Raw genomic sequence first — 144,179 nt, forward strand, 5'->3', positions numbered from 1 at the left:
TATCAACAGCTTAGGTTATTTAGTGTCTGAATGAAGTGAAGGTGATAATGCTGGTGAAATGAATCCGGGGTCCAGCACCGAAAGTTACCCAGCATTTGCTCATATTGGATTGAAGGAACACCCCGGAAAAAACCTCAACCAGGTAACTTGCCCCGACCGAGAATCGAACTGAACCATCGCTGGGTCTGGTTGGTCATCTTTGTTAATGAAATAAAAGATAAATATCTTAATAATACCAAATAACCCTGCCATGAAACGTTATGATCAGGATGGTAATCTACGTGTCGAGGTAGTTAAGTAACAACACACACTCCCTATGTTAAACACAACCATTTATTTAGAATAAACAAAATAAATAAATAAATTCGTAGCACAGAAAATATCTTCTTCACAGAGTAATGTTAATCAAATCCAGCTAATTACCTTACATAGGTAGGTACTCTCCCTCGCTGGCATCCATCTTGTCATACAACCTTGACATAACCAACACTCAGCACACACATAGCCGTTACACTCAAACTGGCCACCCCTCAAACGTCAAACAATGGGTGCCTTCATTGTGAATTTCATACTCGTCAAATTCGTTCTGCTGCAATAACTAAGTAAAACGTAAACCAAAACCATCTCACTGAACTTCTTGTAGTTTGTGGTAGACTTTTAGTTATATCACAGCTAGAGAAACAATAACCTGAAATAAAAATACCGACCGGTATTTAACCAGAGTTGACTGCACGCTAGTCAGACAGAAAAATGAATGCAGTTCAAGATAATTAGTACATCACAAAACTCTCCGCTAAACTCCACACGAATATCTTCTGCGATACACTCGCAGGTTCCCACAACACGTTGGACTACGCAGCTACTAGTAGACTTATCGAACCCGGTTCGAACCCCGGCCTTCATAGGAGCTCGTGCCCTTCACAACACACATTCTACCTCCAAGCCATCCCTCTAGCGTACTGACGCCACTGCTGCAACCTCTGCGATACACTCGCAGGTTCCCACAACACGTTGGAATATGCAGCTACTAGTAGACTTATCGAACCCGGTTCGAACCCCGGCCTACATAGGAGCTCGTGCCCTTCACAACACACGTACTACCTCCAAGCCATCCCTCTAGTGTACCAACGCCACTAGCTGCGAACAACCCGCTTCGCAGGCGAAAAAACCAAAACCGTGTCTCTATCTTAACCAATCAGATAACGTAATGAAAAAAATAAATTCTCCCCAGGATATCAACCAATCAGCAATAAATACTAAATTCTCCCCAGGAAATCAACCAATCACTCGCCAGCCATAGGCTAGGCCCTTGTTTTCAGCTCATCACAGATTACAAGAAAGAACATCATAGACTACGGGAAAACAGAAAGGTGAGAGGAAAGAAGCCATCTACGAGAAGTAAGAAGAACTAGATCAGAAAGGAAAAAAAACTACAAGTCATCTATGAAGAGTTAGAATAATTAAAACTAACAGCGAAAAGTATAAAGATAGAAAAATGTAAAAGAAATAGAAAGGAAAAGAAAGACGTGCCGAAATAAAACGGCACAGACTCCCCCCCCCCTCCAAAACTGGCGCAGTTCCTGAACAGCGCCAACTCCAGGTCCAAAGACGCTGTGAGGACAAGTAGGCTACCAAAAAGGGAACTCATCCCCAGCTATGTCCCATCACAAGCCACTAGGTACTGTATCATCCAAGTGCACAACCAGCACTGACGCCACTGCTGCAACCCATCCAGACGGTCGAACATAAATCGTTTAGGCACCGAGTGTCCATGGGTAGAGGCGGTATCCTCACCGTGCTCCCCCGCGACCCACTTGGCCCTTCGGAAATGACTGCAGTCTGTCACAGTCACCCCAACCAACTAAATTCCTTCGATCCACAGACCTCTGGGTTATAGTCACAGCACACTTCCACCTTTGGCGCAATCAATAAATATATCCAGCACAAACGTGACCGATGCAAAAAAAGCCAAACATAAACAGCAACTTCTTAAAGTGACAGAAAGGAAGAAGAGAAACTACAAGTAGAGAAAATAAATTAGAAAGAAAGTAAGCTACAAAAGATAGAGGACACGAAAGAGAAGAAGATAAAACATATAAAGAGAGAAGAGAAAAAGGAAAAGATAAATTTTTGCGAATAAACGACCCCAAAAATAATTAGCTCGAGCTGTGATGATACTTAAAAGCCAACCTAGAACTAAAAACACACGTAACAATATAGAACTCAAAAACATAGAAATACTTAATAATACAACAATGTCAAAGTGAATAAGATAAACTTGAAACGAAGGAAAACACGTGAACAATACAAACTTTTAAGTGATGTCTATAACTTGCTTCACATATGACCATTTCTGGTATAATAGTCTTTTCAGCCATTTTATCACTTCCTCTTGATGATATGCACAATCATATATGTGTCCACTGCCCGTTCATGAATATGAAAGGTAACACACTCCTTCGTGACAAAATCAGGTTAGTACACAGTACTCATCACACCGTCCACTCATGATACACTCTAGTACAAACTTTTACTGGGTAGTTTTAGTAAGTACCACCGTTTGGTGCAAAGTACCTTACTATGAAAACAACCCTTAGCTCACTAAATGCTCAAATGAGACATTTAGGCATACAGCTCTGTAATAACAGAATTATCAGAAACCCGAACCAGTTCTGATCTGAATACAAAATTCCGTCTGCAATTTCGTTTGGCCGTCCGTCACAATGAAAAACCTGGTAAGGCCAAACTGACCAGACCTCACTAGCACAACCTCTCTGACGTCACTCCCAAAATCTGTCTGCAGTGTCGTTTCTCCATCCGTCACAATGCAAAACCCTGGGACGGCTAAACTGACCAGGCCACACTCACATAACTTAACCTAACCTAACTTAACTTAACCTAACCTAACCTTTTCCCCTTTTACATTCCCTTAGGGGGAAAAGGTGCCCATTTTAGAAGACTCTTACTTCATGCATGGGCTGCAGTGGTGGTATTCTGACCCGCCGCCCACACAGGTGTTACATTCATGGGGAAAAACCCCTGACCATGTGGTCGGTGCTGCGCACCCCGCACTTCCTTAAGCAGAGAATCGTGGGCGCGGAGAAAGTCTTCTTGGGCGCCACAAAACCCAACTTTAAATGGGGAACTGACACGGCGGCTACAAATCCCCTGGTAACCCCTGGCTTCGGTTCCCAATAACTTTTAGCGGTATAACAAGTTATACCTTTTCCCAACTCGCAAGTTATCCTATCCCGTTCTTCCCGAAAATGTTCCAAACTGACTCCGGGATTTGGATCGTGGTGTAGAGACTTCCTAACTCCTGAAAACGGCAAGGGAACTTCACTCAACTCCGGAAGTACAATCGGAGAACCACTCAGTTCTGGCTGACCAACGCCGACCCGTTCTTTCCCCAAAGAACTTGAATCTACTTTCTGACTTTCCCCTTCATCCGTATGAGCTACAAGGTCCACCGATGCCCCAACTGGAAGCAATTTGGGTGCCTTACATCGATTAGCAAAGTGGAATTTGACCTCCGAAGCATGTTTAAAATAAAATTCCTCCTGTGGGATATCTACAATAAGCCCCGTCTCCGGCATGAAATCAGCGCCAAAGATGGCGGGGTTAACCAAACCTTCGACAACCCAGAAACTAAATTCGCAAACTACCTGTCCAACTTTAACTTTCAAACTGACACGACCATTGACCAAAAAAGACTGGGAAGTAACCGAGAACAACACCATGTTCCCGGGGATAATATCCAACCCCTTCTTCCACGCTAATTCTAAACTAACCAAAGAAACGACACTGCCTGTGTCCAACAACACCTCCACTAACTCTCCACCTAACTGAGCCCTAGCAACGGGGCACTGACCGCAAGGAGGGACACTTATCTCACGAGACACAACCCGAACGACTTCTTCACTCTTTCTCTGATTTTGCTCCACGTGACCACGTCGATTACATTCACGGGCAAAATGCCCTGCTTTGTTACAAACAAAACACCTATTGCCCGTCCCGAAACGACGGATCTAGTCGGGGTGGTTCCCGCCAGGGCACCACTATCTAGTATCGCCTGATTCCGTACACATAACACGTCGAGCTGAAGGAAGTTCTGCGGCCGGTTGGCCTTAGGTACTGAGCCCTGACCTCGGGATCGCGCGCCCCTGACAATGCAGCGTCCACTATCTTACTTTCCGTCAACCCAGCTACAAAAACCTTTTCGATGAGTTTTAAATCTTCCACGTATTCAAGTATGGTCTCTCTGTCACCTTGGTTATGGTAGAAATACTCCCCGAACAGAAGATGACTAGTCCTGTCAAGGAATGAACTCGTTCAGGATACCCTTATGAAAATCTAGCAAGGTTTTTTCGTCTTCAATGGCCGCCAATACTCTGTTAGTTAACACTCCATTAGCAAAAGGGAAAATCAGATGTAATAGCGAGGCCTCATCCAAATGAAAAGCTCTACATATACCCTTAAGCTGCACTAACACCCTCAGAAAATGCATGACTGCCTGTATACTACTAACGGAGAAAACCATCCCTTTCTTCAGAACGGATTCAAAAGGATTAGGCATGTTAGAAAAAAAACAAGCTAAGGTAGTCCTTCTTCCTGTCGAGATTGGAAACTTTCACAGGGACTTGAGCTTCATTGGCCACCCCTGAACCCTGTTTCTGCTCTCTCGTGGTCTCCTGGCTCCTACTCTTTTTCAAATTCGTTAGTTCCATTTTCACTATCCCCAATCTCTGCATTTCCTTCTCGAACTTTTCCCTATCTACAACTTCCAACTTAACCTCGAGTATATCTTTCAGTCGTAATTCCCAGTGAATCACCCTGTTCCATATTCTTCTAAAACGATCCTTCTGAAAATCGACTCTCAACTCCTCCAGAATTTCCGAAAAGGACTCCACGATTTCTACACATTTGAAAAGTTCTCTAGCGATACAGTACTGGGGGTATTTCTGCGGAGTCTGCTGGGAAACGAACCCCGGTTCCCTAGCTTTGGCTAGGAGAGTAGTGACATCCACGTTCGAGTCAACCTCCGCACCATATGCTCTCAGCTGATATAGCAACTCATCTTTACAGAGGGCGCTCCACTCCACCATTCCAGCATCCATCTTGAAACACAAAAAACAACAAAACAGCACAAACCCAAGTACCTCGGCTTTGAGATTCCAAACGCCGATCATAACCACGCAACTCTGCTAACACTGAACCGTCGCTGGGTCTGGTTGGTCATCTTTGTTAATGAAATAAAAGATAAATATCTTAATAATACCAAATAACCCTGCCATGAAACGTTATGATCAGGATGGTAATCTACGTGTCGAAGTAGTTCAGTAACAACACACACTCCCTATGTTAAACACAACCATTTATTTAGAATAAACAAAATAAATAAATTCGTAGCACAGAAAATATCTTCTTCACAGAGTAATGTTAATCAAATCCAGGTAATTACCTTACATAGGTAGGTACTCTCCCTCGCTGGCATCCATCTTGTCATACAACCTTGACGTAACCAACACTCAGCACACACATAACCGTTACACTCAAATTGGCCACCCCTCAAACGTCACACAACAATGGGTGCCTTCATTGTGAATTTCATACTCGTCAAATTCGTTCTGCTGCAATAACTAAGTAAAACGTAAACCAAAACCATCTCACTGAACTCCTTGTAGTTTGTGGTAGACTTTTAGTTATATCACAGCTAGAGAAACAATAACCTGAAATAAAAATACCGACCGGTATTTAACCAGAGTTGACTGCACGCTAGTCAGACAGAAAAATGAATGCAGTTCAAGATAATAATTAGTACATCACAAAACTCTCCGCTAAACTCCACACGAATATCTTCTGCGATACACTCGCAGGTTCCCACAACACGTTGGACTACGCAGCTACTAGTAGACTTATCGAACCCAGTTCGATCCCCGGCCTACATAGGAGCTCGTGCCCTTCACAATACACATTCTACCTCCAAGCCATCCCTCTAGCGTACTGACGCCACTGCTGCAACCTCTGCGATACACTCGCAGGTTCCCACAACACGTTGGACTACGCAGCTACTAGTAGACTTATCGAACCCGGTTCGATCCCCGGCCTACATAGGAGCTCGTGCCCATCACAACACATGTTCTACCTCCAAGCCATCCCTCTAGCGTACTGACACCACTAGCTGCGAACAACCAGCTTTGCAGGCGAAAAAACCAAAACCGTGTCTCTATCTTAACCAATCGGATAACATAATGAAAAATACTAAATTCTCCCCAGGATATCAACCAATCAGCAATAAATACTAAATTCTCCCCAGGGAATCAACCAATCACTCGCCAGCCATAGGCTAGGCCCTTGTTTTCAACTCATCACAGATTACAAGAAAGAACATCATAGACTACGGGAAAACAGAAAGGTGAGAGGAAAGAAGCCATCTACGAGAAGTAAGAAGAACTAGATCAGAAAGGAAAAAACTACAAGCCATCTATGAAGAGTTAGAATAATTAAAACTAACAGTGAAAAGTATAAAGATAGAAAAATGTAAAAGAAATAGAAAGGAAAAGAAAGACGTGCCGAAATAAAACGGCACAGAACTCGGGCCACCTGATTTCACGGCCAGACGTGCTAACCATTACTCCAGAGGTGTTGACTGAGGCGTTCAGATTCAAAGGCAATGTTATCCATCTGACATAGTTTTGAGTAAATAGCAAGAGTCATTTATAAAATCTGATTCAATCTTTGAATAAACTGAAAATTATAATTGAAATTTCATAGGAATAAAATTTATTATGGTAGGTACTTAAAACTTGACAGAACTGTGCAAAAGTACCAACAGAATATAAATCAATTTATATCTCAATTCTTTGGAATAAGAATGCCTTTGAAACTACACTCCTCAAGAATTCCCTCTCTTGTCGAATTTAATTTTTTATCTTTTGAGTCTATGCTATTCTAGTGCTACAGTGGAGCAAGTGTTTTTGTTGATGAACTTCATAACAATAAAAACAACAAAACCGACTACTGTCCGTCCATTGTAAATTGACCAGTGTTGATTCCATGAACTAGCAGTGTGTCACTCCTCTCCACAAATACTCTGATCCTTCCAAATTCCCACACTCCGTAATCATCTACAATGTTTTGTATATAAAGACAATGGCAATATTAGAGCTCAGTAGTTATGGAACATTAAATGTGTAGTACATACAAAGACATTGTGCTGGTCAAAATACTTGTATCAAATCCCAAATGCCATTAATTTAATGTAACACATATTCAAAGATAAACCACACATGTTGGGCCAATTATACACTGTTCATAGATTTGATAAGAAACGTAAAAAATTATATATTACAGTTATATGACCACTAATAAATATAATATAATTATTAAAAAATTAGTAAAAGTCAGACATGTTTCGGAGATGCTTCTCCATCCTCAGTGACTTTACCTTTAAGCCAAGCAACAACACAGTTCGATCACCTGAACCAGCCGTCGTGGTAAAGTCACTGAAGATGGAGAAGCATCCCCGAAACATGTCTGACTTGTACTAATTTTTTAATAATTATATTATATTTATTAGTGTTCATATAACTGTAATATATAATTTTTTACGTTTCTTATTAATGTAACACGTTTGCTGCTGAAAAAGGCTAAAACTGACCTATATGATACTAAATTGCTTGGGAATAGCTGTGATTATCAGCTGTGTTTTATTATGGAAATTTAAAATCTGTAACTTGAAATTTATACTGCAACCTACTGTTTTTTTTTTTTTTTTTCCAAGTTTGAATATCCTGCTTTTATAACTGGTAGAGCTGGTAACACTCCACATACATCACAACAACCGTTAACTGCACTGTACACGAAAAAACTCCCATGCACTGAATTGCATGTTCAGATGGTAGGCCTACGCCTACCACATAGCATTCCTCATGAAGTCTTAATACAATGAGCATATACCTGCATATAATTGGAATATATCAGTCCCCTAACTGCCCATTGTGCAACTAAAACCAAGAAATGGATTCGGAATAACTCAAAATCTGTGCTTCAGTGGCTAACCATGATAATATCTTTGGAAAATATTGGAATGCAAGAAGTCAAATGACTTTATTGTCAAATGCCTGGCATTAGAAAACAACAACAACAATTAGCATATTTAAAATTTGTTCCGTCAGATGCCTTGGTGTCCGATATTGTTAAGATAACATTCTGCAACATTTTCATAACAGTAAAGTCACTGGATCGAAACCATATGAAGTTATACATTAATAACATGTCGTAATTACAGGACGTAATAGAGAAGAAACAAATGATTAGGGAAAACACGAACATTTTACTTGAAGCAAGTAAAGCGATAGGTTTGAAAGTAAATCTCGAAATGACAAAGTATATGAGTATGTCTTGTGACCAGAATATTGTACGAAATGGAAACATAAAAATTTGGAGATTTATCCTTCGAAGAGGTGGAAAAATTCAAATATCTTGGAGCAACAGTAACAAACATAAATGATACTTTGGAGGAAATTAAACGCAGAATAAATATGGGAAATGCCTGTTATTATTCGGTTCAGAAGCTTTTGTCATCTAGTCTGCTGTCAAAAAATCTGAAAGTTAGAATTTATAAAACAGTTATATTACCATTGTTCTGTATGGTTGTGAAACTTGGACTCTCACTTTGAGAGAGGAACAGAGATTAAGAGTGTTTGAGAATAAGGTTCTTAGGAAAATATTTGGGGCTAAGAGGGAAGAAGTTACAGAAGAATGGAGAAATTTACACAACGCAGAACTGCACGCGTTGTATTCTCCACCTGACATAATTAGGAACATTAAATCCAGACGTTTGAGATGGGCAGGGCATGTAGCACATATGGGTGAATCCAGCAATGCATATAGAGTGTTAGTTGGGAGACCGGAGAGAAAAGGACCTTTGGGAAGGCCGAGACATAGATGGGAAGATAATATTAAAATGGATTTGAGGGAAGTAGGACATGATGATGATGATAGAGACTGGATTAATCTTGCACAGGACAGGAACTGATGGCGGGCTTATGTGAAGGTGACAATGAACCTGCGGGTTCCTTAAAAGCCATTTGTAAGTAAGTAATAGAGAAGAAACAAAGAGAAACTTGAAAATGGCGAAGGAAGGACTGTGAAGAAAGAAGATATGAGTAAGCTACGAGGTGGGAGGAAAAGGAAGAGAGAAAATAAGACAGAAGAGCTAGTGCTCTTTGCAATAAAGGGGGGTTTACACAAACAGGTATTTATTGGCATCAGTTAACATGCCAGTCGTACTTTTGTGTGAGTAAAGATTTACACAGATTTCTTTATTTTGCCTCGCCAGTGTCCTTTTCAAGAGCAAGCTGCTGACTGAATATTTCAAATGAAGTGAAACATGTTCATACACTTTTCTGAAATTCGCAAGTTTGCTGATTGAGGTGATGATTTCTGACACTTGGGATAACGGGGAAAAAAAAAACCAAACAAACAAAAGAAATGATCGTATATGAGTGAAAAAAATGAATTGTTCGGGGGTAGCAAATATAATGAAATCTTCATCTTACGATGTTTGGTGACGTATACACGTCCGTTGATGTGACATATTAATGAATTTAAATACTATTATAGTCACAATCATGCCATGGTATGAAAGAAAAGTTTCACAACCTCGAGCGGGAAACGAACCTTTGACTTCCTGTTCTCCGGTCAGGTGCTCTGCCACTGAGCTATCGAGTTCGTCTCACGCCAAACGCTTGGAATTATCCTTTCATACTGGCGACTCTGTTGCCTGACCGGAGAACAGGAAGTCGCAGGTTCGATTCCCGCTCGAGGTTGTGAAATTTTTTTTTCATACCATGGCATGATTGTGACTATAATAGTATTTAAATTCATAAATATAATGACTTTAAGAGGAATTTAAAGGATCACCATTACTTGTAGACGGGTTGTTTACAATTAATATATCAATGTAGGTGACTTTATATTTGTTTATTTTATGTTGACTGACATGTACTATATTATGTGTTTTCAGTGTGATAGTATTTCTGTTAACAGTGACTTATTTAATATTTTTCTTCTTTAGAGATCACCAATTCTGGCCATCCTGTAGCTTCATCAAATTTTCTCCTGAAATGCATATCACATATTTCTCCTAACACCACCTCGGCTGTTGTGTGGACAATGAGATCACCCACGACATGTCCAGACACTGTGTTCCCGTTGCTATCACCAAGTGTAATGTGGAGATGAGCACCATCCTTGCAAACTGTTCCAACCAATGAAGAAATTTCAAAATACTTGTTAATTGTCTCTACCTGTAAGAAAATAATAATTATTGTTAAAATTCATTAATATAATTTAAGAACTGTTTTTCAGTGAGCTATACAATGCAATTAGAATAATAGTAGCACTTCATTTGCTGTACGTATGAGTGGCAAAATTTGAAAAGTGAAAGAATTTATACAAGAAGTAAGGAATGCCTATTCATAGAAGAAGTCCTCATTTATTTTATTAACACTGAAACACTACTTATATGGAAGCTCCGAAAGTTTCTGTTAAACTTCGAGCATGAATATACCTAGAGAGACCATGCCATATGGGCCACTGGCGTAACTCAATCGGCTAAGGTGCTTGCTTATCGATCCGGAGTTGTGCTTAGGTGGGGGTTCGATTCTTGCTTGGGATAATTACCTGGTTGGATTTTTTCCGAAGTTTTCCCCAAATGTAAGGTAAATGTCAGCTAATCTATGGCAAATTCTCGGCCTCTTCTCGCCAAATATCACCTCGTTATCACCATTCCCATCAATGCTAAATAACTTCATAGTTGATACAGCTTTGTTAAATAACCAAGTAAAAAATTAAAAAAAAAATCATGCCATATGCCGACACCAGACGGAAGTGGAACCAATATTACGGGGCTTTCGATCAGCTGATGTTGAGCAAAACATATCTTTTGTATACAGTGTTTATATGGCAGGGTTTGTGTTCATTTTTTTATCTTTATACGATAGTGCCTATTATTCTTCTGATTCCAGAATGTCATTATACTATTAATGAGAGCAGAAGAGCTGTAAAATAATGTAAATTTTAAGATTACAATTTAAATTATGTGAATGCAGCACTGAGTAAGTGGAACGTTTCAGAGATATGATTAAATGTGCTTTTTTTTTTTTTTTCAAGAATTCAGTTTTAATATATGTAATTTTCGACCATGAAGCATATCATTTTGTGTAGATCAGTGGTTGCTGCGCTAAAAATTCATATTCCTCACATTCTACAGAATCATAATCTATAACATGAGTTCTGATTGTTTCAGTTTTCAACCTTGTAAGAAGAAGAAGGCATTTTAGGTAAAAGTTCTGTTATTACTTAAAGCTAAGTTCTTCATTGCTATAAAAGTGCACATAGTTACAGCTACCCAATGTTAATCCAACACTGAGCTTGTAGGATTTTATGGGAGGTTTGTGTTTATAATTAAATGATATAGTCATACTCAGTGGCGGCCGGTGAAGTTTGGGTCTAGGTGTTGCACTTTCTGTGATTTTAATCCAATGCTGGTACTTAAAAGATTAATATCAGTAATGCCCGTTCTTGTCCATGACTGTTCCCCATCAAACAAAATACACGGAAAACAAAACAGTGCGTTTTTCACTTCACAACCACAAAGCCAGTCATGATTATTGTAAATTTCCTTTCTAAAAATTCCCTTGAACTGTCTTTTCCCCGTAGTAACTATGTGGACAATATTTAGATCAGGCAATGGTCTACCAAGTTCTTTAATTTTTTTATTTTTCTTCGTCAGAAAGTACAGAGAAGTTCTTGTTTTGTAAACTATTTACAGAATTCGTAATGGTAAACGCATGTATATCACAAACTTGAAGAAAACATCACTTCACAATGCACTATAAAAATTGTGATAGCTACCACATTTCACATAAAACTCATTAAACTCCAAAAAAGTTCCTGTTTTTTAAACAACTTACAAAATTCATAACGTTATATGCCTATGTACTTATGTCACAAACTTGACGAAAATATCACATCCAATAAAAAAAAATTGTATTATGCAGCACAATTCACATAAAACTATTTAAATTCCAACAAAAACTAAATATTTAAGAGAGGATTAAATGGATTTCACACGATTATAAAACGACTGGACCACGTGCTCACCTAGCTACATGTTGGTCAGGAAACAGGAAGTGAGAAACCACGTAAGAAACAAAGATTCGGAAAAAATCTGAAAATTTCGTCTCAAGTCACTATTCATCCAGCGAATGTGTCCCTTTGGAATGGTCACTTCTGCAATCTACGGGCAAATACAAGAACTATTTGCTTCCGGTTGTTGCAGGAGCTTTGCCGTGACCAGCTGTGTTAACTGCTGGGATAGGGAACTCTGAACTGAGCCTACCTTCAATACAAGCCGCTACACGAATCTGGCTGTTACTTGAGCCTCACAACGACCACTTCTGAAGTATTCACAATTTGATGAATTTTATAAATTCTGATTATTATATACTCGAATTCTGTTGTTGTTGTTGTTATCTAATGCTGGGCTTTGGCAACGAAGCCATTAGAGTTCTTGCTCTCCAATATTTCTCTGTGGTGGATCCATCAGGTAGAACTTCACAGGTTATGAGATGATCTTCAGTCATTTCTTCTTCTTTGTTGCATAGAGGGCTATTTGGATTTGTGTAAATTCCTATTTTATTCAAGTGTTTGGCCAAATAATCGTGTTCTGTAAGCAGTCTGAATTTTGCTACTGCAGATTTACGTGGGATTTCTGGAATAATTTCTGTTTTTTTTATTAAAATGCTCCATTTTTTTATCTTTGGCTTTGGTACATAGTGCTTGGTTTTGCTTGATTTTATATTTATTTTTAATTAGTCTTTTGATGGATGTAAAAGGTAGGCTTGTATTTGTATTCTGAATTAAATTGGATCCTTTTTTGGCAAGAAAGTCAGCAGTTTCATTTCCAGCAATTCCGCAATGTGCAGGTATCCATTGCAATTGAATTCTTTTCTGTAGTTTTTGAAGTTGTTGGATCATTTTGTGACATTCTTTAATTTGGATTGACATCATTTTATATGAATTTATTGCATATAATGCTGCTTTAGAATCAGAGAGAATGACAGCATTTTGAAATTTATCTATTCTGTATAGTAGATGTTGGAGTGAGATATGAATAGCCATTATTTCCGCATCAAAATTTGTTGTATGATGTCCTGCTGGTTGATAAAATGAGAATAACGCACACGTAATTCCTGATCCTGAGTTGTTATCGATAGTAGACCCATCTGTGTAGATATGTAACCATTTTTCTGGTGGGTATCTATTGTTCACAGCTTCTAATGCCAGCGCTTTTAGTACAGTTTCAGATTTTGTAACTGGTTCTTCTAAATCTAGTTGAATGTTAATTGGTTCGAAGGTTAGAGGGTTTTCTCTGCTTAAAATGTTTTCTTTAGATTTAGGGAGATTCAATTCTGTTTTTATTTCCGTGACTTTGGACAGGAAACTTGTTTGTGTTTTCAACTTGGTTGGTTGTAACAGTCTTTTTTCCCATTTTGTTGTTGTTAACCGTAGCATTTTTTCATGGTGTGTTAGTGCCTGCTCCTCTAGAGTGAGATATATTGGAGGGTTCTGGGTTAGGGCTTGCATTGCCGTGATTGGGGTTGATTTTGCTGCACCAGTTATTAGTCGCAGGGCCTGATTTTGGCATACTTCTAGTCGATTCAGGTTGAAATTATTTGCTGTAATTAATACCTCCGCATTGTAGAGAAGTATTGGCTTGATGAATGTTTTGTACGTGATGTTCAAAGTCTGCCGATTACTACCCCACTTGGCTCCAGCTAATCTCTCTCGAATTCTTGAATGATATATAAATAAAAATATGTATATATTTCAATTGGACGAGAAGGAAACTTAAAATCTGTTTAGTTATTTAATATAAACAAAATTTTAATGTGCGGGAAAAACTTTGTCGTCATGCAACACTGCAACATGATCAGCGGCCGCCACTGGACTACGTTTTTAAGAAATGTATTTCATTATAAGCAGAATGTTACAGTGTCCTCAATCCAACATAAATTTAATCCCTTAAAGTTTTTTGAGCGAGCTTGTTAAATTTATAAGTGAAGCCAGATCAGAATTGGTTAGGATACAACTTTATCTAATAAAGGAAAGATTTGAAAAATCTGAATGATTGTAATAGTATATTTAAATTTCTTTGTGAATTCAGAGAAATGACAGAGGATTAAATAAAAAAATCTTGTTCTGATTTAGACGTTTCCCTTCAAATGAATACAGAAGGTTCAACTTTCAAACAGAAGTATTCTATTTTGAATCTTGCGTACACCACTTTTAACACTTGAATATAATTAATTGATGAACTAGTGGACTTACTCGTGTTAAATATGTAATATTTGTCAGGCTTACAGCTGTTTCAGTGCTTCACGCACCATCATCAGAGCCTACTAGATCGCTGCGTCATTTCGAACTTCTCTGCCTGTTAGGAGGGTGCGTTTTATTGTTGGAAGGTGTTGAAGTGTGGAGTCGAATAGTGTGTGTGTACTGAAATTGATCTGTGTGTTGAGGATTTGATCGGGGTGTGTTTTAGTGTGTTTGTATATTTCGTATTGTTCTAGTGTGTTGAGTTTTTGGTTCTTGGGTTGTGTGTGTAGGATTTCCATGTCCGTATTTATGTTATTGTATGTATGGTTAGTATTGGTTATGTGATCGGCGTATGTAGATGTATTGTGTCCTCTGGTTATAGCTTTAATGTGTTCTTTGTAGCGTGTTTGGAATGATCTGCCTGTCTGTCATATGTAGAACTTGTCGCAACTATTACATGTGAGTTTGTATACATCTGTGTAGTCGTATTTATTTGTTTGTGTTTTTTGTGTGTTGAGATGTCTTTGTAGTGTGTTTTCTGTTGTGTATACACAAAACAGAACACAAACACAAGAACACAAGAAATACATCACACTAACATATGAAAACAAAAGCACACATAAGGTCGCATCTTCATTCAGAAAACAGAAATACAACATAACATACACAACAGAAAACACACTACAAAGACATCTCAACACACAAAAAACACAAACAAATAAACACGACCACACAGATGTATACAAACTCACATGTAATAGTTGCGACAAGTTCTACATATGACAGACAGGCAGATCATTCCAAACACACTACAAAGAACACATTAAAGATATAACCAGAGGACACAATATATCTACATACGCCGATCACATAACCAATACTAACCATACATACAATAACATAAATACGGACATGGAAATCCTACACACACAACCCAAGAACCAAAAACTCAACACACTAGAACAATACGAAATATACAAACACACTAAAACACACCCCGATCAAATCCTCAACACAGATCAATTTCAGTACACACACACACTATTCGACTCCACACTTCAACACCTTCCAACAATAAAACACACCCTCCTAACAGGCAGAGAAGTTCGAGATGACGCAGCGATCTAGTAGGCTCTGATGATGGTGCGTGAAGCACTGAAACAGCTGTAAGCCTGACAAATATTACATATTTAACACGAGTAAGTCCACTAGTTCATCAATTAATTAAGAAGTATTCTGGTACATGTCACAACATTCGGACTCCCGAGAATATTGCAGCAGTGAGGCATGCTGTCACCACATCTCCACGATGCGACGTTTTCAGTCATTAAACATGCTCTGGTATTGGGAATATCTGATTGGAGTGTCAGACGAATCTTACACCTAGCCCTCAAGTTCCATCTCTACAAAGTTACGGTGGTTCAGGAACTTCGACAATGTGACTGGCTCATTCGCCAAGATACTTGCGAGACCATATTGAAAAAAATGTGCCAGTAGTAACTAAGCTTATTCCTATTTGTCGGGCTGTGTCAATAAACAAAACCTTCGGTATTGAGCCCCAGAAATACGTCAGCGACCTCTCCACAGAGTGCGTGTTACTGTTTGGTGTGCTTTTTTTTTTTTGAGGAAGAAAGACGCATAGTCACTGTTCCAAGAGTGTATAGCTCGTGAAGGCAAGCATTTGGACGATATTTTTTTTTTAAACAAAGTGATGTCAAAATGGCAAGTATTCTTCTGTAAAATGTTGTTGTTGTTTTCTAATGCTAGGTGTTTGACAATGAAGTCATTTGACCTCTTGCACTCCAAAATTTTTCAAAGATATTATCATGACCAGCCACTGAAGCACAGATTTTGAGGTGTTCCGAATCCATTTCTTGGTTTGAGTTGCACAATGGGCAGTTAGGGGACTGATATATTCCAATTCTATGCAGGTGTTTGGCCAAACAATCATGGCCTGTTGCCAATCTAAATGCAGCTACAGACGATTTTCGTGGTAAATCAGGAATTAACAGTGGATTATGATGCAGGGAGTTCCATTTTTTCCCTTGGGATTGAGTTATCAAATTTTGTTTGTTGAAGTCTAAGTATGTAGATTTAATAAATCTCTTCACAGAGTAATACGTAGATTTAGTAACAGGTCTGTAAGTAGCAGTGCTGCCCTTCTTTGCTAAAGCATCTGCATTCTCATTTCCCAGGATTCCACAATGGGATGGTATCCATTGGAACACAATTCTTTTATTGAGTGATATTAATTGAGAGAGCATTTTAGTTATTTCTGCTGTTTGAGATGAAGGTGTGTGTTTAGAGACTATTGATAGAATAGCTGCTTTGGAGTCTGACAATATAAATGGTAAAATAAAATTTTGAATGGGAACTATGTTGTTCTTTTTATTTATGTTTCAAATTGAAGAGATTATTCTGCCGGACCCTGTGTTTTCCAATTTAAGTCCTGACCTGCAATTTACTTATTTTTAGATTCTGCAATGTTTCATAGTCCTGTTCCTGGCTATATTTTATATTTTGAAGAGATAACATAAAAGCAATAGCAGCTATTGCAATCATAATCTGAATATAAAATTACAATAAGGTGGAAATTTTATGAGCATAATATATAAACAGTAGAACCTCTATTATCCGTGGTAATGAGGGGGATGGACTGAACGGTTAATCGAAAAAATCGGATAATCCGTAAATAAAAGATTTTCATAAATTAAACTACAATTTCGTAATTTCCTCCGTGATGATGTTTAACATGCAAGGTAATGAATCAGAACTTCAGTGATTTAAGTATCATTGTCAATGACGAGTTTTAAGGACCGATAATAGGAAAAATAGGAAAAGAAGAATTCTCGTGTTGTAGATTTACGTACTCGTACTTTGTACAATTTTATTCTTGTATTTTTTTAATAAATAGTGCACAGTAGTAACGTCAATCTCGTATTCTAATGCGAAATGAGCCACAGTTTCTTCCTCTAACCTCTCAATTATTTGTATTTTTTTTTCGATAATTAGCAGAACACGTTTTCTTTTGACACCCATGGAAGATATTTTGCATAGAAGTACACAGTACGGTCACTCAAATAGTGAGGATAAGGTCTGAATGGTACATGAGTTGAAAGTTCTTGAGGTAATTTCTTTACAAGTTGTGGGGAAAAACACCCCCTCCCACAAGTAACTGTTCCTGTTACCAGTAACGAAAGCATTCCTACTACATATTACGAGTATGTAAGAGTAAAGGCTTGTAATTAATAACTCTCTGCAGAACAAATATGTACTAACATAACGTACAGCACTTCATTTGTTCTCTGCAATAAAAGGAGCTAGAGAAAGACAGTCGGATAATCCGCCAATCGGTTAATAGGGTGACGGATAATCGGGGTTCTACTGTACATATGCAGAAAACAGGAAAGATTGGAAAATGCTGGGTTTGCAGTGAACGACCTGCCATTTTACAGAATACTATGTATGTATATGTAGATATATACAGTCGTCCTTTCCTACTTTTTCATTAGGAACAGCAATAAATTTCGCAGTAATATAATTGTATTGTATTGTACCGGTATTTATTCATTCCCTGTACAATCTATTACAGATTATAGGTTCGTCATTAGATACAAACACACAAAATACACATACAGACACACACAAATAAGATTTATAGTATGAATTTAATTAATTTCAAATATGAATTTAATTTTAACACTCTTAAGTTTTCCAAAGAATAGTAAAACTACCAAAGACACAATAAATAACAACATTTTCCGTTTACAGGACATTAAATAAATAAATTAAGAGAGATTAGGTAAAAACAAGATAGTTCTACATTATTATTAATATTGTTTGGAGAAAAAATTATGTGCACCAGTAATGAAGGTAGGTATTTTGCTTTATAGCTTTAATGCAAGAAATCAGTGATTTTGAATGGCATGGACTGGAGCAGAATAGTTTTTACCCTGGTTTTGAAACCTTCGTAATTTAAGTGTTTAATATCCCCTGGTATCTTGTTATATAATGAGATACCTGCATGAGAAGTACTGTTGAGACTTTTGGTAGTATTATGACAGTTTATATGCAAATTGTTGGCAGTTCTTGTGTTATGGTTGTGAGTTTCAGAGTTCCTTTTAAAATAGTTAAGATTCTTATGTACAAAGCAAACAGTTTCTAGGATGCAGATGCAGGGGAGTGGTAAAATATTTAATTCTTGAAAAATTTCTTTGCTTGGAGTGCATATAGGAACTTGTTTTATTATTTTTATTATTTTCTTTTGAAGTTTAAATATTTTCATAGCTTCAGAGGACATGCCCCAAAGCATTACACCATATGAAAGAATGGAATGTACATGGGCATAGTAGACTACTTTCAAGGTTGGAAGAGATATGCTTTTCGTAAGAATTCTAAAAGCATAACATAATTTGCACAGTTTTCCAGAGAGAAAGCTTACGTGTTGAGTCCAGGAGAAATTCGAGTCAATCCATACTCCCAAGAATTTTGTGCACTCGACTTCTTTTATATTCTGATTGTCAATATATATTTGCAAGTTTTTATGCGTTTTATTTCGATTAAAATTAATAAAAACTGTTTTGTCGATGTTTAGATTAAGTCTGTTATGTATTAACCACTCTTTTAATTGATTATTAGCTTCATTTATGTTATTCTGTAGGATATGAATTAGAAGATGACAACACCCTAAGAGAATTGTCACTTTGATTATCTTTCCCTTGTATGCTGATCAGTGATCACAAAGTAAGCTACATTTCTGTGTCGCATGAGAAGTAGTGGGAGAACAACGCCATTTTGCACGGCAATACATAGTGGATCAGTAGCATCCAGCAGTGTGAGGGAGAAGGTCGTGCTGCTGTTCATCTGCTTGTAAATGCCATTCAAAATGAGTCCTGCAATAAAATATCCCTCCAAGTGTTAATTGCGAGCAGTGATAAGATATCTGCTAACGGCATCTGTACTTTGTAGTGTTTATGAGCAAAATGTAATGACACCCTCACAGCGGTGCCTAATGTTAAAAAATGGACGAACAAATATTCATGATGAAGAAAAAAGTGGCTGGCAGAGTGTTGTCAATGATGACTTCATTCAGAAAGTTGATGAAAAAGTTAGTGAAAAACGTCATTACCATATCAGAACTCTCCAAACAATTTCCTCAAATTTCTCGAATCCTTTTGTATGAGATCACTACAGTAAATTTAGGGTACCGAAAATTCTCTCCTCATTGATTTTCAAAATTGTTTTCTGAACAACACAAGTCACATTGGATGGAATCTGCTTTAACCTTCCTGTCATATTACCACATCGAAGGATAATAATAATGATAATAATAATAATAATAATAATAATAATAATAATAATTTATTTACACTGGCAGAGTTAAGGCCATAGGGCCTTCTCTTACACTCTACCAGGTCACAAAGTATACAAACAATGAAAATTTAACAAAAAGTTAAAGAACAGAATACTAGCATATTACAAATAATAATAATAATAATAATAATAATAATAATAATAATAATAATAATAATAATTTATTTACACTGGCAGAGTTAAGGCCATAGGGCCTTCTCTTACACTCTACCAGGTCACAAAGTATACAAACAATGAAAATTTAACAAAAAGTTAAAGAACAGAATACTAGCATATTACAAATACAAATAATAATAATAATAATAATAATAATAATAATAATAATAATAATAATAATAATAATAATAATTTATTTATACTGGCAGAGTTAAGGCCATAGGGCCTTCTCTTACACTCTACCAGGTCACAAAGTATACAAACAATGAAAATTTAACAAAAAGTTAAAGAACAGAATACCAGCATATTACAAATAATAATAATAATAATAATAATAATAATAATAATAATAATAATAATAATAATAGCATAACAAAATCGATACTAAACAACATGAAAATAATATCATAATAGAAAAAGAAAGTAAAATACATTGGAATATAAAAAAAGCAACTCATTTAGTACAAGTAGTTAATATGGAAGACGTAAGGAAGAATATAACAAAATGGAATGTAATAAAATAATAATAAAAAAGAAAGAAATACGAAAATTAAATAAAATCCACAATAAAAATGGTATGATAATAAATTCATCTGGTGATCAAGAGAACAAAAAAGGGGAAAGGAAAGAAAATAAATATATATATATTTTTTTACAACACTATCGCAGAGAAAAGGGCTTATAATTGAAAGGAATCTAAATTGAAAAAGTGAAATTCTAGTTTATTTTTTAAACTAGACAATGTCCGACAGTCTCTGACATGTTGTGGTAGAGAGTTCCAGAGATGAGCTGCAGAGACGGTGAAAGATGAAGAGTGGAAGGATGTTCTGCGTTTAAAAATGGAGAGTGTGATATGGTGTTGTGAGCGAGTATCTATTTCGTGATATGAGGACAAATGTTGAAAAGGAGAAGCTAAGTAGCTAGGGTTAGAGTTCTGAAGAACATTGAAGAGTAAAGTGAGAGAGTGAATACTTCTTTGCCCTTTGAGACGGACCCAGGACAGCATATTTAGTGAAGGTGTGATACAGTCAGATCTACAGACGTTGCAAAATAAATCGAACACATGCATTATGAACACGTTGTAGTCTGTCTGTCAGTCTCATATTAAGGTCAGTGTAGAGAGTGTCACAATAGTCAAAATGAGGCATCAAGAGCGACTGCACTAAATTCTTCTTGAGACCCAACAGAAGGAAATTTCAGATTCTTTTTAGTGTGAAGAACTTCTGAACAAGGTTGTCACCAATGACGAGATGTGGGTTTTGTATGTAGGCCTAAACGTTTAAACAAAAAGTCAGTCAATGGAATAGGGGTCACACACACTCACCAAGAGAGTCAATAAAGTGCTGACCAGAAAACTCAAGGCAACTGTTTTTCGGAAAGTCAAGGGATACTGTCAGTGGACTTTATGGAGAGGTACAACAATCAATTCACGAGACTATTGTGAAACTTTAGAAGAGCCATACAGAACAAGTATCGCAGTTTGCTGAGTTTGGGTGTATTGTTTTTGCATGATAATGCCCGCCTCCATACTGCCTCTTTCACTCAGCAACTTCATTAACACTTCAATTGGGAAGTGTTCGATTATCCCCTATACAGCCCGCATTTGGCTCCCAGAGATTACCATCTCTTCACAACATGAAGTGGCTTGCTTCTCAGTGGTTCAATGAAGATGAAGTGAAAAGTAGTGCTCAACGGTGGTTAAGTCCCAGGTGGCAGAGTTCTATGGATAGGGGATTTCATGATAAGTACTTCAATTTGAAGGGTGACTATGTCGAAAAGTAGTGTAAAACTATAGCTTCAAGTTGTTATGATAAAATGTTCTATACCTAGATTTGCATTTTTTTTAATTACCAAACGGAGATTACTTTATGAACAGTCCTATATGTACAGTAACATAATAACTAGAGCAGTGGCGGCTCCTGCATATTTCTTAAGAGGAGGAAAGAAGTTAACAGCGCAAAATGACACCTTCTTAAGAGAAACATGCTAAAAATTAGCCTACAGGCATACATGTAAAACCAGGTAGTGTTGGGGTTGGCCTTCCTTTTTGTATAGCAATAATCTGTTCTTGTAAACTGAATTTCCTAAATTGTCCAAAATATGTTATGTTTTCAGTTCCATTCATTGTTGGATAATTGCACAAATTAACAATTACAAGGAAATTCACAACCTTGCAGCATTTTTCGCGCACACTACAGCATCACACGTGTTGGAAGAGACTATAGCTACTAACACGTAACCGGAACCGTTTTACTGAAGTGGGAATGGGAAATAATCTGTTAGGAAAACGAGAATACTGCACCCACCCACGTGGTCTGTGTTGCCACATGTACATTTTACAAGGTCCGTATCACATGCTTTTGAAGAATGTCAGTTCTTGTAAAGTCATACTACCATTAATGTTCAAAGCTGCCAGTGACCGATTAATTTTTCTTACGTTAAAAATAATGTAGTTTGCAGTACTTTCAATTTCAAATATATTTGTATAAAACAGACAACTTTGCTGTTGTTCTGTCCTGTAGGCAATGAATGGAAGTGAATTTCAGGGGCCAAAAAGATCTGCGATAATAACGTAGAACTACTTCCTCTTTGTTTTTATATAAATCCAACTTCAACTTTCAGATATCCTCGAAAGTTTCAAACCATGAATACGAGTAGTAGCTTAAGTTATATAAAGTGAAATGAATAATATATTTTGATTTATAATTTAAAACAAGTTTATATATTGTACCGTATTTCATAGATTTGCGTTAAAGCTGTTTTTATTGTGCCTCCTCCTAGATGTGTTATAGTCTGGTTGACTGCACCATCGTTAGATGGCAGTGGTAGCGAGCTTTGCTGCATGACCAGGCGGTTTCTATTTCCCGCCCATGTGCTGAGGAGGATCTCCTCCCTATCCATTCATTTACTTGCTTTAAAACTCTGCTTCTTTCTCTGGCCGCTGTCCACGTGTGTTAACTGCAGTAGAGGAGGAATGGATTGACTTTCCTCCACACAAACAATCTCGCATCTTTCTCACAGTTTTCTAGCAGCACATGAGTGCGCGTCGTTTAAAACTCGATCAACCGGGGTTTTCTTATAGTTGTGAACTTAAAAATTATCAAATTTTCCTCGAATTTCAAGGCATTTATTTCATTTGGTATTTACTTTCAAAAGAAGAAAAACGTGAGGAAGACATTCCTCCCTTCCTTCCCCCGAGGAACCCCCACTGAATTAGAGAACGGAATTTAGGCAAAAACCTATTTTTTTCCTTGATACATATAGGCTTGAGATTTAATATTTACATTTTTCATGGAAATATAGGTATAAATAAAGGGATTTTATAGTGCCTAAAAATGCCTATTTCGATGTTAGTGCCTATTTTTAAGTTTTGCATTTTTCGTAACTGTTTACTGTTATTTTTTACATCCTGTACTGTTCACATTTCAAGACGGATAACAACAACTCCTTCCTAGCAGTGAACAACACAACAGAGAAGTACCTCCGGGCCACTCCTTCTCATTCTTACAATACTTCAATCCTAAAATTCCAACTTTCAGTCGGGCTGGGTATCATAGTCGGTATAGCGTTGGCCTTCTGTGCTCGAGGTTGGGGGTTCGATCCCAGCCAAGGTCAATGGCATTTAAGTGTGCTTAAACACTTAAATGCGACAGGCTCATGTCAGTAGATTTACTGACATGTAAAAGAACACCTGCGGGACAAATTATTATTATTATTATTATTATTATTATTATTATTATTATTATAGCTTCCTCTGTCTGTCAGTAATTAACACAAATTCGCTGGGTTGTACCCGAATAAGCATTTTCTTACGTTCCAAGACAGATAACAACCCCTTCCTTTTTTCTCACCATTTGTAAGTACAGCAGTGAACGATACAACAGCCACAATAGATGATGCTGATCATCTACTGTGAAGCAAACTATAGAAATGTGATTGGTGAATGAAAAACACTCGTAGTGACATTCTTAAAAAAAAAAAAAAAAAAAACCCTATTTCTTATTTTATAGAGCCTACATAAAGGAGTTTAAGAGTCTATTTTAGGCGCTTAGGGCTTAAAATTCCTCTCTCTAATAATAACTTAATGCATCAGCATACCTTATGTTTCTGTTCTTCATTTGTTGCATAACGCAGAGTTGCTTTCCTTACACTACCACAGCAGGTGAGAATGAACACAGCTTTCAGTTGACGGGATATTACGAAGTCAAGAAGTTGAGATTTTATTTCCAGTCCTGGTGTAAGTCGCATTGCGTGAACTTTCATGTGTCCTTCATGTACTGCCTTAAAAAGAATGATAAAATTATGGAAAAATATGAAGTAATCAGAACCGATCCTTAAGTAGATACTTCAAAAGAATGAATATCGACGAGACCCTGGATATTATTAAAGTCAAACTCGCTGAAGTCCAATTAGATTCGGTTTTAATAAACCAAGTGATACATCTCCTCAAGATTTCATTGAAACAAAATTATTTCAAGTTTAATAACGTTATATACCAATAGAACAAAGGCTTAGCCATGGACGACCCACTCCCTGGCTTATTGGCTGAAATTTTTCTACAAAATTTGGAAAACAACAATGTCCCAGCCCTTTCGAATAAGTTTAACATTACTGCCTATGTTAGATATGTAGACGATACACTACTCGTGTATGAGAACGATAGTAATATCAGTGATAGCATTACCAATGCTTTCAATCAGCTACATTCTAATATAAGTTTTACTTCCGAACAAGATATAAACCGATCTATAAATTTCTTAGCCTTGCGTATACTTATAATGAATTCCAAGATAAATTATGACATCTTTAGAAAGCCTACTTCTACTAACCATACCATAAATAAAGAATCAAATCATCCCGAAATACATAAATTCAGTAAATTTAGATACCTCTTTGATAGATTATTAATGGTGCCTTTAAGCAAAAAACGATTCAACAAAGAATTTGCCTATATCACAAAATTAGAAAGGTCAAATGGTTTTAATAAGCTAGAAATAAATAAACTGTTTCATAAACGAAAAAACAAGTTGTTACACAATCAGCATACCACATGTTCGGCAACTGAATCCACTACAGCTAAGAAACGAGTAGCATGACATACTTTGAAAAAGTTTCCAACCAGCTTAATAACCTTTTTAAAAAACATGGCATTGAATTAGCTTTTCGTACAAACAATAAACTCAATAATATTATTCCCAACAAGCTCAACACAATTGACAAGTATCAGAATAGGGGCATATATATGCTACAGTGAAAAAAGTGTCGACATAAATACATAGGGCAGACTCGTAGAAATTTTAAAACTAGATTCAGTGAACATGTCGCAGATTTTAAATACAACAGGAGAAAGTCTAAGTTCGCGACCCATCTAATTGAGAATGGTCATGAGTTAACTAACATCAACGAAGCATTACGTGTAATACTCCCCTTAAATAATTGTTCACACATTACTGCAGCAGAAGATTTTCACATAGCCCGGGCATTTAAATTAGGCATACCTCTTCTAAACGAGCATATTCCAAATTTACATAACCCTTTATTTAACCTGAACGCACACAACTCACGTGATGGCTTTTCAACCTATCACCATTCTCCCCCCCCCCTTTCATCGTCAGCTGTGACATAGTTTACGTAATTTCTGTACATGCTGCGCACGAAACAGTTGCCTCCTACTCTCCTCGACCACAAGAACACCTCCACACTTAACATTGTAAGTTGAATTCGTATAGCTTTACTCTACAATATAGTCAATTAATTCCTCTTGTTTAACTCTTACAAAAAATCCGGTCTTATAAAGTTTCAATAACATTTCATTTAACAGACAACTGCTCCATGCGCTTGCGTACACATAATCTCTCTACAAGATGCTCTCTATTTAGATTCATGTAACTTATTAAGATCATGGTAATAATAGCATTGTGATTTATATATGCACTTTGTTCTGGTATTGTACATCACTTTCTTTGTATTTTGAGTATAGATATTACATTTGATATTTTCTTCCCCCACAGTTGTCGCATCTAACCACTATCGGTTTTGGAATTCCACATAGACATCAGCCCGATAACTACAATTGTTTTACAATTTTTAAAGCTTATTATGTAATAATTTTAGCATCAATATTTTAACACCTGAATATGGCTTATATAGCCGGTTTTATATAATAATGTAATATCGACATATATTTAATGTTTTACATAGAATCATGTTATTAGATATTATTTGGGTTTATTTGTATTGCATTATATGTGTACCTTTTTCATGCATATGGGCATAAATGGTTCTGATGATGGCTCAATAGAGCCGAAAACGTTCAATTCAAAGTATATGTAACAAAGTATTGAAAACCAATAAATTTGTTAAAAGGATAAGCATAGATGGTATATGAAATAAAACCTTGATTGTTATTATTAATTCCATTAACAGCCAAAGATTGTGCTATTTGTCACTAATATAAGGGGGCTTTTAGCAGTTCTTAAAAATTCTGAACTTTTAATTGTCTTCAAAGTTTCAAAGTTCACAAATTTTGCTAAAAACTGTGAATTACAGTTTTTGTCAATTGGTAATATCACAGTGTTATTTTTGTTGATGATCTTTGAATTGAATGTATTGTGTAATAATAATGATGATTCCGTTCTATTGGTATATCACTGTCATCTTTGTAATAAAACAGATATATTAACTTCTTAAAATATAATTATTTATTGTATTTAAATTATATTTTAAGAATGTATTCCTGAACTCTGTTGAATAACGACCACATTGCATATTTATTTGTCAGTGACATTAACCTTCCAATGAATCATTTTGGAATTAATAGACCTGTAATAATAGGGCCTGCAGTAGCCTACATATATTTACAGATTAAGCAGCATGTGAAGTTAGTGCTAATTCTCAAGTAAAATTCTGTGCTTCCCATTTTTTCTTGTTCCTGTACTTAAATGTAAGCTGTCAGAGATGCAATAATGTGCATTATCTTTTTATTTAATATTACATACGAGGGGGATCCAGGAAATAACGACCGTTCGCGCATACCCGCCGTGCAGCTGACTCCCCTTCCTTGTTTGAAGGTCAACTGGCTTCCTTAACATGTGTTCTCATAATGTTGTGAGTAGGCTACTGGTTGCAACAAGTCGCCATTGTGCATTTTGTGTTACTTCAAAATGAACGACGTGATTGATAATCCCACCGACTGTGAGGTGAGGAGTGTGATTCGATTTTTGAATGCCCGACATTTGAAACCTGCAGAAATTTACCGGCAATTGAAAGAAGTGTATGGTGATACTGTAATGAATGAAAGAAATGTGAGAAAATGGTGGGAAATGTTAAACAATGGGCGAACAAATGTCCACGATGAAACTCGACCCGGACGCCCATCACTCATCACAGAAGATCTGAAGACTAAAGTGAACGACAGAATCTTGCAAGACAGGCGCACATCACTCAACGAATTGCATATTGCCTTTCCTGACATTTCTCGTTCTTTGCTTGGTGAAATTGTGTCGCAACATCTTGGCTACCACAAAATCTGTGCCCGCCCGCACACTGCTGCTTCAACTCGAGAAGTGCTGGATCAATTCGGTTGGGAAATCTTTGATCATCCGCCCTATAGTCCAGACCTTGCTCCTAGCGATTTTCACCTTTTCACTAAGCTGAAAGACTTTCTGGGTGGTACGCGTTTTGGAAGTGATGAAGAGTTGAAGAAGACAGTGAACACCTGGCTTAATGAACTGGCGGCAGAGGAGTATAACACAGGAATTCTGAAGCTAGTGAACAGATACGACAAATGTTTAAATGTGGGTGGTGATTATGTAGGGAAGTAAAGGAAGCTTCAGTTATGTAACAGACTTTGTTTTTTCAAATAAATATATATTTTTTTAATTATTACAACAAAACGGTCGTTATTTCCTGGATCCCCCTCGTATTTTGTGAATTGTTTATTTATTTTTCCAAGTTAATAGATATGGTGAGCATGTACTTATAGTTATTCACCACCAGAGGCACTAGTGATGCTCAGCTAAGACTGTCACAGCACTATTAACACATAATTTCATATCTGTATTAATACTTATACTGTGATCCAATACCTCTGACTGAGGTTCTGGCTGATATAGGCCTATACATCTATTATTAGACAGTACATCTCACTTGACGCTATAGCCAGAGGAAGAACAATATTGTTTGTATGCATCTGAAGTCTGATTAGTGTAATATGTATATAGTCAACGATGTATGCAATGGAGGCGCAAAGGAACTAACCACCCTACCCCATTATCTTCTGGCTTAGTTGCCTCATCAGTGATGTCTTGTTGTGTTACTTGTGGGGTCCAACCAGACTTCGGAACAACTGAGGTCCAACTATTTCGTGGTTGTCCTGATATTGTCTTGATTTTAGGCAGTGTATATTCAAGTCTATACAGCAAGAGAAACGAAACAAAACAACAATCTTTGGGCAGTAAAATTACGCTTATCGGTAAGGTTGTAATTATTAAACAAGGTCACCGTATTTGTTGCAACACTCAATCGGAACAAACTAGATGTGCATACTACTTTGGCAGCCAGCAGCATAGCTCAGTCGGCTAAGGCGCTTGCCTGCCGATCCGGAGTTGCGTTCGGGCGTGGGTTCGATACCAGCTTGGGTTTTTTCCCCAAATTTTCCTCAGCCATAAGGCGAATGTCAGGTAATTATGGCGAATCCTCCGTCTCGTCTCGCCAAATACCATCTCACTATCACCAATTCCATCGACCCTAAATAACCTAGTAGTTGATATAGCATCTTCAAATAATCTAACCAGGTAAAAGAAAAACTACTTTACATCGCGATCAAAGATAGATCTAAACTAGTGCATAGCAAGAGGAGTTCTGAAAACACTGATGGTATTGTAATTGCAAAAAAAAAGTTTATGGCTAAAGATAATAATAATAAAAAAAAAAAGGATTGTAATAGGGATGGTTACATTTCAAACATTCATGTTAATATGAATTAAACGGGGATGTGCAAACAAGTATTTTGAAATTCCCGTTATTTCCTGTGCAGGAAGTCGTTTGAAAATCCCGCCATTTTTGTGCATGTGGTGCTCCACTGCTGGTAAAAAGAAGCTTCTTGACAGATTACACTTAATCCGCCTTTTCAGCCTCTCTCTTCTATTTTACTCCTCTTGTGCAGTTAATTTCCTTCATACTGACATTCCGCTTATAAATTTTCAAGTGTTTAGAACTCTCCCCTCAGTCATACCAATATAACTTTGGTGACATTACGAAAGTTTCACGCTAGTCTACACTCGCATATACGAATCTGTGAGAGGTTAGATTACATTAGGCTTTTGTTATGCCTTGCAAATACGAATCTGTCCAGGATTTTCAAGAACTGGGCAAAGACTGGTGGTTTTTTGTTTTATGACGTCGGTACTGGGCACTGGCACTTCCGAAATCACAGAACTTCGCTGATTCACCAAAGATAGTCTCAACACGTCTTTGGTCTCAACGTCGCTAATTTCAATTCATGTTGTTCATGAAAGTCTGAACTGGCAGTATCATTATTTCTTTAAATGAAGAACATGTAGGCTATTATGACTGTAAAGTGTATACCTACTACTTACCATTATTTGTTTTAAAATTATTTTGAGAAGTCTTATCCAAGATTACTAGATTTAAACGCCTATGTTATTTACCCTTATTACGTGTATCAATGAGGGTAGTTCGGGAGTTATCCACTTCAGAGTTGGCAACTATTACCCAGCCGTTGTAACCTTGGACTCCTGGGCAGTTAATATGTGACCTGACAGTGTTATTTGCGTTGGCAATCCTTTCTTTGAAAAAGTTGAAGAATGCTGTACGGTAGCCTTGTGAACCAATCACAACGCAGTATTTTCTATCAGCTGTCTCTGCTGCAAGCAGTGTCACCAACGCAATAGTACAGGGAACCTACGCTTGATTCTAGGGAAATTTCTTTAGATCGTGTTTTGAGATTTTCTCGCTCGATGTATGCAATGGAGTGGGAAAGAAACTGGCCACCCTACCCCATCTCCTGGCCTAGTTGCCTCATAAGTGGTGCCTTCGTGGTATCACTTATGATGTTCAGATGTCTTTGGACAGTTAATTAAAAACAAAACACTCGTTTCCTGTAGGACTTCCCCAGCATTTGATATGGAATAATTCTTTTCGGGTTCTCAGCCAGGTGAGTTGGATACTTGCTTCCAAGCTTTTGAGGACTAGCTCTGCCATCTTCTTCAGGGATTTAAGTGTTGTGGGACCATGTCTAGCTAGTATGAGCGTCATGCTGTTAGCAGGGCTTGCTTCCCACTGCAAGCCAATCAGGAGCTAGTTCCTAATCCCGATCACCTGCTGTGTCCTAGTTGGTCGAAGCGTGTTGGACAATCAGGAGCTAGATCCTAGTCCCGACCGACTGCCTTGTTCTGGTTGGTTGAAGCATGTTGATGGCAGGTTTCCATGCTGTACTCAGCTATAGGCCCTCATCTCTGTTGAAATTATTGCCATCTATAAAAAAATAGCTGGATTTCGATGGTTTCCTTGATGATCAGGCCCCTTTAACCCCGATGTCCTGTCCAAGACAGTGGTGGCATCAAAATCTATCTTGTGGCCCATTTCCAGTCTGTTTTGCACTACTGCCGACTTATCAGGGTAGTATAGTCTTATGCTGCATTGATGTACCTTGCTACATTCCATAATGGTGCATCCCATCTGCCCAATCTTCCCACACACACACACACAAGGTATTTTGTAGACACCAGGTGTCGTAAGACCAAGGTCGTCTTTAACTGGTCTCAGCAAGTTCTAAATCAGTGGTCGTCAGCACTCACTGAAATGTGTGATGGGTAAGTGGTGCTGTCCTGTGTGCACTGTCGTGCAGCAGGAAGAGGTAGAGAGCATACCCGCTAGCAGCTACGAGTGCACCACGGTCCACTGCGTTGTCTGCGGGTAAGAGACGCTAGCCCCAGGGTGCTCTGTGCTGACGACCCTTTGTGGGTGGCTTATGGATAGATGTTTTCTTAGCAGCCTGCCAATCTTGACTGAGGTAGGGCCTTAAAACTAGCTCCTGATTGGCCTGCAGAGGGAAGCCCTACTGACAGCTTATACACAGCTAGAAATGGTTCTACGACACTTCAATCCCTGAAGAAGTTGGCAGAGCTAGTCATCGAAAGCTTGGAAACAACTATCCAACTCATTTGGCTGAGAACCTGAGAAGAATTATTCCACTCTTTTCCTGATTGAAAATGTACACCCGACTTTATAAAAATTTTAATTTTAATGAAATGATATGAAAAAACATGGCGTAATTATTCCACATTCTGTTCTTGTCTAACCATGTACATGTCAATTGCTCTATTAGCAGCTAAATTTCAACTCGAGCAAAAAACATAGGCGAAATGTTGTGAAAGATTTAGTTTCTTCATACACTGAAGTGTATCACTCAACCATTTTTCTAATTACAGCTGGGTAAAACAGTTGTGCTTCTGGAAGGAAAACTTTTTCAATAATAAGACACATTTTTCATTAATTAAATGTTTCCTCACTTTTACCAACATTTTCTCATTGTGAGATTATTGCCAGTTCAGGACTTATCCAATAATAGACATTTCTCTATAGCTTTCTATTTGAATGATATACTTTGCTCGCCAACCTACAATATCACACAGATTAGAAATGTCCTTTTATTTTGCACTCGTTTTCATACAGATCTTTGAGATAGAATTTTATTTATTATTTGGATGTATTGAAAGGCAGATCTGAAATAGAAACTATTTATTTTCTTATAGTATTACCTGCTATAATTAAGCATTCTTCTGTCAGGATCATCCTCTGAAAGTTCCTGTAAAAGTTGAATTTTATATGAATGTTGCTTGGCATTTTTAAGAATTTTCATCACGGAACTTTGGTTTATATTAGATTCTAACGTCAAATATGTAGTAGGGTCATTCCACAGTAACACTTTCGAAGTAACTGACGTGATCTTCGCAGGATATTTAATTAAATACTTAGTAGTTCATGAAAAAGACATTGCTAAATATAAACACAAATTCTTAATGAAAAGGAAAAATTAATACTGTAAAAAATATGAAATATTATATGGTGTGACACACGAACATTTTCTTGCTACTTAATTTATTACCAAAATGAAAATGTTCATATTATTGTGTCAAATGGTATAAAAGCATTCAGTTGTTTTCCAAACTATTAAGACACTTGTGTAGTACATATAACTTTGTCAAAGATCAACACATGGTAACAGGAGGGAATAGTAATGAGTTCAGGAACCCACATACTGACGTACGAGGAAGTGTAAAGATGTTGGCGCAGCAAGGAGAAGAAAACAGTAACGTGAGCATGCAACGTAAGCGGATTCCTAGTCTCCATACGATGGCGGTAAGGTTAGCGCACTCCAGAAGGAATGCTGACAATAACGGAACAAACAACACGGGTGCTAGAAAAAAGGCGAGAGGTGATAAAAAGAGAAACCAAGAGTCGGGAAGTGATAGGGAAGAAAGTAGTGAAAAGAATAAGGGTGCAAGTATAAGTGGAAATCTACAGGGGCGGACGCAGGATTTTTTTTCGGGGAGGGATTTGAGGAGATAGTAAAAATGGAGTAATGAGAAATAAGTTTATATACTCACAATTTGTTTCTGAGTCACAAACATTTACAAGTTGGCCTGAGTAGTGTAGTCGGTATAGCCTTCTGTGCTCGAAATTGTGGGTTCTACCCCAACCCAGCTCGATGGCATTTAAGTGTATTAAAATGCGACAGGCCTCATATCAGTCGATTTACCAGCATGTAAAAGAAGTCCTGAGGGAAAAAATTCTGGCACACCAGCGACGCTGATATAACCTCGGCAATTGCGAGCGTTGTTAAATAAACCATAATTTTTTAATTTTAACATTTACAATGACTGCAATACAAAAACAATGACAGAATGACATTTGCAGAAGAAGGCGACGAGGCTTCTTAGACATTTCGTCTAGTACTTCATGAGCTTTTACTTCTACAATTTTTATGTACAGTATATACATCAAGGCCAGTCCATTTAATTTGTCTGCTCCCATCGTGCTCCTCAAGTAAGTCTTCAAATACCGCAATGTTGAGAACGATCGTTCTGGTGTTGCTGTAGTTACAGGCAATGTGCAGAAAAGTTTCAGCGCCTTGTGAGTGCAGGGAAAAATAATTTCATTGCACCTGTTCAAAGATGATATAAAGTCAGTAAGTATTAGGTGAAGATTTTTCTGATCAAGGAAATTTCTTCTCCACATCTTCAATTCATTGAAGAAAGACTCTGGTGATGCATCAACATCATTGGGCCACTGATTTACTATAGCCTCAACAGCAGTTTCTAATCTTCATCTGATGCTCGTACTACGTTTTTAGGCAGAAAAGTTTGTATGGACTTTAGGATTCCCTTATGATTTAAAAACCTGTCCTTGAGGTGACCAATGAAATAGTCTAAGAAGAGAAGGAAAATTAAAAACCTAAAATACTCTTCATGACTCTATGTCTTGAAGTAAGAACGCTGTGTTTGTCTTCCTGCAGTTCTTGGAATGTAACACTTTAGCAAAGAGAATTTACGTGGAAAACTCTCTAATTCCTATGTACATTCACGAATTAAAATTAATATTATTTTTGTTTCTTGTTTCGTATTTTTCTCAAAATTTCGGGAGGGGATATATCCCCTTAATCCCCCCTCCCTTGCATCCGCCCCTGGAAATCTAGTATGTGAAAGTGAAAGCATGGGGGGGGGGAAATAAAAGAGGAATAGAAGAAGAAATAAATAGAAAGGAAGACAAAGTCAGAAATAAGGCAGAGACGAACAGTAAAGAAAGGTCAGAATTTGCGACAGTTGAGGATTTAGCAGAGATATTTGATATGTGTAGAAAAAAGTGGGGTTGTGATCAAAAAGTGCAAGTATAGTGAAACTGGAAAAGATCGAGAAGTATAGGGGAGAGAGAAAGTGTATAAGCAGATGTGTAAAATAAAATATAAGTATTTATAGGAAGTGAGAATAGTGACAATGGATTAGGTGTAAGCAGATTAGTGTGAAAGTGAAAGTGAGCGCAAATAGAAATGAGTGAAAATAATGAGAAAGGGTTTAGAGAAAGGAACAAGTGTCAGCACAAAATTAGTACTAACATTTGAATGTTGGAACAGTAATTGAATAAAAGGTCAAAGAGCAAATAGGCAAGTAATTCAATATGATAATTTATAGAGAAAAATTGAAATTGAGATTTTAGTGAATAGTAGTTAGAGGAAAAGGGGGGTGTGAAACAGGGGCGTATTTTGCGGGCTACCGGGCTACCGGCGGTAGTCCAAGGAAATTACAAAAGAAAAAGTTTATAATATAACATAATGTAATAATTTTGTATTATTAGTTTTACCATAGTAATTAAAATTAAAGTAATTGTTAGATATATTTTGTGTAATAATAGGGTCAGTGGTAGCCCAAACCCTTTAACCAGTATACGCCCCTGGTGTGAAAGGAGTATATAATATTAGATATATTAGGATTAATGAACAAATAGAGAATAGCAAATGAATCGTAGGGAAATAATGAAGGGGAGATTGACCAAATAATGAAAAAGGTATATAGCGGAACTGAGAGTATGTGTGTAGACGTGTACTGCAAATAATGTGTTATTGTAATAATATGTTAATGGTGGCACCAGATACAGAAATTTGAGGTACACCATTACATGTAAAGAAGTGCTGTGAAGAAATATATATCATATCATATCAGTACACATAACTGTTAAATCACAAACATAAAAAAAAATAACAGTGCCATTAACAAATAAAATATTGCAAATATGTTGTGACACACAAACATTTCTGTCATGTTGATTACTAATTGTTTTAAATGCACTATAATGCATCACTTCTTGTGAAAGGCACTGTGCCTACAGTTCTTATACAAAAACACTTGATTTACTAAAATACACTTTAAGATTTAAAATATTCACGGTTGTTTACAACCATATGTGGGATGATATCTCCTGTGTAATGTCACGTGATGAATACACCAATATGTCCACTTTTTCTGCCATTTGTAATACTTCCCTTCCTTGAACATCACAGGCACTTTAAATCCTTCGCCACCACAAGCTTTTGTAACTTCCCCAGGATATTTGATGTCTTTTTTTTTTTCACTTTTTTTTTAATTGGTTATTTAAGGCTGTATAAACTACTAGGTTATTTAGTGTTGATGAGATTGGTGATAGTGAAATGGTATTTGGCGAGATGAGGCCGAGGATTTGCCGTAGAATACCTGACATTCGTCTTACAGTTGAGGAAAACTACGGAAAAAACCCAACCAGGTAATAAGCCCAAGCGGGAATCAAACCCGCACCCGAGCGCAACTTTGAATCAGCAGGCAGGTGCCTTAGCCTACTGAACTGCGCCAGTAGCATATTTGATGTCATCATATGTTACAACACACCAATCTCCTCCTAAGTTACTTTCTTTATTGTTCTATTACTGCAAAAATCATCAAGTTTTCCTTTGTTAAAAATTTTTGCCTAAGGTGTTGTGTGTTTTGAAACATTAGATATAACTGAGTAACACTGAATGCATAGTTGATCATGTTGCCTGTTGTTTTTGTAGTAGAGTAGACCTACTGTAGCATTTATGGTAACTGGAGAAATTGGATCAGATATCCAGTGGGCTGATATTACCTCATTTTTTGTGCTAACTCAAAGTAAATTTATCTAACTTAAATTCTTGAAAACATTACTTACTTACTTACAAATGGCTTTTAAGGAACCCGAAGGTTCATTGCCGCCCTCACATAAGCCCGCCATCGGTCCCTATCCTGTGCAAGATTAATCCAGTCTCTATCATCATACCCCACCTCCCTCAAATCCATTTTAATATTATCCTCCCATCTACGTCTCGGCCTCCCTAAAGGTCTTTTTCCCTCCGGTCTCCCAACTAACACTCTATATGCATTTCTGGATTCGCCCATACGTGCTACATGCCCTGCCCATCTCAAACGTCTGGATTTTAAGTTCCTAATCATGTCAGATGAAGAATACAATGCGTGCAGTTCTGTGTTGTGTAACTTTCTCCATTCTCCTGTAACTTCATCCCGCTTAGCCCCAAATATTTTCCTAAGCACCTTATTCTCAAACACTCTTAACCTATGTTCCTCTCTCAGAGTGAGAGTCCAAGTTTCACAACCATACAGAACAACCGATAATATAACTGTTTTATAAATTCTAACTTTCAGATTTTTGGACAGCAGACTGGATGATAAGAGCTTCTCAACCGAATAATAACACGCATTTCCCATATTTATTCTGAATTTAATTTCCTCCCGAGTGTCATTTATATTTGTTACTGTTGCTCCAAGATATTTGAATTTTTCCACCTCTTCGAAGGATAAATCTCCAATTTTTATATTTCCATTTCGTACAATATTCTGGTCACGAGACATAATCATATACTTCGTCTTTTCGGGATTTACTTCCAAACCGATCGCTTTACTTGCTTCAAGTAAAATTTCCATGTTTTCCCTAATCGTTTGTGTATTTTCTCCTAACATATTCACGTCATCTGCATAGACAAGAAGCTGATGTAACCCATTCAATTCCAAACCCTGCCTGTTATCCTGAACTTTCCTAATGGCATATTCTAGAGCGAAGTTAAAAAGTAAAGGTGATAGTGCATCTCCCTGCTTTAGCCCGCAGTGAATTGGAAAAGCATCAGATAGAAATTGACCTATACGGACTCTGCTGTATGTTTCGCTGAGACACATTTTAATTAATCGAACTAGTTTCTTGGGAATACCAAATTCAATAAGAATATCATATAATACTTCCCTCTTAACCGAGTCATATGCCTTTTTGAAATCTATGAATAACTGATGTACTGTACCCTTATACTCCCATTTTTTCTCCATTATCTGTCGAATACAAAAAATCTGATCAATAGTCGATCTATTACGCCGAAAATCGCACTAATGATCCCCAATAATTTCATCTACATACGGAGTTAATCTTCTCAAAAGAATATTGGACAAAATTTTGTATGACGTCAACAAAAGTGATATTCCTCGAAAGTTACCACAGTCGGTTTTGTCCCCCTTTTTAAAAATAGGTACAATTATGGACTCCTTCCATTGTTCTGGTTTTCCCAAATAGCAAGTACAAGTTTATAAATTTCGCTATATAATGCACTTCCACCCTCTTGTATTAATTCTGCTGGAATTTGATCGATACCTGGAGACTTGTTCTTGAAAATATTATTACAAAAATATTCAAAATGTATAAATATTTATATCAATAGAACAAAAAATATAGATTAAAAAAAAAGGCCCATCTTCTAAAATTGCTAAATGATACCTTGGGTAAGGTAATTAATGTTATTAATTAAAACAATTTTAAATATATATCAGAAATTTAGTATGAGAGTATCTCGGTTACAACATGTTAGAAATGATTTTATTACAGCAGAGATGGAAGCAGAAGAAACTGTAGTAAACAGGATTGAGGAACGGCTACTGCAGTGGTACAGACATGTACAAAGAATGGAAAAGGAGGAGAGATAGCCCAGACAGATAATTCATTGGTCCCCCACAGGAAGAAGGGAAAGAGGACGTACTCGTTTAAGTTGGTGTGGTAGTGTGAAAAGTTTTGATTAAATTCGACTTAGAAGATGGCCAGTGGAATGATAGATCCTTATGGCGGACAGGAATTAGAAGCAACCGCTGAAAAGTGGATAGCTGAATTAAGAAGAAGATCAGAAATTTAGTTACCATTTACCTAATGTGAAAATATATACACCACCAATTTATTTATACATAGGCCTAGTATGGTAGCTACCTACTTACTATAATTATGTATAAACTTGTTTTTTATATGAAATAAATTAACATAACCAATTTTTGTAAGTTTTTAGTTCAAGGAATTTAAAAAAATGAAATATTTTATACGAACTTTAGGCATAAATTAAATGTTTTATACGAACTTTAGGCCTACACACTATATTTTTATAACAACTGTTGTTGTTTAGTCAACTGTCCAAAGACAGGTCTGAACCTCACAAGTGATACCAAGAAGGCACCACTTATGAGGCAACTAGGCCAGAAGATAATGGGGTAGGGTGACCGGTTCCTTTTTCCCTTACAACAATATGGAACCATATTTTCAAGAATGTTTAACCTACAGTATAATGTACATTGAAAAAAAAAACGCACAGGCGCTCATGCACGTGCACGCACGCACGCACACACACACACACATCCCCCCCCCCCCTCTATTAATGTATGGAGCATCTGTTTGGAGAGAAGCAGTGTCAAGAGAATACAATAGACTAAAATAAAACAATACAAATAAAACCTAAAAACGTGTACGACTGCCAGTTTAAAGGTTAATAAAGTTAAACGCAATAACTCCTTAGTAAAACTAGAGACACAGAGAAAATAAATCTAAACTGCTCTTCTTTCACTAAGGATTACCTTGTCATATCACTCATTATAAACAAAGAAAATAATTAATAAAGACAAAATATAGTATAAAAAGATAAAGTGACGAAGGAAGATTATATTCCTTTCATCCTAAGGATTTAGTGTGTGAAGTTACTGTTACTGAGCACTTTCTATCCTGTTTATATTTTTGTGCAAACATTCACAGTTGAGATGCAGCTTTTTGCTTGTTTCATTCTGTTTGAACCAGCGGCAGATTTTCAGGGGAGACAAGGGAGGCCATGCTTCCTCTAATATTTTACCAGAACACAATATAACAGTATTAATTCCAGCTGAATTTAAGATCACAGACAAGTTATAGCAAATGACAAACATTTTTCCTTTTATATTAATTTTACTATTCACTACAATTGAGGGGCTTAGAACAAAAAGCAGGTAAGTGACATAAATCTAGTTTTGAGGAAATTACAGTTAAAGTCCTACATGCAATGAAATATTATACACTAGTTTGGTGAAATGATGCCCATATAGCAACACTGCACAGTGTGATCTCTTACCTGATTTTATCCCAAAGAAATATCCTTTTGGGCTATCACAACACGCACTGACCTCATTTTTTTAATAATTTCACTTACCTGCTTTTTGTTCTAAGCCCCTCAATTAAGATGTAAGTTACATAAAGTCGACCACATCTAGTTGGTGATGCCCACTCGCTATCCTGTAGATAGTACAAACAATTCGTACCGAAAAATAACAAATAGCGCTGTAAACTGTACAGTCGACATCTAGCAGCCTGCAGTGTCTATGCGAGAGCGGGAGAGAGGAGACAGCTACATCACTCTGCTCCACAGTAACCATGACAACAGCAGTTCAACCAATAAGATAGCTGGTTAGCGAAGTGTTTGAACTTAACTAGAACACACGAGGGGAGCCGAATTTGGATATGTCCTACCCACCACTGATAACTGTACTGCTGTACTGCTTATAGTCACAGCTAGTTGCGGCTGTATTGGGAAGTTCTTTATCTTTCTCTCTTCTTGGTTTTAGAAAATTGAGTCATGTGTTGTTAGTCTTCTCTCCCTGCGTAAAGGGTTTTTTTTTTATATTGGTAGATTTTTCTTTTGTTTGCGGGTGTTCCTGTTTTTTCTTCTTTTGTGTTACGAGATATATTTATTTATACAGTATTATAATATATCGAGAGTTTAGAAACAAATGCAGATTTGTCTCTAGCTTCTTCTAGTAGCAGTTGCTCAGTATGTGACCTAATTGATCGGCTTGCGAAGAAAGAGGATCATGCAGTGAATTTGCAGTAAAATTAGGCTATGTAATAGCACCAGATTCTTAGGTTCGAATCAATTTTGTTGCTATCGCATTACTCTAGAAATATTGCTTTTCTTATTCGTTTTATGTAGCAAGACGTAACATTCTTAATTTTAATTTGACCTAAAAAGATCTAATTCGTAGGTTAAGACTTATAATGTCCTAAAGAGAGGCAATCTTTACCAACCTGTTGTAATATATTAACAGTATGTTGTTTATTTTTATTTATTTTTTTTTTCGTAAAATACTATAAATTCCTAAACATAAAATTTTAAATCATATACAAATCCTAAATCATAGATCGGAAAACCTAATTTTAGTTTCTTAAAACCTATAAACTCTGTGCTTGGTAATGAGGTATGTCAGAGGCCTTATACTTTTAATACATGTAATGCAAACTCATCAATCACGACTTGGCCTCCTCAACTTTCAAACCCATCGTCCGCCACTGGTATGAAATGAAACAACCCAGAACTCACCGCGTGGAGGTAGCTGCATGTCGAGTTCCGCCCTGCCCAACCCAACCTCCCAACCATAATGGGCAAGAGCATTCAATTAATCATTCTTTGTCACTTTCAATTAATGTTCACTCCCTTCGACTTGTAAACAAATAAATAAGTAAACAAATAAAAAAGAAATAAACAAACAAAATAAACAAATAAATAAGTAAATAGGTAAATAAATAAATAAATAAACAGATAAAAACAAATAAAAAAGAAATAAACAAATAAATAAGTAAACAAATAAAAAAGGAATAAAGAAATAAAAAAGAAATAAACAACAAATAAACAAATAAATTTTAAATAAAGAAATAAAGAAATAAATAAATAAACAAGTAAGAAAGTAAATAAATAAAAAGTAAATAAACAAATAAAAAAGGAATAAACAAACAAATAATAATTAAGTAAATAAGTAAACAAATAAATAAGTAAACAAATAAAAAAGAAATAAATAAACAAATAAACAAATAAAAATATAAACAAATAAATAAATAAACAAATAAGTAAACAAATAAATAAATAAACGAATATATAAACAAGTAAATAAATAAACACTTAAATAAGTAAGCAAGTAAATAAGTAAACAAATAAATAAGTAAAAAAGAAATAAACAAATAAAACAGAAATAAACAAATAAAAAAGAAATAAACAAACAAACAAATAAACTAACAAATAAATAAATAAGTTAATAAGTAAATAAGTAAAAAATAAATAAATAAATAAATAAGCAATTAAATAAAGAGATAAAAAAGAAAAACAAATAAACAAGAAATAAACAAACAAATACTAACAAATAAATAAACAAACAAACAAATAAATAATAAATAAGTAATGTAAGTAAACAAATAAAAAAGAAATAAACAAGTAAAAAAGAAATAAATAAGCAAACGTAAAAATAAACAAATAAACAGTAAATAAGTAAACAAGTAAACAAATAAAAAAGAAATAAACAAACAAGCAAATAAATAAACAAGTAAATAAATAAACAAGTAAATAAGTAAACAAATAAATAAGTTATCAAATAAAAAAAGAAACAAAGAAATAAAAAAGAAATAAACAAACAAATAAATAAACAAATATATAAATAAGTAAATATGGAAACAAATAAATAAGTAAACAAATAAAAAAGAAAGAAACAAATAAACACTTAAGCAAATAAATAAATAAGTAAATAGGTAAATAAGTACATAAATAAATAAAAAGAAATAAACAAATAAAATAGAAATAAACACATAAACAAACAAACAGAAAAATAAACAAATAAAAAAATAAAAACATAAATAAACAAATAAATAAAAAATAGAAAAACAAATAAATAAACAATAAATAAATAAGTAAATAAGTAAACAAATAAAAGAGAAATAAACAAGCAAACAAATAAATAAATAAAGAAGTAAATAAATAAACAGGTAAATAAATAAACAAATAAATAAGTAAACAAATAAAAAATAAATAAACAAATAAAAAAGAAATAAACAAATAAACAAAGAAATGAATATGTAAATAGGTAAACAAATAAATAATTAAACAAATAAATAAGTAAACAAGTAAAAAAGGAATAAACAAATAAAAAAGGAAATAAAACAAACAAATCAACAAATAAATTTTAAATAAAGAAGTAAATAAATAAACAAGTAAGAAAGTAAACAAATAAAAAATAAATAAACAAAAAATGAAATAAACAAACAAATAAATAATTCAGTAAATAAGTAAACCAATAAATAAGTAAACAAATAAAAAATAAATAAATGAAGAAACAAACGTATCAAAATATAACAAATAAATAAACAAACAAGTAAGTAAACAAATAAATATATAAACAAATATATAAACAAGTAAATAAATAAACAAATATATAAACAAGTAAATAAACACTTTAATAAGAAAGCAAGTAAATAAGTAAACAAATAAAAAAAGAAATAAACAAGCAAATAAATAAACAAATAATAAACAAACAAATAAGTAAACAAATAAATAAGTAAAAAGAGAAATAAATAAAAAAGAAATAAACAAACAAATAAACTAACAAATAAATAAATAAACAAATAAATAAATTAGTAAATAGGTAAAAAATAAATAAAGAAGCAAATAATAAAGAAATAAAAAAGAAAAACAAATAAAAAAGAAATAAACAAACAAACAAATAAATAATAAGTGAGTAAATAAGTAAATAAATATATAAACAAGTCAATAAGTAAACAAATAAAAAAGAAATATCCAAACAAACAAATAAAAGTAAATAAACAAACAAGTAAATGAGTAAATAGGTAAATAAGTATACAAATAAAAAAGAAATAAACAAATGAAAAAGAAATAAATATACAAACACATAAACAAATAAAGATACACGCAAACAAACAAGTAAATAAGTAAACAAATAAAAAAGAAATAAACAAACGTAAAAATAAACAAATAAACAGGAAATAAGTAAACAAATAAAAAAGAAGTAAACAAATAAATAAACAAACAAGCAAATAAATAAATAAACAATAAATAAATAAACAAGTAAATAAGTAATGAAATAAAAAAGAAATAAAGAAATAAAAAGGAAATAAAAAAACAAATAAACAAATAAACTAATTAACAAATAAATAAGTGAATAAGGAAATAAATAAATAAGTACACAAATAAAAAAGAAATAAACAAATAAAAAAGAAATAAACAAATAAAAAACAAACAAACAAATAAACACTTAAACAAATAAATAAACAAATAAATAATAAGTAAATAAGTAAATAAATAAATAAACAAATAAAAAAAGAAATAAATAAAATGGAAATAAACATAAACAAACAGACAGATAAATAAATAAATAAATAAGTAATGAAATAAATAAATAGACAAACAAACAAATAAATAAACAATAAATAAATAAGTAAATAAGTAAACAAGTAAGTAAGTAAACAAATAAAAGAAATGTAAACAAGCAAACACACAAAGAAGTAAATAAGTAAACAAGTAAATAAGTAAACAAATAAAAAAGAAATAAACAAATAAAAAATAAATAAATAAACAAATAAATAAATAAATATGAAAATAGGTAAACAAATAAATAAGTAAACAAATAAATAATTAAACAAATAAATAAGTAAACAAATAAAAAAGGAATAAACAAATAAAAAAGAAATACGCAAACAAATAAACAAATAAATTTTAAATAAAGAAGTAAATAAATAAACAAGTAAGAAAGTAAACAAATAAAAAAGAAGTAAACAAACAATATAAACAAATAAGTAAGTAATTAGGTAAACAAATAAATAAGTAAACAAATAAAAAAGAAATAAATAAACAAACAAACAAAAAAATAAACAAATAAATAAACGAATAAATAAGTAAAGAAATAAATAAACAAATATATAAACAAGTAAATAAATCAACACTTAAATAAGTAAACAAGTAAACAAATAAAACACTAATAAACAAACGTAAAAATAAACAAATAAACTGTAAATAAGTAATCAAATAAAAAAGAAATAAACAAATAAATAAACAAACAAATAAATAATAAATAAGTAAATAAGTAAACAAATAAATATATAAACAAGCAAATAAGTAATCAAATAGAAAAGAAATAAAGAAATAAAAAAGAAATAAAGAAACAAATTAACAAATAAATAAATAAACGAATAAATGAGTAAATAACTAAAAAAATTAATAAGTAAACAAATAAAAAAGAAACAAACAAATAAAGACTTAAACAAATAAATAAATAAGTAAATAGGTAAATAAGTAAATAAATAAATAAACAAATAAAAAAGAAATTAACAAATAAAATAGAAATAAACACATAAACAAACAGATAAATAAACAAATAAATAAATAAATAAACAAATAAATAAATAGACAAACAAACAAATAAATAAACAATAAATTAATAAGTAAATAAGTAAACAAATAAATAAGTAAACAAATAAAAGAGAAATAAACAAGCAAACACACAAAGAAATGAATAAATAAAGAAGTAAATAAATAAACAGGTAAATAAGTAAACAAGTAAATAGGTAAACAAATAAAAAAGAAATAAACAAATAAAAAAGAAATAAACAAAGAAAAATAATAAACAAATAAACAAACAAATAAATAAATATGTAAATAGGTAAACAAATAAATAAATAAAAAACAAATAATTAAACAAATAAATAAGTAAACAAATAAAAAGAAATAAACAAATAAACACTTAAAGAAAGAAATAAATAAGTAAATAGGTAAATAAGTAAATAAATAAATAAATAAATAAGAAATAAAGAAATAAAATAGAAATAAACACATAAACAAACAAACAGATAAATAAACAAATAAAAAATAAAAACATAAATAAACAAATAAATAAAAAATAGACAAACAAACAAATAAATAAACAAAATATATAAATAAGTAAATAAGTAAACAAGTAAATAAGTAAACAAATAAAAGAGAAATAAACAAACAAACAAATAAATGAAGAACTAAATAAATAAACAGGTAAATAAATAAACAAGTAAACAAGTAAAAAAATAAAAAAAACAAATATAAAAGAAATAAACAAATAAACAAAGAAATAAATATGTAAATAGGTAAACAAATAAATAAGTAAACAAATATGAAAGGTATAAACAAATAAAAAATAAATTTTAAATAAAGAAATAAATAAATAAACAAGTAAGAAAGTAAATAAATAGAAGTAAATAAACAAATAAAAAAGAAATAAACAAACAAATATATAAACAAACAAAAACAAACACACAAATAATAATTAAGTAAATAAGTAAACAAATAAATAAGTAAACAAATAAAAATAAATAAATAAACAAACAAACAAACAAATCAAAATATAAACAAATAAATAAACAAACAAATAAGTAAACAAATAAATAAATAAACAAATATATAAACAAGTAAATAAATGAACACTTAATAATTAAGCAAGTAAATAAGTAAACAAATAAATAAGTAAAAAAGAAATAAACAAATAAAAAAGAAATAAACGAACAAATAAACTAACAAATAAATAAATAAACAAATAAAGAAATAAGTTAATATGTAAATAGGTAAAAAATAAATAAATAAATAAATAAATAAATAAATAAGCAAATAAATATAGAGATAAAAAAAGAAAAACAAATAAAAAAGAAATAAACAAAAAAATACTAACTAAATAAATAAACAAACAAACAAATAATAAATAAGTAATATAAGTAAACAAATAAAAAAGAAATAAACAAGTAAAAAATAAATAAATAAACTAACGTAAAAATAAACAAATAAACAGTAAATAAGTAAACAAGTAAACAAATAAAAAAGAAATAAACAAACAAGCAAATAAATAAATAAACAAGTAAATAAGTAAACAAGTAAATAAGTTATCAAATGAAAAAAGAAATAAAGAAACAAAAAAGAAATAAACAAAGAAATAAATAAACAAATAAATAAATAAGTAAATAAGTAAACAAATAAATAAGTAAACATATAAAAAAGAAACAAACAAATAAAAACTTAAACAAATAAATAAATAAGTAAATAGGTAAAAAAGTAAATAGCTAATAAATAAATAAATAAATAAATAAGAAATAAAAAATTAAATTGAAATAAACACATAAACAAACAAACAGATAAATAAGCAATTAAAAAAATAAATAAACAAATAAATAAAAAATAGACACACAGACAAATAAATAAACAATAAATAAATAAGTAAATAAGTAAACACGTAAATAAGTAAACAAACAAAAGAGAAATAAACAAACAAACAAATAAATAAATAAAGAAGTAAATAAATAAAGAAGTAAATAAATAAACAGGTAAATAAATAAACAAGTAAATAAGTAAACAAATAAAAGTGAAATAAACAAATAAACAAAGAAATAAATATGTAAATAGGTAAACAATCAAATAATTAAACAAATAAATAAGTAAACAAATAAAAAAGGAATAAACAAATAAAAAAAGAAATAAGCAAAGAAATCAACAAATAAATTTTAAATATAGAAGCAAATAAATAAACAAGTAAGAAAGTAAACAAATAAAAAATAAATAAACAAATAAAAAAAGAAATAAACAAACAAATATATAAACAAACAAATAAATAATTAAGTAAATAAGTAAACAAATAAATAAGTAAACAAATAAAAAATAAATAAATAATCAAACAAAAAAACAAAATATAAACAAATAAATAAACAAACTAATAAATAAACAAAGAAATAAGTAAACAAATAAATAAATAAACAAATATAAACGAGTTGTGAAAGACGCGGCAGCACAGTCAACACAAGATTATGTTTGGCAGTTTCATTGACATTGTAGATCAGTGATATTGTAACAATAAGAACGGTTCAAAGATCACAGGGAAAGTGTTAAAGATATACATTAATTTACGTTTATTGTTGTATTCATTCATATTTTATGTATAGTGTGAGAATGGTGTATTAAAAAAAAAAAAAAAGTAAATAAATAAACACTTAAATAAGTAAGCAAGTAAATAAGTAAACAAATAAAAAAGAAATAAACAAATAAAAAAGAAATAAACAAATAAAAAAGAAATAAACAGGCAAATTAATAAACAAATAAATAAACAAAGAAATAAACAAACAAATAAGTAAATAAGTAAACAAATAAATAAGTAAAAAGAGAAATAAATAAAAAAGAAATAAACGAACAAACAAACTAACAAATAAATAAATAAGTAAACAAATAAATAAATTAGTAAATAGGGAAAAAATAAATAAATAAGCAAATAATAAAGAAATAAAAAAGAAAAACGAATAAAAAAGAAATAAATAAACAAATAAAGAAATAAATAAACAAACAAACAAATAAATAATAAGTAAATAAGTAAACAAATAAATATATAGACAAGTAAATAAGTAAACAAATAAAAAATAAATATCCAAACAAAGAAATAAAAGTAAATAAACAAACAAGTAAATGAGTAAATAGGTAAATAAATAAACAAATAAAAAAGAAATAAACAAATGAAAAAGAAATAAATATACAAACAGATAAACAAATAAAGAAACAAGCATACAAACAAATAAATAATAAACAAGTACATAAGTAAACAAATAAAAAAGAAATAAACAAATAAAAAAGAAATAAACAAACAAACAAATAAACAAACAAATAAATAAATAAGTAAACAAATAAATAAATAAACAAATGAAAAAGAAATAAACAAATAAAAAAACAAACAAACAAATAAACAAATAAAAAGAAATAAACAAACAAATATATAAACAAACAAATACACAAACAAACAAATAAATAATAATTAAGTAAACAAGTAAACAAATAAACAAACAAATAAATAAACAAACAAATAACTAACAAATAAATAAATGAAGAAATTTATAAACAAGTAAATAAATGAACACTTAAATAAGTAAGCAAGTAAATAAGTAAACAAATAAATAAGTAAAAAAATAAAAAATATATAAACAAATAAAAAATAAACAAACAAAGAAAAAATAAATTAACAAATAAATAAATAAACAAATAAATAAGTAAATAGGTTGAAAATAAATAAATAAATAAATAAGCAAATAAATAAAGAAATAAAAAAGAAAAACAAATAAAAAAGAAATAAACAAATAAATAAATAGACAAATAAATAAATAAACAAACAAATAAATAAACAAACAAATAAATAAATAAACAAACAAATAAATAAATAAATTACCAATCTAGGAATATAAATTACTAATTATTATTTCCAACAAAATCATTTTTATAATAACAATAAAACACAGAAATAAAAATTAAAAAAAATTGAAACCAAAGGTAAAGTTCCAACAAAATCATTTTTATAATAACCATAACACACAGAAATAAAAATTTAAAAAAATGAAACCAAAGGTAAAGATACTCATGAAAATAAGAATAAAATGTGAATAACATAAAATATAATAATTTGGAACTCAAGATATAGTAAATTAGGCTTCGAATTGAATTTAATATCCTGGAATTTTCGTGACACAGACAACCAAGGGGGGAGGGGTAACAAGATCAACGCACATGAATAATGCCAATTACTTCTTTTTTTTTAAATTTAAATGTTCAATTAATACTTCTTATTACTATTTTAAAGATATTACATTTGTTTAGAATATTTGTTTTAAATAAATATAAATAAATAGAAAAAATCAAATAATGGAAGCCTTATGAAAAATATCCCACAACGTTTCAGAAAGTACTTTACAAGTCTTCAATAAGATTGCTAACGAGGTATTCCAAAACACAAAATGACTTTTATACATTATTAATAACAAAGCCCATTTCAAATCAATTATAAAAGTTCACTAACTATTGACCTAACACTTCAGGAAATATCACGTGTTATGTGAATCTCGTCTTCTACTCCTTGTTCTTTTACTGAATGCAAATCAGTCGTTTCCATTTCTGTGCATGAATGAGCATCAGGTAACCTGCTCTCAGTTTGTGATTCAGTGTGGTGTTTGCCTGACTTCCTGCACTTCCTCTTCTTGCTGATTTCCATGTCCTCCTGCAGGTACAAAGGTGCCACTGACACACCCAGCGTGGCTGGCATCATATGCGGTTTCAACCATCCAACCAGAGGTGTGACACCAGGAATATAGTGAGCTTGTGAGTGGTAGAATAACAAACCATCCAATTTGGGGCCGTCACATCCAAACAAACTCTCTACGCTCATAACATTCATCATTGTCAGTGTGTCACTCTTGTAATACTCAAGTGACATAAATGGATAAGCACTATCACTTGCGTGATTGGAGAGACAAGACGTTTCCTCCATCTTCGACTTCAGCCAACAGAATCTGAACTCTGTCTCGCAATCACTAAGTTGCTGGTTGTTCCAAGCCAGTACATCCAGCACATAGTAGGTGTGATTTTTGAAACTCCATATACAATCAAGAATCGTACATCCTCTGCAGTCATTATGGTTACCTCCAGGAAGAAGACTCTGGAATACTGCCATCTGATATCCACTTTTCGAATAAGCTCGTGTTTTTCCTGCAGTAGCCACAATTAACGTTCTGCGACCCACTGGACATGGAACCATGTACCATAACTGTTCAAAATCCTCTGGAATATGCAACAGTCATTCAGAGAACTTCAACAGGTTTTTATATACATTGTGTTGTTTTCGATTGGCCTGAACTTCTGACCATTCCATATCATTTTCCTCAGCAAGGGCGACTACTTCCTCTATCAGCCCACGGTTCTCATTAAATAACTCCCTTCGCTTCGCATTTTGTTCCTCAAGGAGGCGTCTCCTTCTTTCTTCTTGATCGGGCATACTGTCGCGTGCTTTGTATTGTGACAGTCTAGGATAAACTGTCTGGCTGCTTTTTAATGAAGGTGACATACATAAATTACTTGGATTCTCTGCCAATAAGTCCATAATTATCCGATATTGACAATCCTTACAAGAAAAAGTATTTTATGCTTTTAAATGTAATTTCTACACAGTTCAAAACTATACACATTACTGACTCAAAAGCTCTCCAACGACTATAAGATCGGAAGGAGCAACCCTTTCTGCGGGGATAATACACAGAAGAGCATGTCCAGAGGCTCTAAGGTGGCAGCCCCACCACTAGACTTGTCCTGCGCAACGCCCGTAACGTGGCCAGGAGACATCTATATTACTGATAATCATCAAGTGAATAGCCGGACTGATCAATTTAAAACGACCAAGGCAAGAGATAGGAATAAACGATTAGGACTTGTGGAAAATTTGAGAACTGCTACTTGGAATGTTAGAGGACTAACGCATAAAGAAGAAGAACTTCAAAACGAATTAAAAAGAGCCAATGTAGATATCTGCCTACTCACTGAAACGAAAAAGAAAACGAAAGGTACAATTGAACTAAAAGATTATATATTATTGTATAGCGGAGTTGCCCAAACCAAAAGAGCATCTGTAGGTACAGCGATTTTAGTAAAGAAGCAATTTAGGAATAAAATACATAGCTATAAATTTGTGAGCGAAAGAATAATGAATGTTCGTTTGAAAACAGCAAGAGGACATTTGACAGTGGTTTGCATATTCGCACCTGAGAAAGGGCGCAAAGAAGAAAGTGCTCAATTTTATGAATGCTTACAAACACACATGCACCCTCTTAATAAGACAGATTTATAATCCTAGGAGGAGATTTTAACGCCCGTGTAGAAAAACAAACTATAGAGAATCTGATTGGTAGTAACGGCGAGAATACGCTAAATGAGAATGAAAAAATGCTGAGAAATTTTGTTAGTTTTAATGAATTAAAAATAACTAACACCTTCTTCCGCCATACAGATATCCACAAATATACTTGGGCAGCGAGAGACACTAGATCAATAATAGATTACATACTCTGCAATAAAAAATTATCATCCCATGTAATAGACACTCGTGTGTATAGAGGATACGATATTAGTTCAGACCATTTCATCGTTATCTCCACCTTTCACATGCCAAATAAATGGATTTATAAGAGAAAAGAGAACATAACAAAAGTGAAAAGAAACTTCAAAATGCATCTACTACAGCAAGAGAGCATAAGGAGGTTATACTCTCTAAGACTATTAGATTATATATATCAAAGAGCTGTAAGCACTAACATTAACGAAGAATGACACGATCTTAAAGAAATCATAATAAAATCTGCTGGAGAAGCCCTAGGGACAAGATCAACTAAAAGAGGGAAAAAGGGTTTATATATATGGAATGAGGAAATTCAAGAAATTATTGAAAATAAAAAAAGAGCATACCTAAAATATATACAATCAAAATCAGAGGATGATAGAGCCGAATATAAATACAGAAGCGCCATTGCTAAAAAAGAAGTGAGGAAATTAAAAAGGCTTAACTGAGATAACTATATTTCAAACATACAATATGATTGCCATGGATCACAGGATATAGCCTATAAAATTCTGAAACACCTAAACTCGACTGAAAAAGATACGGCTAAAATAAATAACATAACAGAAAAAGAATGGCTTAAATACTATGAAACTTTATGGACAAATACGTCCGAAGTAAACACTGACCCCACATTAAAGGAACTGGCGAATGTAGACCTTATTGAAATAGAAGAATTAGATAACACTCTCACAACATTAAAAAATAAGAAAACTCCAGGTATAGATTGCTTAAATATTGAACTTCTAAAATATCCTCCAAAAGAAGTTAAAGAGAGATTCTTAGATATAATAAATGTATGTTGGAGAATGTGTATACTTCCGGATGAATGGAAAAAAGGACTTATATGCCCTATATTTAAGAAAGGAAATAGACACGAGTGTACAAGTTACAGAGGAATTTGCTTACTAAGTATAGCTTACAAGATATATGCTAAGATTATCACTAGACGACTAAATATAATCAACGAGCATATGTTAACAGAAGAACAATGTGGCTTTCGAAAAGGAAGATCATGCTCAGATGCCATATTTACAATAGAACAACTTATCCAGAAGAGAAGAGAGTTCAATTTACAAACTTGCATACTTTTCATCGATTATGAAAAAGCATTCGATAGATTGTCAAGAAATAAACTCTGGGAAATAATGTATGATAAAGGATTCCCAGAACATATCATCAAAGTTGTACACAGCTTATATTTTAAATCAAACATAATTATTGACAAAGGAGACCCAATAAGCGACAATATATTAGAAATCAATCAAGGAGTCAGACAGGGCTGCCAATTATCTCCCGCACTTTTTAGCATATACATTGACGAAGTAATTGTACAATGGCAATCAGTACTAACTACGGATTTTAAAATTAACAATAAAATCTTAAACACTATACTGTTCGCAAATGTTCAGACAATTTTTAGTGGTTCTGAAAATGATTTACAATTAGCAGTTTGCAAATTAAATGAAATAGCAAAGAAATTCAATATGACAATCTCTGAAAGCAAATCGAAAGTAATGGCATTCAACGGAAAAGATCATATGAGATGTAAAATCAGCATTAATGACAGCATAATAGAACAGGTGAACAATTTTAATTACTTGGGATGCAACATATCATACTGCCAGAAAGAAGATATTAATATTAAATTAAATAAATTCTACAGAACTATAAAAAGAACACGGAAAAATAAAACACTACAGAGTACACAATTAAAATTTTATAAAGTGATGGCGGTACCTACCTTAACATATGCAAGTGAGAACTGGACTCTTAATCGTGCAGACAGAAGAAAAATAGAAACTGCAGAAATGAAGTTCTTGCGTTCAATAGCAGGTGTGACAATATTAGACAGGAAACGAAATGAAGATATTAGAAAAGACTTAAATATTTTTAATTTAACAAATAGAATCGAAAGCATGAGAAATGACTGGTATGAGCACATTCGAAGAATGCCTACACACAGAATTCCCCAACAGTTACTACAATACAAACCAAGTGGGAGGACTCATTAAATTTTGCTTGATGTGAAAACAGGTCAAAAGGCCTAATTTCATGATGCAGAAGAAGAAGACTTCTTAAAGCACATTAACTATTTCTGTTATTCTTATTTTAAAATGTTAGTAGGCATATAAGGGGCAAATACGTGAAATTTGAAAAATAAATGTGGAGAAAAATTAAAATAATATTGAAAAGTCATCAGTAGGACAATCTTATTACCCCCATTGGTAAGAGGACGGTTAAAACAATTTAATTTACCATCACTAGTTAAGAAAAACGTAAATTAAATCAAATGAATCCTTCAGGTCCTAAATTGAAAGCCTTACCTAAAATATATAAACGAAATATTCCAATTAGACTCATAAACTTTCGTACAGCTCCCACATACCATATTGCAAAATTTTTACAACCTATTTAAAGAAAAGTTTTAAATTTCACATTATAGGGTAAAAAACACAAGTAACTTTATAGAAACATAGGTAACAAGAATTATTCATGAACGAAAACTGCAAAACTGCATCTTTCGATATTACTAATATGTACACCAACATCCCAGCAAATGACACGATACAAATCATAAAATCAAATCTAAGGACACATAATATAAACAGAACGGAAATTGAAGAAATAATAAAATTACTACGTATCTGTACCAGTCAAAATTATTTCTCTTCCAATAATAAATACTACAAACAAAACAAAGGTCTTCCAATGGGTTCACCACTATCTGGCATCTTAACTGAGATTTTTGTAAACAATTTAAAAAAGAAATTCATATAGTTTAATCAACAAAAATAGTCAAGTTATATTGATGATACTTTATTAATATATCACAACACTACCTCACAACAATTATTAGAGAATATAAGCACCCTACATTCTGATATTCAATTCACGAAAGATGAAATAGATAATAAAATAAATTTTTTGAACTTAACAAAAGAAAGAAAAGATAATAATTTACAGTATAGTATTTACAGGAAACCTACTCAAACAGACGCACTAACCATTACTCCACAAGTGTGAGCTTTAATGTAATCAGTTTTAATCATAATTAACAATTTATTATCATATCATTGCAGTTCCCACACAAGATGAGGTAGCATACAACACCGAAACCTGTCTGTATTTTAAATTTTTAATGATTTTTATGAATGTGATCATACAACTGTTCCATTGATTTTTATTTATTATCATATTGTAAAAATAAACTGTACAAACTATGCTTTCGACAGTATTACTATACCTAATACAGTTACTTTCTTTTATTTTGAAAATCCTATTTGACACAGTGAGACAAAATTGTACAACTAATATAGTTGGTTCTCAATACACAGTGTGGCTCTGACCACGGTAGAGTACGGTTGAATGGTGTACGCTCGAGATGCTGACTGAGTACAGTGCCGAGTCGTTTGGTCGCGTAATAAACAACAGTGCACATCCAGTGTATTTGTTCTTACATATATAGTGTTTTTGCGTTCATATATTTATTTTGTAAGTTTTTTTTGTGTGTTTTATTTTTCCGAGTGTTATAAAGACAGTGCAATGAACAATTTGAACAGAACACGGCTACTATACGTCGTGTTAACACAATAAAAGTTCAATATCAAGCAAGTGCCCCACGCCCTATGGCGATGGAGTTACACGTGTGGATACAACAAACTCTGAACATAAACACAGATCAAGTAGATATGTTGCAGATGAATATGCAAGAAAAATCGTTGTATATAAAAGTGATATCGCCAACTGTGTATGAGAAAATAGTGCAAAAACATGAAGGTGAAACAAAGTTTAAATACGGCAATGGTGAACAAACGCAAATTAAAATTAGTAAAGCTGATTCTCCTGCTATAGCAGTTAGAGTATTTAACCTTCCTCCCGAGGTGCCGAACTCAATGATGACGACAGCTTTGACTAGGTATGGTGTTATCCATTCAGTGAGAAATGAACAATGGAGCACAGCATTCCCATTTCCCGTTAATAACGGTATCTGTGCTTTAAAGATGGAAGTGAAACAAAATATTCCAGGCTCAGTGCCGATAGCAGGCTATAATGCACATGTCACATACACTGGTCAACCGATTTTATGTGTTGTGTGCCATGAGCCTGATCACAAAAAAGAAGAGTGCCCACGAAGGAAAACAACTTTACCAGTGAGTGTTCAGTCACGGAAATTGTTATTGAGTGACATTGTTATGGGAAGATCTTCACATGGACCATCGACATCAAAAGAAGAGCGAACGATGACACGGCCAGTGGAGCAAAAGGAGGACGATACAGATACATCCTCCGAGACAGCAGAGGTCACAAATGTAGTGACCAACAGGACAGAGCAGCCTACGTTGGAGACAATAGACCGGACAGAGGATACAACAGCAGAGGAGGTCAACACAGATGGACGAAATGCAGCTCCGGAGATAATGGAAACAACAGTAATCCTGCCAGTATCGCAGTTCGGAGAGGCATCACTCGAGGTAAACTGTACTTTACAAGTAGAAGAACCAATGGAAACTCCATCGAAAAAACTAAAACCCACAACACAACAGGAAACTTCAAGGGATACATGTTTGCGAAGTCGAGACGCGGGGCCCAGTAATGCAGCCACAGATAAAAACTCGCCACATGTAAATCCGAGTAGTAAAACAAAGAATAGTCCAACAAGACCACATCCATATGCTATATATGGACGTACCAAAGAGAGCAACAAGAAACAGGGTGCTGAAGGGAAATCGACTCAGAAGGGGAATATAAACAATACCACAACTGTCGAGGGTATTACTGACTTCGACATGTTAGATGTGTAGGAGGTATGTACGTCAGCGGTCCTGTTTCTTTATGTTTACAGCATTATGTATTTTCCATTCGATGGTAATATTACACAAATACGGTACCGTAAATGTCAATTATATTCAAGGGAAACATAAACAACAGTCAGTCAAAGAGAGCAACCAGAAAGAGGGTGTAGAAGGAAAATCGTTTCAGAAACGACATATAAACATTACTACCACTGTTGAGGTATACAGACTTGGACATGTTAAATATGTAGGGTGTATGAACGTCTGCGGTCTTGTGTGTTTGTTTATGTTGCCAGCTTGCTCGATTCCCATGCGACGGTAATAGTACGAAAATACGTTACTTTAAATATCGATTGTATGCAAGGGAAACACAAACAACAGCTATTCAAAGACAGCAACAAGAAAGACGGTGCTGAAGCAAAATCGACTCAGAAAGGGCTTTATAAACTTTACAACCACTGTTGAGGTTATTACAGACTTGGACATGTTAAATATGTAGGATGTATGTACGTCCATTGTCTAGTTTGTTTATTCTTACAGCCTTCTGGATTTTCAATTCGATGGTAATATTACGCAAATATGCGTAAAAAATGTCAATTGTATACAAGGGAAACACAAACAACAGTTACTTAACGCTTTAATTAGGCAAAATGATATCGATGTGCTTTTATTGCAAGAAGTAAACAATGATAATTTCGATTTTTTGGGTCCGCAATATGAATATGTTGTAAACACCGGCGAGAATAATCGTGGCACTGCAATTATTTATCTTGCGGGAATGAATATTGAGCAAGTGGAAACACATTCTAGTGGCAGAGTCATTTCCATGAATATTAACAATACACAATTTATAAATGTTTACCTGCCTTAGGGAACGAACTATCGTCAGGAGAGAGAGAATTTTATTAGTAAAGAAATTCCTTTCTACCTTCGCCATCGATGCAATCGATTACTTATAGGTGGAGATTGGAATTGTGTATTACACGCAAAAGACCAGACAGGCAAATATAATCCATCGCCAGCATTAGAAAATTTAACAAGAGAACTACAATTAATGGATACCTGGGAACTCTTTCATGGTAATGATGTAGAATATACTTTCCGTCGACAGAATGTTTCGTCCAGATTAGATCGATTTTATATCACGCGACCGCATTCAACAGACGTATACAGAATACAAGTGATACCGACACCTTTTTCGGATCATGATTCTGTGTGTCTTTCCATGCAGACAAATACACAACTTCCCCTCTTTGGAAAAAGCTATTGGAAACTGAACGACTCTTTATTGTTTATACCGGAGTATAGAGACCAATTTGTTCAATATTTCGAAACATTAAACAGAAGGGTCAGAAATTCAAAATTCAATATAATGGAAAAATGGATTAAAAGTAATAAAGCCAGGTTTCAAATCCTTTTATCAGGCCGCAGGGATTCAGCGAGCTCAGGAAACGAGACCAACTTTGAATTTTTACTACCAGATGTTAGCGGAACTGTATGAGACACAAAAAACGGAGGGAAATAAATGGAGAGACATCGTGGAAACTAAGTTGAAAATCTGTGAGATCCACAAAAAACTGATGCATGGCGTGATGGTTAGGGCCCGTGTTAAGTTTTAATGGTTGGAAACATTAAGGAGTGTAGGCCTACATAATTTACCATTAGCGTAACCAAATTGCTTAATTATGGACAAATGGGGAGGGAAACACAGGAACACACCGAGGGTGATCTATCTGAAAATGGCTCTTATTGTTAGACATAAAATTTATGACTTGCGCCTAAAAAGACGACGAAGTCTACGATATACATACCTCAAGCACGTACAGCAGCCACCCTTCCTACTTCTGTCCTTACCTTGTTCTCCTTCTTCTGCTGATACGGCTAGCATGAGATCTGGCATGGCAGTTAGCACAGGACCTGGCAAGGCAGCTGGCACACGATCTGGCTCGGCATCTGGCACAGTATCCGTCACGGCAGCTGGCACAGGATCTGGCACAGCAGATGGTACAAAATCTGTCACAGCTGCTGGCTCTGCATCTGGCACGGCTGCTGGCACAGTATCTGTCATGGCAGCAGGCACAGTATCTGGCACGGCAGCTGGCACAGATTCTGTCACGGCTGCTGATTCTGCATCTGGCACGGCTACTGGCACAGTATCTGGCACGGCCGCTGGCACAGGATCTGGCACAGCAGCTGGCACAGATTCTGTCACGGCAGATGTCACAGAATCTGTCACGGCTGCTGGCTCTGCATCTGGCACGGCTGCTGGCACTGTATCTGGCACGACAGCTGGCACAGGTTCTGGCACGGCAGCTGGCACAGAATCTGTCACGGCTGCTGGCTCTGCATCTGGCACGGCTGCTGGCACAGTATCTGTCACGGCAGATGTCACAGAATCTGTCACAGCTGCTGGCTCTGCATCTGGCACGGCTGCTGGCACAGTATCTGGCATGACAGCTGGCACAGGTTCTGGCACGGCAGATGGAACAGAATCTGTCACGGCTGCTGGCTCTGCATCTGGCACAGTATCTGTGACGACAGCTGGCACAGGTTCTGGCATGGCAGCTGGCACAAGATCTGGTATGGCAGATGGCAAAGAATCTGTCATGGCTGCTGGCACAGAAGATGGCACGGCTTCTGGCACAGTATCTGGCACGGAAGTTGGCATAGGATCTGGCACGGCTGCCGGCACGGAAGCTGGCACAGGATCTAGTACAGGTGCTGGCACGGCAACTGGCACTGTATCTGGCTCGGCAGGTGGCACAGGATCTGGCACAGGATCTGGCACAGCACGTGGCACAGGCTCTGGCATGGCAGCTGGCACAAGATCTGGTATGGCAGATGGCAAAGAATCTGTCACGGCTGCTGGCACAGAAGATGGCACTGCTTCTGGCACAGTATCTGGCACGGCAGTTGGCATAGGATCTAGCATGGCTCCCGGCACGGAAGCTGGCACAGGATCTAGTACAGGTGCTGGCATGGCAACTGGCACTGTATCTGGCTCGGCAGGTGGCACAGCACGTGGCACAGGATCTGGCACAGCAGCTGGCACAGGACCTGGCATGGGTGTTGAATCTCGCATTCCATTTTCCGTCTCTGTGATCATAAACTCTGCAAGAAACAAAATAAACTTGATCGTTAAGCATGTGTACTTCCATTCACTGGCTTTCAGTGAATGGCACAACTTATTAATAGGGCGAGGAGTCGTATGCAACTGCATATTTTTGCCCCCCCCCCCATTTTATACATGTTTTGAAAGACTGTAATGACGAATACTCAAAATTAATTGTATAGAGGAGAGTAGCGATCGATGAACCGCTGCTTTCAACGGACCGTTGCCATATTCTTGGTCATATTGCCTGCGTATGCGTTAAACGTCACCTCAAGGCTCCCCCTCGTGTATGTCACTCCTGAGTTGTCTTTGGTGGTGGCAGCAAACACGTGGGCTGAACATGAAGCTCAGATATGTTTTTGTCATTTCTACTGTAATTTTAAAGTAACTTTACGTGCAAAGTAGATTGGCTTAATGACATTTAGTTATGAAATTACATATATAGTGGAAGCAGTATTCTGTCTGCTTCCTTTTAGTTGTATATTCATACATTTTGTATAACCTCTTCAGCACTCTTGAAGTGTGATTAGAAAATGGCGAAGTCACTATGGATGGACCAGCTGGAGTTCCCATGAATGGACTGCATTTTAAAATGGATGGAAACCAATTCCCTTCAGGAAGTAATCAAAATCAAGACTCCTGGTTTTGTTTCATGTGTGAAGAAACCTTCGAGGAAAATGTAATTCAGTATATGTCTTGCAGGAAATGGTAAATGAAGCTTGTACAAATATTAGGCAGGGTCAAAAGAAATTCTTCGTGTGGCATGTAATGTATGTCTTGAAAAGGAAGACTGTTTTATTTACAGTATAGGAATAATCTAAGACTTCAGAAAATAATTTTATACGTACAATCACATCATTATGTTGTAACTTAAAGTTGTGTACTAAAATTTTTAACTAATTTATTAGCTAATTTGAAATAGCCTAAAATTTTAAAATATTGAAATGACAAGGACTGTGTTTTTCATATTTTCAACTTCAAAATACGATTACAATTGGATTGAAATTAAGTTCAACATCCATTAATCGAATCTATATTATTATGACTTTTTCTTTGTTGACATTATTTTGATATATTTTAAAAAATTTTCTTTTGGTCCATTCATAGGACCCTGTCGCCTTCATTGAACCAATAGCTGAATATTAAATGACTCAATCTTTAAACAGATATAAGTAGGATGTAGCCCTGAAACTTTATTTTATCATTCCTTATTAGTAATGTAATTGTTCAAGCCTATGAACAGAATTTTAAGGCACTGTCTTTGTTAGATAAAATAAGAAATTGGTAGGTGGTCCATTGATAGCTACTTTCCCCTATATTTTTGCATATTTCAGGTGTTCGTGTATGTAATACATTATTTATCATGCAATGTACCATATTTTCAGGATTTTGTGGCATAAAGCCCCAAATTAGCATATTTTGTAAAAACAATAATATTCTGAATTGTTGTCAACTTACTTACTTACTGGCTTTTAAGGAACCCAAAAGTTCATTGCTGCCCTCACATAAGCCCACCATAGGTCCCTATCCTGAGCAACATCAATCCAGTCTCTGTCATCATATCCCACCTCCCTCAAATCCATTTTAATATTATCTTCCCATATACGTCTTGGCCTCCCCAAAGGTCTTTTTCCCTCCGGCCTCCCAACTAACACTCTATATGCATTTCTGGATTCGCCCATACGTGCCACATGTCCTGCCCATCTCAAACATCTGGATTTAATGTTCCTAATTATGTCAGGTGAAGAATACAATACGTATAGTTCTTCATTGTGTAACTTTCTCCATTCTCCTGTAACGTAATCCCTTTTAGCCCCAATATTTTCCTAAGCACCTTATTCTCAAACACCTTTAACCTAGTTCCTCTCTCAAAGTGAGAATCCAAGTTTCACAACCATAAAGAACAACCGATAATATAACTGTTTTATAAATTCTAACTTTCAGATTTTTTGACAGCAGACTGGATGATAAAAGCTTCTCAACCGAATAATAACAGGCATTTCCTATATTTATTCTGTGCTTAATTTCCTCCCAAGTATCATTTATATTTGTTACTGTTGCTCCCAGGTATTTGAATTTTTCCACCTCTTCAAAAGATAAATTTCCAATTTTTATATTTCCATTTGTTTGTCAACACGTAAAATATTTCTCTGAACTGCACTCGATGGCGGGAAATTCCTTATATATGCAAGAAGTCTAAGGATAAAGAGAAAATTATCCTGCACGCTTTGGTACAGAGGACAATGATATCTTCAGTAGAATGTCAGTACTCTAAGTATCTAATTATTTTATTTTCCTATTTTATTATTTAATTGTACACATATTCATTCCTTCGACCACCACTTCAGGATGTAAACAATTACTATACCTTCAGGAAGCATGTAACAACTCCACAACGTGATGAGGCTCGGTGATCTATATTCACTTGTGTGGGCGTCGCTCTCTCCATGTCCATCTAAAATGCAATATAATTCTGAATTCAAATCGTCGTAATAAACTGTTAGAATAAATAGGTTGCATATTAAGTAAGTAGACAATATGTACATCATCAAACTATTAACAATAAGTAAATCATAAAAGTGAAGTTTGAAATGAATCAAAAGCTGAAGTGTGTACTTTTAACACACATATAGCCTTAAAGAAAAAAAAAAAAAAAAAAATAATAATAATAATAAATAATAATAATAATAATAATAATAATAATAATAACAATATTTATTTATTCTGGCGAAGTTAAGGCCATCAGACCTTCTCTTCCACTTAGCCAGAAAAAAAAGAAGCTGATGCAATTTTACAGATTAACATTTATAGAACACTAATAAAAAATTTACATAGTCATACAAGCAAAAGTTGAGTAAAATAATGCGAACATATTAAATAATAAATACAAAATAATATAAGGCTAGAAGTTACATTCAATGAATATGCAAGCGGTAAGTGAACCATTACTACAAATTACAAAAATAACAAATTCAAATGTTGTTGTTTTCTAATGCCAGGCGTTTGACAATAAAGTCATTTGACCACATGCACTCCAATATTTTTCAAAGATATTATCATGGCCAGCCACTGAAGCACAGATTTTGAGATGTTCCGAATCCATTTCTTGGTTTGAGTTGCACAATGGGCAGTTAGGGGACTGATATATTCCAATTCTATGCAGGTGCTTGGCCAAACAATCATGGCCTGTTGCCAATCTAAATGCAGCTACAGACGATTTTCGTGGTAAATCGGGAATTAACTGTGGATTTTGATGCAGAGAGTTCCATTTTTTCCCTTGGGATTGAGTTATCAAATTTTGTTTGTTGAAGTCTAAGTATGTAGATTTAATAAATCTCTTCACAGAGTAATACGTAGATTTAGTAACAGGTCTGTAAGTAGCAGTGCTGCCCTTCTTTGCTAAAGCATCCGCATTCTCGTTTCCCAGGATTCCATAATACATAATACAACTCTTGGTTGTAATTTTCAACGCACTTGCAGTATTTCTGTCTTATGACTTTTTTTTTATTAAAACAGTCTTATTGGTTATTTACTGAAAGTCGCCTATCTTTCCTCTCTGGCCCACTTTCCAAACTCATCTCTTTCTTCGGGAGATGAAAAGAAATGTCTTGTTACACTATTTCCACTGTATTCCTATCTATAACCCAGAACAAAACAGTACGGAAATTTTGTAATTAATTTTTAAACCACCCACAATATTCTTTTGTCACTGGTTAATTCAAAGCACAACAAATTAAAGACATCTACACAACTCTCAACAACAAAGGATATTATCAACCTCTAGCAAGTTTCATCACTAAACGCGCGAGAAATATATTTTCGAGGTGTCCGACTTCAGACAACAGATGGAGCCTAGTGATCAAAGCGCCACTCATTGTCAGGTCTGCCACCGACAAAGGGAAAGCATAGAAGTGTGTACACTATTTCTTCTATTCGTCCTGCTTAGATGATCAAAGAACCCAGAACGATAATGTGAAGTTTACATTAAAAATATGAACTATCAAATGCACAAAACGTTAAACGAATGTTTCACAATTATGTCATAACGCCAACAAACTGGTGAATATCACTCCTAAATTCAGTATAATAAAATCGACAGTGCACAATATTTAACATCTGCACTACAGAACTGTCAAAACAACCTTTTCAGTTTCATATTGTGTCAGCTTCAGTTTATTACAGGGTTGGTAGGAGGCAGTAGGTCTCCCTGTATAAAAAGATAGCATTGTTATAATTCGTATGTGTCGCAGCACCTAGCACAGAGATTATATTGAAGAAGGGGTAGGAAGACTGTGCCTTATACTGATGTAGATTTTGTTACTCAGACAGTGAAAAATTAGAAATAGAAAAAAAATTGTGGCTAAAAAAAATATTCAAATCTAAATACTGTAAGTCATTTTTTTTTTTCAAAAAGTTCAGAGTGGGTTCAAACCCTTTTAGCCCCCCTTTTCACAACATAAAGCTTAAAAATGCAGGTTTCTCAGAGCTTTAAATTTTGAGTTAAATCAACTCAAAATGAGCCTTCGATATTCTATTCCTGTTTTGACTGACTGCACACTGTGATAAGAAACGATTTAATACTATGATATGATTATGTTTACTGTCTTATTAAAAAGATAAAGAATTTCGTGTTAAAATGTTAAATTAATGGTCGTCTTCCTTTCACTTTTAAATTTAATATTCTCTTTGGCTGTCCCTCCCTTTCCATTTTTTAAGGTGCCCAAACCTTTGCAATCTCTTATTTCTAATTACCGAGGCATGCTTGCACCAGTAATCATTCAAATCTCTTGAACTTGTGCATACCCTGAAAGCACAGCTACTTAAGAATGTAAACAGTTACTGTACCTTCCTTAAGCTTCCTCACATTTAGCCTCACTCTTTCCACGGATGGGGTGTCACTGCCGCTACTTGAAGTGTCGCCTTCTATCATCATCATCATTCTTGTGAGTTCATCAGCACGTGTTTCATCTTCTGCTAAAAGGCAGTGTATTTCTGGGTTGAAATCTTTGTAACACAGTGATTGCTATCTATGAAAAGGATAAATACTCGTAGGTACTGTCCGGCTGAATGGTTATGTCGCATCCCGGTTTGTCCCACTCCTCTCTATAATGGCTAGTGGCTGTTAGGCTCTTCTCTGCAAATATTTGCTGTACGGAATTGAAAGTCTATGTAGTATTATATAACTGTTTAAAATACTTTGAGGAAAAGGGCTTCCTTAAGTAAGTAACTTTCATGTGATTTCCCCCTTTTGACGACCGACATAACCACTTGGATGGACTGTAGTATGACAACATGTACATCACCAAACTGTTAACAATAACTGAATCATAAAAGTAAAAAGGAATCAAAAGGTGAAGCACGCAGTGACGGTTACTTCTAATATAGGTATAACTTCAAGGAAAAATTAATTCAACAAACTGAAATAAAGGAAGTTTAGACTTTTATTTAAAAAATGAAATTAATTTATCCATATTCGTTTAGTTACAGAAGGCTCCCAAATGTTGTGTGCTTGTGTGTACCAGCAATTATCAGAGTGCTGTAAGTGAGTGTTGTATGTTACAGTTCTCAAATTTTCAACTGAAAAGGATAAGTTATGTGGCTAGAAGCTACTCGTAGGCCTATGCTACAAAATGGCCTAAAAATTCTAAACAGAAGAGAAAAAGAGGTATATTAAATGGGATGATTTTTACAATGAAAAAAACTTGAAGATGAAATAGAATATAAAAGAAAGCGGACAATTGCAAAATGGAGAAAAAAGGGAGTGGCAAAGAGAGAAATGGAATGATTTTGTTTCAAGATTAGAAAAGATGTATCATTACCAAAACTCAAAACTTTAAAAATTTTAAAGAAAATAAACTCGGAGATAAAAGAAAATCTTGTTACAAATCCTATCCCAAATGAATCTCTTCTTAATCACTTTAAAAATACAGGATGAATCAAAAGTCTGGAACCATACAAATATCTTCCATATGTTTGATTTTCCATTACTATAGGTGTTACCAGTATTTGTAAGACCAAATATTCTACCAGTGACACATTCAATTCTAGCCCTCAGCTATCTCAAAAACCGCCATTTTGGATGCAACTTTGAAATTTTAAAAGGAAAGGGGGTCATGTAGGTACTCAAAATCATGTGTAATTTTCTTAAAAAAATCAATGTCGCAATCCGTTTAGAGATATCTCAAATCATTTTCAAGTTATTTAAAGATCATGTCATAATGACACAAACATTAGTTACTGCATCTACAGATATTTTGTAACAATATGGTAAGTGTTAAGGGGGCTTTGGAAAAGGTATTTTTACGCAATTATTGTAATTAACTTTTTCTGTTTTACTGCTTGATTAACCTGTGAAAGACAGTGTTTTACACATACCAATTTTCATTATTCTGCAAGATACAGTAATGGACGAAAAAAATGTTGAATATTTCCAAAAATTTTACTGCTGTAAGCTGTACCTAAACCCTTTACTAAAATTCCAATATACTTATGTGATGCACTGTACTGTAGTGCATTTTTGTTGTACGAACAGTCATCTTCCTCCTACAGTGTTATCAGAAACCGTCAATATTATACACTAGTAGAATATTGAAGTCTTCTGACAAATGCAGTAAATCAATAATAATGACCAATTTTTTCATTCTTGAACCCATGTGCTAGTAAACTTCTCTAATGGGTTATTTTACGATGCTTTATCAACTGCTATTATTGTCTAGTGTCTGAATGAAATGAAGGTGACGTCAGCTAAATGACCGCAGGAACAAGCGCCAAAGAGATCCAGCATTTCTTCTATATGGGTTGTATTTAGCTACTGCTTCCTACATTCAAAATTTACTACACACTACTGATGTAAACAATTACTGTACCTTCAGAGGAAGTGGATGAGTTACCCTCTGTGATCTTGATTATTCCTGATTTGATGCTTAGGCTCGGCGATCGCGGCTGCTGAATCCCTGATGGTCCGGGTACAGCTAGAAAGCAATAATATTCTGAATTAAAATCGTCGTTATCACACTGATTACACTTAACAACAAGAATTTTGCTCTGACTTAAAACAATGGCTTGGTGTGCCCTGAATCCGAAAATGCATTTCTTCTATATGGGTTGTATTTAGCTACTGCTTCCTACTTTCAAAAATTACTACATGCTACTGATGTAAACAATTACTGTACCTTGTGAAGAAGTCGAGGAGCTAGCCTCTGTGACTTTCAGGATTATTTCAGATTTGCTGCTATGGCTCGACGTCCCTGATTTTCTGGATCGAGCTAAAAAGCAATATTATTCTGAATTAAAATCGTTATCACACTGATTACACTGAACAACAACTTCAAACAATGTGTCCCTTATGGTTTGGTGCGCACTGAATCCGAAAATGAATTCCTTTTTTTTTTTTTTTTTTTTTCGTAAGGTTTTTAAGATTTACTATGATTTCACTTTTCGATAAGTGCTCCCCCAGGAAATATATGCCACAAGTTCGGGGTTGTAAACCAAAACAAAAGCTAATGCAATTTATGAGTGCCTGATTTATTTCCAATTTCTTATGGTTGTTGGCGTGTTGAACAGGGTAGGTGATGAAGGGCATTCTCGACGTACTCCTCTCCCAATTTCACTTCCTTCTGACATTTTATATACTGTATATGTATATATCCGACAGAGTCGAAAAGACGCAACTGAATTTTCTAAAGCTAACCCTTGTAACTTTACTTCAAGGTTGAGCCTAATAATAACCCATACGAACTGAGCAGTAGGGAGGCTAAGGCTAAACTACAAGGGCCGTAATGCCAATGATGATGATGATGATGACGAACTGAGCAGTAATAAAATTCTATTATTCCACGTTGTTCAAGAAAAATAAATATTCCAATAAGGCTCGAACTCTCTTCCATCCTCATGACAGGCTCATTTTCTCTTCTTTCCATGTACTTCATTTTCATTTGAATTTACTTAGAAAATGTGGGGGAGCATACCGGTATTTTGGTTTAATGACTTGCAAATTTGAAATCAAAATCTTAAAGTTTTGCCCTGATTGTACTACTATTAGCCGTAACACTGTATATGGTTGACTTACTATAGTCACTGTGAACAGAGCGTAACTCTTCACCATTATTCGAAATATTATCTGTATCACTTGCATCTAAGCTGGTTTTCTGCGTCAGTAGAGCGGTACTGATGTCAATCTCGCTCGTTGTGTCCACCGAACTTGTCAAGCAGTACAAACTCAATATAACAACATAACTAAATTGCTTTCATCAAACATTTTAATTGGTTCGCATTACTATGTTCTAATTTAGCATTTTAAAATGCAGGAGTACAAGAAGAACAAGTTGAAAACAAAGGAAACTTGTGGAATACAAGGAGAACAAGGTGAATTGCAAATAGAAAAAGAGCAATACATGGAGAAAACGGGGTATACAAAGAGAACAAGGGAAATTCAAGAGACATTGGACATTCAAAGAGGAAAAGTGAAATGGAAGAAGGGAAATATAGGAGAACAACGGAATACGAAGGGAACAGGGGAATATAAGGAGAACAAAGGGAATGCAAGGAGAACAAGAGAAGCGCAATGAAAGAAAGGGGAAAACAAGAAGAACAAGGAAAACAGTAGAACAACAACAGAAATGCTGCAATGCGCACAAGGTAAATATAAGGAGAACAAATGGGAGGGAATCAAGGATAACAAGGGTAATAACGAGGCGAAAATGAAGAGGAAAGTTAAAGACATGGAGGAAAAGAATACGAGGAGGATAAGTTCAGGCAGTGAGAACATGAGCTTCAAGGAGAATAAGATTAATAGAACGAGAACAAGGGGAATAAGAGGAATACAAAGAGAACAATTAGAATACAAGGACTACAAGAGGAATACAATATTAACAAATTAAATTAAAACGACAGAACAGTGAATGCAAGCAGAAGTAGCTGAAGACGAGGAAATCAAGGCAAATACGTGGAGAAACAAGGTGAATATAATTGTTATTGTAAGTAGAATAGAGGAAATGCAAGGAGAACAAGTGGATTGAAACGATAACGATATAAGCTGAGGAAAAAAGAGGAAGACGTGAGAAAGGAGAAGACGAGAAGAATATTAGTAGGAAAGGAAATACAAGGAGAATAAGAAAAATTCAAGGGGAACAAGGAAGCGGAAAACAACAATAACAAAGCGCATACAAGCGTTACTTAGGGAATACAATGGCAACGAGAGAAATATAAGGAGAATAAAAGGCATTAAAGGACAGCATAGCAAATGCGAAGAGAATAAGAGGAATACTATGGGAACCAGGGGAATCCAATGAGATCAAGATTAAGACACAAGGGCAACGGAAGGACAAGGAGAACAAGAAGAATACAGGAAGCATAAGGGAGAGCCCTTCCATTCACTAAATTGGGGATCGATCGTTACATTTTTTTGGAGCCTTCTCTTACGCCCAGCCAGATTCTAATTCTAATTGAATACAATTGGTTACATAATTACTACATTAATATCTAGACCGTAAAATAACATGAAAGTGAATAATGAAAGTAAATGTAAATAACAAAAGTTAGATAAGTAATGTTAGTTAATAAACATAGCTATGAAATAGTAATGATAATGATAATAATAATAATAATAATAATAATAATAATAATAATAATAATATAATAATAATGAGATAACTTAAATGTTAATTTATTATATATATAACCACTAAACATTGAAAAACTTGTCACAGTTATATTTGTTAACGAGAATTGTTTGAAAAATATTTCCTTAGTTTATTCTTAAATTGGTTTGATGTCTGACAGTCTCTGACATTACTCGGTAGGGAATTCCAAAGTTGAGGAACAGACACAGTGAAAGAAGATGAATATGAGAATGTTAGATGGGAAGGAATGGAAAATACTGGGGAGTGTGGTGATCGTGTGTCTAGATTATGGTGGGTGGATAAATTTTGAAAACGAGACGCAAGTTAGACGGGAGTGGAGAAAAGCAATATGTGAAAGAGGAGGAGAAGACAGTGGATTTTCCTACAATCTTCTAGTCTGAGCCAAGACAACATTTCGAGGGATGGTGTTACGTGATCAGACCAGCAAATATTGCAGACGAAACGGACGCACATATTATGAACACGTTGCAGTCAGTAAACAGAATATCACAGTAATCAAAGTGGGGCATCACGAGTGTTTGCACTAATATCTTTTTCAGGGAAAAGGAAACAAAGTTCTTCAATTGACTAAACGAGTGGAACAGTGAGAAGTTTACAAGTTTCTGCACACTGAATGTTCCAATTTAAACTCTTGTCCATATAAACACCTGGGTTCTTTACTGATTCATTGAATGGAATTTCGGTGCCGTATATTTTAATCTGAGACTAATTTGGTAAGGTAATACTGTTTAACAAACGTGAATGACTCAAAATAATTATTGACTGTGATTTTTCTGGATTTAGTTTAAGTCGGAATTTCCGTGTCAAGATAATCATTAATTTTAGTTATTAAGTCATTTATTTTGTCAGTGTAGAATTTTATGTACTACTTGAAGGTCATCTGCATAGAGATGGTATCGGCAGTTCTTTAAAGATTCCCGACATGTCATTTATATAGATTGAAAGTAATAGAGGGTCGTGAACTGATCCCTGTGGGCTCCTGCCAGTCAAGAGGAAGAACGATTTCCAGGTATCACACTTTGCAGTTTACATTGGACTACAGTTATAGTATGTCATTTTTAACTCTATTTTCGCCTCTAATTTAATAAGTAGAGATGAAACAATTTCTTCGTAAACAAGTATAACAGTATTATAGTGTCTACTTAGGTGAACAGTTTTGTAGTTAGTGAGTGAAGTTACATTTCTGACGTGCCTTGCAGTATTATTAAGATGGAATAAGTAAGCACTAGCACATATTATTCAAATTTAATGACATGGTTGTCCTGCTAGCTTGTTTAGGAGGGAATTGTTCCAGCTCTATTCATCACTACATACTTAAAAAAGACATGCTATATACATCACTATTACTTACTCCTCCAACAACAGCAAAAGAACCGGGAACAAAATTTCTTCCATCTCGCCATCGTTTTTCGTCCTTTTCTTGTTTTCTTCGGTGGTGGTGATGATGTATCTTCTACAGCAACAAAAAATATAACATTTTCTATAAAATGACTAGTGAGCAACAAAAGACCAAAAAATGCAAATAAACGCAAAATAAAAGTAGGCTACATTTATTGGTTCGTGTTGAAGTGAAACGAGTATATACTGTATCCCGCATTGTCTGTGATTCTAAGAAAAATATGATGTCATCAACTTCCGAGCCCTATTATCAATCATCAACTCACCACTATTTTCCCACCTCACTTCTGATATTCCCATCACATCCACTCTGTTTCATCTCATTGCTTCCTTCATGTTTTCTAACTTACCTGGTAACTGATGATCCCGCGTTGCTCTCTTCAATCTTCTTTTCTTCTCTTCAGTTTCTTCTACCATGATGTGCTCGTCCCAGGTATCCCCCACCCGGACATCCGATTGGGGGGAGAGTTTACGTCCGGAATTTTTTACCCGGGCCGAACTCAACATGGCATACAAAGGAAAATTACTTTGGGATATATATAAATGCGGTAGCCTCCCATTGCTATCCGCACACCACTCTCTCTTTCGCATCTCGAAAGATCCCAGGGGGCCCCAGCGTGGAGGTGAGGAGAGTGGATTTGGCTAACTAGGCCCTCCGGACTTCACCGAAATTCACCACAGGGGTTAAATATCAATTCCATCAGGGTTTTTGACCCGATCAGAATCGGGAAATCCCAATTAGCCTTTGCCCCCCTTATTGAGTCTAAAGATCATCAATGTTACAAGACCAACTAAGATACTTATCGAACATGACACCAGGAAAGTTAGTCTTCAAGATTTAAGATTTATTTTTTTTTAGTAGGTCATTTTACGAAGCTTTTATCTAGGTTATTTAGGATCTGAATGAGATAGTGATAATGCCAGTGAAATGAGTCCGGGGTCCAGCACCGAAAGTTACCCAGCATTTGCTCATATTGGGTTCTTTCACGTCACACAAACCTGTTGATGAAAATAGACCTCCGACAGGTAGGAAACGAAAGTGTAATAAGAGAAGACAGTTTTTTCAGGTAACTATTTCACAGTGAGTCACAACTAATCAGTCTGGTGGCTGCCATGTTGATATTCATGTCATGTAAATGAACATCAATTTAACTCATAAAATTTAAGGTGATGACAGACTATTGGCCCATATTGCTTAGTGTATTTATCATTATAGGAAACTGACATCCATACTAGGGTTACCATGAGAAAAAATTCTATAGGAGGACATGGAATCTAAAATAAGAGGACATTGCTGAAAAAAAGGAGGACTTTTCAAAAATTGGTATGAACAAAATTAAAGATAAAAACAATGGCTCACTTTAGTCAGTTTTCTCACTACTTGCTGGATCAGTATTACATCTGTACCCTACGTATCGATGGAGCCCATTTTGTGCACAAGAGCCTGAAGAGACAAACTTATATTTTGTACCAAATAACTATGGAACTGTTCACAGGACATCTCCTTGAAATTATATTTCACCATGATGATACCTCTGACTGTCTCCGTTAGCATGTGATTTCGTTCTTTTGTCCATTGAGCAGGTATTAGGGAAAATACTCTCTCAACACTTCCATTGTGACTTGGGATAAATAAATAGAATTGACATATTTTTAAGAGTTTTGAGAAAGTTTCAATGCTCGCAGAACTATTGGAATTGAAGAATTTGCACTATTGTTTATCTAAACTTAAATCTTTGTCCAAATTAACTTGATTGGCATATATTTGTATACTGCAGAATAAAATTGATAAATTAGCTTAGAATCATGAATAGTGACATTTTTAAAGTGCAAGAATTCAATGCAGTGTCAAATAGCTCATCATATTTTATGTTTTTTTTATGTGCTCCAGCTCCAACTATTCAAAACAGTTAAATTCTTTCATAGATTTTCACCATTTGTGCATTATTCTATGCAAAATATCGCACATTATTTAATATTCATATTAATTCTAGTTGAAATGGGAAATGCCAGACATTTCAAATTTTTTTAAAACACCTGCCGGACAGGATAAAATGATTAAAAAAGAGGACATGTCCTCCTTTTGCCGGACGAATGGCAACCCTACATCCAAACATACATATACATATATGTATACGCATATGAAGACAATATAACAAGAACTGACAGGTGATACTTATTCAGAGCAGAAATGAGTCCTATTTTACATTTCTTTGTTTCAGGATGATGAATGCAGGATCGCAATTCAGCACATGGCTCAAAAGAGATCTGAAGAACTGCTGGTGCAGCAGGAGAAAGAACACTTGGAAAGAATAGCAAACATGAAAAAAGAAATGGAAATGAAGGAATTGGAACATAACGAAAGAATGAGAAATATAATGGCAGAAATGGACATGAGGAGGAAAGAATATCAAGAGAGAATGAGAATTAGTCAATTGAAATATGAAGTAATAAATTTAAAAATGAAATTATTACAATGTAATATTCTCAATTAGGGTCAACTATTGCATCTTCTTTTGCAGGGCCGCCTACAGAATTAATGGGCCCCTATACAATACTGAACTGGACCCCGTTGAAAAAAGTAACAATTACAAGTTACCAGTTATTCTAACCATAATAATTATTTGCAAAATAAATAAAAGATACCCCATACACAGATATGAATTTAAAAATATACACTTTTATTACGTTAAAAAGTTTTAGCAAAACTTCACATTGTATATATTATATTCATAAAACATTATTCTTGAATACCTGTAATTTCTAACTTGCAGTCCAACATCAACAGACAACTCTCCTTGACTTCATTGATGCAAAATCATCAATTATATCATCAAAATTTAAAGACCTAGCAAGATTGCTCTCCAGACTAAGGAGGCCAAGGTTACTCAGTCATTCTTGACACACTGTTTATCTGAATACATATTTTATTTTCTCCATTTTGCTGAAGGATCTTTCAGCATCAGCAACTGTCACAGGAATTGTAGAGAATATTCTAATGGCTATACAAATATTTGGAAATAATTTGTCCAGTTTTAATTCCCTCAGACTATTTAGGAGATTCAAAGGTTTCATAGGTTGGCCCTAAATTAGAGGCGTGAATTGATTTTAAATATTTCGGCTCATCATGATCTCTTTCAGGGGAGGCTTTCGAAGAGGGGCTGCAGAGCTGCAGCACCCCCAGACATTTGTGGCTCTTGTCCCGTTTTATGTTGTGTAATACATTTATTATACGGTCTCTATTTAGCGGCTCGAATGTTTTAAAAAATTTCGCTATTAATGACATGCACGCAATCATTAGTGAAGTCACTTCCTCCCCTGGTGCTGCCAGAGCGAAACCAGAGACAAGGACTATAGGGTGAAGCCACTTCCTCCCCTGGAGCTGCCAGTCTCGTGTCGGATGCTTTGCGCGTTAGTTTTACTCCTCCCCCTGCTGCCCCTTGCCATGAATCCAGAGTTTCCAGGCGCTGCAAAATTTGCAGCAGTTTGTCAGTAGCACGCAGTTTTAAATACATTTTCTTTAATGTTGTTAGTATAACAAGTGCACCAATGTTTAATTCTGAACAATATTTACAGTCTATTCAGTTCAGTACCTTAACAATTCAGGAGAAATGTGAAATTAAGTGCCCATCAGTTGAATATCATAATGGAAAGAGCCGCTAAACAAAATACAAAGGCTCGCATATTTTTTGCTAATTTATCCAGTATCCCTTTCTTCTCTCGTTATCCACACAGTCTGTATTAGATTAATGTGTTTCAAAGACAATTCCATGAGCTGGGGCAACAAGATGGATTTAAAATAAGAACAGTAAATGTTGTTCATGAGAAGAAGGCGCCATTGCTAGAATGTTTTCAAACCATAATGGAATCGGAAACATCTAACAACATCACAATAAATGAGGCAAGCGCCCTGGTGTGTACTCTTGAATATCCTGAATTCAATTTCTGGCTCAGTTATTTTTTTCATTTATTGATGTATCATGTATTATATATTATACAACCAACTACAACATCGCCAGTTAGATATTTCAAATCTGCATATAAAAAATTAAATTATGGTTTATTTAATGACACTCGCAACAGCAGCGTCGCCGGTGTGTCGGAATATTGTCCGCAGGATTCTTTTAAATGCCACTAAATCTACTAACATGAGCCTGTCTCATTTAAACACAACTTACAAGATAAGGCGCATGGAACTAATCTTCAAATAAAGTAAGTTGCTTGGTTATTTTTGTATGCAGCCCCCCCCTTAATTCAATACCCACGAGCCGTCACTGATCTCTTTGTTAATATCTTCATAATATTTTGCACGCAGTCTAGCACCCATATTAATATCTTACAATTTTTTCTGTCTCTCCTTGTGCTTCTCAGCTCCCGACTTATGCCTGTACTTGTCCATTGTGCAGTTTAACTATAACCGGTAACACTAATGAACAGAATTTACTAGACAAACGACAACAAAAAGACGAATGTTGCGACACGAAACATACAATGTACTGAAAAAGAAACGTATCCTGCGACTTTGGTTTGGGAGAGTCCACTAGCATATTGTGGTGAGCCAGCGGGGGTTTGGTAATTAAAAAGAACAAGCCAATAAATAATTGAACGTGTTTGGTACAAGCGATGGGAACACAGTTCAAGCAAATGCCGGGGCCGTCAATTTTCGTGTCAGTGAACGTTAATGCGGGAAACTGATATTCTATTATATAAAAGTCAAATATTTACATATGAAGTGATAATTGGTATTAATTCTACTATTATTGAGTTAATATGTCAAATTTATGTAACAAATGTTCTTACAAAATTTTATAGTACCCGTATGTATCTACGAATAATTATTCATGATAATAAAAAGTAAACGGACTCACTTAATCTGACGGGCCCTTATTGCTCACGGGCCCATATACACTCGCCCCCTTTTACTCCCCCCCGACCCTTCTTGGTGGCCCTGTTCTTTTGATTTTGAAAATTTCACTTATGTTTGTCTCTGTGTGTTACTCTACAGTGAACTTCTTTTCAGCAGCAACTTGAATGTCACACAGTTTGCAATAAAATATGTTGCCATCCATACTAAATACATTTTATGCACTGTACTTTTTACTTAACATATTTTACACCAATATACCTTCCTCCAACCACTTTGCACAATGACTGTGGATTTCCTACCTGCAACAATCTGGATAGATGGTGAGAAGGGAAGCTGGTTTTGATGTGATTTTGTTGTTTGAAGGGTAGGGGTGATAAGAAAATAGAAGTGGAAATATCTACACAATGAAGGTGGAAGAAGGTGTGGCGCTGAAGACAGAAGAAGGACAAAGAGGGTAAATGAATGCATAAAAAATTATGGACAAGTTCATATTACCAATATAAGGAGGATAGTAAGTACATGGAAAGTAGGGTGACCAGGTGTTCTGCATTTTGCATGATACTTTGTTTTTAGCTCATCCTGCAGCATGTGTAAAAGCTTGAAACCCCTACAAATAACTTGCTTCCTAAGTTTTTCTTGCTAAAAGTCTTGCAAAATAAAATTTGAAGTGAAAGTTCTGTTTTTTAAAACACTCTGTATAAATTGTCAATACTGTTGTTGTTTAGTCAACTGCCGAAAAAGACAGATCTGAACTCACAAGTGACACCAATAAGGTACCTCTCATGAGGCAACTAAGCCAGGAGATAATGGGGTAGGATGGCCAGTTCCTTCCCCTCTTTGTCTTTACTATTCCTTACAATTACATAATGTCGTCATTACCTCGTTTACTCATGTGACCAAAGACTTTCAAATTTGAAATACAAATATTAAAATTTTCCCTTGAACGTGATATTATTAGCCGTAACTGAATGTTTAAGGTGGATATAGTTGAACAGAAGGTAACTCTTGCAAGTGTGGAATGTTGTCTGCGTCGTCTTCATCTCCTGCATTTATGAACGTAAGCCAGTATTTGGTGTTCTCTGTCTCAACAGCCCTCCGGATGTTAGTTAGGCTGTTGGTCTCCACCGAACCTGTTAAGGAGTGCAAACGCAATATAACACTGAACAACATATAACTAAATTACACACTTTTAAGTTTGCTTTCCTCAAACATTTCACTTTGTTCGCATTACTATGTGTTATTCAACATTTTAAAATCCACACGTAGCCAGTGGCTAAGTCTAAATAAATATTTACTTGGCTTACAAGTCGATGCATTGTGGTGGAGGGTATATATTTTACAATTATTTGTAATTAGGGCTCGGAAGTTGATGACCTAAAAATCACAGGCTTACAAAATGGCCTTAAAATTGTAAAAATATGACATCAAAATGATTTGTAGGTTCTCAGGTTTGAAGGATCGCCGGTTGTCTTGAAAGACATTCCTGTGTATTGAAAACTGACGTCATGGGCACATACTTGAAGTGACCAAGGTCCGCTGGTGAAAAATCTTCATCAAAAACACAAAAGTCAGTGTTTTTACCTGCACAACTTTCTCGACTTTATACATTGACTGATATGCAATGCTATTTTTCAATACTTTTTTTCATTTTCTCTCTTACTTCTTGTCCAAATTTTCCTATTCATTGTTGCAAATGTTCTTCGAAACCTTTAATATTTTTGACAGCTGAATGAATTTCTCTAACCATGTTATTACTGTTGTTGCCAAAATTGAAAAGTTACTATTGATATATGAATTTGAGGATCAGACAGCAAGCCTTGAGAAACTGCTATAGAAGCAACACTTTCTCTATCAATACTGTCTTCACTTGTAAGATGCGGTACAATATGCTGACTGTGAGCACTGCTGCTGCAGTATTTGTACTGTTGTGTTGAAGGGGGACAAGTATGTTACACACATGATCAGGAGTTAAGGTTCATACAACCGTAAGACAAATTCCTGCAAGACGCAATCTGCAGTAGGTTCTGGAATGTAGACTACGATTACACCATAAAAAATTCCGTTCAAAAGAAGGAAAGGGCAATAATGCTGCAAAAAGCAGAACATTTCCTAAAAAATGATCAGTAAACAATAAAGAACAAAAAATGCAAATAAATCCAAAATAAAAGTAGGCATGGACTATATTGGTTCATGTTGAATTGAAACGAGTTTATATTGTATCTTGCATTGTCTGTGATCTCAGAAAAAATATGATATTTCATCATCTTCCAGCCCTATTCATCACTCATCAACTCTCCACTATTTTTCCACCTCCCTTCTGATATTCCCATCACATCCACTCTGCTTCTTCTCCTTGTTTCCTTCAAGTTTTCTATCTTACCTGGCAACAGATCTTCTTTCTTCTCCTGTGCTGGGTTGCGCCATGATATCCTCAGTATCCCCCACCCGGACATCCGATTGGGGGGATAGTTTACGTCTGGAATTTTTTACCAAGAAACAACTCATCATGACTAACTTTTTCCATATCTTGTATGAAACACATGCGAAGCTAGCGTTTTAAGCATTTGTAGTGTTGCCCACCTCCTCTTCAGTTCGGTAGACAATCTTCACTGCTCATGCTTAAAACAATATCATTTCACAACTTATTGTATAAATAACTATATTATTTTGATACTATCACCTTTTAAACAAATTTACAAACACACATTTTGTGAAATGTCTACATTACACTTTCCAGTTGCAACAAATAATTTTGCATAATGTTGTTACATTTACGGCTTAAGAGTAACTACTTTAATATTAATACTTCAATTAATAATAAATCAGTTTAAGTAATGGGTACTTTGAAATGCCGTTACAAGAGCGTACTTCACCTTAAGCCAGAGCACCGCGGGGACAGGGTATAAGGGCAATCTCGTGGTGACTGCCATGGGTGCTGCATGGAAGAGTGTTTCCGTCTGTTGGCAAGTGCTACTGAATTCACTGCGATGTAGCAAATTTTCCTAGAAAAAAAAATATATTTCTTACCAAATAAAAAGATAAAGTGACGAAGGAAGATTACATTCCTTTCATCTTAAGGATTTTGTGTGTGAAGTTACTGTTACTGAGCACTTTCAATCCTATTTATATTTTCGTGCAACCGTTCACAGTTGAGATGCAGCTTTTTGCTTGTTTCATTCTGTTTGAACCAGCGGCAGATTTTCAGGGGAGGCAAGGGAGGCCGTGCCTCCTCTAATATTTTACCAGAACACAATATAACAGTATTAATTCCAGCTGAATTAAGATTACAGACAAGTTATAGCAAATTTATATTAATTTTACTATTCACTACGATTAAGATGTAAGTTACATAAAGTCGACCACATCTAGTTGGTGATGCCCACTCGCTATCCTGTAGACAGTACAAATAATTCGTATCGAAAAATAACAGATAGCGCTGTAACCTGTACAGTCGACATCTAGCAGCCTGCAGTGTCTATGCGAGAGCGGGAGAGAGGAGACAGCTACATCACTCTGCTCCACAGTAACCATGACAACAGCAGTTCAACCAATAAGATAGCTGGTTAGTGGAGTGTTTAAACTTAACTAGAACACACGAGGGGAGCCGAATTTGGAGATGTCCTACCCACCACTGATAACTGTACTGCTGTACTGCTTATAGTCACAGCTAGTTGCGGCTGTATTGGGAAGTTCTTTCTCTTTCTCTCTTCTTGGTTTTAGAAAATTGAGTCATGTGTTGTTAGTCTTCTCTCCCTGCATAAAGGTTTTTTTTTTTATATTGGTAGATTTTTCTTTTGTTTGCGGGTGTTCCTGTTTTTTCTTCTTTTGTGTTACGAGATATATTTATTTATACAGTATTATAATATATCGAGAGTTTAGAAACAAATGCAGATTTGTCTCTAGCTTCTTCTAGTAGCAGTTGCTCAGTATGTGACCTAATTGATCGGCTTGCGAAGAAAGAGGATCGTCCAGTGAATTTGCAGTAAAATTAGGCTATGTAATAGCCCCAGATTCTTAGGTTCGAATCAATTTTGTTGCTTTCGCATTACTCTAGAAATATTGCTTTTCTTATTCGTTTTATGTAGCAAGACGTAACATTCTTAATTTTAATTTGACCTAAAAAGATCTAATTCGTAGGTTAAGACTTATAATGTCCTAAAGAGAGGCAATCTTTAGGCCTACCAACCTGTTGTAATATATTAACAGTATGTTGTTTATTTTTATTTATTTTTTTTTTCGTAAAATACTATAAATTCCTAAACATAAAATTTTAAATCATATACAAATCCTAAATCATAGATCGGAAAACCTAATTTTTGTTTCTTAAAACCTATAAACTCTGTGCTTGGTAATGAGGTACGTCAGAGGCCTTATACTTTTAATACATGTAATGCAAACTCATCAATCACGACTTGGCCTCCTCAACTTTCAAACCCATCGTCCGCCACTGGTATGAAATGAAACAACCCAGAACTCACCGCGTGGAGGTAGCTGCATGTCGAGTTCCGCCCTGCCCAACCCAACCTCCCAACCATAATGGGCAAGAGCATTCAATTAATCATTCTTTGTCACTTTCAATTAATGTTCACTACCTTCGACTTGTAAACAAATAAATAAGTAAACAAATAAAAAAGAAATAAAGAAATAAAAAAGAAATAAACAAACAAAATAAACAAATAAATAAGTAAATAGGTAAATAAATAAATAAATAAACAGATAAAAACAAATAAAAAAGAAATAAACAAATAAATAAGTAAACAAATAAAAAAGGAATAAAGAAATAAAAAAGAAATAAACAACAAATAAACAAATAAATTTTAAATAAATAAATAAATAAATAAACAAGTAAGAAAGTAAATAAACAAATAAAAAAGGAATAAACAAACAAATACACAAACAAACAAATAATAATTAAGTAAATAAGTAAACAAATAAATAAGTAAACAAATAAAAAAGAAATAAATAAACAAATAAACAAATAAAAATATAAACAAATAAATAAACAAATAAGTAAACAAATAAATAAATAAACAAATATATAAACAAGTAAATAAATAAACACTTAAATAAGTAAGCAAGTAAATAAGTAAACAAATAAATAAGTAAAAAAGAAATAAACAAATAAAACAGAAATAAACAAATAAAAAAGAAATAAACAAACAAACAAATAAACTAACAAATAAATAAATAAGTTAATAAGTAAATAGGTAAAAAATAAATAAATAAATAAATAAGCAAATAAATAAAGAGATAAAAAAGAAAAACAAATAAACAAGAAATAAACAAACAAATACTAACAAATAAATAAACAAACAAACAAATAAATAATAAATAAGTAATGTAAGTAAACAAATAAAAAAGAAATAAACAAGTAAAAAAGAAATAAATAAGCAAACGTAAAAATAAACAAATAAACAGTAAATAAGTAAACAAGTAAACAAATAAAAAAGAAATAAACAAACAAGCAAATAAATAAACAAGTAAATAAATAAACAAGTAAATAAGTAAACAAATAAATAAGTTATCAAATAAAAAAAGAAACAAAGAAATAAAAAAGAAATAAACAAACAAATAAATAAACAAATATATAAATAAGTAAATATGGAAACAAATAAATAAGTAAACAAATAAAAAAGAAAGAAACAAATAAACACTTAAGCAAATAAATAAATAAGTAAATAGGTAAATAAGTACATAAATAAATAAAAAGAAATAAACAAATAAAATAGAAATAAACACATAAACAAACAAACAGAAAAGTAAACAAATAAAAAAATAAAAACATAAATAAACAAATAAATAAAAAATAGACAAACAAATAAATAAACAATAAATAAATAAGTAAATAAGTAAACAAATAAAAGAGAAATAAACAAGCAAACAAATAAATAAATAAAGAAGTAAATAAATAAACAGGTAAATAAATAAACAAGTAAATAAGTAAACAAATAAAAAATAAATAAACAAATAAAAAAGAAATAAACAAATAAACAAAGAAATGAATATGTAAATAGGTAAACAAATAAATAAGTAAACAAGTAAAAAAGGAATAAACAAATAAAAAAGGAAATAAAACAAACAAATCAACAAATAAATTTTAAATAAAGAAGTAAATAAATAAACAAGTAAGAAAGTAAACAATTAAAAAATAAATAAACAAATAAAAAAGAAATAAACAAACAAATAAATAATTCAGTAAATAAGTAAACCAATAAATAAGTAAACAAATAAAAAATAAATAAATGAACAAACAAACGTATCAAAATATAACAAATAAATAAACAAACACATAAATAAACAAACAAGTAAGTAAACAAATAAATAAATAAACAAATATATAAACAAGTAAATAAATAAACAAATATATAAACAAGTAAATAAATAAACACTTTAATAAGAAAGCAAGTAAATAAGTGAACAAATAAAAAAAGAAATAAACAAATAAAAAAGAAATAAACAAGCAAATAAATAAACAAATAAATAAACAAACAAATAAGTAAACAAATAAATAAGTAAAAAGAGAAATAAATAAAAAAGAAATAAACAAACAAATAAACTAACAAATAAATAAATAAACAAATAAATAAATTAGTAAATAGGTAAAAAATAAATAAAGAAGCAAATAATAAAGAAATAAAAAAGAAAAACAAATAAAAAAGAAATAAACAAACAAACAAATAAATAATAAGTAAGTAAATAAGTAAATAAATATATAAACAAGTCAATAAGTAAACAAATAAAAAAGAAATATCCAAACAAACAAATAAAAGTAAATAAACAAACAAGTAAATGAGTAAATAGGTAAATAAGTAAACAAATAAAAAAGAAATAAACAAATGAAAAAGAAATAAATATACAAACACATAAACAAATAAAGATACACGCAAACAAACAAGTAAATAAGTAAACAAATAAAAAAGAAATAAACAAACGTAAAAATAAACAAATAAACAGGAAATAAGTAAACAAATAAAAAAGAAGTAAACAAATAAATAAACAAACAAGCAAATAAATAAATAAACAATAAATAAATAAACAAGTAAATAAGTAATGAAATAAAAAAGAAATAAAGAAATAAAAAGGAAATAAACAAACAAATAAACAAATAAATTAATTAACAAATAAATAAGTGAATAAGGAAATAAATAAATAAGTAAACAAATAAAAAAGAAATAAACAAATAAAAAAGAAATAAACAAATAAAAAAGAAACAAACAAATAAACACTTAAACAAATAAATAAACAAATAAATAATAGGTAAATAAGTAAATAAATAAATAAACAAATAAAAAAAGAAATAAATAAAATGGAAATAAACATAAACAAACAGACAGATAAATAAATAAATAAATAAGTAATGAAATAAATAAATAGACAAACAAACAAATAAATAAACAATAAATAAATAAGTAAATAAGTAAACAAGTAAATAAGTAAACAAATAAAAGAAATGTAAACAAGCAAACACACAAAGAAATAAATAAATAAAGAAGTAAATAAATAAACAGGTAAATAAGTAAACAAGTAAATAAGTAAACAAATAAAAAAGAAATAAACAAATAAAAAATAAATAAATAAATATGAAAATAGGTAAACAAATAAATAAGTAAACAAATAAATAATTGAACAAATAAATAAGTAAACAAATAAAAAAGGAATAAACAAATAAAAAAGAAATACGCAAACAAATAAACAAATAAATTTTAAATAAAGAAGTAAATAAATAAACAAGTAAGAAAGTAAACAAATAAAAAGAAGTAAACAAACAATATAAACAAATAAGTAAGTAAATAGGTAAACAAATAAATAAGTAAACAAATAAAAAAGAAATAAATAAACAAACAAACAAAAAAATAAACAAATAAATAAACGAATAAATAAGTAAAGAAATAAATAAACAAATATATAAACAAGTAAATAAATCAACACTTAAATAAGTAAACAAATAAAACATTAATAAACAAACGTAAAAATAAACAAATAAACAGTAAATAAGTAAACAAATAAAAAAGAAATGAACAAATAAATAAACAAACAAATAAATAATAAATGAGTAAATAAGTAAACAAATAAATATATAAACAAGTAAATAAGTAATCAAATAAAAAAGAAATAAAGAAATAAAAAAGAAATAAAGAAATAAAAAAGAAATAAAGAAACAAATTAACAAATAAATAAATAAACGAATAAATGAGTAAATAACTAAAAAAATTAATAAGTAAACAAATAAAAAAGAAACAAACAAATAAAGACTTAAACAAATAAATAAATAAGTAAATAGGTAAATAAGTAAATAAATAAATAAACAAATAAAAAAGAAATAAACAAATAAAATAGAAATAAACACATAAACAAACAGATAAATAAACAAATAAATAAATAAACAAATAAATAAATAGACAAACAAACAAATAAATAAACAATAAATTAATAAGTAAATAAGTAAACAAATAAATAAGTAAACAAATAAAAGAGAAATAAACAAGCAAACACACAAAGAAATGAATAAATAAAGAAGTAAATAAATAAACAGGTAAATAAGTAAACAAGTAAATAGGTAAACAAATAAAAAAGAAATAAACAAATAAAAAAGAAATAAACAAAGAAAAAAGTAATAAACAAATAAACAAACAAATAAATAAATATGTAAATAGGTAAACAAATAAATAAATAAAAAACAAATAATTAAACAAATAAATAAGTAAACAAATAAAAAGAAATAAACAAATAAACACTTAAAGAAAGAAATGAATAAGTAAATAGGTAAATAAGTAAATAAATAAATAAATAAATAAGAAATAAAGAAATAAAATAGAAATAAACACATAAACAAACAAACAGATAAATAAACAAATAAAAAATAAAAACATAAATAAACAAATAAATAAAAAATAGACAAACAAACAAATAAATAAACAAAATATATAAATAAGTAAATAAGTAAACAAGTAAATAAGTAAACAAATAAAAGAGAAATAAACAAACAAACAAATAAATGAAGAAGTAAATAAATAAACAGGTAAATAAATAAACAAGTAAATAAAGAAATAAATATGTAAATAGGTAAACAAATAAATAAGTAAACAAATATGAAAGGTATAAACAAATAAAAAATTAATTTTAAATAAAGAAATAAATAAATAAACAAGTAAGAAAGTAAATAAATAGAAGTAAATAAACAAATAAAAAAGAAATAAACAAACAAATATATAAACAAACAAAAACAAACACACAAATTATAATTAAGTAAATAAGTAAACAAATAAATAAGTAAACAAATAAAAAATAAATAAATAAACAAACAAACAAACAAATCAAAATATAAACAAATAAATAAACAAACAAATAAGTAAACAAATAAATAAATAAACAAATATATAAACAAGTAAATAAATAAACACTTAATAAGTAAGCAAGTAAATAAGTAAACAAATAAATAAGTAAAAAAGAAATAAACAAATAAAAAAGAAATAAACGAACAAATAAACTAACAAATAAATAAATAAACAAATAAAGAAATAAGTTAATATGTAAATAGGTAAAAAATAAATAAATAAATAAATAAGCAAATAAATATAGAGATAAAAAAAGAAAAACAAATAAAAAAGAAATAAACAAAAAAATACTAACTAAATAAATAAACAAACAAACAAATGATAAATAAGTAATATAAGTAAACAAATAAAAAAGAAATAAACAAGTAAAAAAGAAATAAATAAACAAACGTAAAAATAAACAAATAAACAGTAAATAAGTAAACAAGTAAACAAATAAAAAAGAATTAAACAAACAAGCAAATAAATAAATAAACAAGTAAATAAGTAAACAAGTAAATAAGTTATGAAATGAAAAAAGAAATAAAGAAACAAAAAAGAAATAAACAAAGAAATAAACAAACAAATAAATAAATAAGTAAATAAGTAAACAAATAAATAAGTAAACATATAAAAAAGAAACAAACAAATAAAAATTTAAACAAATAAATAAATAAGTAAATAGGTAAAAAAGTAAATAGCTAATAAATAAATAAATAAGAAATAAACAAATAAAATAGAAATAAACACATAAACAAACAAACAGATAAATAAACAAATAAAAAAATAAATAAACAAATAAATAAAAAATAGACACACAGACAAATAAATAAACAATAAATAAATAAGTAAATAAGTAAACACGTAAATAAGTAAACAAACATAAGAGAAATAAACAAACAAACAAATAAATAAATAAAGAAGTAAATAAATAAAGAAGTAAATAAATAAACAGGTAAATAAATAAACAAGTAAATAAGTAAACAAATAAAAGTGAAATAAACAAATAAACAAAGAAATAAATATGTAAATAGGTAAACAATCAAATAATTAAACAAATAAATAAGTAAACAAATAAAAAAGGAATAAACAAATAAAAAAAGAAATAAACAAAGAAATCAACAAATAAATTTTAAATATAGAAGCAAATAAATAAACAAGTAAGAAAGTAAACAAATAAAAAATAAATAAACAAATAAAAAAAGAAATAAACAAACAAATATATAAACAAACAAATAAATAATTAAGTAAATAAGTAAACAAATAAAAAATAAATAAATAAACAAACAAAAAAAAACAAAATATAAACAAATAAATAAACAAACTTATAAATAAACAAACAAATAAGTAAACAAATAAATAAATAAACAAATATATAAACGAGTTGTGGAAGACGCGGCAGCACAGTCAACACAAGATTATGTTTGGCAGTTTCATTGACATTGTAGATCAGTGATATTGTAACAATAAGAACGGTTCAAAGATCACAGGGAAAGTGTTAAAGTTATACATTAATTTACGTTTATTGTTGTATTCATTCATATTTTATGTATAGTGTGAGAATGGTGTATTAAAAAAAAAAAAGTAAATAAATAAACACTTAAATAAGTAAGGAAGTAAATAAGTAAACAAATAAAAAAAAATAAACAAATAAAAAAGAAATAAACAGGCAAATTAATAAACAAATAAATAAACAAAGAAATAAACAAACAAATAAGTAAATAAGTAAACAAATAAATAAGTAAAAAGAGAAATAAATAAAAAAGAAATGAACAAACAAACTAACAAATAAATAAATAAGTAAACAAATAAATAAATTAGTAAATAGGGAAAAAATAAATAAATAAGCAAATAATAAAGAAATAAAAAAGAAAAACGAATAAAAAAGAAATAAATAAACAAATAAAGAAATAAATAAACAAACAAACAAATAAATAATAAGTAAATAAGTAAACAAATAAAAAATAAATATCCAAACAAAGAAATAAAAGTAAATAAACAAACAAGTAAATGAGTAAATAGGTAAATAAATAAACAAATAAAAAAGAAATAAACAAATGAAAAAGAAATAAATATACAAACAGATAAACAAATAAAGAAACAAGCATAGAAACAAATAAATAATAAACAAGTACATAAGTAAACAAATAAAAAAGAAATAAACAAATAAAAAAGAAATAAACAAACAAATAAACAAACAAATAAATAAATAAGTAAACAAATAAATAAATAAACAAATGAAAAAGAAATAAACAAATAAAAAACAAACAAACAAATAAACAAATAAAAACAAATAAACAAACAAATATATAAACAAACAAACAAATAAATAATAATTAAGTAAACAAGTAAACAAATAAACAAACAAATAAATAAACAAACAAATAACTAACAAATAAATAAATGAAAAAAAAATTTATAAACAAGTAAATAAATAAACACTTAAATAAGTAAGCAAGTAAATAAGTAAACAAATAAAAACGAAATAACCAAATAAGAAAGAAATAAACAAACAAATAAGTAAATAAGTAAACAAATAAATAAGTAAAAAAATAAAAAATAAATAAACAAATAAAAAATAAACAAACAAAGAAAAAATAAATTAACAAATAAATAAATAAACAAATAAATAAGTAAATAGGTTGAAAATAAATAAATAAATAAATAAATAAATAAATAAATAAGCAAATAAATAAAGAAATAAAAAAGAAAAACAAATAAAAAAGAAATAAACAAATAAACAATCATACAAATAAATAAACAAATACATAAATAAACAAATAAATAAATAGACAAATAAATAAATAAACAAACAAATAAATAAATAAACAAACAAATAAATAAACAAACAAATAAATAAATAAATTACCAATCTAGGAATATAAATTACTAATTATTATTTCCAACAAAATCATTTTTATAATAACCATAAAACACAGAAATAAAAATTTAAAAAAATTGAAACCAAAGGTAAAGTTCCAACAAAATCATTTTTATAATAACCATAACACACAGAAATAAAAATTAAAAAAAATGAAACCAAAGGTAAAGATACTCATGAAAATAGGAATAAAATGTGAATAACATAAAATATAATAATTTGGAACTCAAGATATAGTAAATTAGGCTTCGAATTGAATTTCATATCCTGGAATTTTCGTGACACAGACTACCAAGGGGGGAGGGGTAACAATATCAACGCACATGAATAATGCCAATTACTTCTTTTTTTTTAAATTTAAATGTTCAATTAATACTTCTTATTACTATTTTAAAGATATTACATTTGTTTAGAATATTTGTTTTAAATAAATATAAATAAATAGAAAAAATCAAATAATGGAAGCCTTATGAAAAATATCCCACAACGTTTCAGAAAGTACTTTACAAGTCTTCAATAAGATTGCTAAAGAGGTATTCCAAAACACAAAATGACTTTTATACATTATTAATAACAAAGCCCATTTCAAATCAATTATAAAAGTTCACTAACTATTGACCTAACACTTCAGGAAATATCACGTGTTATGTGAATCTCGTCTTCTACTCCTTGTTCTTTTACTGAATGCAAATCAGTCGTTTCCATTTCTGTGCATGAATGAGCATCAGATAACCTGCTCTCAGTTTGTGATTCAGTGTGGTGTTTGCCTGACTTCCTGCACTTCCTCTTCTTGCTGATTTCCATGTCCTCCTGCAGGTACAAAGGAGCCACCGACACACCCAGCGTGGCTGGCATCATATGCGGTTTCAACCATCCAACCAGAGGTGTGACACCAGGAATATAGTGAGCTTGTGAGTGGTAGAATAACAAACCATCCAATTTGGGGCCGTCACATCCAAACAAACTCTCTACGCTCATAACATTCATCATTGTCAGTGTGTCACTCTTGTAATACTCAAGTGACATAAATGGATAAGCATTATCACTTGCGTGATTGGAGAGACAAGACGTTTCCTCCATCTTCGACTTCAGCCAACAGAATCTGAACTCTGTCTCGCAATCACTAAGTTGCTGGTTGTTCCAAGCCAGTACATCCAGCACATAGTAGGTGTGATTTTTGAAACTCCATATACAATCAAGAATCGTACATCCTCTGCAGTCATTATGGTTACCTCCAGGAAGAAGACTCTGGAATACTGCCATCTGATATCCACTTTTCGAATAAGCTCGTGTTTTTCCTGCAGTAGCCACAATTAACGTTCTGCGACCCACTGGACATGGAACCATGTACCATAACTGTTCAAAATCCTCTGGAATATGCAACAGTCATTCAGAGAACTTCAACAGGTTTTTATATACATTGTGTTGTTTTCGATTGGCCTGAACTTCTGACCATTCCATATCATTTTCCTCAGCAAGGGCGACTACTTCCTCTATCAGCCCACGGTTCTCATTAAATAACTCCCTTCGCTTCGCTTTTTGTTCTTCAAGGAGGCGTCTCCTTCTTTCTTCTTGATCGGGCATACTGTCACGTGCTTTGTATTGTGACAGTCTAGGATAAACTGTCTGGCTGCTTTTTAATGAAGGTGACATACATAAATTACTTGGATTCTCTACCAATAAGTCCATAATTATCCGATATTGACAATCCTTACAAGTTTGTGATTCAGTGTGGTGTTTGCCTGACTTCCTGCACTTCCTCTTCTTGCTGATTTCCATGTCCTCCTGCAGGTACAAAGGTGCCACCGACACACCCAGCGTGGCTGGCATCATATGCGGTTTCAACCATCCAACCAGAGGTGTGACACCAGGAATATAGTGAGCTTGTGAGTGGTAGAATAACAAACCATCCAATTTGGGGCCGTCACAGCCAAACAAACTCTCTACGCTCATAACATTCATCATTGTCAGTGTGTCACTCTTGTAATACTCAAGTGACATAAATGGATAAGCATTATCACTTGCGTGATTGGAGAGACAAGACGTTTCCTCCATCTTCGACTTCAGCCAATAGAATCTGAACTCTGTCTCGCAATCACTAAGTTGCTGGTTGTTCCAAGCCAGTACATCCAGCACATAGTAGGTGTGATTTTTGAAACTCCATATAAAATCAAGAATCTTATATCCTCTGCAGTCATTATGGTTACCTCCAGGAAGAAGACTCTGGAATACTGCCATCTGATATCCACTTTTCGAATAAGCTCGTGTTTTTCCTGCAGTAGCCACAATTAACGTTCTGCGACTCACTGCACATGGAACCATGTACCATAACTGTTCAAAATCCTCTGGAATATGCAACAGTCATTCAGAGAACTTCAACAGGTTTTTATATACATTGTGTTGTTTTCGATTGGCCTGAACTTCTGACCATTCCATATCATTTTCCTCAGCAAGGGCGACTACTTCCTCTATCAGCCCACGGTTCTCATTAAATAACTCCCTTCGCTTCGCTTTTTGTTCTTCAAGGAGGCGTCTCCTTCTTTCTTCTTGATCGGGCATACTGTCACGTGCTTTGTATTGTGACAGTCTAGGATAAACTGTCTGGCTGCTTTTTAATGAAGGTGACATACATAAATTACTTGGATTCTCTGCCAATAAGTCCATAATTATCCGATATTGACAATCCTTACAAGAAAAAGTATTTTATGCTTTTAAATGTAATTTCTACACAGTTCAAAACTATACACATTACTGACTCAAAAGCTCTCCAACGACTATAAGATCGGAAGGAGCAACCCTTTCTGCGGGGATAATACACAGAAGAGCATGTCCAGAGGCTCTAAGGTGGCAGCCCCACCACTAGACTTGTCCTGCGCAACGCCCGTAACGTGGCCAGGAGACATCTATATTACTGATAATCATCAAGTGAATAGCCGGACTGATCAATTTAAAACGACCAAGGCAAGAGATAGGAATAAACGATTAGGACTTGTGGAAAATTTGAGAACTGCTACTTGGAATGTTAGAGGACTAACGCATAAAGAAGAAGAACTTCAAAACGAATTAAAAAGAGCCAATGTAGATATCTGCCTACTCACTGAAACGAAAAAGAAAATGAAAGGTACAATTGAACTAAAAGATTATATATTATTGTATAGCGGAGTTGCCCAAACCAAAAGAGCATCTGCAGCTACAGCGATTTTAGTAAAGAAGCAATTTAGGAATAAAATACATAGCTATAAATTTGTGAGCGAAAGAATAATGAATGTTCGTTTGAAAACAGCAAGAGGACATTTGACAGTGGTTTGCATATACGCACCTGAGAAAGGGCGCAAAGAAGAAAGTGCTCAATTTTATGAATGCTTACAAACACACATGCACCCTCTTAATAAGACAGATTTATAATCCTAGGAGGAGATTTTAACGCCCGTGTAGAAAAGCAAACTATAGAGAATCTGATTGGTAGTAACGGCGAGAATACGCTAAATGAGAATGAAAAAATGCTGAGAAATTTTGTTAGTTTTGATGAATTAAAAATAACTTACACCTTCTTCCGCCATACAGATATCCACAAATATACTTGGGCAGCGAGAGACACTAGATCAATAATAGATTACATACTCTGCAATAAAAAATTATCATCCCATGTAATAGACACTCGTGTGTTTAGAGGATACGATATTAGTTCAGACCATTTCATCGTTATCTCCACCTTTCACATGCCAAATTAATGGATTTATAAGAGAAAAGAGAACATAACAAATGTGAAAAGAAACTTCAAAATGCATCTACTACAGCAAGAGAGCATAAGGAGGTTATACTCTCTAAGACTATTAGATTATATATATCAAAGAGCTGTAAGCACTAACATTAACGAAGAATGGCACGATCTTAAAGAAATCATAATAAAATCTGCTGGAGAAGCCCTAGGGACAAGATCAACTAAAAGAGGGAAAAAGGGTTTATATATATGGAATGAGGAAATTCAAGAAATTATTGAAAATAAAAAAAGAGCATACCTAAAATATATACAATCAAAATCAGAGGATGATAGAGCCGAATATAAATACAGAAGCGCCATTGCTAAAAAAGAAGTGAGGAAATTAAAAAGGCTTAACTGAGATAACTATATCTCAAACATACAATATGATTGCCATGGATCACAGGATATAGCCTATAAAATTCTGAAACACCTAAACTCGACTGAAAAATATACGGCTAAAATAAATAACATAACAGAAAAAGAATGGCTTAAATACTATGAAACTTTATGGACAAATACGTCCGAAGTAAACACTGACCCCACATTAAAGGGACTGGCGAATGTAGACCTTATTGAAATAGAAGAATTAGATAACACTCTTACAACATTAAAAAATAAGAAAACTCCAGGTATAGATTGCTTAAATATTGAACTTCTAAAATATCCTCCAAAAGAAGTTAAAGAGAGATTCTTAGATATAATAAATGTATGTTGGAGAATGTGTATACTTCTGGATGAATGGAAAAAAGGACTTATATGCCCTATATTTAAGAAAAGAAATAGACACGAGTGTACAAGTTAGAGAGGAATTTGCTTACTAAGTATAGCTTACAAGATATATGCTAAGATTATCACTAGACGACTAAATATAATCAACGAGCATATGTTAACAGAAGAACAATGTGGCTTTCGAAAAGGAAGATCATGCTCAGATGCCATATTTACAATAGAACAACTTATCCAGAAGAGAAGAGAGTTCAATTTACCAACTTGCATACTTTTCATCGATTATGAAAAAGCATTCGATAGATTGTCAAGAAATAAACTCTGGGAAATAATGTATGATAAAGGATTCCCAGAACATATCATCAAAGTTGTACACAGCTTATATTTTAAATCAAACATAATTATTGACAAAGGAGACCCAATAAGCGACAATATATTAGAAATCAATCAAGGAGTCAGACAGGGCTGCCAATTATCTCCCGCACTTTTTAGCATATACATTGACGAAGTAATTGTACAATGGCAATCAGTACTAACTACGGATTTTAAAATTAACAATAAAATCTTAAACACTATACTGTTCGCAAATGTTCAGACAATTTTTAGTGGTTCTGAAAATGATTTACAATTAGCAGTTTGCAAATTAAATGAAATAGCAAAGAAATTCAATATGACAATCTCTGAAAGCAAATCGAAAGTAATGGCATTCAACGGAAAAGATCATATGAGATGTAAAATCAGCATTAATGACAGCATAATAGAACAGGTGAACAATTTTAATTACTTGGGATGCAACATATCATACTGCCAGAAAGAAGATATTAATATTAAATTAAATAAATTCTACAGAACTATAAAAAGAACACGGAAAAATAAAACACTACAGAGTACACAATTAAAATTTTATAAAGTGATGGCGGTACCTACCTTAACATATGCAAGTGAGAACTGGACTCTTAATCGTGCAGACAGAAGAAAAATAGAAACTGCAGAAATGAAGTTCTTGCGTTCAATAGCAGGTGTGACAATATTAGACAGGAAACGAAATGAAGATATTAGAAAAGACTTAAATATTTTTAATTTAACAAATAGAATCGAAAGCATGAGAAATGACTGGTATGATTCCCCAACAGTTACTACAATACAAACCAAGTGGGAGGACTCATTAAATTTTGCTTGATGTGAAAACAGGTCAAAAGGCCTAATTTCATGATGCAGAAGAAGAAGACTTCTTAAAGCACATTAACTATTTCTGTTATTCTTATTTTAAAATGTTAGTAGGCATATAAGGGGCAAATACGTGAAATTTGAAAAATAAATGTGGAGAAAAATTAAAATAATATTGAAAAGTCATCAGTAGGACAATCTTATTACCCCCATTGGTAAGAGGACGGTTAAAACAATTTAATTTACCATCACTAGTTAAGAAAAACGTAAATTAAATCAAATGAATCCTTCAGGTCCTAAATTGAAAGCCTTACCTAAAATATATAAACGAAATATTCCAATTAGACTCATAAACTTTCGTACAGCTCCCACATACCATATTGCAAAATTTTTACAACCTATTTAAAGAAAAGTTTTAAATTTCACATTATAGGGTAAAAAACACAAGTAACTTTATAGAAACATAGGTAACAAGAATTATTCATGAACGAAAACTGCAAAACTGCATCTTTCGATATTACTAATATGTACACCAACATCCCAGCAAATGACACGATACAAATCATAAAATCAAATCTAAGGACACATAATATAAACAGAACGGAAATTGAAGAAATAATAAAATTACTACGTATCTGTACCAGTCAAAATTATTTCTCTTTCAATAATAAATACTACAAACAAAACAAAGGTCTTCCAATGGGTTCACCACTATCTGGCATCTTAACTGAGATTTTTGTAAACAATTTAAAAAAGAAATTCATATAGTTTAATCAACAAAAATAGTCAAGTGGGTTCGTTATATTGATGATACTTTATTAATATATCACAACACTACCTCACAACAATTATTAGAGAATATAAGCACCCTACATTCTGATATTCAATTCACGAAAGATGAAATAGATAATAAAATAAATTTTTTGAACTTAACAAAAGAAAGAAAAGATAATAATTTACAGTATAGTATTTACAGGAAACCTACTCAAACAGACGCACTAACCATTACTCCACAGGTGTGAGCTTTAATGTAATCAGTTTTAATCATAATTAACAATTTATTATCATATCATTGCAGTTCCCACACAAGATGAGGTAGCATACAACACCGAAACCTGTCTGTATTTTAAATTTTTAATGATTTTTATGAATGTGATCATACAACTGTTCCATTGATTTTTATTTATTATCATATTGTAAAAATAAACTGTACAAACTATGCTTTCGACAGTATTACTATACCTAATACAGTTACTTTCTTTTATTTTGAAAATCCTATTTGACACGGTGAGACAAAATTGTACAACTAATATAGTTGGTTCTCAATACACAGTGTGGCTCTGACCACGGTAGAGTACGGTTGAATGGTGTACGCTCGAGATGCTGACTGAGTACAGTGCCGAGTCGTTTGGTCGCGTAATAAATAACAGTGCACATCCAGTGTATTTGTTCTTACATATATAGTGTTTTTGCGTTCATATATTTATTTTGTAAGTTTTTTTTTGTGTTTTATTTTTCCGAGTGTTATAAAGACAGTGCAATGAACAATTTGAACAGAACACGGCTACTATACGTCGTGTTAACACAATAAAAGTTCAATATCAAGCAAGTGCCCCACGCCCTATGGCGATGGAGTTACACGTGTGGATACAACAAACTCTGAACATAAACACAGATCAAGTAGATATGTTGCAGATGAATATGCAAGAAAAATCGTTGTATATAAAAGTGATATCGCCAACTGTGTATGAGAAAATAGTGCAAAAACATGAAGGTGAAACAAAGTTTAAATACGGCAACGGTGAACAAACGCAAATTAAAATTAGTAAAGCTGATTCTCCTGCTATAGCAGTTAGAGTATTTAACCTTCCTCCCGAGGTGCCGAACTCAATGGTGACGACAGCTTTGACTAGGTATGGTGTTATCCATTCAGTGAGAAACGAACAATGGAGCACAGCATTCCCATTTCCCGTTAATAACGGTATCCGTGCTTTAAAGATGGAAGTGAAACAAAATATTCCAGGCTCAGTGCCGATACCAGGCTATAATGCACATGTCACATACACTGGTCAACCGATTTTATGTGTTGTGTGCCATGAGCCTGATCACAAAAAAGAAGAGTGCCCACGAAGGAAAACAACTTTACCAGTGAGTGTTCAGTCACGGAAATTGTTATTGAGTGACATTGTTATGGGAAGATCTTCACATGGACCATCGACATCAAAAGAAGAGCGAACGATGACACGGCCCGTGGAGCGAGACGCACTGGTGGAGGACGATACATATACATCTTCTGAGACAGCAGAGGTCACAAATGTAGTGACCGACAGGACAGAGCAGCCTACGTTGGAGACAACAGACCGGACAGAGGATACAACAGCAGAGGAGGTCAACACAGATGGACGAAATGCAGCTCCGGAGTTAATGGAAACAACAGTAATCCTGCCAGAATCGAAGTCACCCTCGCAGTTCGGAGAGGCATCACTCGAGATAAACTGTACTTTACAAGTAGAAGAACCAATGGAAACTCCATCGAAAAAACTAAAACTCACAACACAACAGGAAACTTCAAGGGATACATGTTTGCGAAGTCGAGACGCGGGGCCCAGTAATGCAGCCACAGATAAAAACTCGCCACATGTAAATCCGAGTAGTAAAACAAAGAATAATCCAACAAGACCACATCCATATGCTATATATGGACGTACCAAAGAGAGCAACAAGAAACAGGGTGCTGAAGGGAAATCGACTCAGAAGGGGAATATAAACAATACCACCACTGTCGAGGGTATTACTGACTTGGACATGTTAGATGTGTAGGATGTATGTACGTCCGCGGTCCTGTTTCTTTATGTTTACAGCATTATGTATTTTCCATTCGATGGTAATATTACACAAATACGGTACCTTAAATGTCAATTATATTCAAGGGAAACTACCACTATTGAGGTATACAGACTTGGACATGTTAAATATGTAGGGTGTATGAACGTCTGCGGTCTTGTGTGTTTGTTTATGTTGCCAGCTTGCTCGATTCCCATGCGACGGTAATAGTACGAAAATACGTTACTTTAAATATCGATTGTATGCAAGGGAAACACAAACAACAGCTATTCAAAGACAGCAACAAGAAAGACGGTGCTGAAGCAAAATCGACTCAGAAAGGGCTTTATAAACTTTACCACCACTGTTGAGGTTATTACAGACTTGGACATGTTAAATATGTAGGATGTATGTACGTCCATTGTCTAGTTTGTTTATTCTTACAGCCTTCTGGATTTTCAATTCGATGGTAATATTACGCAAATATGCGTAAAAAATGGTCAATTGTATACAAGGGAAACACAAACAACAGTTACTTAACGCTTTAATTAGGCAAAATGATATCGATGTGCTTTTATTGCAAGAAGTAAACAATGATAATTTCGATTTTTTGGGTCCGCAATATGAATATGTTGTAAACACCGGCGAGAATAATCGTGGCACTGCAATTATTTATCGTGCGGGAATGAATATTGAGCAAGTGGAAACACATCCTAGTGGCAGAGTCATTTCCATGAATATTAACAATACACAATTTATAAATGTTTACCTGCCTTAGGGAACGAACTATCGTCAGGAGAGAGAGAACTTTATTAGTAAAGAAATTCCTTTCTACCTTCGCCATCGATACAATCGATTACGTATAGGTGGAGATTGGAATTGTGTATTACACGCAAAAGACCAGACAGGCAAATGTAACCCATCGCCAGCATTAGAAAATTTAACAAGAGAACTACAATTAATGGATACCTGGGAACTCTTTCATGGTAATGATGTAGAATATACTTTCCGTCGACAGAATGTTTCGTCCAGATTAGATCGATTTTATATCACGCGACCGCATTCAACAGACGTATACAGAATACAAGTGATACCGACACCTTTTTCGGATCATGATTGTGTCTGTCTTTCCATGCAGACAAATACACAACTTCCCCTCTTTGGGAAAAGCTATTGGAAACTGAACGACTCTTTATTGTTTATACCGGAGTATAGAGACCAATTTGTTCAATATTTCGAAACATTAAACAGAAGGGTCAGAAATTCAAAATTCAATATAATGGAAAAATGGATTAAAAGTAATAAAGCCAGGTTTCAAATCCTTTTATCAGGCCGCAGGGATTCAGCGAGCTCAGGAAACGAGAGCAACTTTGAATTTTTACTACCAGATGTTAGCGGAACTGTATGAGACACAAAAAACGGAGGGAAATAAATGGAGAGACATCGTGGAAACTAAGTTGAAAATCTGTGAGATCCACAAAAAACTGATGCATGGCGTGATGGTTAGGGCCCGTGTTAAGTTTTAATGGTTGGAAACATTAAGGCGTGTAGGCCTACATAATTTACCATTAGCGTAACCAAATTGCTTAACTATGGACAAATGGGGAGGGAAACACAGGAACACACCGAGGGTGATCTATCTGAAAATGGCTCTTATTGTTAGACATAAAATTTATGACTTGCGCCTAAAAAGACGACGAAGTCTACGATACACATACCTCAAGCACGTACAGCAGCCACTCTTCCTACTTCTGTCCTTACCTTGTTCTCCTTCTTCTGCTGATACGGCTAGCATGAGATCTGGCATGGCCGTTAGCACAGGACCTGGCAAGGCAGCTGGCACACGATCTGGCTCGGCATCTGGCACAGTATCTGTCATGGCAGCTGGCACAGGATCTGGCACAGCAGATGGTACAAAATCTGTCACGGCTGCTGGCTCTGCATCTGGCACGGCTGCTGGCACAGTATCTGTCACGGCAGCTGGCACAGTATCTGGCACGGCAGCTGGCACAGGATCTGGCACAGCAGATGGCACAGATTCTGTCACAGCTGCTGATTCTGCATCTGGCACAGCTGCCGGCACAACAGCTGGCACAGGTTCTGGCACGGCAGCTGGCACAGAATCTGTCACGGCTGCTGGCTCTGCATCTGGCACGGCTGCTGGCACAGTATCTGGCACGACAGCTGGCACAGATTCTGGCACGGCAGCTGGCACAGAATCTGTCACGGCAGATGTCACAGAATCTGTCATGGCTGCTGGCTCTGCATCTGGCACAGCTGCTGGCTCTGCATCTGGCACGGCTGCTGGCACAGTATCTGGCACGACAGCTGGCACAGGTTCTGGCACAGCAGATGGAACAGAATCTGTCACGGCTGCTGGCTCTGCATCTGGCACAGTATCTGTCACGACAGTTGGCACAGGCTCTGGCATGGCAGCTGGCACAAGATCTGGTATGGCAGATGGCAAAGAATCTGTCACGGCTGCTGGCACAGAAGATGGCACGGATTCTGGCACAGTATCTGGCACGGCAGTTGGCATAGGATCTAGCATGGCTGCCGGCACGGAAGCTGGCACAGGATCTAGTACAGGTGCTGGCACGGCAACTGGCACTGTATCTGGCTCGGCAGGTGGCACAGCACGTGGCACAGGATCTGGCACAGCAGCTGGCACAGGACCTGGCATGGGTGTTGAATCTCGCATTCCATTTTCCGTCTCTGTGATCATAAACTCTGCAAGAAACAAAATAAACTTGATCGTTAAGCATGTGTACTTCCATTCACTGGCTTTCAGTGAATGGCACAACTTATTAATAGGGCGAGGAGTCGTATGCAACTGCATATTTTTGCCCCCCCCCCATTTTATACATGTTTTGAAAGACTGTAATGACGAATACTCAAAATTAATTGTATAGAGGAGAGTAGCGATCGATGAACCGCTGCTTTCAACGGACCATTGCCATATTCTTGGTCATATTGCCTGCGTATGCGTTAAACGTCACCTTAAGGCTCCCCCTCGTGTATGTCACTCCTGAGTTGTCTTTGATGGTGGCAGCAAACACGTGGGATGAACATGAAGCTCAGATATGTTTTTGTCATTTCTACTGTAATTTTAAAGTAACTTTACATGCAAAGTAGATTGGCTTAATGACATTTAGTTATGAAATTACATATATAGTGGAAGCAGTATTCTGTCTGCTTCCTTTTAGTTGTATATTCATACATTTTGTATAACCTCTTCAGCACTCTTGAAGTGTGATTAGAAAATGGCGAAGTCACTATGGAAGGACCAGCTGGAGTTCCCATGAAAGGACTGCATTTTAAAATGGATGGAAACCAATTCCCTTCGGGAAGTAATCAAAATCAAGACTCCTGGTTTTGTTTCATGTGTGAAGAAACCTTCGAGGAAAATGTAATTCAGTATATGTCTTGCAGGAAATGGTAAATGAAGCTTGTACAAATATTAGGCAGGGTCAAAAGAAATTCTTCGTGTGGCATGTAATGTATGTCTTGAAAAGGAAGACTGTTTTATTTACAGTATAGGAATAATCTAAGACTTCAGAAAATAATTTTATATGTACAATCACATCATTATGTTGTAACTTAAAGTTGTGTACTAACATTTTTAACTAATTTATTAGCTAATTTGAAATAGCCTAAAATTTTAAAATATTGAAATGACAAGGACTGTGTTTTTCATATTTTCAACTTCAAAATACGATTACAATTGGATTGAAATTAAGTTCAACATCCATTAATCGAATCTATATTATTATGACTTTTTCTTTGTTGACATTATTTTGATATATTTTAAAAAATTTTCTTTTGGTCCATTCATAGGACCCTGTCGCCTTCATTGAACCAATAGCTGAATATTAAATGACCCAATCTTTAAACAGATATAAGTAGGATGTAGCCCTGAAACTTTATTTTATCATTCCTTATTAGTAATGTAATTGTTCAAGCCTATGAAAAGAATTTTAAGGCACTGTCTTTGTTAGATAAAATAAGAAATTGGTAGGTGGTTCATTGATAGCTACTTTCCCCTATATTTTTGCATATTTCAGGTGTTCGTGTATGTAATACATTATTTATCATGCAATGTACCATATTTTCAGGATTTTGTGGCATAAAGCCCCAAATTAGCATATTTTGTAAAAACAATAATATTCTGAATTGTTGTCAACTTACTTACTTACTGGCTTTTAAGGAACCCAAAAGTTCATTGCTGCCCTCACATAAGCCCACCATAGGTCCCTATCCTGAGCAACATCAATCCAGTCTCTGTCATCATATCCCACCTCCCTCAAATCCATTTTAATATTATCTTCCCATATACGTCTTGGCCTCCCCAAAGGTCTTTTTCCCTCCGGCCTCCCAACTAACACCCTATATGCATTTCTGGATTCGCCCATACGTGCCACATGTCCTGCCCATCTCAAACGTCTGGATTTAATGTTCCTAATTATGTCAGGTGAAGAATACAATACGTATAGTTCTTCATTGTGTAACTTTCTCCATTCTCCTGTAACGTAATCCCTTTTAGCCCCAATATTTTCCTAAGCACCTTATTCTCAAACACCTTTAACCTAGTTCCTCTCTCAAAGTGAGAATCCAAGTTTCACAACCATAAAGAACAACCGGTAATATAACTGTTTTATAAATTCTAACTTTCAGATTTTTTGACAGCAGACTGGATGATAAAAGCTTCTCAACCGAATAATAACAGGCATTTCCTATATTTATTCTGTGCTTAATTTCCTCCCAAGTATCATTTATATTTGTTACTGTTGCTCCCAGGTATTTGAATTTTTCCACCTCTTCAAAAGATAAATTTCCAATTTTTATACTTCCATTTGTTTGTCAACACGTAAAATATTTCTCTGAACTGCACTCGATGGCGGGAAATTCCTTATATATGCAAGAAGTCTAAGGATAAAGAGAAAATTATCCTGCACGCTTTGGTACAGAGGATAATGATATCTTCAGTAGAATGTCAGTACTCTAAGTATCTAATTATTTTATTTTCCTATTTTATTATTTAATTGTATCACATATTCATTCCTTCGACCACCACTTCAGGATGTAAACAATTACTATACCTTCAGGAAGCATGTAACAACTCCACAACGTGATGAGGCTCGGTGATCTATATTCACTTGTGTGGGCGTCGCTCTCTCCATGTCCATCTAAAATGCAATATAATTCTGAATTCAAATCGTCGTAATAAACTGTTAGAATAAATAGGTTGCATATTAAGTAAGTAGACAATATGTACATCATCAAACTATTAACAATAAGTAAATCATAAAAGTGAAGTTTGAAATGAATCAAAAGCTGAAGTGTGTACTTTTAACACACATATAGCCTTAAAGAAAAAAAAAAAAAAAAAAAAGAAACATAATAATAATAAATAATAATAATAATAATAATATTTATTTATTCTGGCGAAGTTAAGGCCATCAGACCTTCTCTTCCACTTAGCCAGAAAAAAAAGAAGCTGATGCAATTTTACAGATTAACATTTATAGAACACTAATAAAAAATTTACATAGTCATACAAGCAAAAGTTGAGTAAAATAATGCGAACATATTAAATAATAAATACAAAATAATATAAGGCTAGAAGTTACATTCAATGAATATGCAAGCGGTAAGTGAACCAATACTACAAATTACAAAAATAACAAATTCAAATGTTGTTGTTGTTTTCTAATGCCAGGCGTTTGACAATAAAGTCATTTGACCTCTTGCACTCCAATATTTTTCAAAGATATTATCATGGCCAGCCACTGAAGCACAGATTTTGAGATGTTCCGAATCCATTTCTTGGTTTGAGTTGCACAATGGGCAGTTAGGGGACTGATATATTCCAATTCTATGCAGGTGCTTGGCCAAACAATCATGGCCTGTTGCCAATCTAAATGCAGCTACAGACGATTTTCGTGGTAAATCGGGAATTAACTGTGGATTTTGATGCAAAGAGTTCCATTTTTTCCCTTGAGATTGTGTTATCAAATTTTGTTTGTTGAAGTCTAAGTATGTAGATTTAATAAATTTTTTCACAGAGTAATACGTAGATTTAGTAACAGGTCTGTAAGTAGCAGTGCTGCCCTTCTTTGCTAAAGCATCCGCATTCTCGTTTCCCAGGATTCCATAATGGGATGGTATCCATTGGAATACAATTCTTTTATTGAGTGATATTAATTGAGACAGCATTTTAGTTATTTCTGCTGTTTCAGATGAAGGTGTGTGTTTAGAGACTATTGATAAAATAGCTGCTTTGGAGTCTGACAATATAACTGCATTTTTAAATTTATTGATGTAGCATAGAAGATTCCTAAGACTTTCACTTATTTCAATGATTTCTCCATCAAAACTTGTTGTTCCATACCCAAGACATCTATAAAGTGAGTAGAGACAGCACGTAATACCTGCACCGGCACCTTGTTCTCTGGAGATCAAGGATCCGTCAGTGTATAAATGAAGGCAGTTTTGTGGACGGTACCTAATATTAATTGTCTCTAAAGACAATTGTTTTAGTATTTCAGTGTTTACTTCTTCTGTTAAATTTAGATTATATTCTATATTTAATAGAGTTAAAGGGTTTGGTTTAATTTGTAGGTTTTATTTTAAATTCGGAATATTGATACAAATTCAAATGTAAATCGTTCGACAGTTCCTGAGAGAGCCGGGTAGGGAATTCCAAAAACGAATTGCTGATAAACTGTGAAAGAGGAAGAATAGTGAGCTGTTTTATGGCAAGGCATTGAATTTTATTTAAGAAATGAAATTAATTTATCTTTCTTCTTTTATTTACAGCTTCTAAATGTAGAGTGCCTGTGTATAAACTGGCGTTCAAAGGCATCTGACCTACAATTTTCTGATCATGTAAGAGTGAGCGAACTTCCTAACCGTGGGATAGATCAGAATCAAATATATAACAAACTGAGAAACTATGAAATAGTTCTACTAGTTTTCAATAGGTGAATCTATTACAGGGACGGATAAAAAAGTGTTTGGAAAAATATTGAGGTTGTTATTCTGTATAGGTAAACTACACAAATCCACAGTACCTGAGCTATTACAGGACATCTGAAACAGAAAATGAGTCCCGCACAGTGGCACCGAGGTCTAAGGCATTCTGCCTAGGACTCACATTATGGATGCACGCTAGTTCCAGTCCTCATGGGGGAACAAATTTTCTCATGAAATTTTGGACAGTGTATGGGACCAGTGCCCTCTTAGCATTGTCATGCACTTGGGGAGCTACGAAAATGAGCGAAATCTGGTTGCGAAAGAGAGCTATAACAGCTGAGGGGATCATTGCGCTAACCACATGCAAACTCCATTCTAGTTGGATGATCGTCCACCTCTGCTTCGGCATCTGAACGTGAGGCCAACAGCTGACTGCTGGTCTGAAGCCTTCAAGGGCTATGGCGCCACGGGTTATTATTATTATTATTATTATTATTATTATTATTATTATTATTATTATTAGCAGTAATTGACTTTTGACATAAGGATGTGAAAGTAATTCCAGGAAGAACGTTAGCGATAACATCATCACACTGCAAAGAAACATCTGAAAATGTGAAATTTTCACTATCCTCGCAAGAATAAATACGCGACTTTCTGATTTAAAAAAAAAATGTAAAAGTGAGCTTTGCACTTGCTTAGACCAGGATGAATAGAAGAAATAGTGTACGCACTCTGTGAGTTTACACTGCTGTTACTGCTAAGCGCGGACTCGGAAGGAATTCACAATACTTGTTATGCTGATTGTAGTCCTTTTTAAAAGCAAATTTCTTCCAGTCAACCCGGCTATTCGTAACTTAAGAAATACCTTTATAGTCTGTTATTCATAATTAATAGTCTCCTGTGAGGTATTACTATTTTATTGGGTTATTTTACGACGCTGTATCAACATCTAGGTTATTTAGCGTCTGAATGAAATGAAGGTGATAATGCTGGTGAAATGAGTCCAGGGTCCAACACCGAAAGTTACCCAGCATTTGCTCATATTGCGTTGAGGGAAAACCCCGGAAAAAAACCGCAACCAGGTAACTTGCCCCGTCCGGGATTCGAACCCGGGCCACCTGGTTTCGCGGCCAGACGCGCTGACCATTACTCCACAGGTGTGAACAGGTATTACTATTATGAACGTTCGTAACAGAAAATATAATGGGAAAATGTTGTGAGAGCAATTATAAGTTCAATATTTAAATAATCTTTTCGTAACAAGTTGCGAATTCAGGGACAGAAAAACCTACGAAATGCTAGTAAATAAAGAGTTGAATGTTATTTTATGTGCCTATAAATGAATTAAATTAGTCACCATGATTAGTTGCCTGCTACCTTTGAGAGTTTGCGACATGACTTGACGGATTTACGAGCTTGTAAAAATCTTCGGATTTACTTTGTCCTGAAGAAGAATCGGCACTTTAAATAGTGGTAGACTAATTTAAGAATAATATCGATCCAAGACTGGATCGAAAGAGCATCAAGATAGATGTCATCCCACATTGCATTTGTTGAGCTAATCTTTTCTTTTATTTTCAATTCTGTTTGAATAAGTACGTCATACACAGCTTGGGAGGGATGAGTTAAAAAACCGACGTTCCTACCTGATCCGTAGTCTTTGATTTGGGTGAGAGCTGCACAATATTTAGACCTATTACATTCCTGTCGAAGGGCACAGAAGGTACACGCAATAAACTTAAAGGAATGATTTACGACATAACCGGCCACATAATACACTAAACATCTGTCAATCAACACCAGCAGGAATGGTATTCACCAACTTGGGCACAGCACTTTCCCAGTATTGACCATGTATTTTTTCATGAATAACACTTTTTTTTTTTATACAAGTTTCTACAGACTTCTTAATTGTCTTGTTGAGTAATTCCACATTTTGCGCTAATGTTTGAATTTGGTTCACAAATGATGTGAGTAGTAGTTCATCATCACTTTTTGTTTCAGAGTTTCCAGCAATGTTAAGAAGGATCTGCTTTGTAGTAAATGCATATGGAGGAAATCTATGAGGATGGTCATCTGAACTGAGTGAAGACAAAATTCCGAAGTGATGTTCCAAGGGGTCTTGGGCGAGTTCCCTGATAGGATATATTTGTATCATTTGCTCCAGAGAGATTCGCTCATTTCTAAGGTACTCTGCAAGGTTACTACTAAACATTGTTGTAGCAGACGCAAATGTGTTGGTTGTAATTGTGAGACACTGAAGAAAATCAGTAAGGAATTAGTGATCAGAAGAGTCTTTATAAAGAACCTTAGCAGAAATATGGGAATTTAATGTGGCGGCAATACAGTTTAAATTCCTTGCAAATTCTTCAGTGCCCTCACTGCCTTGGAAACCCGATGAACCTACTTCCTGATAAAATTTAAGGCCTTTGGCGACACTGTTGGTGAAGAGTTGGAACGCGAGTCTGGTGGCATCGTTTCTTTTAAAGGACGAGAGATCTAAATGAGCTGTTGTCAACTTGGGACAAACCCTACACATTCGCACAAGCAAATAAGTTTTCCTTAAAAATTCTCCTATAAAAACTAAAATTGATATTTTTCTCCTTGCAAGACAGTTCGATTTTAGCATGGAAATAATTTCTTATGCATTTCAGTATGTGCACAAAATCTGAGAATGTCCGTATCTTTCTTTTTATCGTCGAACGGATTAGGAATATAGTATTATGCTGGAAATTTTTTCCATTGATTTCTAAGACTTCCAGGCCGTTCTATTTGTTTGACTGCCATCACAAGTGAAACCGACTACTCTTGTCCCAACTGCTTCTAATTGTAGTGTAACTTGTATAAGAATTTTAGCGAGAATATCACCTGGAGTAGCGTTTCTGCTAGTGTAAATAGCAATTGGTTGAATCCAATCTTGCATAAATACTAATGCATGATTTGCTAATTGTTTCTCTTGGACATCAGATGTGACATCTCCGAAATCAACGAATACGTCCACTTTAAGGGAATAATTATTAAATCGAATTTCTTCTCTGAATTTCACCTCATCGAATATTATCACTCTGCAACGTTTATTTTCATATACTTATTTAATCATTTCGGTAAATTAGGAAAAATGTGAGGTACAACTCTTGGTTGTAATTTTCAACGCACTTGCGGTATTTCTGTCTTATGACTTTTTTTTTATTAAAACAGTCTTATTGGTTATTTACTGAAAGTCGCCTATCTTTCCTCTCTGGCCCACTTTCCAAACTCATCTCTTTCTTCGGGAGATGAAAAGAAATGTCTTGTTACACTATTTCCACTGTATTCCTATCTATAACCCAGAACAAAACAGTACGGAATTTTTGTAATTAATTTTTAAACCACCCACAATATTCTTTTGTCACTGGTTAATTCAAAGCACAACAAATTGAAGACATCTACACAACTCTCAACAACAAAGGATATTATCAACCTCTAGCAAGTTTCATCATTAAACGCACGAGAAATATATTTTCGAGGTGTCCGACTTCAGACAACAGATGGAGCCTAGTGATCAAAGCGCCACTCATTGTCAGGTCTGCCACCGACAAAGGGAAAGCATAGAAGTGTGTACACTATTTCTTCTATTCGTCCTGCTTAGATGATCAAAGAACCCAGAACGATAATGTGAAGTTTACATTAAAAATATGAACTATCAAATGCACAAAACGTTAAACGAATGTTTCACAATTATGTCATAACGCCAACAAACTGGTGAATATCACTCCTAAATTCAGTATAATAAAATCGACAGTGCACAATATTTAACATCTGCACTACAGAACTGTCAAAACAACCTTTTCAGTTTCATATTGTGTCAGCTTCAGTTTATTACAGGGTTGGTAGGAGGCTGTAGGTCTCCCTGTATAAAAAGATAGCATTGTTATAATTCGTATGTGTCGCAGCACCTAGCACAGGGATTATACTGAAGAAGGGGTAGGAAGACTGTGCCTTATACTGATGTAGATTTTGTTACTCAGACAGTGAAAAATTAGAAATAGAAAAAAAATTGTGGCTAAAAAAATATTCAAATCTAAATACTGTAAGTCATTTTATTTTTTCAAAAAGTTCAGATTGGGTTCAAACCCTTTTAGCCCCCCTTTTCACAACATAAAGCTTAAAAATGCAGGTTTCTCAGAGCTTTAAATTTTGAGTTAAAACAACTCAAAATGGACCTTCGATATTGTATTCCTGTTTTGACTGACTGCACACTGTGATAAGAAACGATTTAATACTATGATATGATTATGTTTACTGTCTTATTAAAAAGCTAAAGAATTTCGTGTTAAAATGTTAAATTAATGGTCGTCTTCCTTTCACTTTTAAATTTAATATTCTCTTTGGCAGTCCCTCCTTTCCATTTTTTAAGGTGCCCAAACCTTTGCAATCTCTTATTTCTAATTACCGAGGCATGCTTGCACCAGTAATCATTCAAATCTCTTGAACTTGTGCATACCCTGAAAGCACAGCTACTTAAGAATGTAAACAGTTACTGTACCTTCCTTAAGCTTCCTCACATTTAGCCTCACTCTTTCCACGGATGGGGTGTCACTGCCGCTACTTGAAGTGTCGCCTTCTATCATCATCATCATTCTTGTGAGTTCATCAGCACGTGTTTCATCTTCTGCTAAAAGGCAGTGTATTTCTGGGTTGAAATCTTTGTAACACAGTGATTGCTATCTATGAAAAGGATAAATACTCGTAGGTACTGTCCGGCTGAATGGTTATGTCGCATCCCGGTTTGTCCCACTCCTCTCTATAATGGCTAGTGGCTGTTAGGCTCTTCTCTGCAAATATTTGCTGTACGGAATTGAAAGTCTATGTAGTATTATATAACTGTTTAAAATACTTTGAGGAAAAGGGCTTCCTTAAGTAAGTAACTTTCATGTGATTTCCCCCTTTTGACGACCGACATGTGGAACATTTAAAGAACCGTATCATTGAAGCTTGTGCTAAAGTGCTACAAAATGTTCTCTCCACATTCTCAATTTTCTCTTCATATATCAAGTTCTTTATGTAACCCCAAAAGAAAAAATCTAGAGGTGTTACATCTGGAGACCTGACTGACCATTCTACTGGTCCACGCCGACCAATCTAATGTCCAGGGAACTGTTCATCCAGTCTGCTGCAACATTTCTTTTGCTTACCTACCAGAATGGACAATGATATCAATTCTTTCCTCTTTCGATAATTCTATCACGAAAATCAAGGAATTTGTTAAAGGAAAGCTTCAAATAATCACAACAATGCATTGAAACTGTCACAGGTTAATCAAACAGTAAAACAGAAAAAGTTGATTACGGTACCAGAATTGCATAAAAATACCTTTTCCAAAGCACCCTTAGCACTTACCATATTGTTACAAAATATCTGTAGATGCAGTAACTAATGTTTGTGTCATTATGACAGTGATCTTTAAATAACTTGAAAATGATTTGAGATATCTCAAAACAGATAGTGACATTGATTTTTTCAGAAACTTTCACATGATTTTGAGTACTTCCATGACCCCCTTTCCATTTAAAATTTCAAAGTTGCATCCAAAATGACGGCTTTTGATATAGCTGAGGGCTAGAATCGAATGTGTCACTGGTAGAGCGTTTTATTTTACAAATACTGGTAACATCTATAGTAATCGAAAATCAAGCATATGGAAGATATTTGTATGGTTTCAGACTTTTGATTCACTCTATATATGGTTCCAGAAAAATATGCCTCTTACATTAACAAACTCCAACAACAACACAACGGATGTTATTACTTATGACGAACTCACTAAAGTATATAAACGCTCAAAAATTGGATAAGCTCCAGCTGGAGATGGTTTAAATATAGAGCTTTTCAAATGCGCTGGGGAAGGATTTACTTATAGATTTTTATACTTCTTAAACAATATTTGGGGAGGATCAAAACTCCCAGAAAGTAGGCAAAAGGCTGTTATAATACCCAGCTATAAGAAGGGGAAAAGAACAATGTGGAAGTTACAGAGGCATAGGCCTTCTCAATTCAGGTTATAAAATCTACACAACCATAATCAAAAATAAATTATTACACCTTTATGAAGACAAAATCACTGAGGAACAAAATGGATTCCGAAAAGGAAGATCATGTTGTGATAGCTATTTTACTATGAAGAATTTAATAGAAAAGCACAGAGAGTTTAATATCGAAACACACTTAGCATTTATTGATTTCGTGAAAGCATTCCATAATGTTAACAGAAATAAACTTTTACAAATTTTATGCCATGATAATGTACCAAATTCAATCAGTTTTTCCATTTATAATTTATATCAACAAAATGAAATTGCCATAAGAACTGAACGTGGAACTACTAGCTGGACTTCAATAAACCAAGCTGTGAGACAGGGGTGAGATCTTTCCCCTCTCCTATTTATCATATAAATATGAACCATATCTTATACATTTGGAGGCAAAGTCATCATGCCGGGATTCAAATTAATCGAAACACGCTTGTCGATACATTACTGTTTGCTGACTATCAGGTACTCATTGCTAAAACAGATACACAAAAATCCGTTTATAATCTAGAAATAATTGCTTCAGATTTCAATATGCAAATCTCTACAGAGAAAACAAAAATCATGGAATTTTGGGACAAGAGCCAATTCCAAGTACTGTTGTCACGCCAGGAGAAGGCGGCTGAAGTACTTAGACGGGGCGGAGGGGAAAAAGTCGCGCATGCGCACCGCGCTGCTCACTGCAATATTCCTGTTTCACAAACATCTACTGCACGTATATTTGAGAGTGTCTGCGGGTCTGTGAAATAATAGTGGCGTTTGGTTGTGTTTTATTTGTTTCAACAAGAATAGTTTCAATATATCGCAAGTCTTTAATAATAGGTTTTTTTTCTGGTATTAATATAGTTGATTATAATACAGTTAGTGGAGTTTTTATTATTGTATAGTGGTAGTTTAGGCTTACATAGCGGTTTATTAATTGCAAATAATTGTAAATATGTCGACAAAGAGGAAACAAGGACTGACAATCCATAGCGGAGAAAGAAATATTATTGCAAATGTGATAAAATGCTGTGATGAAGAAAAAGCACAACAATGTCTTAGCATTCCTGTTACGAAATCTGCAGAAAGGGCAAAAAAGTATTGTAATGTATCTATAAGAAAGATACAGCGTATAAGGAAAGAAATGAAAGACTGCAAAGAAGAAGAAAGTGTTTTGTCGACACCTGGAAAAAAACGGAAACGTCCAGACTATCGGAACGCAAATGTAGATGACTTTGACCGGAGAGTGATAAAGGACATAATTGAGGATTTTTATCTGAACAAGGAAGTAGTACCAAGCTGCAAGAAACTTTTGCCTGTGTTAAAAGACAGAATTGATTTCAAATGGAAGGCGACAACATTACGACGAATACTAAAGGAAATGGGTTTCAGATGGAAGAAGTGTGCATCGAGACGAAAATTTTTAATTGAAAGGGAAAACATTGTAAATTGGAGGTGTAGATACCTACAGACAATTAGAAAGCTTAGGGAAGAGGGTAAACCAATCTTGTACCTGGACGAGACATGGGTAGACACCAATTTAAAGTTTCGCAAGTGCTGGCAGCATAAAGACGTTACGGGAGTTTTGACTACCGTTAATGCGTCTAACAGATTCATTGTTGTCCATCTGGGTGGGACTAATGGCTTTCTTGAAGGATGCGGATTAGTATACAAGGCGGGGACAGCAACAGGCGACTATCATGGACAGATGAACTCTTAACAATTTCGAAAAGTGGGTGATTGAAAAAGTTATTCCCAATCTGTCTACTCCATCTGTAATCGTCATGGACAATGCGCCCTATCATGGAAAACAATTAGATAAGGTACCAACCAAATCAGCGGTAAAAAAAGAAATGTTGGACTACCTGCGAAGGCATGGAGTGCCATGTGAAGAAAATATGAGGAAGTTCACTCTTTCTTCGTTAATTGAACAAATTCGTCCTAAGCAAAAAGTGTACCAAATAGATACGATATTTGCAAATCATGGTCACACTGTCGTCAGGTTACCACCGTATATGTGTGACCTAAGCGCTATTGAATTAGCTTGGAGTAGTGTTAAGAACTATGTAAGGTCACATAACACAACGGGTGATATGTCACTGAAAAGACTGCAAGAACTTGTGCAAGAAGGACTCAAATCTGTAACTAAAGAAGACTGGACTGGATACTGTAAACATGTGAGTGATACTACTGGGAGAAAGACGCAATAATGGAGGACGTTATAGACGAGTTCATCATTAATGTTGGCGACGCGGACACCAGTGACGATGACAGCAGTGATGAGAGTGATGATGACAGCCATAACGACAGCAACACCGAAGATGAAGATGAAGAATCTTTTATGTCTGACTTCGTTCCCCTGTACCCAGGTAAGTGGACTGACGTTTTCAGGTCAGAGTGTAGCATGAAGTTCCCCCGTCCCGCCTATCCACTCCACCCGCCAACTCGTAGCGCGAAGACAGTAAAATCAAGATAAATAATAAACTAATTGAACATATCAATTCATTTAACTATTTAGGCTGCAATTTATCTTATATTACTGATGAAGGTATAGCAAGCAAAATATGTAAATTTATAAAAACCACTGGAGTAATCAACACCGTCTTCAAACCCTCCCAAGTTCACAAACATATGAGGCTAAAAGTCTACAAAACACTAGCTCTACCAGTTCTGACTTTTGACAGTGAAACAGGGATATTCACTGCATCTAGAGTTGGTAAGTGAAACATGAAATTACAAGTGTGGTCCAAATTGGACAGCATTGTTCTGAAGTGTGTAAATTGTTCCCTAATAATTATTACAACATAATGAACTTATTGGTAACATTGAAATCATGTTGGCCACATATGTATGTTTACTGAAGTATAATGATTTATAGGAGGAAGATTTCAAAAAACGCTTTTTATGTTTATTGGAACAAATTTCAAACACATTAAGGGGTTAGGTACAGCTTACAGTAGTAAAATTTTGGAAATATTCAACATTTTTTTCCTCCATTACTGTATCTTGTACAATAATGAAAATTAGTGTGTGTAAAACATTGTCCTTCTGCTATATGAAAAAAATATTTTTATGATTAAAAAAATTATTTACAATTTTTCTTTTCAAAATTCAGTTCACTGAAGCGTTTCCCACATAACTCAAAATTATCCAACATTCTGCGATGAAATTTTTGTGTGTATTTATGCATGTCATATCTACAATATGATGCAAGATCACTTCCCTATCTTTGAAATATTGTCTGATAAAAAATAAATTCATTTAAAAAAATGGTTTTCTAACACAAAATGGAAAAAAATATATTATTTATTAAGGAATGTAGTTCAAAGAGCATGATATCGTAAACATGAGTTTCAGCAATAAAATAAAAGAGCGAGAACATGAAAAAGTTATCAAGTTTATGAGTTATGAAGGAAACGCTTTATCACTGCACAGTGAACTGCCACCATTATGAATTCTGAAAAAAATATACAAGTAACTTTTTAAATCGTAAAATAGTCATATACATTACAAGAGCGGTATGTTGACGTTTTCATGGTCGAGGAAAAGATTGAAAAAGCGAAACGTAGTTGAGCTTTTTTAATTTCCGAGAACATGAAAACAAACATACCGCTCGTGTATTGTACATTATTTTGTGCGAAGATCGTTTATTACATACCTGAAAGTCGAATTTCTAATTAGTTGCAATGAAATCTCCAACTTCGGAACACTAATATATCTTTCTTCAACATTGTTGCCGTAAAATGTTTTCTGTGTTTACTATACTCTAGCAGGCCGTGATATACGTCTGTCTTTTTTTTCCCCCAGTCTATAAATGCGAACTTAAAACAAACGGTAAGGTTATGTAATGATTTATTTTTCATTTTAATATTTTAACAATATTATTTATATAACATATTGCAGTAATAACATCGGCATCTGGAATCTCGTTGATTTTTTGACGGCTTCCTTAATGTTACTTGTATCAGGAATGCAATAAGTTTCGTGGAGTAGTAGACTTTACTTAATTTTTGCAAATATTTAAAAACAATAATTAACATTGCAATTTAGGTGAAATTGCAGTGGTAAGTTTCCAATTTATAATTATTACTATGTTAAACGTCTCTAAAAATAATATGTTAAAAGCCTAAAGCAGTAAAATGAATGTCGCGCTTAAGCAGTAAGAAGAGGGAAATTGTTACGTGTGTTACGTTGGGAATACTGAATGTGGTATTTCACACTTACAGCGTATTGGTTCTGTGCGGAAAACAAGCAAATACGCACGATCTTGCACAAATATTTTTTTTCATATAGCAGAAAGACAGTGTTTTACACATACCAATTTTCATTATTCTACAAGATACAGTAATGGACGAAAAAAATGTTGAATATTTCCAAAAATTTTACTGCTGTAAGCTGTACCTAAACCCTTTACTAAAATTCCAATATACTTATGTGATGCACTGTACTGTAGTGCATTTTTGTTGTACGAACAGTCATCTTCCTCCTACAGTGTTATCAGAAACCGTCAATATTATACACTAGTAGAATATTGAAGTCTTCTGACAAATGCAGTAAATCAATAATAATGACCAATTTTTTCATTCTTGAACCCATGTGCTAGTAAACTTCTCTAATGGGTTATTTTACGATGCTTTATCAACTGCTATTATTGTCTAGTGTCTGAATGAAACGAAGGTGATGTCAGCTAAATGACCGCAGGAACAAGCGCCAAAGAGATCCAGCATTTCTTCTATATGGGTTGTATTTAGCTACTGCTTCCTACATTCAAAATTTACTACACACTACTGATGTAAACAATTACTGTACCTTCAGAGGAAGTTGATGAATTATCCTCTGTGATCTTGATTATTCCTGACTTCATGCTTAGGCTCGGCGATCGCGGCTGCTGAATCCCTGATGGTCCGGGTACAGCTAGAAAGCAATAATATTCTGAATTAAAATCGTCGTTATCACACTGATTACACTTAACAACAAGAATTTTGCTCTGACTTAAAACAATGGTTTGGTGTGCCCTGAATCCGAAAATGCTTTTCTTCTATATGGGTTGTATTTAGCTACTGCTTCCTACTTTCAAAAATTACTACATGCTACTGATGTAAACAATTACTGTACCTTGTGAAGAAGTCGAGGAGCTAGCCTCTGTGACTTTCAGGATTATTTCAGATTTGCTGCTATGGCTCGAAGTCCCTGATTTTCTGGATCGAGCTAAAAAGCAATATTATTCTGAATTAAAATCGTTATCACACTGATTACACTGAACAACAACTTCAAACAATGTGTCCCTTATGGTTTGGTGCGCACTGAATCCGAAAATGAATTCCTTTTTTTTTTTCGTATCACGTAAGGTTTTTAAGATTTACTATGATTTCACTTTTCGATAAGTGCTCCCCCAGGAAATATATGCCACGAGTTCGGGGTTGTAAACCAAAACAAAAGCTAATGCAATTTATGAGTGCATGACTTATTTCCGATTTCTTATGGTTGTTGGCGTGTTGAACAGGGTAGGTGATGAAGGGCATTCTCGACGTACTCCTCTCCCAATTTCACTTCCTTCTGTCATTTTATATACTGTATATGTATATATCCGACAGAGTCGAAAAGATGCAACTGAATTTTCTATCGCTAACCCTTGTAACTTTACTTCAAGGTTGAGCCTAATAATAACCCATACGAACTGAGCAGTAGGGAGGCTAAGGCTAAACTACAAGGGCCGTAATGCCAATGATGATGATGATGATGACGAACTGAGCAGTAATAAAATTCTATTATTCCACGTTGTTCAAGAAAAAGAAATACTCCAATAAGGCTCGAACTCTCTCCCATCCTCATGACAGGCTCATTTTCTCTTCTTTCCATGTACATTTTCATTTGAATTTACTTAGAAAATGTGGGGGAGTATACCGGTATTTTGGTTTAATGACTTGCAAATTTGAAATCAAAATCTTAAAGTTTTGCCCTGATTGTACTACTATTAGCCGTAACACTGTATATGGTTGACTTACTATAGTCACTGTGAACAGAGCGTAACTCTTCATCATTATTCGAAATATTATCTGTATCACTTGCATCTAAGCTGGTTTTCTGCGTCAGTAGAGCGGTACTGATGTCAATCTCGCTCGTTGTGTCCACCAAACTTGTCAAGCAGTACAAACTCAATATAACAACATAACTAAATTGCTTTCATCAAACATTTTACTTGGTTCGCATTACTATGTTCTAATTTAGCATTTTAAAATGCAGGAGTACAAGAAGAACAAGTTGAAAACAAAGGAAACTTGTGGAATACAAGGAGAACAAGGTGAATTGCAAATAGAAAAAGAGCAATACATGGAGAAAACGGGGTATACAAAGAGAACAAGGGAAATTCAAGAGACATTGGACATTCAAAGAGGAAAAGTGAAATGGAAGAAGGGAAATATAGGAGAACAACGGAATACGAAGGGAACAGGGGAATATAAGGAGAACAAAGGGAATGCAAGGAGAACAAGAGAAGCGCAATGAAAGAAAGGGGAAAACAAGAAGAACAAGGAAAACAGTAGAACAACAACAGAAATGCTGCAATGCGCACAAGGTAAATATAAGGAGAACAAATGGGAGGGAATCAAGGATAACAAGGGTAATAACGAGGCGAAAATGAAGAGGAAAGTTAAAGACATGGAGGAAAAGAATACGAGGAGGAAAAGTTCAGGCAGTGAGAACATGAGCTTCAAGGAGAATAAGATTAATAGAACGAGAACAAGGGGAATAAGAGGAATACAAAGAGAACAATTAGAATACAAGGACTACAAGAGGAATACAATATTAACAATTAAATTAAAACGACAGCACAGTGAATGCAAGCAGAAGTAGCTGAAGACGAGGAAATCAAGGCAAATACGTGGAGAAACATGGTGAATATAATTGTTATTGTAAGTAGAATAGAGGAAATGCAAGGAGAACAAGTGGATTGAAACGAAAACGATATAAGCTGAGGAAAAAAGAGGAAGACGAGAAGAATATTAGTAGGAAAGGAAATACAAGGAGAATAAGAAAAATTCAAGGGGAACAAGGAAGCGGAAAACAACAATAACAAAGCGCATACAAGCGTTACTTAGGGAATACAATGGCAACGAGAGAAATATAAGGAGAATAAAAGGCATTAAAGGACAGCATAGCAAATGCGAAGAGAATAAGAGGAATACTATGGGAACCAGGGGAATCCAATGAGATCAAGATTATGACACAAGGGCAACGGAAGGACAAGGAGAACAAGAAGAATACAGGAAGCATAAGGGAGAGCCCTTCCATTCGCTAAATTGGGGATCGATCGTTACATTTTTTTGGAGCCTTCTCTTACGCCCAGCCAGATTCTAATTCTAATTGAATACAATTGGTTACATAATTACTACATTAATATCTAGACCGTAAAATAACATGAAAGTGAATAATGAAAGTAAATGTAAATAATAAAAGTTAGATAAGTAATGTTAGTTAATAAACATAGCTATGAAATAGTAATGATAATGATAATGATAATAATAATAATAATAATAATAATAATAATAATAATAATAATCAAAATAATAATATAATAATAATGAGATAACTTAAATGTTTATTTATTATATATATATATATATATATATAACCACTAAACATTGAAAAACTTGTTACAGTTATATTTGTTAACGAGAATTGTTCGAAAAATATTTCCTTAGTTTATTCTTAAATTGGTTTGATGTCTGACAGTCTCTGACATTACTCGGTAGGGAATTCCAAAGTCGAGGAACAGACACAGTGAAAGAAGATGAATATGAGAATGTTAGATGGGAAGGAATGGAAAATACTGGGGAGTGTGGTGATCGTGTGTCTAGATTATGGTGGGTGGATAAATTTTGAAAACGAGACGCAAGTTAGACGGGAGTGGAGAAAAGCAATATGTGAAAGAGGAGGAGAAGACAGTGGATTTTCCTACAATCTTCTAGTCTGAGCCAAGACAACATTTCGAGGGAGGGTGTTACGTGATCAGACCAGCAAATATTGCAGACGAAACGGACGCACATATTATGAACACGTTGCAGTCAGTAAACAGAATATCACAGTAATCAAAGTGGGGCATCACGAGTATTTGCACTAATATCTTTTTCAGGGAAAAGGAAACAAAGTTCTTCAATTGACTAAACGAGTGGATCAGTGAGAAGTTTACAAGTTTCTGCACACTGAATGTTCGAATTTAAACTCTTTTCCATTTAAACACCTGGGTTCTTTACTGATTCATTGAATGGAATTTCGGTGCCGTATATTTTAATCTGAGACTAATTTGGTAAGGTAATACTGTTTAACAAACGTGAATGACTCAAAATAATTATTGACTGTGATTTTTCTGGATTTAGTTTAAGTCGGAATTTCCGTGTCAAGATAATCATTAATTTTGTCAGTGTAGAATTTTATGTAATACTTGAAGGTCATCTGCATAGAGATGGTATCGGCAGTTCTTTAAAGATTCCCGACATGTCATTTATATAGATTGAAAGTAATAGAGGGTCGTGAACTGATCCCTGTGGGCTCCTGCCAGTCAAGAGGAAGAACGATTTCCAGGTATCACACTTTGCAGTTTACATTGGACTACAGTTATAGTATGTCATTTTTAACTCTATTTTCGCCTCTAATTTAATAAGTAGAGATGAAACAATTTCTTCGTAAACAAGTATAACAGTAATATAGTGTCTACTTAGGTGAACAGTTTTGTAGTTAGTGAGTGAAGTTACATTTCTGACGTGCCTTGCAGTATTATTAAGATGGAATAAGTAAGCACTAGCACATATTATTCAAATTTAATGACATGGTTGTCCTGCTAGCTTGTTTAGGAGGGAATTGTTCCAGCTCTATTCATCACTACATACTTAAAAAAGACATGCTATATACATCACTATTACTTACTCCTCCAACAACAGCAAAAGAACCGGGAACAAAATTTCTTCCATCTCGCCATCGTTTTTCGTCCTTTTCTTGTTTTCTTCGGTGGTGGTGATGATGTATCTTCTACAGCAACAAAAAATATAACATTTTCTATAAAATGACTAGTGAGCAACAAAAGACCAAAAAATGCAAATGAACGCAAAATAAAAGTAGGCTACATTTATTGGTTCGTGTTGAAGTGAAACGAGTATATACTGTATCCCGCATTGTCTGTGATTCTAAGAAAAATATGATGTCATCAACTTCCGAGCCCTATTATCAATCATCAACTCACCACTATTTTCCCACCTGACTTCTGATATTCCCATCACATCCACTCTGTTTCATCTCATTGCTTCCTTCATGTTTTCTAACTTACCTGGTAACTGATGATCCCGCGTTGCTCTCTTCAATCTTCTTTTCTTCTCTTCAGTTTCTTCTACCATGATGTGCTCGTCCCAGGTATCCCCCACCCGGACATCCGATTGGGGGGAGAGTTTACGTCCGGAATTTTTTACCCGGGCCGAACTCAACATGATATACAAAGGAAAATTACTTTGGGATATATATAAATGCGGTAGCCTCCCATTGCTATCCGCACACCACTCTCTCTTTCGCATCTCGAAAGATCCCAGGGGGCCCCAGCGTGGAGGTGAGGAGAGTGGATTTGGCTAACTAGGCCCTCCGGACTTCACCGAAATTCACCACAGGGGTTAAATATCAATTCCATCAGGGTTTTTGACCCGATCAGAATCGGGAAATCCCAATTAGCCTTTGCCCCCCTTATTGAGTCTAAAGATCATCAATGTTACAAGACCAACTAAGATACTTATCGAACATGACACCAGGAAAGTTAGTCTTCAAGATTTAAGATTTATTTTTTTTTTAGTAGGTCATTTTACGAAGCTTTTATCTAGGTTATTTAGGATCTGAATGAGATAGTGATAATGCCAGTGAAATGAGTCCGGGGTCCAGCACCGAAAGTTACCCAGCATTTGCTCATATTGGGTTCTTTCACGTCACACAAACCTGTTGATGAAAATAGGCCTCCGACAGGTAGGAAACGAAAGTGTAATAAGAGAAGACAGTTTTTTCAGGTAACTATTTCACAGTGAGTCACAACTAATCAGTCTGGTGGCTGCCATGTTGATATTCATGTCATGTAAATGAACATCAATTTAACTCATAAAATTTAAGGTGATGATAGACTATTGGCCCATATTGCTTAGTGTATTTATCATTATAGGAAACTGACATCCATACTAGGGTTACCATGAGAAAAAATTCTATAGGAGGACATGGAATCTAAAATAAGAGAACATTGCTGAAAAAAATGAGGACTTTTCAAAAATTGGTATGAACAATATTAAAGATAAAAACAATGGCTCACTTTAGTCAGTTTTCTCACTACTTGCTGGATCAGTATTACATCTGTACCCTACGTATCGATGGAGGCCATTTTGTGCACAAGAGCCTGAAGAGACAAACTTATATTTTGTACCAAATAACTATGGAACTGTTCACAGGACATCTCCTTGAAATTATATTTCACCATGATGATACCTCTGACTGTCTCCGTTAGCATGTGATTTCGTTCTTTTGTCCATTGAGCAGGTATTAAGGAAAATACTCTCTCAACACTTCCATTGTGACTTGGGATAAATAAATAGAATTGACATATTTTTAAGAGTTTTGAGAAAGTTTCAGTGCTCGCAGAACTATTGGAATTGAAGAATTTGCACTATTGTTTATCTAAACTTAAATCTTTGTCCAAATTAACTTGATTGGCATATCTTTGTATACTGCAGAATAAAATTGATAAATTAGCTTAGAATCATGAATAGTGACATTTTGAAGTGCAAGAATTCAATGCAATGTCAAATAGCTCATCATATTTTATGTTTTTTTTTTATGTGCTCCAGCTTCAACTATTCAAAACAGTTAAATTCTTTCATAGATTTTCACCATTTGTGCATTATTCTATGCAAAACATCGCACATTATTTAATATTCATATTAATTCTAGTTGAAATGGGAAATGCCAGACATTTCAAATTTCTTTAAAAAACCTGCCGGACAGGATAAAATGATTAAAAAAGAGGACGTGTCCTCCTTTTGCCGGACGAATGGTAACCCTACATCCATACATACATATATACATATACATATATGTATACGCATATGAAGACAATATAACAAGAACTGACAGGTTATACTTATTCAGAGAAGAAATGAGTCCTATTTTACATTTCTTTGTTTCAGGATGATGAATGCAGGATCGCAATTCAGCACATGGCTCAAAAGAGATCTGAAGAACTGCTGGTGCAGCAGGAGAAAGAACACTTGGAAAGAATAGCAAACATGAAAAAAGAAATGGAAATGAAGTAATTGGAACATAAAGAAAGAATGAGAAATATAATGGCAGAAATGGACATGAGGAGGAAAGAATATCAAGAGAGAATGAGAATTAGTCAATTGAAATATGAAGTAATAAATTTAAAAATGAAATTATTACAATGTAATATTCTCAATTAGGGTCAACTGTTCCATCTTCTTTTGCAAGGCCGCCTACAGAATTTATGGGCCCCCTATACAATACTGAACTGGACCCCCGTTGAAAAAAGTAACAATTACAAGTTACCAGTTATTCTAACCATAATAATTATTTGCAAAATAAATAAAAGATACCCCATACACAGATATGAATTTAAAAATATACACTTTTATTACGTTGAAAAGTTTTAGCAAAACTTCACATTGTATATATTATATTCATAAAACATTCTTGAATACCTGTAATTTCTAACTTACAGTCCAACATCAACAGACAACTCTCCTTGACTTCATTGATGCAAAATCATCAATTATATCATCACAATTTAAAGACCTAGCAAGATCGCTCTCCAGACTAAGGAGGCCAAGGTTACTCAGTCATTCTTGACACACTGTTTATCTGAATACATATTTTATTTTCTCCATTTTGCTGAAGGATCTTTCAGCATCAGCAACTGTCACAGGAATTGTAGAGAATATTCTAATGGCTATACAAATATTTGGAAATAAATTATCCAGTTTTAATTCCCTCAGACTATATAGGAGATTCAAAGGTTTCATAGGTTGGCTCTAAATTAGAGGCATGAATTGATTTTAAATATTTCGGCTCATCATGATCTCTTTGTTAATATCTTCATAATATTTTTCACGCAGTCTAGCACCCATATTAATATCTTACAATTTTTTCTGTCTCTCCTTGTGCTTCTCAGCTCCTGACTTATGCCTGTACTTGTCCATTGTGCAGTTAAACTATAATCAGTAACACTAATGAACAGAATTTACTAGAGAAACGACAACAAAAAAAACGAAAGTTGCGACACGAAACATACAATGTAATGAAAAAGAAACATTTCCTGCGACTTTGGTTTGGGAGAGTCCACTAGCACATATTTTGGTGAGCCAGCGGGGATTTGGTAATTAAAAAGAACAAGCCAATAAATAATTGAACGTGTTTGGTACAAGCGATGGGAACACAGTTCAAGCAAATACCGGGGCCGTCAATTTTCTTGTCAGTGAACATTAATGCGGGAAACCGATATTCTATTATATAAAAGTTAAATATTTACATATGAAGTGATAATTTGTATTAATTCTACTATTGAGTTAATATGTCAAATTTATGTAACAAATGTTCTTACTTACTTACTTACTTACTGGCTTTTAAGGAACCTGGAGGTTCATTGCCGCCCTCACATAAGCCCTATCCTGGGCAAAATTAATCCATTCTCTATCATCATATCCCACCTCCCTCAAATCCATTTTAATATTATCTTACCATCTACGTCTCGATCTCCCTAAAGGTCTTTTTCCCTCCGGCCTCCCAACTAACACTCTATATGCATTTCTGGATTCGCCCATATGTGCTACATGTCCTGCCCATCTCAAACGTCTGGATTTAATGTTCCTAATTATGTCAGGTGAAGAATACAATGCGTGCAGTTCAGCGTTGTGTAACTTTCTCCATTCTCCTGTAACTTCATCCCTCTTAGCCCCAAATATTTTCCTAAGAACCTTATTCTCAAACACCCGTAATCTCTGTTCCTCTCTGAAAGTGAGAGTCCAAGTTTCACAACCATACAGAACAACCAGTAATATAACTGTTTTATAAATTCTAACTTTCAGATTTTTCGACAGCAGACTGGATGATAAAATTTCTCAACCGAGTAATAACAGGCATTTCCCATATTTATTCTGTGTTTAATTTCCCCCCTGAGTATCATTCATATTTGTTACTGTTGCTCCCAGATATTTGAACTTCTCCACCTCTTCAAAAGATAAATTTCCAATTTTTATATTTCCATTTCGTACAATATTCTGGTCACGAGACATAATCATATACTTTGTCTTTTCGGGATTTACTTCCAAACCTATCTCTTTACTTGCTTCCAGTAAAATTCCCGTGTTTTCCCTAATCGTTTGTGGATTTTCTCCTAATATATTCACGTCATCCGCATAGACAAGCAGCTGATGTAACCCGTTCAATTCCAAACCCTCTCTGTTATCCTGGACTTTCCTAATGGCATACTCTAGAGCAAAGTTAAAAAGTAAAGGTGATAGTGCATCTCCTTGCTTTAGCCCACAGTGAATTGGAAACGCATCTGACAGAAACTGACCTATATAAACTCTGCTGTACGTTTCACTGAGACACATTTTAATTAATCAAACTAGTTTCTTCGGAATACCAAATTCAATAAGAATATCATATAAAACTTCTCTCTTAACCGAGTCATATGCCTTTTTGAAATCTATGAATAACTGATACAAATGTTCTTACAAAATTTTATAATACCCGTATGTATGTACGAATAATTATTCATAATAATAAAAAGTAAACGGACTCACTTAATCTGACGGGCCCATATTGCTCACGGGCCCATATGCACTCGCCCCCTTTGCCCACTCCCCCTTCTCGGCGGCCCTGTTCTTTTGATTTTGAAAATTTCACTTATGTTTGTCTCTGTGTGTTACTCTACAGTGAACTTCTTTTCAGCAGCAACTTGAATGTCACACAGTTTGCAATAAAATATGTTGCCATCCATACTAAATACATGTTATGCACTGTACTTTTTACTTAACATATTTTACACCAATATACCTTCTTGCAACCACTTTGCACAATGACTGTGGATTTCCTATTTGCAACAATCTGGATAGAAGTGAGAAGAGAAGCTGGTTTTGATGTGATTTTGTTGTTTGAAGGGTAGGGGTGATAAGAAAATAGAAGTGGAAATATCTACACAATGAAGGTGGAAGAAGGTGTGGCGCTGAAGACAGAATAAGGACAAAGAGGGTAAATGAATGCATAAAAAATTATGGACAAGTTCATATTACCAATATAAGAAGGATATTAAGTATACATGGAAAATAGGGTGACCAGGTGTTCTGCATTTTGCATGATACTTTGTTTTTAGCTCATCCTGCAGCCTGTGTAAAAGCTTGAAACCCATATAAATAACCTGCTTCCTAAGTTTTCCTTGCTAAAAGTCTTGCAAAATAAAATTTGAAGTGAAAGTTCTGTTTTTCCTGTTCTCTCAGATAAAATAAGTGAAAAGAAAACACAGAAAATACTTTGCAGCAGCGAATAATATGTAGACATCTAGACTGGAGCCAGAAATATTAAAACTAAGCTATGTTCAATTCTGTACTTCCTTCTTGGAAAGCAGCAGTTCAAAGCAATATATAGATATCAGAAAAATGTCGTTGGTCAGTAGCTGAATCATGCTACAGCAGCTACATTTTGTATGTGTGTTCTAAGTCGCGTGAGCATGAGTAATAAACAGTGGCGGCTCGAGGGTATTGAATTCAGGGGGGCTGCATACAAAAATAAACCATGCAACTTATCTTATTTAAAAATTAGTTCCATGCGCCTTGTCTTGTAGGTTGCAAATCTTTGAATCATCTTCTTATTAAAATCCGACATGTCGTTTAACATAGTCTTTACAATGGAAAACATAGCTAATGCGGTCAGTCTCTCTTCTCTCATCGTATTTCTAAGATAGGATTTCACTCTTTTCAAACACGAAAAGCAACGTTCTGGTTCGGAAATTGTCATTTTTTTATGGTGATAGCTATGCGTAGTAGTTTCATAACTTCTGAAAACGAGGCCTGCAAGTTCTCAGATAGAAGAAACTGCAAGAGTTTGACTCCGCCACTGATATTTCTGAATTCTTGTCTCTGATACAACACAGTGAGTTACATTTTTAGTTTGTCTTTATTGAACATTAGAAAAAGCTTCACAGATACATTTAGGTCATTTTCAGGATATGAGCTTTTGTAGCATTCAAATTTTTCTTGATACAGAAAAGAAGATAATATCAGATTATCTATGAACTGGAATCTGGTGTTAGCTTGTGTGATAATGAGGTCACACACTTCCATGGCTGCCGCAACCCTTGTCTGAATCCCTTCGACCTTACAACGCTTTTTAGGGTTTTCATTTTCACAGATCTCGCTGCTCAACTGTGCACTGTTCCATATTGTCTGCATGACATTAACAAAGCTTGATATGCAGAGTCGGCCTCGGTAGCATAGTCATTGCGGGTTCGACTCCGGCCCAGGTCGATGCCATTAAATTTTGTTTAAATGAGAAAGCTCATGTCAGTAGATTTACTGGCATTTAAAAGAATCCTGCGAGACAAAATTCCGGCACACCGGCAATGCTGAAATAACCCCTGCAGTTGCGAATGTCGTTAAATAAACCATAATTTAATTTTTATATGCAGATTCGGACCTTAGAAATATCTAACTGGCGATGTTGTAGTTGGTTGTATAATAAATCTATTTGGTACATCAATAAATGAAAAAAAAAAAAAAAAAAAAAAAAAAACTGAGCCAGAAATTGAATTCAGGATCTTCAAGAGTACGCAAAAGGCCGCTTGCCTCATTTAGTGTGATGTTGTTAGATGTTTCAGATTCCATTATGGTTTGAGAACATTCTAGCAATGGCTCTTTCTTCTTATGAACAACATTTACTGTTCTTATTTTAAAACTCCATCTTGTTGCCCCAGCTGATAGAATTGTCTTTGAAACATATTAATCTCATACAGACTGTATGGAGATCGAGAGAAGAAAGCAGGGATATTGGATAAATCAGCAAAAAATATGCGAGCCTTTGTATTTTGTTTAGCGGCTCTTTCCATTACGAGATTCAACTGATGGGCACTTAATTTCACATTTCTCCTGAATTGTTAAGGTTCTGAACTTAATACACTGTAAATATTGCACAGAATTAAACACTGTCGCACTTGTTATACTCACAACGTTAAAGAAGATGTATTTATAACTGCGCGCTACTGACAAACTGCTGCAAATTTTGCAGTGCCTGATGACTCTGGATTCACGGCCAGGGGCAGGTGGGGAGGGGTAAAACTAACGCGCAAAGCATCTGAGACGAGACTGGCAGCTCCAAGGGAGGAAGTGGCTTCACCCATAGTCCTTGTCTCTGACTTCGCTCTGGCAGCACCAGGGGAGGAAGTGACTTCACTAACAATTGCGTTCATGTCAATGAGAGCAAAATTTAAAAAAATTCGAGCCGCTAAATAGAGACTGTATAATAAATGTATTTCACAACATAAAACGAGACAAGTCACAAATGTCTGGGGGTGCTGCAGCTCCGCAGCCCCTCTTTGAAAGCCGCCCCTGGTAATAAATACATGTAAGGCATATAATAAAAACGTCAGACAGCTCTTTACAGAACAACTTTTAGGAAAGGGTCCTGCTTTGTGTGTCTGAAAATTTGGTCACCCTAATGCAAAGTTTTCTTATCTCACCTTAGGTGTACATTTTCTTGTTGAAAGTTCTTATAATACTGATAATTTCACTCAAATCAGAGAAATGCAGTTTTTTGGAAAAGCAAACAAATAATGCATTATTTATCTCTAATAACATTCCAAAATTCACTAAAAATGTGGCTAACAGTTCAGCTTCTCACCACATTTTCAAACTAATGCACTAACACTCAATCTTATATGAAACATGTAATGTTAAATCAAGCAACTTTTCTATCAGAAGGAAAACCGATGCAAAATCGTAGCTTTAGTGGTAAATAAATTTTATTAATATTGCTTTGGTTTTGGTCATTAGGCCTATATGATATATGAAGACTATTGCAAAAAGGGGGGTTTTCATAATTTCGTAAAATATGAGTTCAAGATTCGGTATTAAACATGTCATTATTCCAATACATTAAATTCACTGTAAAAACAATTATACTTTCATTAATGTTAAAAGTGTTAAATTAGTATTTCTTCGCTGCACCTCCTAAACCTCCTTTTTTTTTTTTTTTTTTTTTTTTTTTTGCAGTACAAAGCATTTCCACTTTTAATTCCCTTCATTTCCAAAGCTATTTTCGGCATAATTTCAATCATTACAAGAAAATACCGGAAGTAGCTTTCAAAATCAAGAGAATTAAAGGTGACAATGCTTCTTTCTTTGTCCTACAAAATCTTTTCAACAGCACATAGGAGATATAGGAGGCACAGCGACAATAAAACACAAAAAAGAAAATGTTATAGGAAAACAAGGACTGGGTTTTAAATTAAACAACCAAGAATACTATTGTTGTCAGTCAATAGTGTTTAATTTTTTTTTTTTTTTTTTTTTTTTTTTTTTTTTTTTTTTTTTTTACTGTGATGTCACAAAGATCACTTTGTATATACACACAGAGACTTAAACTAAAAATGATTCCAAGTAACCTCCTTGGAGTATCACAATGGTTTTCAGTCTTTATACAATACTGGCTTACATATAAAAATTTTTTCCAGGTTACCTATTTAATTAATAATAATAATAATAATAATAATAATAATAATAATTTGTTTTTGCATTATAATTAATTAAAAAGAAAAGGAAAGATTACTCTGAATATAATTTCAAAGTTACATGTGACGTAATAACATATATATCATACAATAACAGTTAAAATCCCAAAATAAGAGACACCTCAATAAAAATAAAAGCAATGAAAAACATAATAAACCAAAAAAAAAATACACACGCACGCACACACATACACACACATATCTAAATATATGATTTTAACTGGTAATGGAAATTATGGGAAAACGGCTGAACGTATTTTAATGAACGACCCATCATTTTGAGGCTTGGTATCCAGGAATTTTCAGAAAAATAGTAACTTTCAGTGAAGCATTAGTTTTCCTACATAATTTTCCTATTTTCCAAAATCCATCTTTCGTCAGTTTTGAGAACTAATTAAATTTCAGAATGAAACAAAACGCACACTTCAATAAACAATAGGCTATTACACGAAGGCAGGATTGATGACATATTTAGAGCTCCAATTCAAATGGTTATTAAAAACTTCAAGACTTACTAAAAATAATTTACAGGTTTGATCCTCCATTGTGTAATTTTCTGAATACAGCTGTGTATTGGATATTAAAATCTACAAACTTGAGGTGGTTTGATGACATTATTACCACTAGAAAGAAATATTATTATAGTTAATGCCATGATGCGACTATTTTTCATTAATTATACATACTACTTACTTACTTACTGGCTTTTAAGGAACCCGGAGGTTCATTGCCGCCTCACATAAGCCCGCCCTTGGTCCCTATCCTGAGCAAGATTAATCCAGTCTCTACTATCATATCCCACCTCCCTCAAATCCATTTTAATATTATCTTCCCACCTACGTCTCGGCCTCCCCTTTGCTGTGGTCATGCTGGAGAATCAGTCCCATTCCAAGGCTTACTGTTAGGTTTCGTAACAAGCTATTTTTTACGGTGATGGGTTGTTAGCCCTTCGCCCAACCCCAAGCTGGAGGACCACCCCTTATTGGCTGTCCATGACTGCTTATTCAATATATTCGCAGCTACCCTCCATATCTGGAGGCCGTCTCCTCTATCTGCAACCTGAGGACGTGCCATGCTGTGGTGATAGGGACCCACTATACATGGATTAATTATACATATTAATGCTATATTGATGATACGAAAGTGAAACTTTTCGGGTTATATAAATAGATGTAGAGAATATCTTAAATTATATCTTCATTTCTATAATTTACTGAGTGGCGGCTATATATAAAACTACAAAACTTACGTAAGATAATAATACAGTTACCAAAAAATCAAATATTTTTATAGTTATTAATCAAGTGGGGTTGGGTCTTTTTCATATACCTAATGGTGGTGTGGTGTAGATATATTTATATTCGTCATTCTCTTCAATATTGGCTCGAGAGAGCACAAAAATTACAGTTCCTAAGGAAAGACCAAAAGGTATTAGGCCTACTTACTGATAAAATAAGAGGTCTATAAAATTAGTCTCCCGGTCATTTCAATAAGATCATTAAGAAGGATAAAATGATTTTACCCTCTACATTTCAAGCTCTACATGCAGCAGCTATACCAAGATGCTATGTCTATTGTTCGAAAGCATAGCAAACCTGACTTAACTTTCACGAACAGTACAATCCACAATGACCTGAATAGCTATTGCTTTACTCCCATATGAAAAACCCACTGACCATCCTGACATTGTTAGGCTTACTTGCGTTTTCGCATTGAAACTCAAAAACTGAATGTGGATAGATTCAGGAAAAAGTATTTGACATAAAAAATCATTCAGAGGGAGTATGTTTCATTATTATCGAAGCAAATAACTTCATTGAAAATAAATCTGAAAAATTTTTATTTTAACGTACCTAATGAATTTAGTTTGCAGCATTTGCTGCACAAGCCATATACATATGTTGTATATTTGTTTTGCTATACCTATATATATATATATATATATAGGTATAGCAAAACAAATGTACAACAACATAGCATACAAAGCAACACATTACAGAAAAATCTCAACATTCACACCAAACAAAAAATAAATACCTACAGTTCAATTGGAGTCTAAAAGTTGAAATGCAATAAGTTTGTTGCCCAGCTTTCCAAATAAGACACAACAAATATGTTGTTGTTTAGCCAACTGTGCGAAGACAGGTCTGAACCTCATAAGTGATACCAATGAGGCAACTAGACCAGAAGATAATGGGGTGGAGTAGCCAGTTTCTTTCCCCCTCCATTGCATACATCACCGACTAGCTACATATTACAGTTGGGACGTTCGTTCTGAGCCGGTGAGAATCATGTGGTAGCTAGCCAGTGAGCCTACACTCTCGCGCATGCGCAGAATATGGCAAGTGGCCAGTCTCGCAGAAAGCCTTGGCTGTGTAACATCGTCCTGCCACGTGCGTGATAATTGCTGTTTGTTAGTTTAGTTAGTTCATATTCATGGCAAATTGCAGTTGTGTGTGTTTGTGTAGACTAAAATGCCTCCTATTCAGTCTAAACTTGGCGCAAAAACACTGCATAGCCAAACTCGGGAAGTTGTGAACAATATACATTCTTTCATGAAGAGTGAAGCAGCTTCTGGAGACTTTTTAATACCGCTGAAAAAGGTGCAAGAACGAGTGAGTGCAGCAACTAAAGTGCCCGAAAGAACAATAAGAAAGATAATTAAAGAAGGGAAACAGTGTGAGGAAGAAGGGACTTCTTTTGGAATGCCCGGTAAAGTTCGTGTACCGAAACGCATCACAGATGTTGATGATTTTGATAAAAGAGTTATACGACAGACAATTTATAATTTTTATATAAATGACAAAACAGTGCCCACTGTCAGTAAACTGCTACCTAAACTAAAAGATGCCATAAACTTTAACGGCGGCGGTAGTACAAGTTTAAAGATCATTTTACGTGATATGGGGTTTAAATGGAAGAAGACAAGAAATAATAAAGCGGTATTACAGGAAAGGCATGATATTCGAGAACAGTGCGTATCATATTTATGTGCAATAAAGAAATACAGAGAAGAAGGTAGGCCTCTAATATACAAGGATGAAACGTATATTCATAGCACGCATACAAGACCAAAAAATTGGAGTGATGACAAAACCTCAGATTTACTGGCGCCAATTTCGAAAGTACCTAGGCTTATTATTGTTCATGCAGGGGGTCGAGCGGGTTTTGTACCTGGCGCATTTCTGATGTTTAAATCGAACAGGAAAACTGGAGACTACCATCATGAAATGAATGCCAACAATTACCAGAAGTGGATAACGGAAAAGTTGATTCCGAATTTGCCCCCTAGATCTGTTTTTATAATAGATAACGCCCCTTACCATAACGTGCAGTTGCATAAAGCTCCCTCAAGTAATTCAAAGAAAAGTGATATGCAGGACTGGCTTAGAAGAAACAATGTGCAGTTTCAGGAAAATATGCTGAAAGTGGAGCTTTACGGGATCATTAAAACACATAAGCCACTTCATAAAACTTACGTGATTGACAATCTCTTAGCTATGAATGGACACTGTGTACTCAGATTGCCGCCGTATTCACCTGAGCTAAATCCATTGGAATTGATTTGGGCAGATATCAAGCAGTGGGTAGCCGGTCAAAACACAACTTTTAAATTAGAACAAGTGATGAAATTGTGCCAACAACGGGTTGATGACATCAGTGTAGAAAAATGGGAAAAAGTATGTGAACATGTTGAAAAAATCGAAGATGAATATATTGAACAGAAAGGAATTATGGAAAATGTAATTCAAAGCTTCATAATTACGGGCGGAGACAGCAGTAGTGAAAGCGACGACGATGAAGATGATGATCATAACGAAAATCACGACGACAATGGTGGTGATATATCTGGTATCGAAAGTTTGTCTGATGATTAGATATATTGATTGCGTCTGTTTCTCTTCATTGCTATATAATTGAACCATGGAAATCATGTTATGTTTATAATCAGTTTTTATTTATTATGATAACACGTGTGATGTGATAAGTGATATTGGACAACTGTGAGTGGAATGCGCCATTCATCGCACATCCTGGAACCAAATGCGCATGATGATGTCACTACAAGCTGCAGATCCCAGCCGAGGCGGAAAGTCACGTGTTTCTATAAACTCACTCTGTTGCTCAAGTAACCAAGCACACTGGCACAGAACGACCGTCCCAACTGTACTTACTTACAAATGGCTTTTAAGGAACCCGAAGGTTCATTGCCGCCCTCACATAAGCCCGCCATCGGTTCCTATCCTGTGCAAGATTAATCCAGTCTCTATCATCACACCCCACCTCCCTCAAATCCATTTTAATATTATCCTCCCATCTACGTCTCGGCCTCCCTAAAGGTCTTTTTCCCTCCGGTCTGCCAACTAACACTCTATATGCATTTCTGGATTCGCCCATATGTGCTACATGCCCTGCCCATCTCAAACGTCTGGATTTTAAGTTCCTAATTATGTTAGGTGAAGAATACAATGCGTGCAGTTCTGTGTTGTGTAACTTTCTCCATTCTCCTGTAGCTTCATCCCACTTAGCCCCAAATATTTTCCTAAGCACCTTATTCTCAAACACCCTTAACCTATGTTCCTCTCTCAGAGTGAGAGTCCAAGTTTCACAACCATACAGAAGAACAGGTAATATAACTGTTTTATAAATTCTAACTTTCAGATTTTTGGACAGCAGACTGGATGATAAAATTTCTCAACTGAATAATAACACGCATTTCCCATATTTATTCTGCGTTTAATTTCCTCCTGAGTATCATTTATATTTGTTACTGTTGCTCCAAGGTATTTGAATTTTTCCACCTCTTCGAAGGATAAATCTCCAATTTTTATATTTCCATTTCGTACAATATTCTGGTCACGAGACACAATCATATACTTCGTCTTTTCGGGATTTACTTCCAAACCAATCACTTTACTTGCTTCAAGTAAAATTTCCGTGTTTTCCCTAATCGTTTGTGTATTTTCTCCTAACATATTCACATCATCTGCATAGACAAGACGCTGATGTAACCCATTCAATTCCAAACCCTGCCTGTTATCCTGAACTTTCCTAATGGCATATTCTAGAGCGAAGTTAAAAAGTAAAGGTGATAGTGCATCTCCCTGCTTTAGCCCGCAGTGAATTGGAAAAGCATCAGATAGAAACTGACCTATACGGACTCTGCTGTATGTTTCACTGAGACACATTTTAATTAATCGAACTAGTTTCTTGGGAATACCAAATTCAATAAGAATATCATATAATACTTCCCTCTTAACCGAGTCATATGCCTTTTTGAAATCTATGAATAACTGATGTATTGTACCCTTATACTCCCATTTTTTCTCCATTATCTGTCGAATACAAAAAATCTGATTGTCGATCTATTACGCTGAAAACCGCACTGATGATCCCCAATAATTTCATCTACATACGGAGTTAATCTTCTCAAAAGAATATTGGACAAAATTTTGTACGACGTCAACAAAAGTGATATTCCTCGAAAGTTACCACAGTTGAATTTCATGTTGAAGATATACCGATAAGCTGTCACAATTTGACTATAATTATATGTATATTTAACTAACTAACTAAAATACTGTGAACAAGTCCTTCGCTCTAGTATAAGCCTAGCATCAAGCACGAGCAGACCAATACATCCATAACTGTAAGTTACTTTTCTTACATAATAAGCACTGCAGTTAACCATAACAAAGGAATTTCCAATACAATTACAAACATCCCCAACTTTATAAATTAATTTAATCATATTGTTACAGACACGCCAGGCGATACTATAGCCACGGACCTGACAATCTTCATCCTGTTATAATATTACATAAGCCATCAATCTAATAGAAGTGTCTCAACATCACTTTTAGAAACATAGTCATGTCACGACCTTGCGTCCAACTCAACGCTAAACAAGATCACCACAAGTGCCTCATCTTACTTCCAACCAGCAGTGATCACATACTTCACATAGTCAAAGTGATGTAAAAACTAAGTGCTTTTAAATATTTTTAAATCGTTTTAAACAGTTTTTTAAACAGTGTCTTACATAGTGTTTTAAACAACGACAGAAACATTGCAATTCAAGTTTGATAAAGTGTGGTACCAAATAGCATATAAGAGTTAAGGTGATCATTTGTGTAATCATGACAACACTTCACCGACACCGCACAGCATACACAAAAACACTGACCATTTCAGTCCAGATACATGCACCCACAGGCTTGGTTTACAATTAAAATAATATACAAACATCTGAAGATGGTACAAGTTACGTACCGAAAACGTTAATGAGGAAAATATGCTAATTAACTCATTCATTTTGTATGATAAGCAAAGGCGGTAAATATACATATAATTATAGTCAAATTACCACAGTTGGTTTTGTCCCCCTTTTTAAAAATAGGTACAATTATGGACTACATATTACACTAGTCAAACACAACGGATATATGAAAGTATTAATGGTAACCGAACCACACAAGTCATCAAATTATGCAGAACACATCATCGATAACAATCACAATTACAACAATATAAAAACACTGGAACATACTACACATCACACTGAAAAGTCAACAACTGCACATATTACAATAGTATGAAATAAATAAATACCGGTACACAATAACATATTCACAACATAATACTCAATATCCAATTACAATTCAATACACATACACTATTCCACATAATACTACACAACACACAAAAGTCTTTTCTAGCACCTAAACATCCCCCATTCGACAGAAAACAGAACATGGCAAAGCAAAATAGAGACGAACACCAGTAGGTCATTAGTCACCGACAATGGCAAAATGATACTATATAGTTATCAAATGTACCATACATTATCTTTTATCTTAAAAGCATTTAAGATTTTCAAGTTTTACATTCTAATATAGCCTAGCCTATGTGTTCAATTGGAGCATATTAATATAAAACTTAATAGTTTACAGTACCTATATTCTCAGCTGAAAATGAAATGAAGTTTTATATTAATATGCTTTGATCAGCACATGTAATAAAAAAAACACCATACAGTACCCAATATATGATTAAAAAATATTGAGTGTCAATATAGTTTACTTGGAACCTTAAGGGGACCTGGTACATCTTATCTTGGCTACGTTAAAATCATGATTTTTCATAAAGCTTTTCTCAGAAAGTGCTAGGAGTAGGAACTTGATTTTTTTAGACATTATTGTTACATATACTGACTTGAATTTAACACGGCCTTTTGAAGGAAAAGTGCATAGTACAATACATAATTTTTTTTTGTTCCGGTCCAAAATTTAACTACATTTTTCAATATATATCAGTACATAATTATTTTCCTAATTTAGATTTCTTGAAAAGCTCATGATAAATTAAGGACAAGACTTGTGGCAACTTGCTCTATCTGTACCAGAAGCTGAGAAAAGCTTCATTTTGTAAGGAAAAAAAAAAACAAACTTACAAAAACGGAGCGCTGAAGTTGTTGCTGTCACCTGTCAGTACATTCCTGCTCCATAGGCTGGCTCATCTTGGTCACCCTCCATCTCATCTTCTAATCTTCTTTTTGTTGCTCTTCTCTGCTTCCTGGCACTCTTCTCAAGTTCATTCTGAGTTTTTTCTGCATTCCTTAAACGTTTCTTGTTATGCACATGAGCAGAATTTATCATGTGAAGTCCAGGCTTCATCCCAAGTTTTACTAATGCATCACATCTAGCTAAGTTCCCCTCGTTGAATGTGGCAACAACATCATATACTCCAAAAGGGTTGTAAAAATTTACACCATACTCACAGTATTTACATTTTTAAATTAATGTGCTCTTTTATCTCAAGAGAGATCCCACTTTACAGAGTACATTATTTTGCAGTACACTAGATAATATGCCAACATCTATAATCTCACTGGTATCACTAACACTGTGTTCTTGTTTCAGGGTTTCATATCTGATTTTAGAATATTCAAGTATCTTTCCTGATGCACAGCCACTATATACAGATTCACTATGACCACACGTGCTAGAGGGTTGTAGATTAGAATTCACATTACTAACAGTGTTCTTAGATTTACCAACATTTCTTCTCTTCTTAAATACTTTCAAACTACTTCTGTAACCCATACTGTAAGAAAATATCACAAAATTCACATCTATAATGCAACTCAATTGTATCGTAACACAATTAACAATATATCTCTGTACAGCACGTGTACATCACGACTGTCAAGTGTAATCAAAGCCGTTGCTACGAAACAAAGCACAGGACGCTAAACCAGGTGTGCCAATACATATAAATTCCCTACAATGAAAAAATTTCGCATATAAGGCGGAAAATTTGAAACTAACATAGTAGTATCAGTCTAATATATCTACTCCGCAAGAATTGTCTCACTTCATTCAAAGGCTTCCAAATAAAAAATCTGCAGGCCATGATCTTATACCCAACATTGTACTAAAGAAGCTCACCAACAAAGCTCTTACTTACTTGACGATAATTTTCAATGCTGCCCTTTTAATTGGGTACTTTCCTCGAGCCTGGAAGCTTACTGAAATCATTGTTTTTCATAAGCCTAACAAACCTAAGCACTTGCCATCAAGTTATCGGCCTATTAGCTTACTGCCCACGCTATCGAAATTGTTTGAGAAGGTTATTCATCATCGCATTTGTAAATTTACGTTCCAAAACAAGATAATACCAGATTTTCAGTTTGGCTTTCGTCCAAAACATTCTACAGCACACCAACTGCAAAGAGTCACTGAATCCATTATAAAAGGCTTTGAAGAAAAACAGTATACTGCCACTGTGTTTCTGGATATTGCCCAAGCATTTGATACTGTTTGGCATGATGGTTTAATGCTAAAATGATATAGAATTGGTTTTCCTGACTATCTCACACGCATCGTGAAAAGTTTTTTATCTGAGCGTCAGTTCTCAGTACGTATAGATGGCATTAATTCAACGCTTCGTCCAGTTTTAGCCGGAGTACCACAAGGATCTATACTGTCACCACCTCTCTTCAATATCTTCACATATGACATTCCATGTTTACAACCGTCACACATAGCTATGTATGCTGACGATACAGTTCTCTTTTATTCTCATAGTAACCTAAATATTGCAATCAGCACTCTTCAGACATCCTTACAGGAGCTGTCTAAATGGTTCTCTGACTGGAGATTACTACTCAACATTACCAAGACAGAAGCTAAAATCTTCTCTTTAAGGCCTATTCATAATCCACCTCCTTTGGTTCTTCTAAATGAACGAGTTACATGGCTCCCTAGTCAAGGAGCTATCAAATATTTGGGAATATTATTAGACACGAAACTTACATGGAATGCCCATATAACTCGCATTGTTACACTAACCTCTTCTAGAATTCGAAAATTATACCCTTTGGTTAATAGACGTTCACAAATTGGATTGGACTGTTCAATGCTACTCTACACCTCACTTGTACGACCTCTTTTAACTTATGCAGCGCCAGTGTGGGGGACTGTAAATAAGACACACATGCATCGCCTACAAGTTCTCCAGAACAAGTTCCTGTGTACTGCAACAAATGCCCCCTGGTTTGTAAGAAATCAACAACTGCATCAAGAATTGGGAATTCTTCCACTAGAACAGTACATCCATTCAATGTCAAAATCTTTCTTCAACAAACTTCCTGGTGTTCCTGGAGCTGTGACATGTAACATTGGAGCAAGATCTTGTCAGCCATCTCGACTTAAAAGGAAACTCCCTCAAGACATCCTTCTTAGTGATACTGACGACTCTTCATAATTTAACACAGAAAATCATCATATTTTTGTTCACATAATTCACAACAATGTTCAATTAATTAATTTAAATTAATTAGAGGAGCCTTTAGAGCCAACCTCAGCATGATATTCTGCATGTGATATTCCATAATTTAACAGTGGTCTGTATAGCAAGTTTGCTGGTCGACCAATATTAAACATTAAAAAAAAAGTCTAATATATATTAGACTGTGGTAGTATGCCAGATGAACAGGAGACACGCCCACTTTAAATGTCGCTGGAGTTCAAATTTAAAGTGTAGCACGAAACGAGACTCTACGGACAGCACCGGCTCTCGGCTGGCGCATGCGCACTAAAGTTTGCTTTATTACCGGGCATTTAAATCTTGCAATTTGTTGGTGGAAGAGAGTGAAGAAAGATGTTTCAGAAGTGTAATGCTGTGGGAAGTAGGTGTTTGGTATTAGATTTGCATATAGCGAAATAAATTTAGTGATATTTAAAGTTAAATCTATTTTGCAATGGCAAAAAAAATAATTCTTGATATTAACAGTATCTAAGTGTTTACGTTTACTGTAATCGAACTTACGTCATATATACTGTAAATGTTAAAATAGAAATCATGGTCATTAAAGGTATATTAGAATATGCTTATTTTCTAAAATAACAAAATACAGCACGTACCTTGGAATGACGCCGTAGTTTTCAAAGCTGGATTTAAAATGTTCATGTAAAAGAACTAATCATTCACAACATGATTTCTTAGTCTTTAGTTTTGTGGTGATATGGTACGGTGCGTGATAAAATACACTAGCCCTATTAAGCCTATACAACACGTGCCTCCATACAGAAGCTCACTTCTTTCCACACGCATATCTATATCATTTTTTAAACTGTAATTATGTTCAATGCATCGAATAATAAAAATTCACTAGTCTAGAGCCTATTACCTATAGGCCCTAATACATACTGTCAGTGACACAGTTCATCTGCCCTGGAAGGAATGCGGGGTTGGAGTAGTAGTTTCGCACTAATAGTGGATGGAGAGAAAGTTCGAAATACAATGTAGCATGCATTATAAAAACTACACATGAAAGTTATATTGCTGCGTCTTAACTTTGAATATATATTTATACCAGCAATTCTATTAAGCAAACGTTCACCTTCGTCTTCCAAGTACAAATGAAGAGAGAGAAATGTTTTTTTGAAGAAAATAGAAAGGGGATTAAGCAGAGGGTATTCACACCAAAAGTACCGTTACCCAGCCGCTTGCTCCAAAGTTAGCCTCACACCCTCTAAACAACACCCCTAACTTCCCCAAGGTTCAGGGCAGATGAGCTGTGTCATCGACAGTAATATGTACAATAGAAGTTCACTCCTTTTCGCACACGTACAAAACACTTTATTCTACGTTCACTGACGACATTGTTGTTTTAACGGCAAGTTTCAGTACTTCCTATTCTGAAGGTGTCTTGAAAGGCTTTTTTGCGGTCTTATGCTTTTTCTTTGAAATGAAACGGATTTGCTGATCAATATTTCTGTTTGGGTTGCATTTAGATGGTTGTGGCAAGGCTGATTTCACAGAATTCTGCTTAGCTGCATTAATGATCGGGGCTACACCTTTTATAGCTTTCCTGAGTATATTTATTTCCTCTATTGAATTCAATTTCACCAAAATAGAATTAAATTCTCCTGAAACTTCAGCCTTCAGTTTTTCTACATCACTTGTTGTAAATGAACTGCTTCCCATTTCATTTAATATAGCATTTATTTCGGCAAAATTTGGATCTTCTTCAATTATATCAGCACATCTGAATCTTTGATTGCATCTGATGGCCCACAAGTAGTACCCAGTGACTGACAAACTAAGTGTATGTGCTTACACATGTTCCACTTAATGCTTGCGTCAATACATGTGCAACTAAACTTATGCATGCAAGCATAGCAGTGTTCACATATAAGAGAACATTGACAATTGGGTTCCACAAGATTCACAGTGTACAACTGAGGAACTTGAGATGATGACGAGGCAACAGTCCAACTATTGTCACCATTTATGAGTACCAGGTCAGAACTCATCTCCATGGATTTATTATGGCGGGCTCGAAGATTTTTCAATTTGGAAGTTACTTTCCCTTTTTCACAAATGATTAGGCGGTCAAATAATTTTGTTTTAATTAATTGCATGATAGCATGTATTGCTTTGTCCATTCTTTTGACTGTTTTGCCTTTCAAGAAGAGATGCTTCAGGGTTTTGTGCATAGATTCCAAATGCATATTTGTGTTGATACCAGCGTTTAGCCGGTAACAGTAAGCCCAAAAATTACAACACTTCACATAATTTTGCTGAAAATAAAATGAAAAATCTTTTGTTAGTTCGTCCTCATACAGTTGTTGCATACTCACATCTAACATATGATGAAATGCAGTTTCATCGGTCTCTTGTAAAAGGGTCCTTAACAAATCGTATGTTTGTTTCTGCTTTTCTGAATCTTTAATTTTGGAAAGATTCTTCTGCCAGGCTCTAAGTACAATATAAACGTTTATTTTCATTGCCCATTATGTCTTGCCAAGCGTTATAAAAAGTGTCTGACATGTCTGACATGAATACATTACAGCTAATAATGCCAACTTTTCTTTTCACAGCTTCGAAAAATATCTTAGACTTGTTGAACCCATTTGATTGGATATAAAAAAGGCACAAGGGAATCCTTGCCTTAGATTGTCAAGAACAAGCAAAGTTGTCATTTCGAAGCCATAAGCATTCATGCCATGAGTACTGTCGGTGCATATATTATGATGTCTGACCCGAATTTTTTAAGTATTTCTTCTTGTGACTAAGAATAAAATCATTTTTCAGAAGTTGTGGATATTTGGGTAGAATGACTCCTTGTGGCTTATACATTAAAATGCAACTCTTATCCGACTGTTTTTCTGCCTCTACCCAAGCCTCCACACTGACTGCATCATTGGAGTGTCTAACTGCTTCATTGTTCAAAGAAAATTCTCTCTCGATGTTATACAGATCATGTTTTGTTATTAGATGTTTTCACTTCAGTTCTTCTTTGGTCACAGAAGACCGTACATTTGTTAAGATTTCGTCATATAGCACTTTCATTGCAATTTTAGTGGCAATTTCTTTGCGTTCATCGGAATGTAAATGTAACTGAGCTAACTCATTTTTATGACCCACATGCGTTGCACAATATTCCACACGTACCCGCCCATCATCATGGAAAATTGTTTTCATCCTTGCAGGACAGTAGCCATCGATTTTTGATGAACCCTGTATTTTCAGCTCTCGTTTTCTGCTATCAGGCGAAACTTTGGGAGTGTAGTACCCAGACCGATGACAGTAGAAAGTAGCCGACTTTGATTTACAAGCTAAGACCTTTTCTGCTCTCGTCTTGACAAACAAAGCAATGTCGCGATCTTCAACCGTTCTCTTCCAGCTGTAGAAGTCTAAATGCGTCGGAAACTCTTGTGCTTCTGCTTTCAATGTGATATCATGGTCTTAATGTACGTGATGTTTAAAACTTTCGTGGTCACAAGAATTATGATGGCAGAGAGGACATTTAAATGATTTGCTCACTAATTTTGGAGGCTCTTTTAAGTCGCAGCCGGGATGAATATTAGAAAAGTGTCGCCTTAGGTTGTAACGTTTTTGAAATGTTTTATCACACAAATGGCAGGTTAACTGAGGTGGCATTTTGGTAGTACGTTCACAAAATATAAACTCATAAAGTTAACTGCACAAACACCAAAATCAAATCACGATGTACTGCGAAACGAAACATAAAATATGTAATGTCAATAATTTATACTTTATTATATAAACAAAAACTGCGTGGAACCATAACAATACGTGAAATAAAACAAATCTCAATTACGCAAAGTTTTCACCACAAACGCAAGCATAGTAAGCAAACGTAGTAAAACAAAAAACATGTACTAAAACTTTCTATTATTTAAATTACTGTAGGTACCCAAAGTTTTCACCACAAACGCAAGCATACATAATAAAACAAACATAAAAATACCAAAACTTTCTATTATAACAGAAACACAGCCAAACAAGCACAAAAATACCACTTAAAATCAGAGCGAAAACACATTTCAGTCTTCCCTCCCACCCATCAACAAAGCAGAGCGCATGCGCCAAGAGGGGAGCCGGTGCTGTCTGTAGAGTCTCGTCAGCACGAACAGTTGTCAGAGTTGTTGTGTGATTAGAGTTCTACTTAAGATACGCTACTAGTTAGACGTGTGCAAGTGGTTCTCTATTTTTGTGAATTAGTTTGTAGTAGAGAAGTGTCTAGAGTCAGTGACAGTGTTTCAGTGTTATTATTAAGCCTTGTATTTACTTTTTCATATTATCTATTTTTTGTTCGATAATCAAGAGCCCCTTCGGGGGTCTCTTAATACTCATACATGGAAATCATGGAGGAAGCTCCACCCATTACATCATTTCCAATTGAGCAACAATTATTGACCAGTACCAACCCCCATTCAGCACTTAGAACTAACAAAAACTAGGATAGGTCTGATATAATGAAACCTCAGATATCTTATCAATATATATTTTCAGATTCTGGACCCTTTTTCGTCACTATTAGAAGAAAGACCGCGAACATCAATAAGATGCATCCAATGAAGTTCGGTAAATGGCTATACACTAATAATTATGACGTGTTGCAAATTTTCAAGTCAGGATTTAATCACCTTGAAATACACTTCACTTCAGCCGACCAGGCTAACAAATTCCTTGATTCTGATTTCGACGAGCTGTTTCAGATGAAGTAATTCATACCCAATTACAATATCATGGTGCATGGGGTCATTGGTGGAGTTGGCCCAGACATTTCACTTACGGACATTATAAATGTTATTTCGGTGTCTGAAGGATTTACGGTCACAAATGCCTACCGACTGAATTATAAATCCACGGACGAGAATGGAGAAACGTGTTATAAACCTTCCTCTACAGTTTAACTTACATTTCGATCATAGTAACTCCCTCAATACGTGGTCTTATATTATCAGAGATGTGAAGTGCATGTATATAAGGAGCAAATTATACAATGTAATAATTGTGGACTATTAAATCATAAGTCCAAGTTTTGTCGCAACGCTATTCGTTGCATGAAATGCGGAGGCCCTCATACCACAGCTGAATGTCAAGCAGACAAACCTTGTTGTGTAAATTGCAAACAGGCCCATTATAGTACGGAGTTGGATAAATGCCCGAAGTATAATCTAGAAAAAAATATTGCCGATACCATACAAAGCCTCCCAGTATCCAAATATCAGGCGAAACAAATTCTTAAAGGGCAAACTACTTATGCCCAGCAGATAACTTTCCGCCCCTTCAGACACCAGCACCAATCTCACCAAATAGTAAACCATCATCTCACAACCCGTGTAATGCTAACAGAACCCCGAACCCCCATACATCAGACAAGAGAGGGAAACGAAACTTCCTCACAATACTACAGGCTACAATGTTGCTGAATACAAACAGGCACTCAAAGACAACTTTGATCATCCAAGATCTAAAAATCTGACATATGTGACTAATCCCACATCATCTAAGCCTTCTCAAAGTACTTCTAGACAACTTCATACCACAGTGATGAGATAGAACACAATTCACAGGAATTGCCAAATACTCCAAATGAGGGTCAATCTCAAAAACGAATACCTACTAAGCTAAATAAAACTCCCTTCACTGCCTTTATTAATAACATTATACAGGAAGCACCTGGCTATATCAGACCCCTGTTGGAAGAGTTGAAAACTACTTTTGCATGGATTGACTCCAAATCCTATATTGGAACGCCAGAAGTCTAAACAACAAGATTCATGAAATATCATACTTGGTATCCAAAAAATGTTATCATATAATCATTATTACAGAGACTTGGTTTCAAAAGAACATCAAATCCTACCATTTAATCTCCGCCAACCGGGAAGATACGGGAGGTGGAGTAGCAATGTATATAGGCACCGTGCATGGGTCTCAAAATCGTACTGGTGGCGCGGCGCAATGTCTCAATTCCTAATTAACTACAGGCTCGCAGTCATTCACTAGTCATGTGCGATATATAAATTAAATGCGGCTTTCTGCCGATAAAAACTTGTAATATTAGTAAGAATGGGTTCATTGATTCATAGTGTTCTGCCCAAGGGCAGGTCTTTCACTGCAAACCCAGCAATCTCCAGTCTTTAATTATTTTATAGACTCAGTGGAAGGTTCAGTACTGCTAGAGGAGTGTAAAATGTTAACTACAGAGTTCCTGAAATATCAGTGAAGTTGTTTGGCATTTAAATCAGATTTCAGACCATTGAATGAGGGTGAACAGTCATATTACGAAAACATTGATATACTTATATATTTTGATGTCATGACGTGTGTAATATTTGTGTGTATAATGTCTCTATAAATTACGTATTTTAATGTGATTTAATTCTAAAAGTAGTCTTAATTACACTTCCTGAATAATGGGCGACTGCAAATTCTCTAAACACAACACATAATGAACAATACCATCAAAATACTACCTCTGATTGAGGTTCTGGCTGATATCTACATCTGTTATCAGGCTGTACATCTCACTTGACGATATGTGTCAGAGGAAGAACAATATTGTTTGTATGCATCTCAAGTCTGACTAGTGTAATATGTAGCTAGTCGGCGATATATGCAATGGAAGGGAAAAGCAACTGCCACCCTACCCCATGATATTCTGGCCTAGTTGCCTCATAAGTGGTGCCTTGTTGGTATCTCTTGTGAGGTTCAGACTTCTCTTTGGACAGTTGAATAAACAATAAGATGATCAACATGCGGAAGCAGTTCAATTGATAGTTTGTGTAAAATGTTATACTGTATATTTTAATTCGCTGAATGCACCTTTCAACATGAATTCGAACACTGGCAACGCCGTAAGTAGTTTCGACTTCTTCAGCTGTTAATTTACCATCGTGCAGATACGGTTGATCCCTTTATCGGAGAGGTTTGTTATTATTCCGGGAAAACCTGAGTACATCACCACCTTCTAATAAAGTCAATAATCTGCAATCAGTTGTTATCAATGTGTCACTCGATCTGCCTCGGTAGCATTTAGATTTGAAGGCCACCATCTGATCCACATTGGGTGGCTGTTCCATTTCTTAACAATTAATTGTCACTCTACATTTTTCAATATTGCAGGCATTGTTTCCTGAATACTTTCTCTGCTAGGCCAAAACCCAAAATTACAGTAACCATTGTGGATGTCAACAACATTAAAGTGGCGGTAAAAATACATTATAATTATAATTGTACGATTAACTCCGAACTCCGAACCCTCATAGCAGAATACGACAATCCAGTTTTCATTTTAATTGGAAAATATGAGTAACGATTTTCTTTACTAATCGTACCCTTGGACAGAATTTTTCGAAAGCTTTTGATATGAAATTCACTAACAAAAATGGCAAAAATAATATGTATGGTCTACATCTTGGGGCATTTCGACTATCTATGGTAGCTATTTTTGGTTTAAATGATAGAATTGTAAATATTTCTTATTATGATTGTTTCAATTGGCAGCAATTTTAACAATATATTCGAAACCACAAATGTCACTCCCATTAAGTCTGGTAGTTCTGTCCCATCAGCACTTGAAATCAAGAATTAAATATCGATATGAATACATTTAAAAATAAGTATATAATTATTTATTGTTGCTAATATTATACATAATATATATGTAAAGAACTCAGTAATTATGTACTTTTTAAAATTTAAATGATAAATTCCTATCGTTGTTAACTTAATGGTTATTTATAAACATAATACTATATACATTCTATTTTTTATACCAGGCCTAGTATATAATAATACTATGATTACAAGCAGTGTAGCCTTATTTACTTTCGTCTGCGTACTGCATGGATCCACAATTAGCGTCATTGCGCTTCAGTTTTCTCTTTTGGGAATGAATAAAAATAATATCGGTTGGTGTGTTCCTATAAGCATTACTATACTTAAGAACACAGCAATTTGCATTACCTTTCTGCTTTTTAGGATCATCCATATTTCTAATCATTTAACCTGAGATGTTAAGTATATTCATACGCTTCAAGCACAACTCTATCGCTGCTGTCCCGCAGTTAGTAACAACAGTCGCCACCAGAGGAGCTTGCACGGTGCCTATACACAAATCTGTTTACCTTACTCAGAAATATGAAATGTTTAATATTAATAATAAAATACAAATCATCTCTATCACCATCAACAATATAAGTATCATGGGGGTATATTGCAAACCCAGGGAGACAATTACAGCAATGGAATCACATTTTAGCAAATGTTTCAACGCTTTCCATACTAATATGTGGGGATTTTAATATACCCAACTTTCACGTATACCAAAGATGGCAGCACATCCATCATCCTATAATAGAATGTGCTCTATTACATGATTGGCAATTAGCATCTGAACCAGTGGCGTCTCCTGACTTTGATTTTTTTTTTAGTAGGTTATTTTACGACGCTTTATCAACAGCTAAGGTTATTTAGCGTCTGAAGTGAGATGAAGGTGA

At 34.2% G+C, this 144,179-nt stretch overlaps 2 protein-coding genes across 7 annotated transcripts; both read right to left on the reverse strand.

The window, feature by feature from the left end:
- Positions 1-9,968: 9,968 nt before the first annotated feature.
- On the reverse strand, positions 9,969-71,262 carry LOC138705226 (calphotin-like). Of its 6 annotated transcripts, XR_011333667.1 has the most exons (9): positions 69,823-71,262; positions 69,426-69,527; positions 65,606-65,698; positions 65,300-65,404; positions 63,279-63,407; positions 60,802-60,888; positions 57,176-58,432; positions 24,016-24,198; positions 9,969-10,313 (listed from the first exon to the last, which is right to left on the reverse strand). XR_011333667.1 is itself a non-coding variant. In XM_069834034.1 (8 exons), the coding sequence occupies exons 1-8, from the start codon at positions 70,061-70,063 to the stop codon at positions 10,300-10,302; spliced, it is 2,028 nt and encodes a 675-aa protein (XP_069690135.1). In that variant the 5' UTR covers positions 70,064-71,262; the 3' UTR covers positions 9,969-10,299. The 6 variants fall into 6 exon arrangements, 1 of the variants encoding a protein (XP_069690135.1); XM_069834034.1 differs by lacking the exon at positions 24,016-24,198; XR_011333669.1 differs by lacking the exons at positions 57,176-58,432; positions 60,802-60,888; positions 63,279-63,407; ... (2 more) ...; positions 69,426-69,527; positions 69,823-71,262 and adding an exon at positions 29,589-29,745.
- A 5,114-nt stretch (positions 71,263-76,376) lies between these two features.
- On the reverse strand, positions 76,377-117,961 carry LOC138705227 (fap1 adhesin-like). Its single transcript, XM_069834036.1, has 9 exons — positions 117,361-117,961; positions 116,964-117,065; positions 113,157-113,249; positions 112,851-112,955; positions 106,517-106,642; positions 100,113-100,199; positions 96,775-97,743; positions 77,213-77,341; positions 76,377-76,815 (listed from the first exon to the last, which is right to left on the reverse strand). The coding sequence occupies exons 1-8, from the start codon at positions 117,599-117,601 to the stop codon at positions 77,319-77,321; spliced, it is 1,746 nt and encodes a 581-aa protein (XP_069690137.1). The 5' UTR covers positions 117,602-117,961; the 3' UTR covers positions 76,377-76,815; positions 77,213-77,318.
- Positions 117,962-144,179: the final 26,218 nt, after the last annotated feature.

This window comes from Periplaneta americana, chromosome 8 (genome assembly GCF_040183065.1).
Source record: "Periplaneta americana isolate PAMFEO1 chromosome 8, P.americana_PAMFEO1_priV1, whole genome shotgun sequence".
Classification (NCBI taxonomy): Eukaryota; Metazoa; Arthropoda; class Insecta; order Blattodea; family Blattidae; genus Periplaneta; species Periplaneta americana.

Coding starts and splice junctions, on each gene's coding strand:
- LOC138705226 (XM_069834034.1), bottom strand. CDS start 70,063: ATGCGAAAGAGAGAGTGGTGTGCGGATAGCAATGGGAGGCTACCGCAT. Junction 65,405..65,605: donor CTCCTCGACTTCTTCACAAG/GTACAGTAATTG, acceptor ATTGCTTTCTAG/CTGTACCCGGACCATCAGGG. Junction 63,408..65,299: donor CTCATCCACTTCCTCTGAAG/GTACAGTAATTG, acceptor ACTGCCTTTTAG/CAGAAGATGAAACACGTGCT.
- LOC138705227 (XM_069834036.1), bottom strand. CDS start 117,601: ATGCGAAAGAGAGAGTGGTGTGCGGATAGCAATGGGAGGCTACCGCAT. Junction 113,250..116,963: donor CTTTTGCTGTTGTTGGAGGA/GTAAGTAATAGT, acceptor ATTGCTTTTTAG/CTCGATCCAGAAAATCAGGG. Junction 77,342..96,774: donor AGCAGAAGAAGGAGAACAAG/GTAAGGACAGAA, acceptor TTTTTTTTCTAG/GAAAATTTGCTACATCGCAG.